At 40.2% G+C, this 107369-nt stretch overlaps 3 protein-coding genes across 6 annotated transcripts in view; 1 reads left to right on the top strand and 2 right to left on the bottom strand.

Moving 5' to 3' along the window:
- On the top strand, positions 10297-14339 carry LOC110392658 (trefoil factor 2-like). Its single transcript, XM_021384937.1, has 4 exons — positions 10297-10435; positions 11485-11631; positions 13335-13484; positions 14123-14339. Exons 1-4 carry the CDS (start codon positions 10357-10359, stop codon positions 14128-14130), a joined length of 384 nt encoding a protein of 127 aa, XP_021240612.1. The 5' UTR covers positions 10297-10356; the 3' UTR covers positions 14131-14339.
- ABCG1 (ATP binding cassette subfamily G member 1) lies at positions 24003-78120 on the bottom strand. Of its 4 annotated transcripts, none has more exons than XM_021406356.1 (15): positions 77937-78120; positions 74873-75116; positions 42548-42665; positions 41668-41800; positions 40204-40254; positions 36109-36254; positions 35289-35412; positions 34130-34244; positions 33263-33411; positions 32978-33079; positions 30157-30325; positions 29307-29407; positions 28692-28850; positions 27558-27676; positions 24003-25984 (listed from the first exon to the last, which is right to left on the bottom strand). In XM_021406356.1, the coding sequence occupies exons 1-15, from the start codon at positions 77976-77978 to the stop codon at positions 25756-25758; spliced, it is 2001 nt and encodes a 666-aa protein (XP_021262031.1). In that variant the 5' UTR covers positions 77979-78120; the 3' UTR covers positions 24003-25755. The 4 variants fall into 4 exon arrangements, with proteins under 4 accessions (XP_021262031.1, XP_021262044.1, XP_021262035.1 ...); XM_021406369.1 differs by lacking the exon at positions 77937-78120 and adding an exon at positions 77632-77656; XM_021406360.1 differs by lacking the exon at positions 77937-78120 and adding an exon at positions 77457-77624.
- LOC110403267 (mucin-19-like) overlaps positions 93643-107369 on the bottom strand; it is a 16456-nt gene continuing 2729 nt past the window's right edge. Inside the window, exons 3-13 of the mRNA XM_021406344.1 lie at positions 107159-107354; positions 106032-106286; positions 104987-105099; positions 104438-104657; positions 104115-104273; positions 103936-104034; positions 102411-102659; positions 99714-99797; positions 98981-99093; positions 96967-97165; positions 93643-95785 (exon numbers count right to left, since the gene is read on the bottom strand). Of these exons, the coding sequence (XP_021262019.1) occupies positions 95589-95785; positions 96967-97165; positions 98981-99093; positions 99714-99797; positions 102411-102659; positions 103936-104034; positions 104115-104273; positions 104438-104657; positions 104987-105099; positions 106032-106286; positions 107159-107354 (1884 nt within the window). The 3' untranslated portion in view covers positions 93643-95588. The remainder of the gene's footprint in view (positions 95786-96966; positions 97166-98980; positions 99094-99713; positions 99798-102410; positions 102660-103935; positions 104035-104114; positions 104274-104437; positions 104658-104986; positions 105100-106031; positions 106287-107158; positions 107355-107369) is intronic.

Here is a 107369-nt window from a genome sequence, read left to right as displayed (position 1 = left end):
TCTTGCAGGTGGCCTCCTTAATGCAAACAAATCTGTGTTACGTGAATGTGGCGAGTTTTGTTGCCTAATGAGTACCTTTGGCAGTGAGGTAAGGGCAGCTGGTTTGTTGTTCAGAAACTAGGCCCATTCATGCAGAGGCCTCAGGTTTCCCACATTTCAAAAGTTCTCTTTAGTTATTAAGGTGATGAATAAAGCAGTTATGAATCTCTCCAAACAAAATCCAGCCAGCCCAAGACTATGATCTAGGAACAGCATTTGTAGAATGAGGCAACGATGGGTTCCAGCAACACTAGTCATTTACACATAATTAAAACTTTCCATCCCTCCTGTCAGCAATGGGTGCTGTCATCGCAGTGCCCTTGGCTGTGAAGTGCTGGGGCTGTGGGGCTGGGAACACAGCCAGCTCAGGGTGCAACACAGCGGGGCTCTAGGGACATGCAAGATATCACATAGCAAAGATCCCAGAAAGCAACAGACCCTGATCTCCCCAAAAGCCTCGTAGGGTGCTGTAGCCAAGCTGGCTTGCTGTGTGCTGTATGGAAATGGCTATTGGGTTACTGCGGCAGTGTTCAAATATCACCAGAGGCAGCAGTGTCCAGGATGGTCTGGTACTATTTCCCTTCAACCTTCTGGAGGGATCCATGATGCATGGGGGCAGTGCTGCCTGGTGTGATGCTTTGGGTGTGGGTGTTGGAGGTTTGCAGAGGGGGTGGACAGCCCCTCTCTAGCACCAGGTGTACATGCACAAAATGTTTCTCACCTGGGTGAGAAACCTCTCTGACCTCTCAGCACTGGCTGACAATCCCAGAACACACATTGGTGTCTATTTTTGTCTGTTTTGCAGCCAGTATCCATGTAAAACTGCATGTAAGAGTCTATTTCACTAGCACAGATGCATCCCCTTCCTTGAGAAGGGGTAAAAGCCCTCAGGACATCTTTGATTCTCCCACTGAAGCTCATCCCAGAGCAGCATTCATTTGCAGTGACACCAGCCCTTTCCGTTCCTTGCCCTTCCCACACACCAGCGCCCAGCTGGCTGAAACTGAGCCCAGCGAACTGCGTGTTTCCTTTTTCTCTGTCTATTCTTAATTGTAGTCCCTTCATCATTAGTTCCCACAGGACCATCAATAGCATATTTGTCTGACACAGACAGCTTCACTGCTATAAATTCTCCACAGCCCATTGAATAGAGACTTTTTAATTAGGTTTTAGAAATTTTCCATTAGCAGAGAGACACTGAGAATTCAGGTCTTACTTCTGAAAAGCAAACTGCGATAGAGATGGCAGCGGCTTGATTTGCAGAAATATTAATATTTTCATCCCTGTATTTATGGGCATGAATTAAGAGATGTTCTGCTAGTGGACAGAAACATGTTTGTCAATTGTGCTACAAATGAGAGATCTAATCCAGTGTTCCAGCATGAGATCTCTTGTAGGGTACTCTCTTATCTGCATGTCGTGTACAGAAAATGTAACAATATATTTTATCATCCAGATTCGATTGTTTTTCTGATTGCCACAAAAGGGGCTGTATATTCTCACCATTAAAGTTATTTCTTCGTTGTTGGTGGTGTTTTTCTTTTTTCTTTTTCTGGATTTAGCTCTCATTTTGCCTTGCAGAACTGAGAGCACCTTATGAGAAAGGGGAAAAGATTGAGCTGGAGCCATCTCTTCAAGAACTGTGAGTGAGTGAAGCAGTGCTGCCTTCACTGAGGCTGAGCACTGCAGCTTCTGCACCTGAGGACATTTCAGGAACAATTTGTTCCTCTATATACTGACTCCCATGCTCTCCTTTTTCTCTTCCACAGTAAAACTGGCAGTACCAGGCCTGGATTGAAAGCCATCATGTGCGTTCGTTGATACATCCAGCTCAGCTTCTGAGGAAAATACAAAATCCGCATATTTTGTCCTGGCTGTGTTTCCCCAGAGTCCAGTAGACCACGCAACTCTTCTGAAGCACAGTAAGGGACACATCAGTTGGTGCTCTGACTTGCCATTTGATGGACCCTTCTTCTCCTTCTCCAAGAACATGATTGATTCTGGTCCTCTTACTGGGACACTGATGATTCCTCACTCCGTCTGTGGAGGATTACAACCAACATACTTTAAAAATGCTACACTGACTGCAGTGATAGTAGCCATCATTTCTTTCAGGTAGGACATGACTGGATGAGAGAGGAAACTCTGGGAGTATTTCAACCAAGAAAAAATGTACAAGTGTAGAGAAAAATGAGATGGCTCTGATTGTAAAGCAGAAACTTCGTAGACTAATGGATATGGTATCTCACTCAATTGAAAAAAACATCTTTCCAGCTTTATAATGCATAGTCAAGTCTCTAAACAGATTTCTTTAATGATCTGACTTGCTCATTTTCAAACGACTTTGGGAGCTGCACTCCTGAGCATGGAAATCAACACAAGTCTTGTTATTGCATCCACCAGCAGAAGGACCAAGCTACCATTGGGCAGTTTGAAATTACATATAAGTATACTCTCTCTCAGGAATTCACTGCCTTCCAGTAGGATGTTGAAGCCCAGTTCTAGGGAAATTACCAATAACCAAAGACCCTTCCTCTCCATCACTTTCTGTCATCTTCAGCCTTACACATACACAGTGAAAACTGTTTGCAGCATAATGCTCGTGTCAGAGCCTCATTCGCAGGGCTCCCAGTGCACTTCAAGGGCTCAGCAACCCCACACGCTGATTGTACTGGCCCAACACCAGACACGCTTTCTGATTTCCCAACTCAGCTTTACTCCAAACTTTTGGCTTAGTCCTCAAAGAGAATTTTGTGTGAGATGATGGAGAGCCACAGGCTGGCCTCTCCCTACAAAGGAGTTTCCTTGAATCCCAGCAAGACCAAGACACTGGTTTACAATGCTCTGGATCAATTCATAGAATTTTTTTTGCCACTAACTCAATTAATACTGATCACATTTGTAAACAGAGCCTGGAACCTAAATATCTCCCAAACTTTGATTTTTGCCATGATGCCTTTTGGCTGCCCCTCTGTATAGAAAGATACCCATTCTTGAGCCAGTTTATGCTACAAACATGTATTGAAATGGGTAAATTCCATTACAGTATGTTTCTGATTTTGCCTGTGTGGGAAGAACAAAAACATATTGGAAAGGGAACAAGAAATGAAAGGGAAATGCTTTACCTCTCCTGCTAAAATGTTAGGAGAATTTGGCTTTGAGGGGAGGAAAATATTTTTTTCCCTTTCTATCTCTCTCCAAATCTTTACAGTTCACTTCGTATGCTCATTCACTTTAAAATCCTTAGAAGGAAAATTTCAAAGGAATTTTATAGCTAGCCTTCTTCTTTCTTTTGAAATTAAAACAAAAAAACCTACTTATTTCCTTCATTATTTTGCTAGTCCTTTTGAAGAATTTTACTACACAGAGTTTTTCCCTGAAGTAATTCTCCCATCTATTTTTGTATTCTCTTGCTAGCATTAGAGTTTAATATTTCTCCTTCTATTCTTATCTACATTTAATTGGTATGGAACAAACACTGTCTCCATTCACTTCTACCAAATAGTTAATGGATATTCATAACAGCAATATTTTCACAAATATAAAAAGAGAAATAATTGAAAATTGCTAAAAGCACCAACATTTTTGGATCCACTTTGCCACCACAGTAGGTATTCTTGCTCACAGCTTAGTTGTGGTTCCAGGTGGCCCAGGTTGTTTCCTGCTGCTCCAAACAGTTGACCTCAGCACATCAGTATATGGAGCTGGTGACCAGCCTCGGTGCCTCGCTTGGTGCCCTGGTGAGAGGTGCTGGACGGATCTTGCCCCTGGTAACTGCACCAGCCAGCTTCCCTTCTTCCCTCCTCACTGAGGGAGGAAACCGACACAGGAGAACCATGCCCTCCTTCATCAGTGGTGCTAGGCTTGGGTCTTTCTTCCAGTGATCACAACTGATATGCAGGACTGGGTTTGCTTTGGATTCAGGTGACTTTCAGAAGCATCTCCACCCATTATGGCATTTTCCATTCTGCAAAGTGGGATGTTTTTAACAGATTTAGAATTTAAAGCAAGCTATATTATCTTGATTTTGATTCTTACGCTTTCAGCATATGATTAAACTCCAAAATTTAGGAGAGTTTGAAAAGATTTTCCCAAAAATATAACAAAAAGCAAAAGAAGTAATGATAAAATCATAGGATTGGCCAGACTAAGCCAGGCTAGATCCATCTTTATCCCTGATTTGATGCCAGGCATGGGCAATCACAGGTGCTTAAGAAAGAGTACAGACCAGTCCTTCTAGTAGGTCGTCCCAGACAAACAAGCATTAATTTAGAGCCTTCTGAATACAGAATTTATACCTTGAAGATCATAAATAATACTGCAAATGGCCCTCTGCTCTGGGTAGAGCCATCTGTCTTACAGTCCTCGCATGTCGTTTGCCTTCTGCTTCTGAAGAAATGAATTCCAGCTCAGTCACACATTGTATTCTTCTCATGTACAGCTGCTGCCTCACCGTTTCACTGACTGACTTTCTGGTTTTTGTATTCTGAGTGGTGAGCAACATGAGCTGAAGGCCAGACAGCATCCGGTCCTAAATAGCAGAGAGAATTGATGCCAAGGAAAGAGTTAAAGAGCAAGTCAAATGGGCAGTAACACTTCCCAGATTACTCTTCCAACAGCCAATGATTTTCAGCTTAGACATTTCTTGAGATAGACTTATAGCCCAAAGCAAATTTTCTTCTACAAATTTTGATCACTCCCCAGATCCATGTGAAGTTTTATCAAATGCATGATCCTGCAGGAGGGAACTCCGCAGCCAATCTATATCATGCCCTCATGTCCATCTTCCTTTCTCCACTTTGAATGTGCTGCTCAGATAGTCAGACTTTCCTTGCAGCCTGGGAAGACTCAATCTACATGGTCAGTCCCGGTACGAGTGCTGTCCCACCCTACCAGCTTTCCTTCATCCCCATGACTGGACCTTTTAGAGGCTGGAGACTGAGAAAAGGGCATGAGGAAAGCAGATGTACTGTGGGTTTATAAGATGGCACAGCAATGTTCTCCATTCCATGTGCAATCTCTTCCCTAACCTCTGCTAACTGCCATTTCCTTTCCTCACAGTTGCTAAGCACTGAGCTGCTGTTTTCACAAAGCTGCCTCTCCTACTCCATATGCCAACATCACACACTGCATTCACTCACAACCAGGTGAAAAGAACCAGCTCAGGGCCATCATTTTGTCTGAAGAGTTAGGGTCGCTCCTTTCCCAGATGTGCAGTGTTTCATGCTTATGGGCATTATCAACTGCAATCTTGCCCTGCAGTCATTCAGTTCTGCAAAACCTATCTGAGCAGCTGCCTCATATCTTCACCACCACAGTGTTGCCAACAAATTTTACCCTCTCCCACCCAGTTTACTAGTTTGTTACGCTGCAAAGGTCCCAGCATGGCTCCTTCTGGCCTCTCCCTTCAGTGAAAACCATCCACTTACTCCCACATTTTTACCTTTTTATCCATGCAAACATTTCTCCTTCTGGCCTGTGACAACTTAATTTCTAAGTTTCTACACTCTTCTAAATCCATGTCCATAGCCGTTTGCTCCAAAGCCTGGGGCTTTTCTCAGCATCTCTTCAAATGGCACTTTCTCCCTTTAACCTGGGGCAACCAGAACCTCACAAAGGGATGCAGGCATGGGCTCAGCTGGGAACTGCAGTAGTATCAGAATTACTTTTGCCACTTTGCACTCAGTGCCTTTATAATAACAACTAAAAGTCAGTTTGCCTTCTTGACACTTTGAATATTCAGTTGGTGTAACCAAAGTGATACAGAGCTCTGTCTGAGTGACAAGAGCTAATTTACAGCCCATCTTTGTGTTTACATATAATTAAGTTATTTTTCCTCCATGCACTTCATTTTGCACTTACTTACTCAGCCTTTCATTTGACATTTGTCACTCTTGTAAGATATTTCTACAACTCCTCAGTTACCTGCTCTTTCAGAAAAATATGACAAATAATTCTGAATCATCTGCATATTCATCACTTCATTTTTCACCAGCATTTTCTTATCATTTCTGAGTCTGTTGAACAACAAAAATCCTCTTCTCCTCTTTGTGATAACTAACCTTTGTCTCCTATCTCAGAAGAAGTTATTTGTTTATCTTTCTGATTTTACCTCCCTGAAGTCATTCCTTTTTTTCTGTTCTCTTTATTTGGCTTTGAAAAAAAAGGCCTTTTTTCTTACAGCAGCTCCCTTTCCCATTTAACTCTTCTGGGTCTATGTGTGTGCATGAGAACATGTCTTTTTTTTTTTTTTTTTTGGTGGTAAATATTTACTCTCAGTCCCTCATACTGTGCCTGTAAATACCACCGTGCCGTTTGCAAGCATTTCACCGATTTTACTCACCCTTTAAGTTCTATTTAATCATAGAATCATAAAATATCCTGAGTTGGAAGGGATCCACAAAAATCATCGAGTCCAACTTCGGACTACACACAGGACCATCCAAAATTCAAACCCTATGCCTGAGAGCTTTGCATGTTGAAGTTCAGGCTTTTCGAACTGATTGAGCTGTGAGTTACATATCTGATTAACTTCATGTAATTACTTTTTTCATTTTACCTTGGGCATGGGTGCTGACCACAAAAATGTGATGAAAGCCCTTGTCCAGCACTGCCTCTGGTTTGTAGAAGGATCATAATCTTTTTAAAAAGTCCTCTGAAAGAGTTTGCGCGCACCAAGTTAAAGCTGGTTTGGACACCCACGCTAATATATCTGGTGTAGGTATATTTATCTATGAGATAGGGCTGAATGGCTCTCAGTGCTTACTTTGAACCACTGGTTCCCAGAGTTAAGATGTAAGGTTTTCTCTGTTTATTTTTTGAACCCACAGTGTTATTCAGTAGATTGGCAAATAACAACCCGAACTGAGAGCTTTTGTGTGCTAATTCAGCTTGTTAAAGTACATGGGAGGCTGATGGCCCCTTTGGCACCAGATGTGCAAGAATTTTCTCACCCTTCCCAGTGAATGCCTCAAAACAACTTAGAGAAATGTCAGAGACCCTACTGTATCTCTTATCCTTACTGCTTGCTTTTTTGTGTTTGCTTTTCTACAAGGGAAGGCTTCTACCTCTTTCTATAGTTCTTCCTGCAGATCTGTGCAGCTCTGGCTTTTGTCCTGTGAGGATGATCTTGGCAATGTGGGGAAATGTGAGGTGTGGTGGGACTCAGCCTTCAGAAGGAACATTCATCCGGACTGAGGTGAACACAAGGGTCACAGAGTTCCTCTGTTTCCAATTGCTCCTGGCTCAGTGTCTGGCTGTGCTTTTCTTAGTGCAAGCATCTACCCAGGCAACAGAGGCAGATTTCTCTGTGGTGTGTCTTGCAAAGTAAGCTGGCCAGCAGCCGTGCAAATGGAGAGCTGCAAAGCTTTTAGATGTACTCCAGGAGCCTACATTTATAAATACATGTTTAAATTTTTCCAAGTCTCACCTGTTCTGTTTTTCAGTCTGTATTTAATGGCATGCACACTTTCAAGCTTTGTGGTCTCACATGTTATCATACTCCACAGTTTGGTTTAGCTGGGTTTTTTTTCCAGAAGTTGTATTTCTTTGCTTCCCTGTGGGGCCTAGCTTTGCTGTTTGGTTTCAAAAACAGGGCCCTCCATAAAAGGGAAAGGGAAAACCCAGCTCCATCCCGTGCCCAGCAAGGCTGACCCAGGCATCTCTGATCTGCAGCACCCTTGCAGAGCAAGGCAAACAGCAAGCCTGACAATGAAGGAGGAAAGTATTGCTCATTCCTACAGTTCTCATAAACACTCATAAAATCCAGAACTGCAGTGAATGGCATGAGATGAGCTTTGCCCAGATGGTGTCGACAGACTGTCCCCACTCACGGATCCTCCCCTCCACTGGGCACCCCTTGCAGAGCTTGAAGGAGCAGAACTGATGAAGACTCTGATAAAATCGAGAAGCCCAAACTGGAGAGGTTCATTGTTTCTCTGCGCCTGAGCCCTTAGCTCCATTATAATCCCCAGGATGCCAGAGAATGGTGGCGAGAGAGGCCAGGATGCTGGAAGGAGGCGAAGAGCCCTTCCAGCCCTTTTGGTTCTCAACGCAGAGTGACCCAATGGTCTGGGTGGATACTGGCCTCAGGGAAGGAAACACATTTGTGGAGAAACCCCTGATAGTGTCCAAGGCTTTGCTGTATAAACATATCAAAGATCTTAAAGTAATCCGCTGGCAGAAAGTGAGGGGCTTATTTCTTTCTGAGTGTTTGCTTTAAGATGACAATCATGTGCTCTTTCCGTAGCGAGAACTCAGTGGTAGATTTGCCATTGTGCATGCAGTAGGATTGGGCCCAGGAGCTGACAGCCAGCAGATAAGGGCTTAACTAATGTTCTGTAAGAGGCAGGAGGGACAGATGTTATCATGGTGGCCTGACTCATGCCCAGGGCCAATAATCAGCTGCGAGCTACTGCTGTGGCATGAAGGCTGCACAGCTCCCGTGAGAGGCACAACATTTCAGCCAGGCCCAGTGCCCTCTGAAGGAAGCTGGTGGAAAATTGGTCTGGGCTTCACCAGGACAAGCATCACCTCTAGCCTTTGGGAGTACTGTCAGCATTTCATGTAAGAAGAAAAATAGATTTTTTAATTTCAGCTCTGGTGTTTTCCCCAACAGATGGAAGTAAAGGACAAGGGCTGGCACACAGTCCTCCTCCACCTTCAGCTTGGTATCTTGTGCAGTCAAGGATGCACACAGTGTCTGATTTCTGAATCATGGCTTTCAATGAGAAGTGGACATAAATAAAGCCTTTAGGAAGTTCTACAGCAGGATTTGAGCCCCTCACTATAAGAAAGAAGTTGAGGCCCTGGAGTGTGTCCAGAAAAGGGCAAAGAAGCTGTGAAGGATTGGGTCTTACGGGGAATGGCTGAGGGAGCTGGGATTGTTCAGTCTGGAGAAGAGGAGGCTCAGGGGAGACCTTATCGCTCTCTACAACCACCTGAAAGGAGGTTGTGGTGAGTTGGGGTAGACCTCTTCTCCCAGGTAACAGTGATTGGATGAGAGGGAATGGCCTCAAGTTATGCCGGGGAGGCTTAGGTTGGATATTAGGGAACATTTCTTCTCACAAAGAGCAGTGAGGCAATGGCACAGAATGCCCAGGGAGGTGGTGGAGTCACTGTCCCTGGAGATGTTCAAGAGACCTATGGACGTGGCACCAAGTGACATCGTTTAGAGTGGTCACAGGCATGGGTTGATGATTGGACTGTATGATGTAGGTGGTCTTTCCAACGTTAATGATTCTATAATTCTATGAAAATTAACTCTGTTGTGTTTTGGTTTTTTTAGTTTGTAGACCAAAATCCTTCCTATAGGGTTCAAAATACTTCTAAACAAATAAAAACCTTCAAAATACTGTCTTAGAAGCTCATCTTAGAAGCTCAAAGTTCTTGCTTTGAACTTTGTCAAGGAAAGAGGAAGAAAATAAACTAACTCATCTATAATAAAGGCATAAAGACAAAATTTTGTCAAGGAAAAAAAAGCAACTTCAAATTTCACTTCTGAAGATGAGTTGATCCCTAGTGGCTGGAAAGTCATAAGCCCTTGAAATTGATAGTATAACTATATTCTATCTAGCTGGGACTAGGAAAGAAAAATACAATTAAAATATTCCAACTATTAATTCAGTTATTTAAAGAACCAAGATTTCCGTGGGACAGACACTCTTGCATAGGATGCCTACTCCACAATATTGGCTGGGAGGTAGGGAACCAGCCCCTGGACAAGAACCATTCCCAATAGGTCAGGCTGAGATCACACAAAAACTCTCCTTTTCTCTCCTAAATGTCCCAGAGCTTGAAGGTGTCACAGCTCCAGCTGTCCTGCCACACCAGCTGAAGAGTAAATGTAAATCAGACTGAACTTAAGGACAAGGAATATTTGTGGCAGAAAGGATGCACTTGGAAAGGAAATATATGTACTTGTTTTTCAGTAGTAGCAACCATTTGAAGCTGCTTAGTGATCTGAAGTACTCAAATGGCTATGATGTCAGCTAGGAATGCCAGAGGCATGCAGTAATGTCCAACTAATAGATTATGGGATCACGTAATAGATATGTGATCCAGGGGTACGTAATAAATATGCAATGAAAAGATCATGCGAGCCTAGGAATTTATCTCAGGGATATCAAACTATACACGGTAACATTTCCTAATTAAACGACAACAGAAAAAAACAGGCTCTGGGTAAAGCTTTGCAGGGAACAATGTTATCAGATCTCTCCAGGTAAACATAAGGACCATATAAAACAGGCTGCTTGTGGCAAAGCAGCACCTCTCCTCCACCTCCCTTCCCAGCTAGAGGCCTGAGGGCTCCTAGCAATGGATCTGAAAGGGATCTGCTTGCTCTTTGTCATCCTCGCTGTAGCCCTCATCTCCTCAACAGAAGGAAAACCACCATGTAAGTACATCTACTTCCTGTTGCTTTTGCAGGTATGTACATCAGCCTGGTCCTACTGATTGTAAAGGCAGCAAGAACATGCCTCCAGATCGTGTACCTGACAGGACAGCGACTGTATTGCTCTGGCACTATTCCCAATCTAGGGTCTACTTTTTTTTTTTTTTCCAGAGAAAGCTACAGCAAAATGACAACAAAAACTGAGGGTGAACTCATGCTGGTGGACTAACCAGAAATCTGCCCCAAAGATAGAAGAACAAAATGCCCAGGAGCTCACTAGAACAGGACTGGGACTGGAGCAGTAGTTAGCTCTGTATAAAGAGCCTCCTGACATCCATTTCATGTTACTTTTCTGCAGAAATGCAGTTTCAGATAACTCTATCTGCCTCATCAATAGAAGACAAGTCATATAGATAACTCAGGAAGTGGAAAGCAAGTAGCTCAATGGCACACGCACGGAGAATTTCTCCAGAATTTCTTGGTTGTAGCTGACTATGTAGTAGGTATAAGTAGCAAAATATTAAAAGTGAAGCTGCAACTATTTGTATGTAACCGTGTTCTTACAGCGACCTGAAGATAATGCTAAGGTTTTGCATCTTTACACTTATATCCACAGGACCCTTATCTCATTTTTTCTTCAAATGAGATGAGCAAATCAACAAATATTTACTAGCTCAGCACCTGAAGTTATGATTTTTGGCATTTGATGTGATCTGTTTGAATTTCTCTGTCCCACTGTGCTGGGCTGGGTTGGCTGCATGTGGGACCATGCAATACTGGGGGAAGTACAGATCTGACTGAAGTTGATAAGGGAGTTTCACCTCAACTATTAGGGAAGGGCCCAGCATTTCACCTGCTGCCTATTTGCCATAAACAGATCTTAAAACAAACATATTAAGTTCTGATCTTAACAAGCAAAAGAAAACGTATGCTTAGGAGATGGACAGGGTCCAGGGAAAGTTCACGGTTTCAAGAGAGCACTTGATAAATGCACCTCCGCTAACAAGTATGCAAACTAACACCCAGTAACTTAGGATTTCTGTCCTCAACAGCAAGATGCCAGTGCAAAATAGCTGCCAGGGAGCGGAGGAACTGCGGCCCCCCAGGAATTTCAGCAGCAGACTGCAGGAAGGCTGGATGCTGCTTCAACGCTTCAGTCCCTGGCGTCCCCTGGTGCTTCACTCCTAAACCAAAGAAAGGTAATACCTCCACCAGAAACACTAACTTACCTAGTGTTTGCTTATACATAAACACGTACAATCAGGGAGCAGCTCTGCGCTTACTCTCTTTGGCCAAAGAAGTGGGTGCAAACCTCTCTCAGAAGACCTCTGGTAGGAAAGTGCAAAGTCAAATATTGGCTGCCTGTCAGGCTTGTAACTCATCCTCTCTGCACAAGATATTTCTTTTTCCTTCAGGCTCCTAGTTATCAAATAGCCCAAGCTGATTGTTTAAAAACATTTCACTGCCAGCTGTGGTCTTGTCTGTCAGGGGAACATGGGATTCTCTGCACTTACCTAAATGGACTTTCTATGTGGCTAAAAAGGACTTCAGCTCTGCTTTAGAGCCGTGTGTTGAATAGATCAGAAAGTCCTCAGCAGATAAATCCATCTGCAGTCATTTAAAAACATAGACATCCTGTAACTTATACATTTTTCTTCTTTTTTTTTTTAATATTATTTTCATGCTTGCCACTTTCTTCCTTTTCTGCATGGTTCCCCGTATAATTCCAGTGGGTAATTCTTTTTTTCTCTTTTTTTTTCTTCCAGTGTACATTTAATGAAATCTCCAAATTATGTCAGCGTAGATCTTTTTCTTCAGTAGACTTTTCCTTCTGAAGACCCACTGGAAAATCTGAACTCCTTCAGTGTTTTACCCTTATGTTCCCATGGAGGGTCAGAAATACTCACCCAAACCCTTCAATAGCTGAGTGCATTTCATGTGACTGTTGAACATGCAGTACCAGCTGCATGACTACTTCTTAGGAGAACTTCAGTGCAATTTCAGCCATTGCACTGTCAGCCTTGGGCACATGAAATAAGAGGAAGCGAGGGTACAAAGGCAATGTTAACAAATTAAATAACTTGATATGAATCAAGATTGTTCAACAGGGCTTAGAACTGCTGGAATTTTATTTTGACTTTTAACACTGCTTTCTTTTCTTTAAAATCTTGAAAAAAATGGCTGTATCTCAGCTGGGTTGAATTCCCATAAAAGTTCCTTCCTTACCTGTAATTTTACCTTTGATTTGCTGGATGAGCTGTGATTTCTCCTAAGTGACTTAGCTTCCCTCCACAACTGAAGCTGGCACAGAGGTGAATGGATCTTCCTCTCCCCACGTCAGCAGGGCTGCTATGTGTTGGGCTTTTGCACTGAGCCAGACGCAAGGCTGCTGTCCATGGTACCACCATGGAAGACAAAAGCATCATTGAATATTCTCTGTTGAAGGGAAACCACAAAGATCACTGAGTCCAACTCCTGACTCCACACAGGACACAGGACCACTCAAATTCGAATCCTATGTCTAAGAGTGTTGTCCAAACACTCTTTGAAATCTGGTAGCTTGGGGCTGTGACCATTCTGCAATTGGCCCTTTGCTCCACTGCTGGATCTGCGAAAGGCAAAGCTGGATTGCTGCCTGCCAGGCACTTCCAGGGTTGAACTTTGGCTCCTCTAGCCTCTAGGGTGCAGCAGCAGTTCCTCACCTTTTGGTGTATAGCTTTGGATACTAGGCATAGTAAGGGTTTGAGTGATCTTGCTGCCTGAAATCAGTGGGGAAAAGGTCACCACAGCTGCTGTGCTTGCTCATGGACCCCATCTGCCTTTTACTTGTGAATTTTGCCACCAGGTACACAGAACATAAGGTAACGCAGCCTCCATCCTTCCTTCCTTTTTCTTTACGCAGTTAAGAAAGTCTGCCCTGCTGACTCTCGTATCCGAGTGAACTGTGGCTACCCCGGCATCACAGCTAAGGAGTGCTTAAGCAGGAAATGCTGCTTCCGGGCACATCCTGCTGGTGTCCCCTGGTGCTTCTACCACCGCACGGTCGAAGAAGGTAACATTTACATGAGACATGGCCCCTGTGTCCCCACGGGCACCCCACAGCTTCAGAACAGAACAGGGTCTCCTCTGCTTCTCAATGTGTGTTCAGAGCCTCCTCAACCAAAGGCATGAGTGGGTGCTAAACCCCAAAAGACCAGCTTCTTGCATGGGCGGGTGGTGCTGATGTGTCCCAGGGCCAGAGACCTGAGGGCAATGGAGCTCAAGTGTGAGTGCAGCCTCTTGGCTAGCATGATGGTAGAGGTGTGGCTGCCAAATCCACATCTGCTTTATCACAGGAGGTAAAGGCTTCTCTTTAGAAACATGGAATAAACCTGATGGCAATTTCTGATTCCCTCCTTCAATTTCTTTAAATGACCTTACAGCATAACTAGTATCGGTAACAAACAGCCCTGGCTCTTTCCAAGCCACCCCACAGTCTATTTTGCCCCTGGAACTATCATTTGGTTTTAATGATCTGAATCACAGCCAGGAAACACATGTAAAGATGGGTGGGACACTACTTGCTAAAGTCTACCTGTTGGATGCACACACTCCTTTTAATGTACTGCATCTAGGCAAATACTTCCTTGCGTCTCATCAAATTTGAGGGAAAAACATCCCTTAACCTGCTTCTCCTCTTTTCCTGCCCAGGTTGTTAAAGTAGAAACTTCCTGAAGAACCTGTTCAACTGGGAAAGAAGAGTCAGACGTCCTAGCTCAAACTTCCTGTTTGTAACGGCAATGATTTCTAGGTGATTTTTTCTTCTTTCTGAAGAAAATATAACCACAACTTTTATTATCTCAGTAGGGTAGTACACACAGTTTTTCAACGTAATAAAAGAACCAAGATACAATCCATGAGTTCTCTGCTCTCTTTCTTTTAAAGCTGCATATTTCTGTTTCCCAGGAAGTCAGAGATCTCAGCAATGTCCACTGCTTACATTTCACACCTGTGAGCAGCTGTGTGTATGTGCTACCTGATAGGTGGCTGCACATGGACCCCTCTCCTTTCAGCACTGAAAATACTCAGTGCTTCGCTTTACGCAGCTACAACAGTAGGGCTAGTTTGCTTTTTCCCCTCAGGACATAATTAAGGTTCCATTTGCTTGTGTGCTTCACAGAAAAGTGTAGTTGTCACAGAATCGTAGAATCATAGAATCACTAACGTTGGAAAAGACCACTAAGGTGATCTAGTCCAATCACCAACCCATCCTCAAGATGCCCACTAAACATGTCCCTTTGTGCTGCAAGGAGAGAAAACGATGAAGACACCTCCTTGGAGATTGATGAAGTTATCCAAGTGTGTAAAAATTAGTCATTCATAAAACTCCGTTATCTCACACTTAAAGTGGGCTTAATAATGGGATTTGAATATGGTTGCAATATGAGCAAATAAACTGAGCAGTCTGCTGAAGGTCTTTGAAGCTCTTTGCTAAGGAAGATTTTGTGTTGTAGCCCAGTTGAATTTGGAAGGCCTAAGTACAGTGTTTTATGTACTGTCACAATACAGATCCTGCTGGCCTCCCCCATTACAACTTCCAGGAGCTGTGTTTGGTAGAGTTACGAGGTAGGGATGGGATGTGGTCAGTAAGTCCTAAGGGACAACACCTCTATGGGGAGTTTACAATCTGAGGTTTGCAGATTGTTTTCAACATCACCCAAACATAGTTGGAAAAAAAGTGCAAAGAATACCTAAACTGATACGAAAAAAAGCTGAACAAGGGAGCAAAGTTCTGAATATTTTTTGAGGGAAACAAAAGTAGGTCAGCTACACAACTGTCATCAGCAGAGGTGCTACCATAATAGGAATCAATTCTGTGACACAAAGCCTTTGTGCTGATGAGACTGTTCCACAGACAGTGAATGATACTGAAAGTCACCAGTGCCTGGTGGTCCTCAATGGGCTGTAATCAGGACGGGAGATTGCAACCAATGCTTCTGCTTCTCAAAGACTGAAAGGAAAATGTTTGGCACTGTATATGGATTCCCTGCGTGGCTCTTCAGTGAGGAGCAATCTGGCAAAAAGATGTGACTGAAAACACCTCTGCAGATACACATTTCAACATGCCTGCTTACTGCTGATCCCATTCCCAAATGTCTCTAGAAAGACCATGCTTCCTGTTCAAGCTCTAGCAAAGCTCCCATTCAGAGGGAAGATTTCGGGCAAGGTGCTGAACCAAACTGAAAAAGAGCACAGAAGCCAAAATGTTCCTGTTGAAAGCAGCTAAATCACAGACTTCTGACACCAATGTCTATGAGCTACTGTCCTGAAGTTTCAGCTCTGGGGTTCAGTAATAGGAGACACTTGTCCCATACGTACATTTCAAGGCTCTTGGTCACAAAGAAGAACCTGGAAGCTTGAAATGATGCTCTCAAACAGCAGGAGGAGGTGGCAGGAGGAGACAGACAACATGCGCTCAGTGGTAGAAGATGATTTGGAAAATAGATAGACTTTGCTGTAAAATACTTCTGTTGCAATGCATGATGTTTGGTTTAACTTACACACTCACAGAGGCTGCGGAAGAGGAAATAGTGTTTTGTTGCACTCATTTGGTGCTAATCCTCCTGCTAGAGAATGGTACAATTTCTGAGTGCATATCAGAGGTGAGCGGGGTAAGGGAAGGTACTTCTCTGCTGGAGACTCGTGTATTTATTCTTCCAGCCAAAACACCTTGTGCTTCCTGAGCAGCCTTCCATATACCCACTGGGGCTCCCAGAAATTCCCCTCCTAGAAGATCCTAAAGACAGGCTCTTCTGGAGTCTTGCCCCATCTGTCTCTGAGCTTTCTTTAACATGTACATCTATACTGGAGCATGACAAAAGATTGTTTTGGAAAACAATCACTGCAGCTGAGCCAAACATCTCACTGATAAACTTTCTTGTTGCAGAAACTCTGGAAATTTCCCAGTATTCAAAGCCTGCCTAGGTTATGTGGGTCTGACTACAAAAAGCACAGGTAATACTTGTGGCAAAGCTACAAAATGTACTTAACATCCGACTGTAAGGATGCGCGGGAGTGCGCGAGGAGGGCCCGGGAACAGGGATCACAATTTGATGTTTCATCTTCATGTTTTGTTAATATTTTCCATCTGTAGAAGAGATCAAGGACAAGAACAAAACTGCAATGCCAAGCATCTAGCAATGCAGTTGCACGAAATTGCATAAAAATTTCTCAGATCATCTTGAAAAAATCTGCAAGGCGCCAAAAAAGGGAGAGGAGGGAGGAAAAAAATGAGGCTATGAAATAAAAAAGAAAGATGCAATTAGTATAAATGTGACTAACACTGCCCTTGATGGCATTTTCTGCCACACATGGAGCTTGCAATATACATTTCCCAACCAAGACCTTTATTATGGTTCTCCACAGATCAGATCTCAGTGCTGAGAACTGACAGCATCATAACTGCTCACTGTCAACCTGGGCACTTGCATCCTTCCATGCTAAAAGAAAGAGTCATTCTTACTGTAGCAGCTTCCTGCCTTCCACTGTTTCTCAATCTGCACTGTGAAGCCGATTTTAAATTGATAGCTACAAGAAAAAACAGCATAAACTGCTGTTTTCAAACGCTCTTTGTTTTATAAATCCATTTGGAGCATAGAGTGGAATGTAATTGTGTGTGAGGTACATTAATTTTTGCACAATTGCTAATGAGAAGCTTATGGTTGGCTTATTTCATAGCATTAATTGTAACGTAAGACACTAAAAGTAATTTAAGTTGCCTAAGTTGCCCCTCAGGCTACAAAGGAGTCCTGTTCTTTTCTGGTCTGTGGAGATTTGGCATGGGGAGGCATTTAATTTTGGGGGCTGTAAATCCTTCAGTCCAACATTTTTTGCCTAACATAAAATATGACCTCTATTATCATTAGAAAACTGCCTTGCCTTTAGTATGAAAAATGCAATCCTATTGCATCCCATGGACAATTTATTCTTTAAGCATCACGGCTCATGATGTCTAGGACTGGACACTTGACCAGCTTGTGAAGGCTATGGCTGCTGTCCTTGAACTGTGGTGACAAATAAGCTAATCCTGTGGCTGTGGCAGGCAGGATGGGTGGCACAAGGACAACTTAGCATGAAAAGCCACCCTGCCATACAAAGTGTATGGCAAAGTAAGACACACCTACACCACAACTTTTCTTCTGACACCGCTGTTCTTGGGGCTTGAAACAGGTCTTGTTTCCTGCCCAAGAGTTTCTTTCTCAGTACAACAGGAAGCAGCACTCCCAGTGCCTCATGGTCTGTACACTGGGACACTGTTTAGAATGGTAGAGATGGTAAGCATGTCATTTCTTGGACAATGTAGACCTTCAGAAGAAACTTGAGCAGAAAAATAGTGGCTTTCTAAATGAGCTGAAGAGAACTTTCATGATGTACAACATGCCAGAAATGCACAGGAGGCCACAGAAGAACTGTGCTTTGTAAAATGAGTAGATAGGTGTGACTGGCAGAATAAAACACAGTTTCCCTTCTCTGGGAACAAGGGAGGAGGAAATCTATACATTCCAGAGTACTGAGCAAAAGGCAGAGAGGGAACCACAGAATCATTAAGGTTGGAAAAAACCTCTGAGACCATCTTGTCCAACCATGAGCCCATCCCTCTATGTCCACTAACCATGTCACTCAGTGCCACATCTACGCATGATTACTCACTGCACTCATTGCCTCCTGTAATGCAAGAGCAAGGGGAACCTGTGCTGAAACGTGCAGGTAGCGTGGTGAATATGAACAGGTGGTTCAAACAGGAATTAGGCAAGTCCATGGAAGTAAAATCCATCAAAGGCAAGAAAATACAGAGAAACTCCCAGAGATTTAGGCAGTCCTTGATCTGTCAGGCAAGCACATCTTGATGCTCTGCCCTGTTCTTACAGTCTTCCCCATGCAGTGCTGTTGCCACTGTCAGACCCCTGGCAACACAGATCTTTGCCCTGAGCCAACATGACTGCATTTCTGTTTTGAAGAATTTTTACTGCTTGCATCCATAACCCAACTGGGAGTTACGTGAAGCTACCACGGTGTACATCCAAAGCAGGCAGTTCGCCGTCCTTACTGGCTGCCAGAACCTAGGGCAGTCAGTGAGAATGTATCTCTACCAGCGCAGCTGCCATGTATGTCCCTTTGAGAAAGAATGGGGACAAAGGCATCTGTCTGAAAATAATAACACTTTATTTGATTTTTTTTGTTGTTACATTATCATAAATGTTCTCTATTCTCAGAAAACAAAGCCCTAGTTTGGAAAATAATGCACATACAAATCTCTTACGGGTATTAAGTATACAGAAATATACAAAGATTTCTCTATTGTTGTCATATATCATCAGGATGTCCCACGTCCCACATTTTTACTCAGGTTCACCGTACCGGTAAGCATAAACTACAAAGGTAACAAGCAACCTGAAAAAGACATGGTTGATATAATTACATATATGTATATATATATATCTACAACAGTGCAAATATATCACAGCGTGCAGGCAGCAATAGTCTCTAGAGAAGCATAATAAAACTGATTCATAGTAATGCAAATGCATTACAGAAACAAGAGACAACAATGACATTCGATATACAGAATATGCACACTTTAGCACGCTGATTTAAAACGATGCTTGCATTGACTCTTGCTTTAAAAACAAAAGAACAAATGTTAAATAATTCAATTACATATTCAAGGGCAGTATCTCACAATAAGGTCAGCTGACTCAGATAAAGTATTTAGCAAATCTGTACTGATACAGGTAAGGGTTTGGCTACACTGCAGGACTTGTTTTCTTGTTAGATATATCATGTGACTTTTTTCCTTAAATTTCATTTACTTTTAACATAACCAAGGAGCATTTGTTCCATATTCTTTTTCAGAATTGCTCAACAACTTTGAGAAGCAGGAAATCTGTGAAAGAAAGGAGTCTGTATAACGATAACACTAAATGGGTTACTAACATAATTTAAGCGAGGGTCCAAAAAAAGACATCACAGATGTCAGTGTGAACCTTAAAGATTCCCATGTCACCTTATAATCTGCTTAAAAAGACCTATTATAGATTTTTCTTTTCTTCTTGAAAGAGACGCATACCCTTAGATCCAGACTGTTTGGTATTCTGTAACTTAAAGAAGTCTAAAATGTCAGTGCTCCATCTCAAACTACCTTGTGCTATTCCCAAGAAGCTCATTCTAGCCACCCATGTGGGCAACAACTATTATCTAGCAAGGAGGACACAAGCAATTGGTTCATGTGGCCCGAGCTGAACAGAAGCCTCCAGAAGGAAAATGGATCAACAAAATCTTAATGAACGTTGAAGGCATAAACAGTGTCCAGAATGCAGGCTGGTAGGCTGAGTTATGGGAATTCGTTTTGCAAAAGGATCCGTACGTCTGGTCATCCTTTGTTTTACATTTCTTGTAATGAGTCTCAATAGAAATCTAAATCTCTTTAAGGAAGCTTCTACAACTCACGAATATATAAAGTTATGGTTTATTGTAAGATTTCAAAAGAATAAAAACTTAAAGGAAGCTTATAAACAGGAGAGGAAAACTTTTTTACATGAGTAGTAGGACAACGGGGAATGGATTTAAACTTAAAGAGGGGAGATTCAGATTAGATGTCAGGTAAATTTTTCACTGAGAGGGCAGTGAGGTGCTGGCACAGGCTGCCCACAGAAGCTGTGGTGCCCCATGCCTGGAGGCGCTCAAGGCCAGGTTGGATGGGGCCCTGGGCAGCCTGAGCTGGTGGGGGGCAGCCCTGCCCATGGCAGGGGTTGGGGCTGGGTGGGCTTTGAGCTCCCTTCCAACCCAAACCATTCTGCCATTCTAAGAACAGGACAGTAGGAACTGAGCCCTGAAATGCTACTGCATTATTATTAATGCTACTGTCCAACAGCAAAGCCCATGATTAATGTCAGTGACACCCAGCACTTATGCACTCACTAGTGCTGCACGGCAGAATCAACAGGACTTGTGTCACGAGCTCGGCAATGATCAGCCTGTCACAGACTGTTACAGAGGACATGACACAGTGTCATTTTCTGCCTACTCCTTGTTCCCAAAGGCTTTTCAAAATGCCTTTGTGATTATTATATCTTATGAATGGATTTCCATACAGAATTAAAGGAAAGTAATTCCTGAGCAATCGCACCCTTTCGGGGTGTTCTGGTAGGAACACAGATACACACAAGAAGATCATTCAGTCTCAAAGGAAAAAGAACAATCTTTGGGACAGTATCTCTGCATCTACCACTGAGGTGTCCTCTGCAGAAATCCAGATCAATTACCTGACAAGTCACCCTGCTCTGGGGGAGTCTGAAGTCAGCTCGTACCAAAACCAGCCCAGCAGTCTTTTAATATTCTTGCTTTTGGCAGGGATTTTGCTGTCCCTGCGTAAATATTAAAGGTAAGAACAATTCAAACAGAGCTTAGAGTGAAATCCACTGTAGCTCCTAATACATCCTGCAGTGCTGGGAGCTCTCTTGCCATTAGGCAGGACAAACACAAATAGCCCTCTTCTCCACTGAGCCACCAGGTGTGATGGACCTACAGCTCAGTGAGTAAAGGCAGTGTGGAAGAAGGGGCAGAGGCTGCAGAAAGCAGTACCATGGTCATTTGCACCCTTCTCACATGCATTTTCTGAGTATCTCTGGAAACATCATTGCTGCACTTTAGGTCCCCCCTCTCCCCCTTTTTTTTAATCATTCCTGAATATAATCATCACTGGGCAGGAGACAAAAGAATAAAACTGTATTTCAACAAAAGCTAATGCTGAAAAAAAAATAAGAACCCTTCCTTCTTAATTTGGAAACAACAAATAAACATTGGTATTTTTAGTATGCAGAGCAGTCCTAGATTGGCATTTCTAGTGCAGAAAGAATAGAAACATCGTTTTTCTTTATCAAAATTATGCAGATAATAAAAGCTATTACGCAAAGCCAACCAACAGTAAATATACAGGAAAACATACATTCCTCTCTATGCTCTATTTTCATTCTCCTCTGCCCCTCAAAATGAGTATTTTCTGGTTCAAAAAGATTAATTCAAGATCACTGTAAAGCCATAATCACCCAGCAACTAACCTAAATCAAATAGACTTCTTGCTATAGTCTTTCAGTCTGTTCACACAGCCAACATCTCAGTTTTCCTGTGCAATACAGCCCTCAACCAGCAAAGCACTTAAGCCTGGACTTTATTTTAAAGACATCAGTTGTTCCTTTGATTCATGAAACAATACAGCTGTGAGGAGTTCTTAACATATGTAAGCACTTTGCTGGAAAAAGCTTTGGACTATCCCATTAGAGTAGAATGCATCCACCTAACGCTGAGCACACTGCACAGATAGGATGTCCTTCTGTGAGCATCACTGTAGTGGTGGTACAGGTCAGGGTGCATTATCACACTCTGTTTTAAAAACAAATGCTTAATATAACATTAATTTATTTTGTTCGATACAGACATTGGCATAAACGAGTTGACTGAAATGGCCGTCATCTGATACATCCAGTGTTCAGACTCAAGTGCTCATTATCTCACACTTACATAATAATCTCTCTCTTTAATGTGCATCTATACTCCTCTACTTCAATGAGTAAAGAGATACTTAGGGTTCCAAAGGTTAAGAATTGGACAGGAATTCAGCACCAGATATTTTTTCTATTATTCCCTTTGATCCATAAAGATGAAATTTTCTCAATTTCTTATGTGAGTAGAAACTGTTTTCCAAATCTTTTATTCGATCATAAATAAGAGAAAAAATTATGATTCCTAGAAACTTTCAGATTCTATGCACGTTTCAGCCAAAAAAAAAAATACAACAAAGAAATCTGAAGCATAAAGTCTTAACTGATGCATATAATAACCAAAATAACATTAAAATAAATAAATAAAAATGAAACAAGGAAGCCAATAGAATGCTAAAGACTTCTAGTAATCACAACAGAAATCATAGATTTAGTCTACAAGAGGCCTTTTAAAAACCTTGATGCCTCGTGCAATTTTTAAATAGACTGCAGCAGGTCTGAATGGTACTAATAGTATTGATTTCAACAAGTTTATGGCTATTTGTACATGGTTACAAAAATAGACTTTCTGAAGTGGTTAGATTCTTGCTGGCCTCATCTTTTTTCAGCATGAAGCCTCCAGAGGTTGGCAAAGTGCTTGCTCAGTTCACTAACACAGGAATGCATTTTATACTAGCCTGTTAGAGCTTATTTCTGCAAAACAGGAGAAAGGCCAAATAGAATCTGTGTTGAAAGACTCCGCAGCATAAGAAAATACAATTGGGATGGACTTCAAATACTTCTGTCCCACAGTAACATCAAGGGATATGATTAGTTAATTTTAGCACCAAGGCAGGAAAGAATGATTATCTCATCTGTGGGTAGCACTGGCTTCAAGAGAATTCATTTATTTCTTTATTGGGATACTACAGCCTGAAAGTGTTCCTCAGAATAGTAACTTTCAGCTAAATTCTGCCAGCAGATGGCTGGGAAAAAGCACATCTAATAAAAGGAGTGACAAAAATATTCTGGAGCGTGTATTTTCTTAGGAACAGCCACAGAGGACCAGATTTTTGGCTACCATAATACAATATGTTGTTCCAGTACAGGAGGATATATTGCAGACTAAAGAGATAAAACAAGAAAGTCTACAAATAGGGGAACAAGCACACATGAACAAGACAGTGTCCAAGGCGCTCATGCCACTAAATTAGGTTAGACAGGAGAAGACAGCGCTGCCCTCATCTAAGTGTTGAAATGTCAGTTTTATCAGCAAGGTTATTTCATTTGGTAAACTGCAGGTGATCTTCAGCATGCTGTTTGGTAAATGGTGTTGCTAAGCACAAAATGTAAACCCCGAACCGATTTAATGATGTGGATGTCATTCAATAGTGATCAGCTAGCCCACAGCTGGACCAGCCGTGTGCAACAAGACACTGATCTGGCAAACCTTGTTTTTTATCTGTCTGCAAACAGTAACTGCCTGAAATATTTACAAATATTCTGAGAGTCTTAACATAATCCATTCAGGCTGTACGAAGGAACTTCAGCTTGTGACTTGTTTAAAAACTGTTCATAGTTCTGAATACTATTTAGAACAGCCAAAGTTCTTAATTTCTCATAGCTAACAGCCAGGTAGACACATGCCTTCTTGTTAATATGCCTTGAAAAGCTGTGGAGCTGTATAAAAGCTCTACTGGCTTCAGGGATATTTTGTGGAAAAAAAACAAAGAACAACAAAGCCATACAGAGAGATTGTATGAGGATTTTTCTTCCTTCAATAGTAAAGATTAACCTTGCTTTCACAGGCTAACCTTATTTCCAGGGAAAGTTCAGCTACCGTTCCTAAACTGTGTGAAATAACTTTAGTCTTCTGGAACACTGGATTAATTCAAGTATGCTAATTTTAATAGCTACACACAGTCTGTGTCTGTGCCAGTAAATTAAAGAGAATCTGGGCATGGGTAAGGAAAACTAGAAAACAGCTGTTTTCACTGAAGAATGTCAGAGTTGTAGCCCAGCACAACCCAAGCTTTTTCGGAGAGCATTTGAAGTTAGGACAGGGCAGAGATTGTTCCTAGCAGTCCCAGTTGTTTGAGGATTAATAAAATAACAGATTGTGCAAACTGGCCTAAAGGCTAGAGATCAGGTCTTGGCATTATTTAGTTAACTAGTAAAGATGTGACTGTGGAGTCCTCCAAAATAGTCTGTGAACTGTAAATGATGATGAGCAGATGCACAAGGTGACTCTTCAGCTGCTCTGCCATTATGAATTGCTGAGCTCCTGAGTGGTTTGCTGTCACTGAGCTGCTTCCAGTCTACAAGACTTCAGCATCCTGTTAGGAATAATGCATTTACAGAATGTGTAGGTCTGGCTTGGATATTTATGACACTTAGGTAAACGTACAATAACTGCAGAAGGTACTGGAATTCACAAAGAATTTCATCAGGGTGTCCAACATGGCCATGGGTCCCACGCTATCATTTTGGGTTGCCAATACATACCCATGAAGATCAGTAACAAAATTCATAACTTAAGAGCCAGAATTCCCTGACAAGTTTACAAAGGTGAGATATACAAAACAAATGTATGCCTCTTGCAATAGTATCATTGGTGTTTAGGTCAATTTCCTGTTAACTTTCATTTCACTTATGTAGACTTCTGGATGAGAACAAAACTGCTTGGCCTGCAGTGTTACAAGGCCCTTTGCATAATCTGAGGAGACTCCAAGTCATTTTTTAACAGGTATTTCAAACACTGACATACAAGGCAGTCACAAGTGGTTTAACACAATACTCCAAGCTCTGAACTATAGATAGATCTTGGACTCCATCAATTTCTTAGACTTTAGTGATAGATACTGATATTATAATTTAAGAAAAAATGAGCCTTGGAGTGCTTTGATCTTTTCATTCACAGGAGGTAGGTCAAACAGCTAATGAGCAGAATCAGTATTTTCACAATAACAAATCTTCAGGATTTAAAACACTGCAAAAGGACACATTTTCAATCACTCAGCAGTAGCATGAACATGTCTGTGCTATCTATTGTTGCTTCCAAATATGGATCACAGATTTAGCGCAGACTCAGAAGCTGCCTTTTCCTCCTATCATGACAATTTTCAGATATGAGACCAGCTCGACAAGTAAAGCACCAGAATTCTAAATTTAAACAGAAACAAAAATAATGACTTGAATCATTTTAGACTGGATATTGTTTTTAAAAAGTACCCATATTAAAAAGATGTCTTTTCCTTATTAATAGTTACAGACTTTTGGCCAGTAGGGGTAATGCTGTGGAAAATAACTGCAAAATAATACGTAGAAAACTACAAAGATGAAACTCTTGAATTTAAAAAGATGAGATAATCCTATTTTCTTTGCATTTCTCATTTTGCATCTCATTTTCTTGTCACCTATAGATGACATTATACGATTCTGGCTGCCAGGACTTGAGTTACCTTATCACATAATTGGTTTTCATAAGGACATTTCCCACAACCAGTTTTTTTTATTATTATTATTACAGTTACACTGTCTCAGTATTGATATTCTGTGTTGTAAAATTCCCTTCTATTTCTTCTTCCTAGTTAAAGCTAGAAAGCGTAATGAAAACATGACCCAACCCAACTGGACTGGTTGACTTAACACTATATATCCTCTAACCCAGTGTGGTTCTCTATGGGCTAGGTCATAACAGCATCTAGCTGGGCACTGGAGACGGGCCTGCCACAGTGAGACAATGTCAACTGCCCTCTACTGTATGTCTAAAGATCTTCCTACTGCGTCATTTTGGTTGTTTTTCCTCTACCTCTCTGCTCGGATTTTGTATCTGAGAACAAAATAGGCAATTAGACGCAGAGAGAAGAAGAAAATTCCAAGAACAATGAAGTCCAGGTAAAGTTTGGCATTTTCTACATCCAGTTCTCTCAGAATGGCCTCTGATTTTTGAAAATGGCAAGTATCATCTTTGTCACAATGCAGATCTTCTCGATCCAGTCCATAGATGGAGAGAATAACTCCTTCGAACCCGTATCTGGAAAGAAGAAGAGTGGATCGTAATGTAAAACGTTGATGATCTGTTTAGAAGTACTCCCACTGAAATATACTCTCTGTAAGAGCTTGGATGGAAACACTGAGAAGTTCATTACCATTCCGATGTATGTCTGAAGGTAAATTCTATCCCTATTACAATCAAGCAAAAGACATGCCACTGGTATTTTACATGAGATTAAACAAGGATGGAAGTTTTGCCTTTAACAGCTTCCAGTTAGTTACAGTGCAATTTCTCAAAAGGAAAATGTTAAAATAAAAGCAGGTAAACTTCAGCTCATATACAGATTCCCCTTTTAAAAGTGATATAATCAATTTAATTTTTAAAATGGAGCAATGGGGATACAACTATGATTTGAAGTCAGAAATATATTAAAACTATTATCAATCTAGAATGTCTCTTCTCTTTCCTTCTGCGTGCTGTAGTTTTGCTAATTAATACTGAACAGTTCCCATGTCTTTCCTGAAACTGGGTGCACTTAAGATTTTACTCTACGAGCAGATACGTTATCATGGCTCCCACACATACGATAGCTCCCTTCAGCTCCAGGAGACCCTATGCAGGCTGGACAATGGCTTAAGGCCTCATCTTGAATTCTAGCTCAGTATTTCAGGGAGTGCAGTCTCTTTATCACTGATGGGTCTTTGTGTAAAACCTCATTAGACAAATGAAAGGATATTCAGTCTGAGTTTTCTTAGTGCAGTTTGGTCAGGGTGGGGAGAAGGGAGTGAGCAAAGCAGGTACCACCTAGAAACCTATTTCCTCATACTAAAGGGACCCTACAAGTACACAAGCCACATACAAAATGATAGTCAAATGACTTTTTATTAAGATGCACTTTAGCTGCTTCTGCAACATCCACTTCCTAATCATTTCATTTGATTTCAAAGAAAACCTTTTCATTATCATCACAGGAATTCACCATTTAATTTCAACCATAAATATTTAGGTGTCTAGTCCAAACTAGCCTGCTGTGCCAGCCTCCAGAGGTTTCCTGATGGCAATCATTACATCATAAGATAACTGTCTCAAACAGAGCGTGACTGACATAAATAGGATGCAACATGCCTATGCCTATCAAATCTTAAGCCAAGAGTTCAGATTAGTGATGACTAAAATCCTATGCCTCTTTGCTACTGCAAAATTTAAAGAAAACAATTCTTTGTCCAACAAGGCTACCTAGGATACAGCAGTGATTTATACATCATTTTCTTCTGAAATGTGGAGTTGACATAAATTTCTCATTTGGGTATACCGCCTCTATTATTTAACAAAATCCAAGGAGATTTGGATGCTGGGCAATCCAGAGTACTTTCACAAGTACTTACACAGACTTGTGGCCAACAATCCATAACAAATATTCCTGTGTATTTCACAGTGTACACAAAATAAAATGTAGTGAGGTAATGTGGCATTCATTTACATTATATGTATATTTATACTTCAAAAGAATGACCTTTGAACATAGACTCCTTGGTGTCCAAAATAACCAATCACACAAAGGCAAACAAACAGATTTTCTAAAATGGGAGGTTAACGGACTCCCTAGTGGTACCTGACATAGGAAATGTAGGACATCCACTGGAGGTATGTTGGGATAGTATCAAAGCTGACAAAAAACCCAGAGAACAGAAGCACTGGAATGGCAGTAACTGGACCCACGAAAGTGGCCACCTGGGAAGAGAAGGAATAGGCAGACTCTTGTCAGACAGAGAAGAAACTAAAAATTGACTTGCTCTTTTGTCTGATGTCCAGACTTCAAGTTAGTAAACCAGATTGTAAAATAGCACTTTTCTTACGAAAATCCTCTGTTTTTTTGTGCCAAACTCAAACAGGCAGTGAAAAATCTACTTTCTTAGGCAGCAGAGAGTTCTGCCATTCAAGTCATGCTACTTCATTGAATAATTAGTTTCAAATGCCAATTACTGAATTTTTTGGACAAAGTTCCTTAGGGGGCAAGTTAGACACTTAGTAGAGAAAAATGGGTCTTCTCATCTTCCTAAAACTTATTCCTACTTGAGTATATTGCTGTTTCGGGATCCATCCTTTGAAGGACTTGAACCCACCAAGAAATTTACAGAGCAAGATGGACACTAGGATTCCTTTGCTACTCAGTGTAAGTGACACCTTTTCCACACTGTTGGTTTGACAGACCAGCAGGCACACAGCCCTCACTCCTCATTAATCCCACATGCACAGTAGTTTCAACTGATTCTAAAATTTTTGATGAAGGTGATAAGAATAATCTCTAATTGAATGGCTTTGGTGGGGAAGACAGATATTGGCCCACTTCCAGCCTCCAGGATTTTCATGTCCAGCTTCCAGCCTGGCAGTCACACCAACAGCTACTTTCTGCCTTTCTTCTGCAGAGGTTTAATGTCTGGTCAATCTTTTTTCTACCTTTCCTCCAGCATGGAAGAACTCCACTCCGCATATGCATACAAATGCATCAGTCCTGCACTTTCTAGGACCTGCTCAGCCAGGGATAAATACCAAAAGGTAACAGACTCAAGCAGGCACAGCCCCATTCAAATCTGGTAGCAAGAAGCATCAAGTAGCTATATCAGGCAAAGAGAACTTTCTTGCCTGCCATCTCTTAACAAATGTCTTGGGGACACAACAATCACAGTAAGCAGTCAGTGCTAGGAGATAGAAGGATTCCTGTGAGATCACCAAATGCCATCAATACCTGGAGAGATGTAGAGGCTGCACCTATGAGAAGACCCAGTGACTGTGCCACTAGGGATGTCATGGTTCCCAAGGCTGCAAAGAGGACAAATCGGAGTGCATCAGATGGCTGTGAAGTCATCCAGTACACGATGCTGCAATAAGCTACAGGAAACATGATCTGCAAGGAGATACACTTGTAGTTAGTCTGTTAAGTCTAACATTCACTTTTACTCTGAATAAGATAAAAACACAGGGAGACCTAGTTAATCCATAGCTCTCAGTCTTTGCTTGTTACATGACAGGCATCACTAAGAAGAATGAATGCATCTGCCACAAACCAATATCTATCGTACTAGTTGTGTGTTAGATAACAAATCCTACTCACTTACATCCCTGTTCAATTTCTCTTTGCAAAAAAACAAAAAATGGCAATTTTTTAATTAAAACAATATCAGGTCAGGTGTGGGCATACTATTCTCAGAGTGCTTTTTATGTGAACCTGAGGCTAAGGCAGACACATATGAAAAGTTTCTCCATCACTCAAACAGATAAAATACTGTTACTGATCTTCTCAGCAAGTGGACTTGCCATGAACTTAAATGGTTCTTGTTTTATTGAAGAATGGCACATATACCTGAAAAGGAACATCAGCCATTGTTTTGGCAAGATAGTAGGCTTTCAGGCTGTACCAGTAGTTCAGATGCTCTCTAAGAAACACTCCCATCTCAAGAGGAACTACAGAAAATACAAATAAAGTTAGCTAGATTGTCAGAGTGTAATATTCTTCCACAAAATAACAAATCTAACAATATAACATAATAACAACACAATCCCTAACTGCTGTAGTCTGACAGTGGGACTGGAACTAGAACACCTTTGACAGACCAGCAATAGTTTTAATAATTTATAATTAAATGTGAGAAGTCAGCCCTGAGAATTGCTAACTGTTTAGAATGTGCACTGAGTTACTCAGATATCTGAACTTTTCTCTAAGAGGCTTTTCAAAATAAAAAAGAGTTTCAAAGCCTAAAAGACTTGATTATTCCTTTGGTGCAAAGAATATCCAAAAAAACAGTGCTCCCAGAAGAAGTATGGAACAGTTTTGTTTCTGATACCACATGATTATAATGAGTTCATGCAGCAGTCATGACTTGGAAGTTCTAGTGAAATTAGCATAGTTTCTCTAGGACTAACCAAAAAATCTTGACAAAGCAGATATACACTGGCACGTTAGGAAAAGGAGTAATTCCAGTCCAGAATTGTAACAGTAGACTGTGAGGGTTGAGAAATACTTGCAGAACTATGTAGAGAAGTCTGTCCCTGTTTGTTACTACACAGCAGTTAGTGAGTACAAGATTTACCCCCAAGCCTGTCTTAGAAGTGGAAGCACAATCAAATGTTATGGTACATGAAATAGATACAATGCCCTTCCAACCTCTTGCAATCTCTTTGTTCTTTAATTTAAGAGTATGACTAGTACTCACATGTAAGGACAGTTGGCATGAGTGCAGCAAACATAAGAAACAACATCGAAAAAAAGAGGAAGCCAGAATTGCTGAGAACCTTCTTAGCTTCATTGCCAATGCCTAAGTAGAGCAAGCCAATAAGCAGACCAATTCCAATGTGTGAAGTGATACGCAAATGTGTTAGGACCTATAAGCAAGGAAACAGAAGTATTTCTGATCAGAAAGTCTGAGTTCAAAAACAATGGAAATATGACTGAAATCAGATATACAGCACGCAGAAAAATAATAATTATATCCAGAAGAACAAATATAGAAATGTTCACTTTCTACTAGGAAACTAGGTCTCAGCTAAGGAAAACTTGTATTAATGAACTTTCCAGTGTGAATCAGACCCAGGGCTATTAGTCCAGAAAATTTCTTCCAATAAGCAAAAGCACAAATTGCAAATGTTGCAGCCTGAAATCCTGCTGTCAGACAACATCATGGAGCAATTGTCCCTCATGCATCTGGAGACTTTCTCTCTAACTATAAGGTACACGTCCCTGAGCAGATAAGAGTTGTAAGATAAGGGAGGAAGAAAAGAGGGTTTTTTTGATTTGTATAGACCAAACCAACTTAATCAGGCATACATAAGCCTAAGAGTGCTTTCTCTTCAAGATAGCATTCCTACAAGAGATACAGATGAATAAAGGAAATAATAAAGAGTGGAAAAACTGCAATAATTCTTAAAAACAACACTTTTCCTCTATCTAAGTATCCTAAAATAAACCATAGTTTCCCCTGGGTGGAGATGAGGAGAGGTTTGTATGATCAGTGGTTAGGGTTTGTACACCTTGGAGATATGCCCTCCACAGAGGCATTCTGTTGACTAGTTGAGCAACACATGAAGTTGCATGCACGCTTTGGTTTTTAACAGATCTCCCACATGAACATGTCAATGTATTTTGGACTGAGTATTACAGATTACATGAAGACAAAATTCAACAACTTCATTGACCTTTTAATGATAAATGCACTATAATGTAAAACAGCAGCAAGGGAAAAGAACGAGTTATGACAAATGAATGTGCTGGCAAAGCAACCAAAGGGCAGAAAATCACAGAATCATAGAATGAGTTGGGTTGGAAGGGACCCCAGCTATTATCGAGTTCCAACCCCCCTGCCACAGGCAGGGTCACCAACCCCCAGATTTGGTAGTAGACCAGGTTTCCCACGGCCCCATCATAGAATCATAGAATTAGCAAGGTTGGAAAAGGCCTACAAGATCATCCAGTCCAACCTGGTCTGGAACACCTTCAGGGACAGAGCATCCACAACTTCTCTGGGCAGCCTGTTCCAGCACCTCACCACTCTCAACCTAACATATATGGTCTGGGCATAACATATACAGTTTGGAAATAAGATGCCTCCAAACCACTGGAACAGCGTGGTTCTGCCATATCTTCCCAACTTCCGCACTAGGGAAAACAGCTGCTTGCTTTTACTGTAACACTCAATAGTGTTTCTCTTTCTAAAAAATAAGTAACACTTGTTATCTGACAGTGGAGGCCTGGACACAGTATCCCAGTAGATTTCTTCCAAGTCTGTAGTTCTATGTGAACATGTCTATACTGTAAACTATAGTGTCCTAAACAGCTACTTCCCTAGGTGCAGGGCAAGAGCAGCATAGCTGCAGCATCTGGAGCTCAGTGAAACTCAGCTTACTCCATTGCAAGGGTAATTCACTCATGCTGAGCTCTATCTGGTTCAAGTACTTCTGGGTTCCTAATCACCTCATAGATACATTTTCTGGCTTTTCCCTTTCTCAAAGATAGATATGTCTAGTTAATGTGTATGTTAGCGTCTATGCTGCCTTTTCTCCTCTCTCATGTAAAGCACTGAAAACCTCCCAAAACACAGAAAAAGCAGCAAACTCTCCTCAGATTTATCAAAATGCAAATTTGTCACTGAGAAAACCATTTGGCCAAGGACACTGAACACTGGTGAGTCCCTTGGACAAGTTTTCATATCAGGTCTATTTCTGAGGAAGCTTATCTCCTTAACTTGTGCCTGTTAGTAGATGGACATACATATCTAGAGGACCTTTCAAAGCAGGAGCATCGATCACACAGTGTAAATACTCCCACCTCTTAAATTCACAAACAACTCATCTACTTAGAGAAAAGAAAGACGTTCCTGAGTTAAAAAAAAATGTCCCTTTGTATTTTGCTAATGCAAACTATCCACACAAAACATTTAATAAACTTACATGAAAATGGCAGGCTTGGGAACTTTGAAGGAGTTTATTTATTTTTAGAAAAAGGTGAATAATAGGTTTTTTTTTTCCCGTGAATGAAGAGTTTCATTATTATACTTACTTCATTGTAAGTGTATGGAAACAGAAATATTTCCTTTTCAGAGAAGCAAATTTTAATTTATTGATTTTATGTTTCAGGAGGAAAAAGAAAGATTTTAAGCATTAACTTTACATTACACGGAAATTGTATCTCTGCCACCTTGAATACTCTGAAGAGACAATAATTTTGTGGCATACCAGTACAACACCACTATCACTCGTTCCTAGGATAAATATTTGTATAAGTAACATGCCAGCATAGAGAAGATTTAAGCTTTAGGTTTGTAGCCTGAATGTATTTGAATTCTACTGAAGAAAACTGCTGTTCACAATTAAGGTGGTACAATTAATAGCAAGATTGAAAGATAAGTCTCTTTACTTTAAAGTCTCTTTGTCAATCTTCTTGCATGGGCTGAGGACAAGACCTTTAAAGCATAGTCACAGTGCCTCATAACTAACTGAATAAACCTTTAGGCTCCAAAGGTACTATCAAAGCACACTTACTGAATCCCTCATGATGGTGAGAAAAGTTCTTTTGAAGAGGATACAGAATTGGGTTAGGCAGCTGGCGGAGAAGCTGTGGCAGCCTTCTGTGGAGGAGGAATCCTGCGGAAACACAAGAAAGAATAAACTCCTTTCTTTGCAGTGTCTTGCTTAGTTTTCTTTCACAAAACCCCATTCTCATCGTCTGAATGTGCCCAGAAACCTCCTCCATTGACTGAGGATTTAAATTCTCTTCCTCCCTCTCCAACCTCAAACCATACCCATTACTTGTGATATACAAAATACCTCTTCAGAGGGCCGGTGCCAGAGAAAGGGATTCAACTCATTCTCACCACCAACATCTCTCTTGTAGTCTGTGTCACATATCCTCTCCCGTACTGCCCTTACCAGTCGGCTGTTCTGGTCTCCATATTCACCAGATGCTACTTCCATAACTACACAAATGAGAAGATGAGTTACTGATTTATACTTCTGCTTAGTTACAGGCCTTATTATTAGGTTCCCTGGATTCTGCAGCATTAAAAGTAGTAGGAGTTTGTTTTTAAAAGGGCTCTAATCTAAATTCATATGTATATATATATAATTTAAATGTATTTTTCCATAAATCTTCAGAAAATTCTCTTCATAGTTAAATGAACCATTTTAGATGAAAAGTGGTAAATATGAAATAGTCTTGGTAATCAAAAGTGACAAAGGTCTATTTCGTGGTCCTTACTGGATCTTTGGAATTAAGAAAGAACAAAAAAAATCTCAATTCTATCAGCTGCATGAAACCATGGTATTGTTCATGAAAAAAAAAAAAAAACAACCAAAAAACAGGAAAACAAAGAAACCCAAAACACTAGAATACTGTAGTAACTTTGAAAATCATTAGGATTAAATTACTATGAAATACAAAATGTTATGTTTTATCTTTTATTTCATGAACCTGGACTTCTATCAGAGAGAAACAGTCACTAAATTCAACCACCAGATGGCATTCAAATTGCTTAGAAATAATCCAATTGATTCAAATTTCAATTTTGGTACATATATTACACAGGCACATAATGTAGGTACGTATGTATGTACAAAAGCGTAAACCACACCATGGTTCTCACTATCCTGAAGGTGCCAGCCAAATACAAAACAAATTATTCAAACTTTTCTTACCAAAATCTGCTGGATTGTGATAGGTTGGACAATTCAAACCCAAATCTCTCAAGTAAGGGACAAGGTTTAATACTTTTCCCCGGTAAATACATTGACCTTGACTTAAAACATACAGCTGAAACACAAGGCAAAGAAAAGAGAATAAAAACATGAAATCATATAATAATTTGTGAACATCCTAATTGTATGACAGCAATCTATAATGTACTCTTGCTGGCCCAGTGAGAGAAACATCTTGGGAAGATTTGTCACCACTTTGTATGGAATAACAATTAATGGAAGATGAAATGCTTGAGATGTGAATTCTGCAAACATTCCCTCCAGGACTTAAAGCACATTAACTCAGAAGCAGACTAATTCAAGCCTTAGACACATGTTGAAATTAGGCAAGAAACTGCATAACCAAGCCATCTAATTTCCATATATTATGGATATTTTTTGCTGGGAGATGAGGCTGGTGAATGTAGGAATGGAAGAAGCAAAAAAGCACAGCAATAGGAAACAGCTTGATTATCCTCATTTTTTGCTGCACTGTTGGCATTAAATAACCTCCACCTTGCCAGAATGGTAATTTTTTGCAAGAGTGTGATCACTTATGTGATAGTAAGTTTTCTCTTTGCTCTAATTTAGATATCCTAAAAAGATTAAGGTAAATTTAAATCTAAAATCTAATCTAAAAGCACATGGTTCACATCTTGATGTTAGGTTGAAGAAAAGATCCCCAGCTGACTTCATTTCAATTATTATTATGAATAAACACTTCTGAATTTACACTTGTGTAACTAGGATAAGAATGTGTACTAGTAATATTGCCGACATTTGCAATAAATCTCTCCTGCTGTTAAATTACCTCTCATTTACTTTACTGATAGCACCATGCCCATGCCCAGGAACAGTAGTAGGTGAAGACACAAAATTCCTAAGTGTGATAATCATGATTTTACAAACATACCAACCAGATTCTTTAAAAATACTGCACTTAAATAATGGAAACAGGCAGAGGAAAAAAAGAAGAAAACATAATAAAAAGTATTTTTTGCTCCAACTTATTTATGTGTTTGATCTGGAACCACAGAGTTTGTGTTTTTACTTAGAGAGTGTAGCTTTGAAAGTATAACCTTCCTAAACCATGCAAAAAGAGAAAGAGTGAGAACTGTACCTGATCAAACAATTCAAAGAGTTTAGCACTGGGCTGGTGAATTGTGCAGATGATGGACCGGCCACCCTGGGCTAAAGCCTTCATCAGAGAGACAACTTGAAAACATGATGCACTATCCAAGCCACTGAATGAGAGGAAAGAAGTTTGTTATCCATAGATCCATAAGCATCACTCAGAACTAGCACATGTATTTGATACTTTGGTCTCTCACTATTATCTTTCTATAAATTCTCTCTGTAACAGTTTAATTTTATCATATGCCAACCTTATGCTTGTATTTCTCCATCAGTCTTTTAATTAAGTTGGAAGCATGCCCGAGAATGAAAAATAGGAGTATTCTCAAAACTGCCTTAAGGGACTTCTGCATTTTAGAACTACTGATTTAAATGAGCCTAACTTTAATGAATAGATACATATTCATAGCCCTCCCAGCCTCCTCCTAAATTGATCACAGAATTTGATCCTAAATATGCTACATTCGTTATAAAAAGTTAATCTTCAAAATGCTTATATTCAAGCTGTTTTTGCTCGAAGAAGAAAGCTCACATGATACAATCTGAATACAATATCCTCTCTTTCTCTTCCTGTTTTAGTTTAAGTCTTCTTTAAATATTATTTATAGACTCATGTTCTCATGTTTACAGAAGTGAGCCAAAGCACTAAGTACTCAAATGAAAGTATTTCTTGAGGTACTATTCACTACTTGCAAGCAATACAAAATGAGCCTCTTCCAATGACTTAGAGCTGAACAACCTTTCTGCAGCACTACCCTATCATGTGGGCAATATCAGTCTGTCCTTAATTTTTGGCCTTGAAGTACCTGGTTGGTTCATCAAAAAACATAACAGGAGGATTGTTCACCAGCTCCAAAGCAATGGCAAGACGCTTTCTCTGGCCTCCAGAAAGACTCCCAGTTCTTGTATTGGCACAGGTTAGCAAACCCAGGGCCGTCAGTATTTCCTTTACCTAGAGGAAACACAACAATGTAAGTCATTTAAATCTGTTAGCAGAAAAGAAGAGCATCTTTACTATACCACCAATTTTCATGGAGAATGTAAGCTAGTGTATGACTTTGTTTCACCACCTTTACACCAAAGCCTATTTCCTTATAATGTAGGAAAAGCTAAACATTTATTAGATTTAGTGGGGCTTAACCTAGCACTAAAAATTCTGATCAAAATTCTACTTGTCTGTACTACATTACTTGTCCCAGTAGAAAGCCTTTCTTGCAAAAATCAGTTCTTCCATAGTGCTCCTTGGATATGGCGCAGATATCAAAATATCGTTGCAGTATGTGGAGACTAACTATACAGCAAAACTAACAAGCTTCTTTCACTGGAACTTCTAGGCTGTATTTACAAGGGAAAGGAGAACCGTATAACACAAATCAGTAGTTTCTGTAGGGGCATGAGCTGTTCTCATATCTGTTCTTCCAAGTCCACTCTTTAAAGTGTGGCCATTGATTTTAAGTGTTTTCATTCTCTCATAGCCAACTGAGCTGTCATGTGTATTCTCAGATGTTTGGAATTTCCTCAAGGCACTGCCTCAGGAAGAGCAGTTTGTCCCAGGGTCTTTAGAGCAAAGGAGAACAATCCCAGCTGCTGTGAATTTTTCTGTTTCAGTGATTGCAGATCTGGTCTTGTAGGCCTATATAAGGAAAGCAGCTTTTTGGCATCCGTAAAAACACAGACATAAAAATGTCTCTATCCAAGCTATACTGCTGTAATAAACCAACTATCCACCAACTCTCATTCTCAGAGAGAAGAGCCCAGCTACCTCTTTCCTTAATTCTAGGGAAAGTACTACGGAACACAGGCAAAACATGCTAAACCAACCAGAAACTTCACTGGAGATTTTTCACTTGTCCCTGGCTGTTTTAAACAAGCATCTGTAATCTTGTTAACACAAGTGCATAAATTCATGCAATTTATCTGTGATCAACATTTACCAATTTATAATAATAAAATGAATGATTTATTCCAGCACAGGCTAGTAATACTGAGTGCCCTTTTAACAAGAGTTGTGCAAATGCATACAACACAGTCTTCTCCTCAAAGAGCTGTTCGTAAGTACAGTGATAGCATGAAGAACTTGCTTGACCTAACTTAGTAAAGTGCAAACAAATTAAGACTTCCAAAGTACAAGTGAAAGTAACAGTTGTTTCTAAACATATACATTTTCCAATAGAAAATGTGCATTTATCATATTAAGAAAAATATATTTCAGCCAACCAAAGCAATTCTAACCAATGAAACATGTGTTGACTCATGTACCTCCCTATAGAGTTCTTTCTGAATTTCACAGATTCTCTGAGACTGAAGAACTTTAGAATGTTCCAATTACGAAATAAATACGGACAGCAAGCAGCAATGGAAATGGCTGCTATACCTCTGAAAATGCCATTTTCATATTGAAGGCAAAGGATATACTTTTCACCAGATTGATCAGAAGTAGTTTCCCCTTCTCCTTCTGCTTAGGATCCACATGCCAGCTATGGCCAGAGGCACCTTTTACTAGAAAAAGATACTCCTCTGGAGTGGTTACGTCCAACAAGTCAAATTTGGGCCTCAATCATATGTGCACAAATAAAACAAACTGGAATGTGGGGAAGAGCAGGAAGGATCTCGTGATCCTGAAACATCACACCTTTCCTATCTCCATGCCCACTACCCTCTTCTTCCTGCAGACTTTTGTTTCAGTTTAGTTCTGTTATATGGCTTTTTCCAGCTGCCTGCAACACTCCTTAATTTGCCTGTGAAGTGTATGGTTTTGGGAGCACAAAATGCACTAAAACAAAAATCTGACCCTTTCTATTTATGGAAAAAAAAACCTCTGAAAAAGCCATAGAAAGATTAAAACCTGAATTTTACAGGAAATACTAATCCAGAGTAACATACGCAGGTAGAAGGAGCTGCCAGTTTTCTTGGAAGGTAGATTTTTAACTTCAGCAGTGGGATCATGTTATCACATAATCCCCATTAGCACTCATGTCAACTCCCAAATAGCAGAGATTTTCACCTTGAGAAGGCAGTATGAGAGAGAGAATAAATACACAACATCTCCTTGTTTGGTGTTGCTTTACACTGGACTGAAACATAGCTTGAGTCCAGTAAAAACACTTCCAAACACTCTCTGAGCTACAGTTTCACTTTTAATGAATCTCTCAGCAACGCAAACCACCTCTATTTTCAACACTGCCATTATTTTTTCTTTTATTTTTAGCTGCAGGCATAATCCTCCTCAGGTATGTACTGTTTTGAAACACACTGTGCAGCACAGAACTGTTCCTCCCATACCCTTCAGCATGCGCTGGTAACTCCACCCAAGCAGAGAGAGAGATGTGAGCTCTGAGAATTCTTGGATATGCAGAGGCCCAGATTTTTTAAGTGCAGAAAAATGGGGAAATAGGGTACATTTCCAGCTCCTTTAAGTATAACTGAGGTAACCAAAAGTCAGGTGAGAACACTGTCTCAAAAGCTAACATGTCAGCAGCCTTTTTGACTAGTCGAACACCTCCAAGATATTTTCTTTAAAAACACAGTGCTGTGTAAGATCAAATAATCAGGAGGAATTGTGGTAGTCAGATAAGCGAGAGGGCACGCAGTGCAGGTTCAGGTAGGTTATAGGTCTCCATAGGCAAAAATACACCATGGCTTTTCTCTCGCTCAGACAAGCCGTATGACAGCTACAGCAAGAAGCAAGACAACACACCAAACGTGCAAGAGTAAGCCGTGCAACCAATTCCTGGTGTATTCAAAAAGATACATGCATGACATAGCCTGGCTTCCTACTTATCCAAACCCAGGACACTTAAAATAGCTTCAAATACATCAGCTTCTATCTTAACTGCAACAGCAGTAACTTGCCCAGCTGAACAACGTTATCTCAAAGCACATCCTTTCTGCTCACCAGCACAGCTATAATGATCAAAGCTTTCAAACATGGGCACAGAAATTTCTGCAGCAATTGTAAGAACTACTGAATTTTTCATTAATCCTTGGAAAAACAAACACTTCAACTCCTTGTTGAACAAGTGAGTGAAGGCCTTCACTCACTGTTGCCAGACATGACTGACTTATGTCACCACACATAGAATCACAGAGAATCATAGAATCACAAAGGTGATTCCCCCAGTGCAACTTGAGGCCATTCCCTCTAGTTCTGTTGCTAGTTACATGGGAGAAGAGGCTGACTCCCACCTCACCACAGTCTCCCTTCAGGTAGTTGCAGAGAGCAATAAGGTCTCCCCTGAGCCTCCTCTTCTGCAGACTGAACAATACCAGTTCCCTCAGCTGTTCCCCATAAGATTTCTGCTACAGACCCTTCACAGTTTTGTTGCCCTTCTCTGGACATGCTCCAGGGCCTCAATGCCTTTCTTGTAGTGAGGGGCACAAAACTGAACACAGCACTCAAGGTGCAGCCTCACCAGGGCTGAGTAGATCATCCAGAAGGATGGTCACTTCCCTGCTCCTGCTGACAACACTATTTCTGATACAAGCTAGGATGCCATTGGCCTTCTTGGCCACCTGGGCACACTGCTGGCTCATGTTCAGCCGAGCATTGACCAATTGCCCCGGGTCATGAGGATGCCTGAGCCATCAGAGATGCATGTAAAAGAATCTAAGCATTAAGGGACATTAAAAGGAATCCTACAAAACCTGTGAATTCATTTTGATAGATTTTTTTGCAATTATCTACTCAGTATCAGCTTCAGGCATACTGAAAGCAGCTTTTATGCAATGTGTAGTATGTCTTCACTCATAATGATACCTGTCAACTTTGAGGTTGTGATTTATTCCATTATTTAAAGTTCAGTGCAATTCAGTTTTAGATGAAAAATATTAGTTTTAAAGTGCTCACTTCACAGACCACTTTGGTCACCAAAAACTCTCAGTTTGATGGAGAGTACACATACCATTTCTCTTCTGCCTTCATCTTTTTCTTGAAGTTTCAGATGAGCAGATACCTGGAGTGCAATATAATGGAATTTGGTTATTAATTGGCTTGATGCACGATCACCAATTACAGTGTATGTCTCAGGCAAAACATCCCTACGTACCATTTAAGTGACCTCTTCCAATTCAGAAGGGCAAGTTTAAGCTGAACTACAATGTTCAAATCACAAGTATCACATATGACTGTGCACTGAGAGTAATCTGACTCAAAAAAACACTAAAGCATCCAACAAAAATCACATTAGAAAGTCCATTTTGCATGTTAAAGGAAGGTTAGAGGAAGATGGAAGAATCATGTTTTTGCATAGCCACTAACTCCACAGGCAATGCTCAAAGCACAGATTATCTGTGTTTCATCTATACCATGAGGATAACCAAAAAACTGCAGTTCTCCAGGAGGTAAACAAATGAGTACAGAAATAAATAATCTTGTGAAAGATGTCATAGCTGTCCTAAGAGGTAGCTGCACAAAACTTTCTGATTAACCGTTATAAGAAGCAATCAAATTGCTAAGTAATTATTTTTGTCAGAGTCTTGATTAATTTAGACAGAAAGTATCATCTGGGCCCATTTCTACAAAAGTGATCCTATGGCATTCTAACTACAACATTCAAATAAACAAAAGAGGAAAAATTCCTCACAGGGGAGTGTCTATGCAGGAAATCAGCTACATAAAGCATAGCCAAGACTGCAGTGTCTCCGACCTTGACATTTGTGAACTAATGCTGATATACAGTATGAGCAACCTTAGACATATTTTGATAACAATCTCTGAGAAAAATGGCCCTTGCTCCTCAAGCTGAACAACAGGCCTCTCTAGAATGATTAGTCTACGTAGCAATTAGTAAAAGTCTTGAAGCTATAATAAGCAGCATGAAGATTTATGTTGCCTGTAATTGCAGGATTATTCTATTCCTGCTGTTTTCCTTTGAAGAACTCAGATGTTATACAATGCTTTTATTAAAGTCAAGTAAGAGTTAACTAGCAGAGAGACCACGTTTAAAGTCAAAATAGAAACTTTACAGTCAGAGCATGGAAGATGGAGAGAAAATGAAAGTGAATACTCAGCCACCACCCAAGAAATATAATGCTTCCTATAAAGACTCATTCTGTATGGAATTACAGGCTTCATTCTTTGGGAATTCTATTTAGTGCAGCCTTAGATTTTATTCTAAATCATAATGCTCATCACAAAATAAAAGCAATAAAGCAGAAGAAGCTCAGAAAAACAACAGAAGAATGAGCCTGGAATGGAATTCAAGTCATTATGAAAGTCCAAACACTCTTACTGAGCAGGATCAAATAGAGTTAACAGTTAATGGCATTGCTAGAAGTAAGAACATGTGCAACACACAAATATAGATTTTCCACTTTCTTCCACTTTCTTTCCACTCAGATAAATTATAGCTAGAAACAAAGTTCACCATCATAGCTTCTTGGACAGTCAGATGAGGAAGGAGCATATCATCTTGCATGATGTAGCAGGAGACTTTGCGAAAAGAGCGTAGGTCACGAGGCTGCCCATTGATGAGAATTTCTCCTTTCATTCCTGTCTCTCTGTAATGAATAAATAAAATAAGCAGGGGTGAATCTTGCTTTCCCCTGTTATATCACAGTCCTCATTATGTGGCAGTCCTAGGTAATTATTTCCAGGATGGAATAAAACTGATACAATGGATAGAAATGAAATATTTTGTAAGTATGATCTCTTTCATAAGAGGCTTCATGCAATTTTGCTGACCATTTTAATCCAATACAAAATGCATACTGTCTTACATGAATGTCTGAAAAAATATGCAGCCACTGGTTAGGTTTCTCTATCTTGTTCCTTACGCACTATTGACAACAACATAGAGAAAAGCTGTACTTAGCCATACAGTAGGAGATTCAGTCATTTCCACAGTCATTTCACACACTGCATTTTGGTCTAGGAGACATCAACATTATAAAAGTATTGATTAAAAAGGGTCTTCTTTTTTTTCAGGTGTTTATAATATTTGAATTTAAAACATGACAACCACAAGGCACTGAGTCAGATTCATTACACAACCAGGAAGGAGAATTTTTTTGGTGTTCTAGACTTCAAATTGCTTCCGATTTCTGGATCCAACTTATTAACAGATAAATCATGTGTGACCACAACAGGAAAAATAGAAAAAAAAATATAAGCAGTAAGAATCTAATAGAAAACCTGTGAAATACTTATTTTCTACAAACATTGGGTAAGATTTCTTCAGCTCTTTTCTCTAAGGGGCCAACAGGCTAGGTGATTCTTACTTTACTTGGGACTTTCACATTACTGACCTGTATCCTGCCAGAATGTTCATGAGCGTTGACTTCCCAGCTCCTGAAGGACCCATAATTGCAACAAGTTCTCCACTGCTGAACTTTCCTGAAATTCCTTTTAAAAGGGTCTTATAACCTGAAAAAAAAAGAAAAGTTCACTGAACCCTTCATAATCATGTCTAGTGGGCAGTATAAATTTATTTCCACTAAACAACAATGACAATTAGGCATTAGCGGGTACTTACTGAGAGGATGATGTTAAGATAAGTACTTTGCAATAACTACTGAAAGCCAAATTCAGAGTGGCAGACTCCTCATACTACACAAATATAGTGATGGTCTTATGGAAATCCATTTATAAGCACACACACTCGATTCACTGTATGAAAATTTTCAGAAATTTTTGAAGTTTTAAGCCTCGCTGCCTTTTACTAAGTGCCTTTTCAGAGTACTTTATAAGGATTGTGGTGTCTCAGTTATCAGATATAATACTCCTCAGTTAATGTAACTCCACAGGCTTGGAGTAGATTGTTGTCCTCCAATCACTACAACCATTACATCAAAAGCAAAGCCCCGTTATTTTGTTCCTTCCCCACTAAAAGAAGTATGACATGACACAAAGCATACACAAACATACAGGAAAAGACAATCCTTTAATTCCAGATTCAGACTTAGTTACATCCATTTTGACTTGCATGATGTACATTTTAATGCATACTACAGTCTAACATGTCAGCACTCCGGTGTGAAAAGTCAAGATTTCTAGTACACTATTTCTCAGTGCCGTGGAGAGGCATTTTACTGAAAGAGGGAATCTGTATGAATAAAGCTTACTATATTTACTGGCAAGCAAAACAAGCAAGAACTTGACATTTAGCTAGCTGACATCTAAAAAACTGTGCAGTAATAATGAGATTGTTGCTTGCAAAACATCACTGGTTAATTGGATTTTCATTATGATTTGTAATAATGACTCACAAATTCACCTTTTCCGCTTATGATTTAGAGAAGGTCTTTTTCCTTTAGTGATCTCCAGAAGAGGAATGGGATAATGACTGGGTGAGGAGGGTGGAGAGAGCCCTGATCAGCATTTAAACTTTTCAGAATCATTTTCCCTTTTATTTATTTGCTTGCTTGCTTTACTTAAATGACTAGTGCCTTTCATTAAAATTCTAACTATAAAAAATGTTGAGTAAGGTGTCAAAAAACAATCCCGCTCTATGTTGAAAATGTTTTTATAATTAAATAAAGACAAAAATGGAGGGGTGGAAGATCCTTTTACATGCAATGTTGGGATTCTGCAATCCATTTTGCCACATTAGTGCATATCCAGGCTGCATTTGCATTCAACAGGTAATCAGCCCCAGTGCTGTGATCATCATTAGCCTAAGTTGTAGCTGGAACATTGAAATGATGTAAAGAATCATCCTGTACAATGAATGGTTGATTGCTGCCTTCTGATTTCTCTTTCTCCCTAACTCCACCATTTCTTGTTTTCCTCCTATCCCCAATCAGCATTCTTTTTCAATTTTCTTTTCTCTAGTCTCAGATCACACACTTTCAATGCCAATAAGCAAACATGAATGCCATGAGAGGACATGAATGTTACGTTGCCAGAAGACCCCCAAGTACACAGCCAATACTTTCAGCATTCCCCACTGTAAGAGGAAAGCAGTGGCCACAGAAAATCTCTCCAGCTATAATTGAGTCTACTTTTTTTCATGGCAGATATTCTAGAAAATGTAATTGACCAAATGTATTGAAACAATGGTTTTCTTTCAATCAGGCCAGTATTTTTTTGGTCTAAAATCTTGTTCTGGACTTCAGTGAAAAAACTTTCTGGGAAGATACCAAGATAACACAGGTATGAAAAGAACAGTATGAACAGGTATGAAACAGGTATGAAAACACAGGTATGAAAACAGCAATGTATTCACACTACCTCTTTCTGGGGCAAGTCCTAAGAACAAAAACAAACAGAATCTATGAAAAGGAACAACTGTTTAGAAGAAAGAAATCCATGGTACCCCAACAAGGTCTAAAAACCTCGTTCTTCATGCCAATGTCACCATCTTTTGGAAATCAGAATTTAAAAGAAAAGAATAAGGTAGAGATCAGATCTTTCAAACGTGACAGTATTTACTAATTGGGATCTAGATATACAGAATTTTTCACAACATTTGTTAAGCCCAATGAGAATCATCTACCTCCCAAGCCTACTTAATTTATAAGGGATTCAAGCATTTGACATTAACCACACTTATTTGTATCATGCACAAACCCACCACACACACAAATTATATACAGCTGGGAAACTCTCACACTGGTCAAAAGCTTGCCAAGTTGGTCTGTCATTAACTTTCACTGGGATAGGATTTATTTCACTGGATCCCACATGTAGTGTACAGGGTAAAGTACACATTGCTGTCTTTCTCTATACTCTGTCCTCCCCACAAAGCAGTTCAAAATGATGAATCATCACATGCTAACTCTATTACAAAAAATTCTATTGTGTGGCTTTATTCTGACCAAGATTTTCAGTGTAAAGCATTCTTGTAAGAGGTCTGTAACAGTCAGCTAATCATGCGTGCCAAGATCGAGACAGTAAATATTTCACAAACATAAAGAAAAGCAGAAAGAATGTGTAGTAATGAATACTAAGAGAGGTACTATCCAATACACACATTCATCATCTGAAAATATCTATTAACATACGCACCATTACCTAAAATTGAAGTCTTTCTGTGAAAACATATGACTTTGAGTTTTAAAATTACATCTATTAAACTCGCTTTTCCAAACATCATTTCACAAATGATAATCAGTTTACCTGTAATTATATTACCTTTCCCCCCTCAACACTTGCATTTGTTTCTACCCCTCCATTGGAGATTTCCATTTTAAGTGCCTTGCACACAATGTTTAAATCACAGTGGGACACATCTCTACAACTCATTTGCAAAACCGTACAGGAACATAATCCAGGAAGAGAAAGAAAAATGTATTAATTTTCGATGGAGATCCCAATCACTGGCAATCTAAGTTGCTAAAAACTCAAGGCCATCTCTTCTTTTGACTAGAAGCACATAAGAAGCCTTTCTGTGACAAAGGTTAATTTAGCAAACCCACAAAAACATTTTACATTGAAGGAATAGTGTATTGACCAGTATAATCCTTTAGCAGGAATTAAAGACCATAAGTAACTATAGTCTTCTCTTTCAGAACATTGAGGCTAATCTGTAACCGAATCAGCTGACCTAAAACTTCTATACTGGGCCACATGTCTTGCACGAGAAACAGATTATGCATTTGGAGGAGATTGTGTTCTTAAAGTACAGGGACTGCTTTATATCCCTCTGCTGTACACTAGGAAGTTCTGACCACCCTCAGTCCCTGTTTACCTGGTCCAGCTCCATTTCCTTAGGTCACCAGATCATGATGAGTGCAACAACAAGTTTCAGTACCAGAGGGCAGTGTCTAATGAAAAGCCATACCTCAAAGAAAACTCACTCTACAATTAATGCACATTATCAGCCATTCTGCTCTAGTACCACAGTGGCTGTCCCCTCTTGGCCTGACTTACATCAAGACAGAGTTTAGCATCATGACCTTCAGATATTTCTTTTGAAATTATTTGGATTGTGAATGGAAAATAGTTTGGATCTTTTCAGTTTTCCATTGTTCCCTCCCAGTGCTACTGTGACCATACCCTTAAAAATATGTTTAGGGTCTTAAGTCCATGAAAATCTAAATACCAGTTTTCAAGAACTCCTTAAAATGCTAATTCCTCAACAGTAAATTAATAAACCCTCACCAACTAAAACAACCACTTAGCAACTTTCTCAGTCCAACCCACGAAAAAAAGGACATGAAAAGTAAGAAATCAAAACTGAAAGAGAAAATGCAGGTAATGCAAAATGTTTTGGTCTTAATTTCACCTCACATTAATTCCCGAGTTGAACCGGTTCTCCTGAAATATGAAATTCATTTATGCCCGTGTAAGGATTTCCCACATAAGGCAAACTCTAAGCTCCATGATTTTAGATCTCACTCATAGTCAGAACCACATGACTGGCTGTAACAGACCCCTATTCAGGATGTTTCCTATTCCTAATCTTTATTCAGGATTTCCCTCACTGTATGTATGTGTGCAGCACAAAGCCCACAGCAGCCCCTTTTTTAATTAACTGCTCTAGCACGGCCTTTTTATTCAATAAAGCTAACAGCAGAGCTCTTGTTGCTTAACCCACCTAAATGTTGCTAATTCAGCCAACAGAGAAGACATATGGGGATGGTTTTGTCTGCTTCCTTGTGGATTCTACAAGGGTTTCTGGGTAGATTTAGTTTTATCATTTTCCAAAAATTATGATTAATCTTGAAAAGAGGACAGCCACCTCCTCCCCGTATTTTGGATGGGAGCACATGCTTAAGAATGTGTGTGAATCAGCACCAAAAAGTTCTAACTAGAACTCCTACCCTTACAGTGAATTTCCTCAGGTAAGTACTGCCTCTAGGTTTTTGATTAAAACGTTTCATTCATCTGTATTTCATTGCCAGCAATAAACTTACGTGGTATTTGCAGAAATGTCACACATTCCTAGAAGTTTCTAGGCGCTTTGGCCTAATTTTGCATCCATCAACAGGCACACAGAGCTTGCCCCAGATCCCACATGGGCCCATCAGGCTTTCCCTGCTTGCTACAATTAGAGCTGGATTTGCCCTTCCAAATGCATCTGAACTGGTTCTCTTTCATCACAAGCTCTTCTGAAGGTAGGAAATAGCTGTTGATGCCCTAGCACCTACCATTGGCCTGAAATTGCTCAAAGGTTTCACAGAAAATTAACTGTAGCAAATAAGAAACATTGGAAATTACAACTCCAACAGCTCAAATGTTGCAAAACGAGAAACTAATGAAAACAAAGCTACAAAATAAGAAGAATTGGGCACTTAAATGTCAAAGCCAGAGTCGTCATAGCCTGCTCAGTCCACACAGTGGAAATAAGCTTGTTTTGTCAGAATATTTTATACAAGGACTACATTTCAATGTCTTGTTTTTTCAGATAAGATGTGATTTTCTACTGCTCTGAAACATCCAGCTGGAAATACAGAAGACACTTCTGACAAGTACCATATTACTACCCAGTGATGAGTGGTGTCGCCCAGTGGTCTGTACCGGGACCAGTGCTCTTTAACATCTTCATCAATGACATCAACAGTGGGATTGAGTGCACTCTCAGCAGGTTTGTGGATGACAACAAGCCTTGGGGTGAAGTCAACATGTCTGAGGGATTGGATGCCATTCAGAGAGACCTAGACAGGCCTGAGCAGCAGGCCCAAGAGAAACTCATGAGGTTCAACAAATCCAAGTACAAGTTCTTGCACCTGGGTCATGGCAACCCCCATTATTAATACAAGCTAGGGGATGAAATAATAGAGCACAGCCCTGCTGAAAAGGACTTGGGAATACTGGTGGATGGCAAGCTGGACATGAACCAGCAATGTGCCCTTGCAGCGCAGAAAGCCAACCATATCCTGGGCTGCATCCAAAGAAGCATGGCCAGCAGGGCGAGGGAGGTGATCCTACTCCTCTGCTCTGCACTGGTGAGACCTCACCTGGAGTACTGTGACTAGATGGGGAGTCCTCAGTACAGGAGAGACATGGATCTCTTGGAGCACGTCCAGAGGAGGGTCACAAAAATGATCCAAGGGATGAAACATCTCCCCTACAAGGACAGGCTGGGGCTGTCCTGCCTGGAGAGCAGGCTCCATGGAGACCTCAGAGAAGCCTTTCAGTATCTAAAGTGGGGCTACAAGAAGGAAGGGGACATACTCCTTAGCACGGTCTATTGTGATAGAATAAGGATAAATGGTTTCAAATTAAAAGAAGGGAGATTTAGACTGGACAGAAGGAAGACATTTTTTACAATCAGGGTGGTGAGGCACTGGAACAGGTTGCCCAGAGTTGTGGTGGATGCCCCATCCCTGGAGACATTCAAGGTCAGGCTGGACAGGGCTCTGAGCAACCTGATCAAGCTGCAGGTGTCCCTGCTCCTTGCAGGAGAGCTGAACTAGATGACTTTTAAGGTACCCTTCCAACTCAAACAATTCTATGATTCAAGAAAGTCCATTGCATTTTCTTATTCTACAATTCATAGGTTTAAGTGTCATCTTGTTGCCTCTATTTAAATAATAATAAATAAATTAAAAAAAAAAAATTATGCTGAAGCCCAGAGGATTCTCCAACACAGAAACTGAATAAGAGAAAGCTGAACCAAGACTCCACACCAACATCTTTCCCTTTGACACAGCAGTAGGTAATACTCCTATTAGGAAAAATGCTCCTAGCAAAACTATGACTTTGCTGCTGTCTCTGAGACCCATTATATCCACACATTGACAGCTAAAGACCACTCACTCCCTCGATTACCTATCGTAGAACAACACAAGCAAAAGGCAAAATAGGTCACATATCATATTAAAGGGCAAGTCAGTGACATGCATGGAAGAAGGAGCTCAGAGAAGTCCATTTGGAAGATGTGGAAAACATCCTCATGATTCCTTGCAAACATTTCATTTCCAGACTCTTTAGATTCATAGCAAAAAAACTGAACATCTTTGCAATGCTAGCATAAACTCAACAGTGAAGCACAAGTTGAGACATGCACACACACATATACACACAAACAGCCTTATGTCAAATTTATATTAGATACCTTTGTAGATATAGTGCAGCATCAGCAACAGGACATAATGCTTTATAATTTTTACACTACCAAAAAAATCTCTTCCATACACCTAGATGTAAATATACCAACAAAAACTCCTCTTGTCCAATTCTTCACGAACTATTATTCAAGTTCTTTACCTCAGCCCTTGTTCTCATACCAGAACCAGGTTCTGGTTGTGGGCTAATTGGGCATACAGATTCAGAAGCAGCATACAGCAACAGGAGATGATGCTGTAATAGAAGGGGGGTGTTGTCTTTCTGCCCATTCCACAGGACACTTCACTATCTTTCCCTCGTCTGGCTTTCAAGTGCGACTACACAATCAGTGAGAACAGCAAGCCTGTCCACCTCAAAACGTGGAAATCAAAATCAAGGAGGGCGTGTTTTCAGCTACACAGGGTGCAGGAATGTCACTATCAGTATAAGAAGGCACAGTTTGCAAGCCGGGCAGAGGTGAGACAGTCCTTGCAGCAGCTTGGTACGCTGCAGGCAGTTTGCGCCACCATCCATCTATATCTTGAGACTTCATTTTGCAACAAAAATTGAACTTACAGTCAAATGAAACTAATCCCCATGCGCAATCCATGCTACACCATTCAAATTATTTCATTCCAAATTGGGCTGTTTGCTTTGTTGAAATAAAGAACAATTAGATCATCTCAGTGATAAGATTAAGATACATGGGGCTTTTCACACAAATCAAAATCAGCTGAAAGCCAAGGTGTTTTCATGAACTGACATACTCTCAAAGAGATGTGTTCTGTATATTGCTAATTCCATTTCTAATTTCTAACCAGCCAGGGCACCACGTCCCTTGCTCACAATACAAATGAAGAATGCTTTCTTCTCGGTGGTAAGGAAAGGGTTTGTTAATGTTTATGTTCTCAGATGAGAACTACTATCTGTGTCAATTGATATTACTTTAATAGTTTGAACTTGAAAAACCTTTCAGTGGGGATAATTTTAATAGGTATTTCTTTCCCAAGCTCCCCACTGAGCTCAAATGGGCTTAAGTCACAGTCAATTACAGGCACCAACACATGGAAAGAAAACCACGTATCTTTTAACTTCCAGAAAACACAAGGGACAGAAAGAGCTTTGCTGAGAAACAGAGCAAAAAATATAGTGCTGCAATTTGAACTTTCCTGAATAAATGCTGGTCCAAATTGTGCCTCTATAAAACCTAAGGGGAAAAGTCACACTACACATAATAAATATGTTTATTTTATTTTATACGTCTATTCAATGAAACTTAGCTATACATTCACAGGTCAGTGGTTCGTGACCTTAAGCATCATTTGTGGATTAAAAGTGAATAAACCTTTTTATGAATCATTTTTGTACTTTGGCTTTTGAATCTATACATCCATATATTTACATTCCATTCACACACCTCTCAGGGACATAGAACAATAGGATTTGCCATTGTCTAAGCTCTGAGACCTGCTTTATGACAATTAGTGAAATTTACAATTGTAATGCATCCTTGTATCCCCCCTCAGAGAAATGACCTTCATTATGTAAATATCTGTAAAACAGCATGCCAAGCACCAAAATATCAGGACAGAGAGGGCAGAGAAGTTAAGCAAGTGCTTGAAGCAATCAGATCAAATGCTTTTGTCTCAAAGTCCTTTCTGACTCAAAAAATGAGGAATATGTTCCATTCTGCATAAAAATATTATGTCCTTCATACTTTACCAAAAAAGAAAGACGAAAACCCACTGGGTAGTAAATCTTTTTGCAGTGGACTAAATTGCATTTCTTAATGTAGCTGACAACCAGGCTTTCTTGAACATATTACTCTTGATTCACAGCCGATTTCCCACTTAGTGATCACATGACTGATTATTCATAACTCAAATAGAGAGCTTAGCCTATGCTTATCATAGAACCGTAGAATATCCAGAATTGGAAGGGACACGTACAGTTCCTTCTACCTTATGTTGTATATCTAAAAATTTGACATGTAAACTAAATTAATTGTCTAGAATCCATTTATTACCGATGAAGAGAGACAGGCACCCTTAGCAGGTAATTCTACTTATTTTATATTCCCGTACTGGGAAGTGATTGTAAGAGAGCATCTTTCACATAACTCCAGTGAGAGCTCTTACACTGGACACCTCATCTCTAGATGCTGTGACAAATCTCATACTTCATCAACAAAATAATGCTGATTTCAGTATCAGTCACAAACAGAATGGTTATCAAGACTTTTTCCATACTTCTTAAGCGTCATTTTGATCATGATCCCACATACACTTGCCTTACTGCAGTAATTAAGCACACAAACCAAATATACAAAATCTTTTAGTTGGAGTGGCACTCCACATGTTCGAGATGCTTCTCACAAACATCAAGGACAGCATTCTGCCCATCTTCAGGATATACAAATGTAATAGGTATGGTGTTTTCACTTTGTCATTAGTATTTAGCACTTATTTCTCACTTTCATAACTGTGCACAGTTCATATCTCCATGAATTTTTGCTTCAAGCTATGTAGTACCTCAAGAACACACCACCGTATTGGTAGCACTTGGTTCTTCACCCTTAACTAGAACATCTCAAAGCCCAAAAAATGCATTTAAGCTTTGGAAGGTCAAATCTTATGCAAAAGCTACAAGTTTGAGAACAAAGTTTTAAAGCCGATTTCAATTCTGTTTGAGTGGGCGCCTGTGTTTTGACTTCTGTCAGCACACTTCCCTTGCACTAAACGTATCTGCTAACTTCCTTCTGTGGAAAGTCAGTAAAGAATACAGTACACTGGAGCCTCTGAGATAATGAGTCCCAAAACTAAGATTTATAACATGAAATTCCTAGCTACCCTAGCCAACACCATATAATGAAAGAGAATATGTTGACAAGAAGATGGGAATCTAGATAGGAAACTGAGTTCTAGTGGAAGGAGAATCTTAAACTGTACACTACAAAGAATCTGAAAAGACTCTTTATTTTCACTGTTCTTTCAGATCCCAGGACTAGATAATGAGCTTATGCAAGACACTGGATCTGACAGTCCATATCATGCAGTCAAATAAAAAAAAAAAAGCCCTGACTAAATAAAGATTTCTCCTTTTTGAAAATTAAGAATAATGGTTGCGTGCAACACACTCTTTATCTACTATGCAGCCTGCTCATTGCATTGTTTTAGTATCTGAAAATTGTTTTTCTTCAGAGTAACTGATTAGATATGACATACTGTTAGACTGCAAGCTCTGCAACCCCATAATTTTGAGTTTGAAGGTTTAATAGACTATACAACCTCACTCACCTTGTCTGGCTGTATCACACTTTCTGTCCAGCCGATGTTCCTCTAGGAACACAAGGAGTTTTCTGCACATGGAACCCATACCACCAATTAACATGAGACTAAAGCACTTGCAGGTGAACGCAGAATTTACAGACTTCCTTGAAACATCACGCTCTCCCCGTAGTGCAGAGAAACAGAATGGGATGCCATAGCATCACGGGAACACTTCTCTGCCCCTGCAACTATCAATTACTTCTCCCCATCATGCTGAAATATTTTTGTGCTAGCTCTCATTAAGTCTACACTCTCTACAGCTATGACCAGAAAGAGCTGAAGTATCTAAGCATCTTATCAGTGCAGCCTGAGGTGGTAACAGGCCAAGGTAACTGTTTGACATCTTAGCTGTTAAAGAAATACTTCACATGCAGTGACATTAATCCCCCTGGAACAGTTGCTGTGAGCTATTCATTGTACTCACCAAGCATCAATTCTACTAAGAATTCTACTAGCACTTCTACTAAGAGCAGAATAAGACAAACAAGATCTTCCTTATTTCTCTTCCAACACAGTAATTCCAAAGGTGTAATAACACTGTTTTGGTCCACTCACAAAAAAGACCAAGAAAGGCCTGAAAGAGCAGGGGTTTAGTGAGGAATACAGTGGACGGTCAGTCACCACAGATACCCAGAGCACTCAGAGAAGCTCTCTTTATCCTGCTCTGTACGAAGATTAGTTACAGCGTTCAACTGAAGATGATTTTGATGATGTACTGGTATTCATTTTATTCAGATACATCTACAGCAAGACTTGGGTCTTGTCTGTTTCTCTGGTGAATGTTTGTGCTTGAGAGACTTAAAACCGCTTGTCTTTCATATGCGTGCACATGAAACCATATGACTGCAACTGAGGATAGGGAACGACAATTAAATGGGTCAATGAACGAAAGTAACCTTCAACCACGAATGCAAATGAATCTGTACTTGCAATGAGACCTGATGGCTTCAGAAACGGTATTTACATGTTGAAGCATTTGGAGATCTAGGACATAGCCTGCGCTTTGTCTGTACAGAAAATTGCTACCCTAATTTATCTTCAACTCTTAGGAAACATGAAAGAGGAAAAAAAAACATGTATGAATGACGCACAGCTTTGTCCTTCTTCTGCAACTATTGGAAATGTATTTTCAAAGCAATATCCATAGCCCAATCCTTGTTTGATAATTGCTTTTTGCTGCCTTTTTTTATTAATTGCCTTTGTTTCTGTTACTTAAATGCGCAAGAAAGGTCTTCCCTGACAAAAGAAGAGCCAACATAATTTGAAATGAAAGGCTGACACATTCTCTCAAATGACAAACTGAAGTCACGAGCCTGATGCATACATTTACAGATGAAAGCTGTTTACGTATGCCAGTCAGGCAAAAAGCAATTTCCTCATAATTGCAGTACCTTTATACCTCAAGTACAAATAGTATTATTCATAGTCTTACAAACAGATAAAACTAAAACTCTCTCCAACATCTCTTCCCTTAAAAAAAAATCTTCAAGCGGGAGACATTCTAAAATAGTCCAGCAGCTGTTAAGAACTGCCCCATCTGCCTTCATTTTAAAGTGCAGATGTAGCTGGATCATTTTGTAAGGGCAGACAGAAACCCTTCCTCCCTCAGAGAAGACTACTTTGAGGCTTCTAATGTTTATGTTCAGAGTAGAAACATTCTTTGTTTCTGCTCTCTCCCTTTTTCCCAACCTCTCCCCACTCGGATCTGCAAAAAAGCAAAAAGGGAAAAAAGGGAAAAGTAGAACTTTGGGTCTTTCCTCCTACGTATCTTTGCACCTATCTGCATAAGGGCTAAAGAGCAAACCCCTTGAGCTTCTTAGAGCTACAACAGAAAGAGTAGAAGTTACATAGCACTCTTTCCTTCACGCTAAGCCTGACAGTAATATCTAGTCTGAAGAGCTTTGATGTGTAAGGAAAAGCCTTCCCTAATTCTTCATCACAAACACCTTTACCAGAAATTCTAGATTAAGTTTGTATGTGATGAAATATCTGCTACAAACTGCATGGGGAAAAAGCAGAACTTTTCCCTAGATTGTTAGAAGCAAGTGTAGTTTTTAAAAACATAGAGTTCTGAGATGACTTATGCTCACATGGTAACATTTGGTCTGTAGCACTTACAGCCACTGGGAGACACATTTCCTGGATTTTGAAAAACGTTTTCAGCTCTGGTTACTGCAATTTAAAAGATGTCACAGTGTTTGACCTTTTAAAAGAAATTGTAGTTCACAAGTCAGCTTCAATAATTCAAAATGTTACATTTAACTTCAGATAAAAAACAGTGTTTCACAGCAGTCTTATCTAACTACAGCGGTCATGACAGCTTATTTCAGGAGCTTCATCCAAAGAACAGGCAACCACCAAGCACCCTGATCATCCAAACTTCTGAACAACTCCTGACATTTTTCTCCTGACTATTCCCCCCTCTCTCAACCATGTAAAAATGTTCTGTACTGCAAACTGCAAGAATTCCACCTCTTCACATTTCCACTGCTTCCACTCCCATTCTCTATTCCATAGGGAGACTGAAGAATGTTTGGAGCCAAAAGCACCCTTTGAAACACACTTAAGGGTAAATATAAGAGGTGTTTAAAAAGAAAACTTTAAACTCAGCTGTTAAGATTTTCATTATAACACATACATACACTCAGGAGCAGAGACACAGATAGTAACATCAAGAGTTGGCCTCTAACTGGAGAAGCTCAGCGAACAAGAACAGAAGTCACATTGAGAAGAATCGCTGAGGCTGAAGAAGCTGCGGTGGCAGTGGGATATCCTTATGGCCAGCCATATGGCAGGCTGGAGCAATTATTTTGGGAGATCCTGATTTTTAGAAACAGCCATGCTGATTCTGCCCATTTCTCATCGGCATTTCCACGAAACAGAAACACGGGATAATATATTTATTTCATTCTAGCACTAATCTAATGACAGATAGAAACTATGATCCTGAATGCTGAAATAAAGGGAAACCTGAGGTGTGTGCCGTAGTAAACACTGGATTAGCTCCAATTCTTGCATTTTACTTAGAAGAATTGTGTTTTTCTCTCTCGTCTAGAATATTTACCCTAATGAGGTTGCCCAAATTAAAATACTTTTCGTTGTCAGCAAACTAAATATAAAATCCTCTAAACACCACTGAACTAATTATCATCTTCTGTAGCATATCAGAGCTGAATGTGTTACAAAGAGAATCCAGTTGCACATGGCATCATTGCTTCTGGAATGAAAATGAGTTAGAATAAGCGGCTTTTAGGAGGCTGATTTCTGCTTTTTCTGCAATTTGGAACTGGAGAAGTTGGCAGCCTTGTGGGGACAGGCATCCATTGAGCTACCATAAACTCCTAAATTTCCATCTGTTTTAAAAAGCTCCAGTTGACCTACATTTTATGTTATGGATTAGCTGAAGCTGATAGAGTAACACAAACAAAGCTTGACTCTTGCTGCTAACCATGTATCCTTAGCAATTAAATATTTTATCAGTCATATGTTCCATGTAAAGATGAGAGTTTGAAAGAGGAAAACTTCTAGTGTACACAAAGCTATTTATTAAATAGTTATTAAAAAACTATTTATTAAAAAACTATCTATTTTTTAGATACACAAAACAGAAATAATCACTTGACAGATGCACTCAGACTGCAATATAAATATCAAATTGATTAACTTTTCCCTTGTCTACTAAGACCTAGTTTAAACATACCCACTAAAACTACTTGAAGTTTAAAAAAAAAAAGGCTAATTAATTCGCAATTTCAGGATATGCTAAAATGAGGCACCATGACCATTTGGCATTTTGGAAACTGTGTTTTTCTAAATTATCTACAAAATGATTGGTAAAGTAAGCCAGAAAGAAAAAAATTGTTTCAAAAAAGCATGATTTCTGCCTCAAGTTTCCATGTTGTTCTTATTCTGAGGTAGAAAGAAAACTCAACCTCGAGCTGGTTGTTTTTGTTTTTACCAACCACTAACATGTCATTCTACAGGCCAGCAGGTCACGTTGAGATGAGGTCAATCAAGTCCAAGCCCTGTGTCAGATCAAGAACTCCAATTTGAATCTCTTCCATTTTTAAGTGCTCTGATCATCAGATAGATTTGATTTTCTCTCTTCCTCTTTTTAACCAGAAAATCAGAAAAATATAATGAATATAATGAAGAAACAACATATTTCAACTCCAATGCACTACTGTTTGCAAAAAAAAGAGGGTACTGAAAATTTCCTGATGGATTATCATTATAGGCTCACCAGGAGACCCTCAGTGTTAATAGTTGTTTTATTTATATTTATGCCCACATTGGCTCACTTCCCAGTAACACCAGTAACTAATTTTCATGCATTTTGTCCTTCTCTACAATGAAGTTATTCTACTGTTTAATCAAAAGTTAAGAGGTAAGCTATAAGACACACAGAGGCTGGGTGCTGGATCATCCAACTGGTCTATTAAAACAGGGAAAATTTCATAGTAAAAGCAGTTGTTTCATCCACAGATTCAAAAGAAATCAGCTATGTTAATGGCCTGAAGACTTACATGCATCACTAGTTAGAAAGGCTCCCATAAACTGAGTTTTCACATCCTTCTAGTTAGAAGTTCATGCAAACCATATTCCAAAACATACCTGTTTTTCCAAAGTCAAGACATGCTTCCATTTTTTCTGCCCACCAACTAAACTGACAGTAACATTTCAGGAAAATGCCAGTTAGATACATTATCAGAAAATGAAAATTGACTTGCTTCTTCAGCTTTCTTCATTCTCTTACTGTATGATTTTACATGACTATCTATCTATGCTTAATATGCTTGTCAGTCATTTATCCACACTATTAAAATCTGCACGCTGACTAGAAGTAGTGAATAACTCCTTATTTTGTTTTGTTTGCATATGCAGCTTTGCTTCACTTTTTTAACTGTCCTTATTTCGATCCACAAGCTTTCAGTTTTTCCTTTTCTGTTCTCTGCAAAGGGCTGAACTGCTGAATGGGGTCAACCCACCACAGCTGTTCTTCCTAGCAAATGTGGAGAAAGAGTAGCTTTTAGATTCATTTAGGATGAAATGAACAGCAACCTACGCTCCACTGACTGACAGTGACATCCCTCTGGTCTATGCACAGCCAAGGTTGATATCTAACTTGGACACAGACTTGTATATAGTAGGAACCTACACTTACTCAGATGAACCTGACTGTTGTACGTCTGCCATTGCTGTGATGTCCCTAAGGTAAAATGTAATCCAATGTCTCTTAAGTATAACTGTAATTTCTGTTTTTAAAAATACTGATGTACCTGAGTATAATTCAAAATCTCACTGCGAGATGAGCAGCTTCATTAAACACAGTGACAGAGCAAGCTGGAGTTTGTCTGGCTACAGACATTTCCTATTACAGGTAATACACTCAGAGCCAAAATGGAGATGCACAATTTCAAATTCTTCTGGGTAATATTTTCCAGATACATATGAAAGAACAAGAGAAAGCAATGACAGTTGTAACCTATGTGCCAATGGAAAACTAAGTACATTTCTAATATTGTTGGTCTTCATTTTAGTGCTGGATAAATGCTTCTAATCGCTATGTGCAACTGGTGAATGCACTATCTGTGTTTTCTTTGTCTTTCTGACCACAGGTGAGATTCCATGACACTGACAAGTGTTGTAACAATCTGGGTAATGGCACAAGAGCAGTATATTGCTCTGCCATCAGATCACAACATTTTGAAAATGTTACTACTTTCTTAAATTTTTTATATATGTGTTAAAACTGAGTCACCACTCTACCTCCAGCAAAGACCTGAGTAAAACAAAGCAATGTGCTTTTAAGCTCTGCTACCCGCCCCTAACAGATGAGTTTTCACTCATACATTTGTAACAATTTCAAGAGTTCTTCTGTATTTCACAGTTGTTGCAGTTATTATAGTAGCCCCTACACGCCCCATATTCTTTGTGAACTGACATCAAATATTAAGATCCTGTAGGAGGGACAGGGCATGTTTTACTCCATTCTTCTCTTCACATTCTCTATTTTTTTGCTGATGATAAATTGTCCCAATACAATGAAAAGGTTCACTGCAGTATGTTTTCTTGTAGGGATTGAAAGCACTGCCTCAAGACCCTTACTGGTCAAGAAAGTGAAGCTCACACTAGGGTTAATTTCCCATATGAAAGTGAAATTTAATCAGAAAGTTTGGCACTGCCCACAAAAATCCCACCATCTGTTATATTCGAAGAATCCTTGGGGAAACTGCACAAGACATGCTCTTCTAGAAGGATGTTTACTGATCCATGAAATCAGAGTCATTTCAGAAGTGAACCAAAACCAAAATCACAGGCGTGAGTTCCAACACATATAAACTCCAAGAATGCGACCCATAAATCATGTAGCAAGAGCCTCAGCTGGAGTTTCTCTCTACATGGAACTATCTGGCACTTGGCCATTTTCTGCAGTAAGGTACGACACCTATTGGATGCTAGAGTCCTTGTTCAGGTACAGGACCTTTTCTGGGAACAGGGAAGAATTCTCTGCTCCCTTCCATTCCGTCTCCATACAGCTTATCTATATGATAGCTCCAGATCCCTGCTAAAGGCTATCTGTGCCTGTAATAAAGCAGCACGTATTATTCAAAATCAGCTGACTATATTGTCATGGTCTCATCCACTGAATGGAGTTGTTCTGTCTCTGGACCAGCAACTCATGAACAGCAAAGACAAGGGTCCCCTGCAGGGATTGTTCAAGAGTCAGCGGTTCAGGGAGGAAGAAGTCTCTTTAAAGGCAGTGCATAAGGAGAAGAAGCAATTGCCTTTGGGGAGGTTTACATCTGTCACTTTTTCCATCTTGCAAATCCGCAGTGAAAATGGTGTAGGTGGACGGCTGAAGATTGTTCTTCTCGAAGGCTTCCTCCTGAAATGGGTGCCTACGCTCTAATACTGACTAAGCCACAGGGCTTTGCTTCTGATCTAATTAGATAATGATACTGCGATACAAAAGGAGAAGTTAATCTTGACTCCATCTTCAATCCTCTTTCCTTGTATACAATTGTAAACACCCTGGAAGCGTTTGGAATCACCTCTCCCTGTGTGTTTTAGTATCAGCACATGCACAGAACAGCTACAAATATGCATTATTAGGGGACCTGGAAAAGAGGAGAAAGGAAAGACAATCTTAAAATACATTGAGCAATTCACACAAATCCATAGGAATATTAGTGCCAGTGTGGCTAGCAAAAAGGACAATAATAGCAACAGAATCTGACCACAACCAGACAATATTCTCATTAGCCCTTTCCCCTCCCTACATCAAAGAAGGCCAACATAGCCACATGGGGACACAGACACCCATCACGTGCATAGAGCTGTTCCTGGAAAGTGACCTCCACTTTCAGATCTCATGTGCTCACTCTGGCACTATCAACTCTAAATTTTGCCTTAGGGCAGTCAAGGGACATTTCTGGTCCACAAGAAAATCCGCCACTGGAACATCCCTACTAGGTTCCTGTTCTCTGCACCATTCTATCTGTGCCTTTTGCAAACTAAATAGTCACATTTCCACTAGTTTGCACAAAGCCCTACACCTTTCTTCCGTACTTCAAACCATAGTCTCCTTCCCATTTTCTGTCGCCAGCAAATCACTATCCAAACAAACAAAAGTACATATTTATCTAACACATAAGCATAGTCTCCTTTACGTCTAGGAGGAAAGTGAGTTGAACTAATGCTCAGTTTAAGAAAAACGGAAATTCAGATAAAGAAATTGGCAGCTGTAAAAAGACAGGAAAAATTGTCCAAACATGTATGAATTGAACCACCACTGATACACATGAGGACTCCAAACCATTCTTCCTTATAACTTCTAAAGAAAACAAGAAGAAAAAAAGTAAAAGCAATCTGATTACAACAGAAATTACTCAGAACAGAAAATTACTCAACTTATGTAATGTAATAAGCTCCTATTGAAAAGCATCAGCAAAATGCTGTCTTTTCTTTATACCATTCTTCACACTAGTGGCATTCAGCCACCATTTTATAGTCATTTTTTCCTGCTATTTTACCTTATTATGCAGTTAATCCAGTAGCAGCAGACTTGTATCTTTATTAAGCAACTGAAATTATTTTGGTTTTCATCAAAAAAATCAGGTTGTTACTGCATTTCCATAATTATATCACCTTGTCACTACAAAGGAGGAGGAATACACACCTCAATGAAAAATGTTACCTTCAAAATATCTGCTATAGTGACATACTCCCAGATCTTGTACATAAATATTTTCACCTGAGTGAATAGGCTTATGTGCATACATATATATATATATATAAACAGAGGCAATATGTACGTATACATACGCATGCATTTACATTTACACATATCAATATAAATATATTAGATCTATCAATACATCTATATTATCTTGAACATGTTAATAGATAATACATAGAAATTAAGAGAGGACACATACCATATGCTCATAGATTGCTACAATTAAAATTTAGAAATCTGGGGAAAGAAGCAGTACATGACTCTGCCCTCTGAAAGAGGGGGGCATTCTGATGTTCTGAGACAGGCCTGTATTGGATGATGTTGTCTGCTGGCACATTTCCACCATTATACAAACATGCCTCGCTATGCCTCATTTGTAATGCTGGTTATCTGGACAGGAGTTGGACAATAAGACAGGACAAGTTTTCTCAGGTTAAAACTGTGGATAATGGGAGTAAGCAGAAAAGAGATAGGCTTTGCCCTGTTATGCTGGTACTCCAAAGTCCAGCTTACTTGACATTCATCACTGGCACTTAATATGAACTGAATTAGCTTCTGCCTTTTTTAGAGTGCAATTTTAGCATTGAACCATATTAATAAGTGAAAGAGTCTCTTTTAAGTAGTAGGTCATACACTTCCTTCAGCAAGCTTTATTAATTTCAGTTAATTTATATCAGGGATGAATTTGGTCCAAGAAGTTTTACTGTAAGACAACAGTCCTGGCACACTATCCAGAACTATTCTTTCAGTAAGCTCTATCCAGTATACTATTGCTGTGATTTCAAGATTCATTTGGCCATATACTTTTCAAGTTGTACTTTGAGAGTGCCTAAGCCAAAGCATAGGTTTGCTTCAAAATTAGGTTTATTTATTGCAGGATGTATGCGACTTTTTGTCCCTCACTTGGCTTGAAGAGGTTTATTTTCCCTGTTTAACTCCTGTCAATGAGAATCAAACACTGTTAAAACACCACAGTTATGCCTTATATGGGGAAGCTTACTTTATTTTTATTTGTTTTTACACTTTGAATACAGGGTATTGAGAGTATGTGGGGTTCAGGAGGCTGAGATAATCAAGAGCAAACTTGATAAGTGGTATTATGTTTGTTACAGAGTTTCAACTTACTGGTAGTGTCCCCAGTTATCTTACTGTTATTGGAGAAGACACAATCATTGTCAATGAACACCCAGTCTTATCATAATCCCAGGGTCTACGTATTTGTGACTATTTCAGGCACTTTATTTTTCCTTGAGGTTTACGTTATCATTTTCCAGACAAGAAATCAAATAATCAACCTTCTTCATGAATGTCTGTCAAGGTCCTCTGACTATTTTTAGTAAAGCAACTTGCACACATAGCCATAACTCAGCCTTAAAGACAGCAGAACCTTATTTATTATAACACAAATGGCAGCACCTCTATTCCCTGTCTGCAGTTATTCACAATTTTCCTAATACTTTCACATGTGAGGGTAAAAATGTGCAGGTGTGAGTTACAATTCAATGATGATTTAAATCACAACAAAATTTTCCATGGACTTAAAACAAGCTACAGGCCAAGCACAATATGTCATTTATTTCTAAATAAAAGGCTTAGCAATGTCAAATCAGCCAAGCAGATCTAAAAATTGTTACACTGAACACAAAATCCAAGGCTCAGAGGACCAAGAGATGCACCAACCATATCAACAGCCCCCTGGATCAACAACTTTTAATACTCTTGAAGGAAAAGGACTGGAGCACTGGCCTGCCATGATGCACCAATGGAGAGACTCTCCCTGGAGGGGAATAGGACTTACCCTGACATGCAGAGGGAAGAGAAATGTGGAACAGTACAAAACCATCGATGGGGTGGTTTTGGGAAAATTACAAAGGAGAGTAAGCAAAAATTATCACAGGATATTTGAGGGAATCAATCACCAAAGGCAGAGAAAAGAAGGGATCAAGGACAGAGATGGTATAAGACCAAGAAAATGGTTGGAAAAAAGGATTCATGAGGCCAGGTCCATGTGAAAATGCAGCTGGTCAGCATATTTGTCTGACTGAGCCCTGCACCTAACCACTGCAACCTAACCTGTACTGTTATTAAATCCTGTTCCCAATTATCCCCTGTGTGGATGCACTCTCCATTGTGAGACTGCCGAAAACCAAGAAGGATTCATTGGTGAGTAGAAGAGGTTTTTATGTCAGCCACTGGAACAAGAGGCTGCAAACTTGAGGGCCTGCAGGTCCAGGTAATAACAACTAGAGGTGTACAAGTCAGCAGTTGGACTGACAGTGCCTAAAACCAGGGGGAAGATCTGCTTTGTGCATGTGCAGCCCACAAGCAGACTTCAATCCTCATCAGCTAGCAGGGATGAAATGCAGCAAGCCATCTATTTTTTTTTGTATGTTTGCACGTGCCATCTGCATCTATGTGGGTAGAGCAGAGGCACTTTTGTGTTTGTGCAGGTCCATATGACTGGCTATGTGCAATGCATACATGGACATGTTTGTGTGCCTAATGGAATACACGTCCTGCTTTGTTACTAAATGGATCTGCAAATAGAGGACCAAGACTGCCATGAAGCCATTGGGCTGGGGCAGAAGAATAAATCCCCTTGGTTCCCAAAGCCCCACCAGATTTGACCATGGCTAACAGTCTTGTTTTGCAGTCATCAAAATGAGAAATTCTGGCAAATTTCTTGCAAATAACTTACATTTCTCTTTGAAAAAATCAATCCGACCCAACTGGTTTTCAGTAAATTCATAGAATCATAGAATGGATTAGGTTGGAGGGTGCTTTAAAGATCATCTAGTTCCAACCCCCCTGCCATGGGCAGGGTTGCCAACTACTATATCAAGCTACCCAGGGCCACATCCAACCTGGTCTTGAATGCTTCCAGAGATGGGGCATCCACAACCTCTCTGTGCAACTTGTTCCAGTGCTTCACCATCCTCTGAGTAAAAAAATTCTTCCTCTTTTAGTTTAAAGCCATTTCCCCTTCTCCTATTTCTATCAGAGCAGGTGAAAAGTCAGGCCCTCTCCTGCTTGCAAGCTACCATCAAGTACTTGAAGGCCACAACAAGGTCTCCCTGGAGTCTTCTCTTCTACAAGATGAACAAGCCCAACTCCCTGAACTTTTCGTCGTAGGAGAGATGCTCCAGCCCTCTGTCCATCTCTGCGGTTTGCCTCTGGACCCACTCCAGCAGTTCCACACCCTTCTTGTACTGAGGACCCCAGGCTTGGACACAGTACTCCAGGTGGGGCCTTACATGGGCAGAGTAGAAGGGGACAATCACCTCCCTCTCCCTGCTGTCCACTCCTCTTTCGATGTAGCGCAGGATACTGTCGGCCTACCAGGATGCAAGAGCACACTGCTGGCTCAAGTCTAGTTTTTCATCCATCAGGATCCCCACGCCCTTCTCTGCAGAGCAGCTCTCAATGAGCTCTTCTCCCAGTTTCTGATCCAGCATCTGTACGCTTAGCATTTACTTACTGTTGACTTCCTCCTTTGGGGCAAATTCTCCTTCAAGTAATTCTGCAAGATTCAGGGTCAAAACCAAATCCCAATGAGTAACTTTTTTTGTGGAGACCTGAACAAAGATGTGTCCCTCTGCATTTTTCCTTATTTTCCAGCTCTCAGATTTCTCTTCTGGTGGTATACGACATTCACTTCTCCGAATGAAGAAGGAAACAGAGCTCACACAGATGGACGCCCACAGGTTTTGATTTTATGGGCCTCAAACAGTATTTTAGATAGTCGAGCCTTGACAGTCATATTCACTACGTTGGCTGAAGTTACTGGCATTCTGACCCAGGGAAAATAACTGCTCTTCCTCTAAAAGCAAAGTATTTAACTTCAGTACCCATTCTTCTAAGTGCGCTCATTTACCAATTCTAGCCCTGTTACACTTGTGCTATTAGAGCGTTTAATTTCCAAAGCATTCAAGGTAATGACTGGATCATGATTAAAAAAATTATATGAGCTACGCTCTATTGGTGTAGCCTCAACCACTTGAGCACTTCCACAAGCACAAAAAAGATACAAAAGGGCAGAATTTAACTCTCTTGCTTAATGAGTATTAAAATCTTCAAGTTTCTTTCTTTTTTTTTTTTTTGTATTAACTACCTGCATCGCTTCCTTTCTTTTCCTGCCCAGCGTGAAAGCCCGCTCTCTGAAGATCAACATGAGACAGAGAATAGGTCTCATCTACCTTAGAACCTAACCATGGCATGTTCCATCTTCTCACTGCTGTAGCAGATGTACTGCAATTGTAAACAACATTTGTTATTATTTTAAACATGCAAAGCAGGAAGAAATATGATTCTTACACAGAAGATGTAGGTTGTAGATGCTAGATGAGAGGCAGATGGTAAATGATTCGTAAAGCCAAGGTCCCTGTCATTTATTTTTCTTTGGATCAGGTACATAATGAATGATGAACAAAGAAGTGGTTAACTCTGACCATTACGTAATTCCACGTACTTCTTTCTGTTAACAATTTGGATTACTTCATCCCTATACTCTCCAAAGAGAATTAAGTCTTCAAATTACATCTGTTTCTCTCATCAAAATCAACATCTTAAATGAACCGTGGATGAGAATACAAGCCTAGCAGTGACAAGAAAGCCCAATCAGGAAATGCAGCTAAAAAGGTTTCCACAGCATGACTGAAGTCATAATGCAGTATAAGTCTATAGACATACGACTTCCTAGAAGGAATTATTTTGTCCTTGTTCTACAGATACTAGCACAGCACAAGTCTCTCTCTTACACTTTTTATCAAATATTCATTCTAAAATATTATTTTCTAGAGAGAGGAAGTAACCAAAGGCCAAATAACCTCAGATGTCTGCACTGAAGCATATAATTCATAAGGGAGTAATTGTCAATTTATTTGTACTTTTTTATCACCACTGCTAAGATATTTCAACGGGCCTTTAAATAATGAAGTTAAGGAACAAATGAAATATACACAAATACTTGCTTGTAGGAAGCTACTGAGATTCAAACAGTTACTGAGAACAACTGAAATTTCTTGCCCTTCTATCTAAGTTCCATGACCCATCTCCATCAGATTTAAAATACTGTTTTGGAGATGAACAAGAAGAACTGGTTGAAAAAGAGCACTAATTCTTGAACACATATTTTATTAAACTTTAACTTCTTTTCATGTCTTTGAAAGTTGGTGAAAAAGTGACTACATTTGGAGGAATTTGAAGACCCTAATTTTTCTGCTTCCTAGTGAATGCACTTTGATTAAAGAAGATGACAATGTTACTAAGAGAACTAAATTTTCCACATGGTACAATCTAAGCGAGAGCTGGTAGTTTTGCTGTGCTCTATACTGTTAAACAGAAACTGATAGCTTCTAGGTTCAAAGCCTAGCTGGCACAGTAGGCAGACAATCTGAACCACTAACATCTCAGCTTGTTACTGCCCCAGTGCTTCTGACAGACAAAAAGACAGAACTCGTGCAGAAGTCTCTGATACAAGATTTGGTTATATAAATTGCATGATTGCATGTGATGTCTTTTGGAAGTAATACCTCAAAAAAAAGGCCATTTTGTCTTATTATATGGATATCATAGGAAAGTTTCAACAAGGTTTTTTATTAAAGTTCTTAAATAATGAACGTGACAAAAAGGTAGATGGATGGTTCTCAAATAAATGAGAAAGCAGATAAAGCAATAGGAAACAAAAGGAGTCAGTAGTCAATCAATAAAGTCTACCCCTGAGTTTCAGGGCATCTGTATTGAGATAAGGGCTGTTCACCTCACTCCTAAATGATTTGAAAAAGGAGCCAAGCAGCTCAGTGACAGCATGAACACCGGAAGTCTGCTTAGGTTCTGAGAGCGCGTGAATAAAAGAAAAACCCACACAAAGCTAGTAAATAGAGATACTACACTCAGTTCTGGAAATCTCATAGCTGTCAGCTGCAAAAACCCAGGGAATATTCCAAGTCTGCCTGTTCTCACACTCTTCCCAAAATATTTACATTTGCCTGCTGTCAGAGAATGGACACTGAATCAATCGGACCTTCTCTGACTTTGTACAAGAACAAGCTGACTTAAATTCCCAAGCTATTTGTTTGCCAAAATGTTAGACTTATATCCTTACATACAGTGAGAGTGTGCAAGCTACACAGGTTTTGAGGCATAAGACCATCCAGGCTAATATATTTAAGTTCTTCCTGAAGGACATTTATTTGAGACTGAAGATCCACTCCTGTTTGCAATGCTTTCATTTTAAATCCAAATCCATCAATTCCTGTGTGCTCATGCATCATGTAAATTTTGTTGGGATTCTCCTTACTTTTTTTTTTTTTTTTTTTTTTTTTAGTATGTCTTAAGATGTTAATGTTCATACTAAGACAAAATATTTTTTTCTCATAGAGGACAAAAGCAGCCATCAGTTTTATGGGTACAGTTGAAAGTCAAAGTTCAGTGACATATTCCCACTCAGGGTCTGCCACATTTTGAGTAGTATCATGTTTCCTGAACTCTTTCTTCCCAAAGACAGTCAGTTTATGTAGAAGAATGCCACTGGGAAGTGTGATGGAATTAATTTATTAGAGAATACAGAGCTGAACTCTGAGATCTTAAATCCTCTGAGAATAAAAGATCCTTCTTAGTACGAATGTAAGTTTAGACACTGTGGGCTTACAGAAGCGCACTTTTCAAAACAACATGTGAACACACAAGTAAAAATAGACTCTAAAAACATTTTTACTCTTGCACTAGCTTCTGTCCTTGGTTGGTTTGGTGGTTTGTTGTTTTTTTTTTAATCTTCCCTTTTACTGAGGCTATGGAGAACCCTGATCAGCCATCTAGTGACTGAAGCCTTCAACTGCAAACTGACCCTTACCTAATCTTTGTTCAGACACATCTTCAGACTATGACCAAAATCTACTTCGAAGTATCACCACGCAAAAAAATTATATCCATATACCAGTCTGTGGTTTCCTATGCCATTATCAACACGGCACAGCTACACACCATCTCTTAAGATGGTGCATGCAATCTCTTCCTCCTCAACACCTTGAGCAAGAGATCAGAACGTGGGCAGAGGACAGCAAAGCACTTCACCAGACCCTACTCAGTATAAAGAAGGTTGCAGTGGAGAACTGACAGGGTGAGTTACAGCCAGCCCCCAACGCATGCTCCCTGTGAGATGTAAACAGTGGAGACTGCAGCTAAAACTCCTAGCAGCCCATCACCACTGCCATCACCACCTTCCTTGCATATAACTCTGAAATGTTTTAACTGGTCTCTCTCTAAAACTTCCTTTCTTGGCCACAAGTTTTCAAAACAGTAATAAATAAAATGTATCATAGTATAACATTAGGTAGTATGAAAAACAGCAAGGTCACAGTAATGTTCAGTTTTAATAAACAACATGTTAAAGTGAAAGAAGAAAAACGTGTTTTACTCACACAATAACTCAGTGACCAAGACTCACTGAGTCAAGCTTAGACATGTTTAAAAGGAAATCCTACAGCAATGACCATGGGCTTCGTATGACGGAAAATAAGTAATCCTACTACTTCAGTGGAACTACTGCTAAAGGAATGTCATTCTTGGCTGGGAAGCAGTAGAACAATCAAAGAGGCTGACCAAGATTTGTCCCTACTAACCCCTACTTCATATAACGTGCAAGATGATGCTAGGAATTATTATAAACCTATTAATAAAATGCAGTGAATTATTCCAGTAACAATGACTTCTCAATGTATTTTTAACATATTGAGACAGCTTAAGTGATAAAAGAGAAATTGCATGGATTTTATCAAGGCTGAAACATGAATTCAGAAATCCTCTGTTAGAAGTCATGTTTTGTTTTCATTAATTTCACTAATATTGTAAGTAGTTGAAAAAGAATCCACAAAACATTTTGTTGAAGAGCTTTTACTAGCATCACAGCTCATTTCAACCAGTTTAACTTGTTTATTTGTTCTAACATATGGCTCCTAATTTGCACACATTCTGCTCTCTGAGATGAAACCACGCTCTCAGACAAAACAGGCAAAACCAGAGAAAACAATGCAACCCATCTGTTGGAGAAAGGCGAGAAACAAAAAATCCCCCTCTTGCAAACCTTTTTTTTTTTTTTGCTCTTTACCGCTCATCTCTTCCTCTCCTCTTAGCAACAGCGCGTGGAGCAGCCAACCAGGACCCGCTCCCGGCGCTGGAGCATCACAGCCGGGGTTACTATCGTGCACTGACCGCCAGTAACCGCAAGCCTGGCAGCCCAGGCATGCGGCACCTCTACTGCAGTGCACCTGCTGGGGATGAGGACAGGCTTTTTTCCGACTCCTCTGGCAAGGATTAGCAAATAATTTAGGGCAAATCCCACCCCCTTCCCCCCCCCCTTCCCTTTATCTTTCGGGTCCTTGGATATCCCCGGCGGGTGGGGGGAGGTCTTTTAAATGAAGCCGCTGCAAAGATGCAGCAAAAAGAAAACCCTAGCTTAATAAAAAGAAACAGGTCAGCCCAAGCGCACATGAGCATGCATACCAGAACAAATTCATAGCAGAGCATCAGAGCAAATCAGTACAAGCGAGCCTGTGCTGAGGATTTGACAGCAGGTCATGTTTCCATCTTACTGAGATCAATATTAACATAATACACAGACCTCTCAGCTAAAACATCAGTATCAGCTGTTCTCTTGACACCGCCTCAGACCATGATGGACATGTTCAGTGCCTTTTATGAATGCCAAGCAACCTGCCAAACATTCCATATTTCCCCACTGGACACTGTGGAGACATTCAGAATAAACACAGTCCTTCACCTCCCTCCTTTCACAGGCAAACCTCCTCTGCATGTTTCATGCGCTCCATCTCAAAGTTATGAAGCTGTAATCTTGTAAGAAAATATAGGACCTGTCAAGCTACATGTTTTTCCAGGGTCTGAGCCATTGCAACAACCCCAAAACAGCGGAACGATGGCTTTTTCTGCTGAGCATGAATTTCTGTTGCTGCTAATCCACTCGGTAAGTAGACCAGATTGCAGCCTGACTGGCTGGAACCCCTTCCCTGAGAGGTTACTAGAGATCAAACCCTACCAGCACCTCCATGCCGAGGCAGCACAAATGAGTCACTACAGTTCTCAAAATAACAATGGAGAAATTTCCAACTACAGTGTTACCTAATTAACTGTGAATTCTGACAAGTACTAGAAAAAATGAATTCCCAAGTTCCTGTGGAGTTCTAAAAACCAATTTATTACTATTTTCTTCCCAGACGCACTCAAATTATGTAGAAACGATAGTTTCCTACGTTATGGCAAAAACACCCAGAAACAAAAGGGTAAATGTCTTTTTGCGTGTGCATACAGAATCGAACTGACATCTAAAGAGTTATGGCAAGACAGAAGACTCCAAGCTACTTACTGGGCCTTCCTCATATTTGGGACTATCCAAAATTTTACACCGAAATCACTCATTCTATTCAGGATACTTTATGGCGCTCACAATAAAAACAGCAGAAAGCTAAGGCACTGACTTTTCTATAAAATCCTCTTGCAAACAGTTTTGAGGCAGTCCTATGTTTAAAACCTACATCTCAATACATGTTTCTGTAGTTTGTATTTTAAGCTGCATTTTCAATCTGAAATACGGTTTAAGCAGATAGTTCAGAAGCCAAGATAAGAGGCACTGCCAGAGCTCTTTTTCAACCTGATAAGACAGTGAAATTTTGAGCATGGTTTGCTCTAAAGCTCTGTGACGTTGCATTTCCTCATTTAAGAAGCCCACATGTGATCTCATAGAGGGCTCTCCTCTTCCCCTCTGAATCAGCAGGCTCCCTCATCCTAAAAGAGAAAGCACTCTTGGACTAAGCAGTTCTATTATATCTTTCAGTGCTGAATTTTCCTTTTTCTTGCTTTGCCAGTTCATCTTAAACTTACATCACAAAGTATCTACTCCAGCAGTCCCGGAGGTATCTTAAGGAAATCTTGAATCTTGCTGACCTGCAGGAGACTTTTGGCACATGCTTGAACAAAGATTGGAATCAAAGAGTGAGACATTTTTGGTTCTGGAAGAGAGTGTTTAGACTACGATCCTTAACCTCAAAAGATCTGGATGAAGTCATTTATCAGTCTCTTTCATTCAAAACTTCAGAACAAGTTCATTTTACCAGTTGAGTAATTCCCTAAGTTACGTGAGACCTTCTGAAAATTTTATCTTTGTAGCATTTTCCAAATTCCCATACTGATAAGAAGTCTGACTAAACTGAATGGGGAAAATACAGCTGCTTTGATCGAGCACTCACTTGCCAGATTCATTCCCGTTAACACCACTGATTTCAAGTAGAATTAAACCATGAATCAATCAGGCTTAGAGTCATCCAAATCTTTACTATGAATCTGATGAAAATTTATTAAAACAAGTGGAACAGGCTTTTTTGTAGCAAGGTGCATTTATCAGATAATTCTGAGAATGAAAATGCACTTCCTTGTTTTTAAAGAGAAAACGTTATTTAATAGATAAATTAGGCACGTTAAGGCTGAGACACAAATCAATGAAGATTCTAATTTGAAGACTAATATGTCATATTTAGTTGTTTGGTTTTTTTTTACTGTTGACAAGAAACTCAAATTCACCTTCTTTGTGCTTTTAATAAAAAGTAAATGATATTACAAATCATTAGTTTCACTGTCTGAGCGATACAGCAAAGTACAGAACACAATCACAGAATTACTCACGATTCCTCCTTTTGTTAATTTATAGTCTAACCTTAATATTGCTTCACAATACCATTGTCGCTGAAGGGAGTACATTTTTCTGTTGTTGCTTTTTAGTTAAATTCCTGTCCAACACATTAACGCAAATTGTCTTTGGGAGCAAAATATACTTTTCCCTTTGTGATCCAGCACTCACTGAAAGGTTTTCACTAATTCATCACAGTTTTGGAGAAAAATGTAGAAATAGCAGATTTTTTGTCAAGCTTGATTTCAGAATAGAAACACCATTAGTTTAAAAGGCCATTTTTAGAATGGCATCCCTTGTCCCTTACTGCCATGAACAGCACCAAAGAACAGTACGAACTGAGAGACATCTTCCATTTTCTTTCTTTTTTTTTTTTTTTTTAAGCTTGTACGTACAAGGTTACTGTTCACTTCATGGCAGTGAGAAATCCTTTTAGTGCAGGGAATCCCAGTTGAGTACAGAGCTAAAACAGTCACCAGTGTTTGAGGGTAAAACATTACCCATTTCCTGAACCTAATATGTTGATGCCTACCTTCATTTGAGATTATTTAGGCAATTCCATTTTCAGTCTTCTATTTCTCTACTGGAAAACCCTCTCTACTAAAATCAATATATTGGGTCAATTCCTGGAGTAGGAACATAGCTGGAAGGAAAGTTTCTTTCTAGATTTCCGTAGTCTGGTTAGTAATGCAGTGAATCACAGAAGTGCTGCTTGGAAGGGACCTCTGGAGATCACCTAAACTAAGCTTCTACTCAAAGCATGACACTCACCAACACCAGATCATGCCAGCTGCGGCTCTGCCCAGCCCAATCTTCTAAGCCCCCCAGCATGGAGAAACTACACCATCTGAGTGGATTGTCCCGGCGCTGCATTCCTCTGCGGGTAAAAAGATATTCCCTAACCTCCACTGTAAGCCACCCAAAACGCAGTATGTGGCCAGTGGCCACATATATCAGCTGGCAATACCTACAGGAATTTGGCTCTAGTGTATTTAGAGCTGCTCTTTGAGTAGTTGTTAACCACAACAAGATGATCCCCCAGCCTTCCCTTCACTCGACCAAACAAGTCCAGCTTCCTCAGTCTCTCTTTATAGGTCCCCAGCCAATTTTTCCACTTCTCTGCTAGACCCTTTCCAACCTCCCAATACCTCTGTTGAACTGGAGGGTGCAAACCAGTGTTCCTGTTGTGCTCTCACCAATGTTAACTAGAGAAGGATAACTTCACCTCCTGGCCACATCCTCCAAAGGTAGCTCATTATGTCATTTGCTTTACTTGCAGTGGAAACACACTTTGGATCATATTCAGCTTGGCTGAATAAATTCCCCCCAGATCTTTTAGATCCCTGGTCAGCAGAAGAGTGTCAAGACCTGCTGACAGACAGCATTCCTCACAACCACTCAGCAGCTGACCTTAGTGGAAAGACATACAGTGCAAGGCGAAGTGAGGAGTGAAGAAACCTTGCTCACAGATACCCAGAAGTTTGAGAATCCAAGTCTAACAGTCACTGAGGCCCTACAGCCAAACGCCACAACTGGTTCTTTTTAGCAGCAGGACATTTCGTTGGGAATGTGCCATTTGGTTCAAGCCAAGTCACCCTCAGGCATGTTAACAAATGTGGACAGTGGTCTTTAGTTTGGAACTCCTTGACCATTTTTGGCCAGTGAGAAAGAGGTCGAGTTAAAATCCTCAAGTTTTTAAATTCTATACAATACAGTTGAGCGTAGTTTCATTTCTTGGGGGAGAAAGGACTTCAAAATTTGAATTTATTCTAATAAGATGAAAAATAGTTTTGAATGAACCAAAGTTGTTGCCAAACTAAGTTCCACATGCAACCTTATTAAATAATTAAAAGAAGGCATGTGTGCAAACATACAGTTTTGATGTTGAAAAAAAAAAAAAAAGCCACAACTTTGCACCTCCTTCAACAAATGATTAACTGTATGCTTAGGCTATTCAGACACAGAACCACTTCCGTGGCCACAGCACAGTGCTTTTCATATCACACATTTCTCAACAATTAAAGCCTTGGTGTTGTGATAATGTCAAAATTTCCAGTCAGCAGCAATGTACTTTGTGAAACAATTTCAAGTGGAACCTCCAAGCTAATGGACTTACAGAACTCAATGCAAGTGAAGGTACCTAGCACGGCTCAGTCGAGCACCACACTGGCAGGGTCTTATCGTTTAAAAATAACTAAAGCATACAACTGTACCAATTTACATTACTAAGAGAGAATTCCTTAAGAAGAGCAATTATGTCACTTAGCACACAGAAGTTTCCTTAAGATTTTACTATTTTCTTTTAGGCTTCGTTCTTTTCACTGGGAGGACAGAACTACTCACCTTTCAGAACTGGAATAGACCAAAAGTACACAAAGAACAGAGTTGAACATGCCCTCCCAACTCCCATCAGTAATTCAGCACTGGAAGCAATGTCTCAGAGCTATGTCCATATCATTTTGATGTGCCTTGTGTTGCAGGCTGAGAACTCTTTGCTGTGTATTGGCAAATTAACTAGAAAAATAGCATCCCAGTACTTGACTAAAGCTCAGGATTTAGTCCTAGCAATAGCCAGTAATTTCATCAGTTAAAAGACATGGTAAACTTAAGGACGCCTATCTGAGCAAAGCAAGAGTCTTGGAAGAGCTGACAATCCTATAGTCCATGGCACTGATTTCCAAGCACATTTTAAGAGAATAATCATCTTAGTTTCAAATGCCTTCTGAAATTCTGAGATGCTTGCTGTTCTGAAAGAGTACTTTAAAAAAAATAACTATTTGACAAAACCCTATTGTAAAAGTAAAAAAAAAAAAAAAAAAAAAAAAATCAGCCTTTTTAAATTTACCTGTCTTTAAGCTACTGCATGCTCTAATCACACCCAACAATAAATTGTAAACATGCAAAATCACAGGACAGATAACTGGCAGCACAGGAGTACAGTATGCACTTCAGGTACTTTAGAACTGGGAAGCAAACAGTTAAATGAACTGCTGCATTCCAGTTTCTCAGAGTGCAGGAAAGTTCCCTGTTGCCTCCAGGTTCCTCAAAACAAAGTGGTGTCTGCTTCCAGAGCTCAGATAAATACTGCACCTGGGCTTCCAATCAGCCCTGCAGCAGCTTCTTTATGCTCTCTTCAGCCATAACACATTTTCTAGTCTGTGTTCTTTATGGGTTTTTTTTATTTAGAGGGAACTATTTATTTCCATACTCTTAGGATTTTGATAAATATCAAGAACCCAAGTAAAAAGCTCTGTGAAAACATGCTTCCCTTACTTGCTTTGCTTCACTAACCCACAACAGACTCATTTCAGCTACCATGACTATCCACATAGGCAATAACATTTGTATATTAGCTAAAATATTACATTTTCCTCACCTTTCTTCCTCCACCATGGCCCTTCTTGGATAGAGTACGACAGTTCTTTAAACTCAATATTTACAGCTGGTCTGCGTGGTAGGTAGGAGAAACGGTGAGCTTCTGTCAGAGTATTGTCCACTTTTTTTAAGCGTCCATTCATCAGACGAATGTCTTGGTTATCTGTGCCATTTGAGACCACTTCATCCACTGAAACGCACACTGACTTTGGCTCGACCATAGTACAAGCAGAACTGCCGGCATTCTAGAGAGAAAGTTGAAGAAAGAGCAAAGTTCACAGACTTTTGTTTGGGAACACATTTCAAAATCTTCTGCATTGGAAGAATTATTATTTAAAAGTAAAATCCAAACACAGAATCCAGAAAAGTGACATGCTGAAAGGTGAAAAAAAAACAAAACCATTGTTTATTTATTCTGCCAGTGCCTTCATAGAAGTGGCATAAATAAGTTTGTGCGCATATGGCACACAAAGGGCAGTTCCATTAGCACTAGTTTCCTCTCAAAAGGTACAAATAGCACATCAGTATCTTCCGAAGTGAATAGCTCTTGCACCAGCATAATACAGCAGAAGAATGCAATTTCTGAGTACAGTCATATTGTATTCTTTCCAAGAATTGGGTTCTAGTTGCTCTAATCCCAGGGCTTGTACTGAGCTGAAGGATGAAGGAAGTTAGCTGAACAATTTTTTGTACAGACATGTCAAAAGATAGCCACTCAAAAAGTCCAAGAGCTCTTATCGCTTTAGATCAGAACATACATCTGTAAATGTGAAATTACACAAGTTACATTTCTGAGAACTTCAAAATGTGCTGTTTTCTGCCTTATCTGCTCATGTAGCGATAGTTCTGGAGCCTCTGCAACCTACAGCAGTACAAGAGGAAAGCAAAGATTTCCATCCAAAATCCTTCCTTACTTGTCAGCGGTCCCTAATGGAAATCTTATCAGCTACATAAACATACTAAACCCTGTTCCAGTACTAGCACTGCTGACACTGCAAGGTCAATGCTCTCAGCTCACAGCCTCTTGCCACGCTTTGCCCAGCAGAGCACTCAGTGCAATTCCACTTGGCATTCTTTGGACTGAGGCTCTTTCCTCTCCTGACCACTGAAGTAGTGTGCTGCCTGCCCTTCTCTTCTTTATAATCTACACACACAAAATCTGAACTTTTTCCATTCCTTTCACCCACATGGACACCTTGCATCAGTATCAACAGGGTGTGTCCAAAGCCTAAAGGAAAACAACCAGGAATCTTCTTCAGCTGAACAGAATTTTGAACAATTCAGAGGATGTCTTTTGTCATCTGTTTTGGAGTATGTCATAAGTGTGTAACATCTGTGCAGTTGTCTATTATAACACCTAATGTTTTTAATGCAGATCTGGATCAGAAAATAATTCTGCAGCTGGCTTATGGGCCAGGCTTTCCATCCTGTCACCACTATCCAACAACCTACATCTCTCCAAAGGTATCTGTTGAAAAGCAGATGTGCTGCACTTCTTTCCAAGGTGTCAGAGTTGAACACTCTCAACAGAGAGCTGTAGGTCATGCCACTGTCACCTCCTACTCGCTCTCCAAAGCAACTACGAAGTCACACTGCCACTGTGCCACTGTTTTCCTCTCTGTCATGGTGAGTGGTCTCCCCATTTATATGGTAAAAGTAGTGCTTTCAAGATCGGTCACTTATCACGAATGCTGATGAAAAACCCTATGCCAGAGTCCTACAAAACCAGTAGTTAATGGGCATCTTCCAGCCATTCTTGGCTCTGGATGTAAAAATCAACTCTACTGACCACACTTTCTCAAGTGAGCACCTTTAATTACCCTCTCAAGTTACTCGGAGGCCAGGTATCCAGTGACACTTACTCCTGATTTTAAAGAGTTGGCTGTAATGGCATGCAATTTGAACAAAACAAGCATAATGCGAAACACCTTAGACTTGAACAACTAAAGTAGGGGGACCTCCCTCTTCCTTAAAAAAATATGAGATGGTGTGTTAATAATATTCTTTCTTGAATGTTTTCAAGGCTTAACTTTGAAACTCTCTCACAGTTCGGTTCACAGAACCTACTGAGCACCTTCACAGGTCAGAGAGAATATCCAAAAACAAGCTCTCAATGAGCAGGTCACCTTGAGCACTCAGGGGACAGTGAGGGCTTCTCCAGCTTATTTCGATCCAAAAAGAAACACCCTTTGGACAAGCTCCTCGTCAGACAACTTCAACCTGCTGGGAGTACGAAGCCAGAGACTTGTGTTCCTGGGATACTGAGCAAAGCGTTCTGGTCTCTGAGTGGATTGAAGCGTCTACTCGCAGCAGACCGTGACACAGCCTGGCCAGCCCCTTGGTCACACGCCGGCCCCCGCGGGGGACACTGCCCCAGGGGACGGGGCCAGCGAATCCCGCTGGCTGCCAGGTGGGCACTGACAGTTCATGGAGCCGCAGCACTGCACAGTGATTCTTTAGCCACACTTTAACGCCCTCCCTGTATTTACAAACACAAAGAAGGTGCTCTCTGCTCCACTGACACAGCGATGTGCGCAGACATCAAACCGCTGTCCGTCTCAAACAGACAGAAACAGCGTACGTACTGAAAGACAGCGTTACATCGCAGCTGAGCTCACGCCGTTGTATTTCTCAGCTTCCCGCACAGCGCTCAACTGCTTTCTAGTGTTTACCAAGCACAGCAGCAGACACGGCAGTGAAACGGTCCCCCACGCTCTGCAAACAACTTCCCTCTCGCATCAAACCCAGGCCGTTACGCACCAAACCGATGCTATTACGCAAAGACCCGGAGAGGTTACGGTCCTCCCGCAAATCTGTTTTGAGAACCACCGGAGAACGCCCGCAGAAGCCCCTAATCCCCTTCAGCAGCTCAAGCCCAGAGGTAACTCCCGGTCAAACTCCGCCGTCCTCACAGCCGCAGCCGCCGCCGCCGCGGGCTGCCCCGCCAACCCCCAGCCCCCAGCCGCCCCTCGCCGACGGTCACTTCCCGCCCTCCGCCCGCTGCCCCTCACGCCCCCTCGTTCCCGCTGACCCGGGGGGAGGCACGCAGGCAGCGCGCCCCTTACCAGAGCGGTGCCCAGGGAGAAAGCCGCCATCAGGCATGCCATGTGCCCCGCTGCCCAGCCGCCTGCTGCTGCGCCTGCTGCTGCTGGCGGCGGCTCCCGCTCCGCCGGCACCGCGCGGAGCCCTCGAGTGTCGCCCGGCTTGGTGGCGGAGGGAGGGGAGGAGGAGGGAGCGGCCTCCCGCCGCGCTCAGGGCCGCCCCGCCGCGCCCAGCTGGCCCCGCCCGGCCCCGCCGCGAGGTGAGGAGAGCGTCCGCAGCGACCCAGACCGGTTCCTTGGGGTAGGGCGTTTGTTCCCGCTCTGGGCAAGGGGGGAGGACCTTGTGGATGGCAAGCTGGACGTGAACCAGCAATGTGCCCTTGCAGTGCAGAAAGCCAGCTGTGTCCTGGGCTGCATCCAAAGAAGCGTGACCAGCAGGGCGAGGGAGGTGATCCTGCCCCTCTGCTCTGCACTGGTGAGACCTCACCTGGAGTACTGTGACCAGATGAGGAGTCCTCAGTACGGGAGAGACGTGGACCTGTTGGAGCATGTCCAGAGGAGGTCCACAAAAATTATACGAGGGATGGAACCCCTCTCCTAGGAGGACAGGCTGAGAGAGATAGGGCTGTCAGCCTGGAAAAGAGAAAGCTCCTGGGCAGTCTTATAGCAGCTTTTCAGTATCTAAAGAGCAAATAGAAGAAAGAACAGGACAGGTTCTTTAGCAGGGTCTGTTCTGATAGAACAAGGGGAAATGGTTTCAAACTAAAAGAGGAGAGATTTAGATTGCGTATAAGGAAGACTTTTTTTACAATCAGGGTGGTGAGGCAATGGCACAGGTTGCCCAGCGAGGCGGTAGATGTCTCATCCTTGGAGACATTCAAGAGCAGGCTGGATGGAGCTCTGAGCAGCTCAATCTAGCTGTAGGTGTTTCTATTCATTGCAGGGGAGCTGGATGACCTTTAAGGGACCCTTCCAACACAAACAATTGTATGATTCTATTTAAGTAGCCCAAACCGTATCCTTTCCCATTAAGTGCAATGGATGGTGTTCGCATGCTGTTAGAGTTGTGCTGGCACTCCCAACACAAACACAGATCCATAACTAGATTTCAAGTCAGAGCAGTTAGCCTCCCTACCTAGTGGCAGAGAGCTCAGCCCAGCCACTTCACCAAGAAGCTAGATTCTGAAGTTCCCATGAGCCTTCCCTTGTGCCTCTGAACTTTTGTGCCCACTGGGCCCATTTTCCATATGCTCTGGTACTCCCTTTCTTCAGGTACCATCTGTAAGAGCATAAGGTAGATAAATCATTGTAGGTATCTGAGAACTGGATTCAAAATGTCTACAAAATGTTTTATACCTATCTCCCACAAGACCCGAAAAGGGCTGTAAAATATGGCTGCCTATGTTTAAGGCATCTGTGGGGTTAAACTGCTTAAAGATGTCACAGATTTTAACTGCTAGGTAGAAGGAGACTCAGAGAAAGTGCATGAGATATCCACATTTTAGTCCCCATGTGATACGGATCCAGCACAATGCTTAGTTCTCCTGCCTTTCAACTTCTTGAGAAGAAGTAAGATAAAAAAATACTGCTGTAGCACAACACAAATGTACAGTACCTAAATCTGCTGCACAAACAAAAGTTTTAGCTCAGGCTGTAAGCAGCTTTTGGCACTAAGGCTGAACATTGCCTTTCACAAAGCAGTCCTGCGGAGAAAGTTATGCATGGTTTGTCTGCTTTGGGAGTACCCGTGCTGCCCGCAAGGGTCAGCCCAGCATGGAGAGAGGACGTGTTATTTGGGATGAAGTGACATGGAGACACAAACCCTCCTCACGTGGGGCACAATATGAAGACAATGGAGGGCTCCATTGCTCACATTACTGTCCATGGGAATTCTACTTGAGCGTGAGTACATGATCACATCCCAGGGATTTATTTTTTCCACAGTGGCTGCAGTATCAGTACCTACCAGAGCTTCCTGTAAAACACTGAGACGTAGAAACAGGTTTCACAGAAACTGAATTCTATTTGGTATCTATTTTGATATCACGCAGGGAAAAAATGATTACATAAGAAGAAGCCTGCTAAAAATAGCAGTCTCCTGCATTCCTACATTCCCTCATTAACTCTTCCATTAGCTTTACGGGTGATCCCCTGGTCCCTGCAGACAAAAATATCAAGAACGCAACTCTGAGAAGAAAGAAAAGAGGAGAGAAAACCATGTTAAAAAAATCCAGGGCAAAAAAAAAAAAAAAAAAAAAAAAAAAAAAAAAAAAAAGGAAGCTACAAATGAAGGTGAGGACAAGCAGGCAGGAACAAAACTCTCACTCCTAAAATAGATGAGGAAACAGTAGTAGCTTCCAGGCTTTACAGCAGGGTAAGCATTGCAGGCAGTAGGTTGGTGCAGCCCACAGGAAAGGACAGCACAAGAAGAAATGAGCTGGGAAGGGCAGGGCAAAGTGGGAGCATGTCAGCAGTAGGAGGGGGCAGATTTACAGCACAGTCACAGGAGTAATTTTGGTGTCTTACTGATAGCTCTGGTGTCTCTGTACAAGAACTAGTTCACATAGAGAAGCAGTATAGCCTGGGGGAAAACAGCAGCCAGCATGGATGTAGCTGATAAGGTACAACATGTAGGAAAAGTTTAATTCAGAAGAGTGGAATAGGCAGATGTAGAAAAGAAAGTATAAAATACAAAATATTCTAGATGGAGTTTTCATTTAAAAAAAATACCTTGGCTGTAACTATTTGCAGCTTGTTGATTCTAAGTGGTTTAGGCAGAGTTCAAGGAATTTTGGAGAAAAGATTTAGGGAGTTTTCAAGAGATTTTTCAGTGTTTTTAATATTTACCAGAGAAAAACATTTGAGTTTTCTTGTCAGAACTCTTCCTATATCTACCTGAAAAGTCAAAGCAGAAAGAAACTTATCCCAGTGTAAAATGCTCACACGCTGTTATTGACCCAAATTAAAACCCAGTAACAACAGTTTATCCCAGACAGTGTGTCACTTTGCTGTTTCAAGATATCTGTTGCTTTGGATGGTTTCTGAATTATGTTTTTTCTCTTCCTGTCCTCTGCCCCAATTATCTTGTAGATCTCGTACAGCAAAGGTGAAAAGAATATCAGAAAGATGAGGTTGAGAAAAGAGTTATGGTCTGATCATGAGCAAGGCTGAGAGCCTTCATTGCTGGCAGCAAGGAGCTGGGAGTCTTCATGATGCCGTGAAGCTAGAAAGAAAATAATAATAATAATAATAATAATAAAGGAGTCTTACTAGAAGAAAGTTGTTTGAAATAAAGATATAATTTTCTATTTAAGTACCCATGTAATAGGACTTGGAAGACATCAACACATACATGACTTCCATATGATACGTCAGACAAAACACCAGTGACATTTCAGATTTTCCCGTGCTACTAAGAAATTCTTACAAGCTCTGTGCTCAGTATCCAACTAAAAGGTTCCAGCACTTTTTGGAAGTGGGCTGGAAATTTGAAGAAGGACCTTAGTAAAACACAGTAAACTCCCGAATTGGATCAGATTATTCTTTTCCCTTTCTGTTGTTTACCTACCCTGCTTTAGTGGAACAACATTATAAACCCTCTCATTTTTTTCTCATGTCTTTTTGTACGTGACATTAATACTTCCCTTTCTATACTGGAAATATTCACATAATGCTATTTGAGAAGAATGCAGTCAGTCGGTTTAAACAGATCTGCCTTCAGATCTATTTAATATTGAAGAACATAATCAGTCATTCCTTTCATGTTAGGTATACTCTGTATAATGGGTGGGATTCATCTCTAATTTTAGCTGCCTAGAAAATTGTTATCTAAGCTAGTCATGCGGAGTCTTTCAGTCAGCGGAGAGAAATGGGCCTCCCCAAAGGAAAATTCAGTCTTCTTAAATATTTACCTTGATTTAGGATGAATAGGCTTCTAGACCCATCTTGGCTTCCCAATCAGCTAGGAACTCCAGACACCTAGCTTGGATTAGCCATGGCCAATGCTATAGAGATAGATACCATCTAAGTCGTGTTATTAGTTCACTTTTGTCTTCAACTAATGTTTTCAGGAATAACACAAGAGGTGTCATGTTTATTTTATATGAGATTTTATGTCTATTTTTATAGCTGAGTACTCCAACATCCAGGGATTCAAGGGCAAGAACTAAATGCCAATTTATTTCTTACCAGTTTTAGTTGCAACTCATTTCTATGGCTACTGTCTATTATACTGACGGGAATTAGAAGGGCTTACAGCACTCACTTTGATACAAGCAGGTTATTTGAGCTTTGTAACTCAAGACACTAGCAGTAGGTGCAACGGATTAGCTCAATTCTGCAGAAGTTGTTTGTACATTACTTTGTATTTAAGTAACCCTCAGTTACCATAGCCAGCTGATCCCAAGACATGCTAGGAGAGAAAAAGAAAGCACATCATCCTTCTTCCTGCTCAGAGTTATTTTCTCAGAGATGGAGCATAATTTATATGAACTCACTGCTTTCAGTTGATACCAACATAGTCCACTCATAGCAGATTTACTTTCCTTTAGTTATTGTGAGACGAGAAGTAGTAAAATGTCTCCCTTACATCGTACTGGAAGCAGGTAAGGGCTGAGTATCTAGGGAAAAGGTCCCCAGTACGGTGGTTACTTCAGACGTATCTGCAGCCCTTTAGTGCTACCCCATGTGGCAAAAGGGAAATGGCATAAGACAGGGAATTGCCCAAGCAATCAGTGTGCTCTGGGAGAGGGCATAAACTACAAAACTAAACCAGACATGCAGGCACTATGGCTGGAATTCGCAGCTAAGAGCAGCTGGATTTGGGTTATCATGTCTCCCTAGACTGCACCTCTAACAGGCAGGCAGCGCAGAGTGTAGCCTCAGGGTCTGAGTGCTGGGGAGCAGGTGATAGCACTCACACAGTGATAGCCAATGGGAGGAACTTCAGCAACCCTGTTGTGGGCAGATCAGGTGAAGAACATATTCTTATGACCTGAAGAAAAGACTTCAGTCTCAGGGTAACTTGACAATTAGATGTGGCACCAGGCTTCTGAAACAATTTTCACCACCTTGAGCTCCCTGTGCAATGCCTCAAGAGAACATCAGGCACCTGGGAAAGGAACACAAAGAAGCCAGCAGGAAAAGTTAGGCCAAAGAAAATGCCAAGGAAAGACTCATGCCTGGAGGACTTGGACTCAGTCTTTGAAATCTGTTTCCAAAGGGAATTCTCCGCCATGACATTGCTTCATGTTTTGCTGACAGAAAGCTGCAAACAGCACCAATCCCACTACACCCAATTATCCTGCAACTGAGCGTTCATCCTGGTGCTGAAAAGCAAATTTCAAATTCTGACTCTGCTCAGTTTCAGGAAAAGTCATGGACAGGCATGTTGGGACAAGACAAGGTCCTTAATATAAGTCAGGGAAACTTAAAATAAGTGTTCTCCAGGGAAAGCATTTGGTGTCTCTCATATTACAGTTGTTCTTCGAAAATGTATCTGAACACTAACTGGGGAAGGGACCTGAATGCCATCCTCCCCTTTGCTTTTTGTGTGAAGCAAAACAACTTCGAGGAGTCAGGAGTTTCACCCCAGAGTATGAAGCTCCACTACAAAGGACATGAAGCTCAGGTTCAAGCCCCCGGCTCCATCTTAAGTGGAACAGTTATGGTGCTGGCTAGAAAAACAGTCTAGTCATCCATGTCCTAGGAAAAAACAGTCCTTTTGTCAATCCTGTCAGCCTTAGGTGGTTTGGAACATGCTTGGCAACAGAAGCACAGGACTTTAGAGATTGTAGATTCTTTCTGAGAGATGTGAGACTCAGCAGAGAAGTTTCAGTAATTCCACAAGGCCATGGAGTCTGGCACATTTCAATGCTCATTTCATAAGTGATATAATGCTCCCTGTCTTGTCAATGAAAATGTATATGTTTATTTCCTGCAGCACTGAAATCTTTGGAATATAATAAGCATGATTCCCAGGCAACAAAACCAGGTTGTTGGAGTCTCGGCCTCACAGAGAGGTTGTCTGTTCTTTAGGGGTTAAAAAGCTGCTAAAGCACTCCAAACCAATGATGTATTGGGAAAGTCATCCCACTCACTCCTAGTAGCCCACACAAGCCTGACAGGGGAACAGACATCCAGCACGCTTGTATCATCCATCTACCAAGATGATAGAAAAAAAAGAGCATAGCAGAGGCTGGGAAGCTTATTACAAGCTTTTTGTTTGTTACATGCACTTGGTAATGCTTTTGTCCAAGATAACGTTTCAGAACAAGAAATATGCATGATGCACGCTGCAGGGGATGCTTGATGTCTGGGAAGCCTCTGAGGGAAGCAGAGCTCCCATTACCTGTAAGGCAGCCAAACTGCACAGCCTGATATGTCATGGTTATCAGAGTGAGAATGTGCCACTTTGGAACCGTGAGCTCCTTGGAGTCCTTGACACAGCTAACCAAGACTTGAGGATGGTGAACTTGGAGACCCAAAAATAATTTGTCAGCATCACAAACCTCATGGCCACAACATTCAGTAGAGCTTATCTTCCTTAGTCAGCCCAGAAGCTTGGTGTGAAAGCCTTTCACAATGAGCCTTTCCCAATTAACTAGTAGACTAATACGTATCAAACTACGTGGCCACACCTGCTAGTCTGATCCTTTATATACAGCAGTCCTTCAGTCATGTGTGGTGACCCTGTATGGGAGACAGTAATGTTTAACTCTCTTCTGAACAGGTGTTCTGGTTTGATTTTAAGGTATGAAGTCAAAGAAGGGGAAGGTCCTCTTTTGCAGTTTATACCACTCTTTTGCCATTTGCTGTAAAACAATATGTGGATTATTTACATGTCTATCACAGCTCCTGACTGTTTATTTACATGTATAACTAACCAGGATAAAAAGCCCTTTACCGTTTGGTATTTTTCTCTCCCTTGGTCCCAAGAACATAGATACTTAGACATAACAAGCTGTATCCAATCTTCTATTTGATAAGCTAAACAAACTGAATTCTTTAGGGCTTTCTACAAGGCAATTTCACCAGTTATTTAATCATTTGTGGCACTTTTCCATGCCTTTTCAGCCTCACTTTGGAAACAGTTGATGTCAAAATGTGATGCAGCATTGCAGTGTCAATCCCACCAATGCTGTGTCCAGAGATAACATTACCTTACTTCTGCCCTGTTTATGCACTGTTAGTCCAAGATACCATTAACCTTTTTTGACAACAGCAGAACTGTGGGAGCTCATGCTGGTTTGCTTATCCTTTGATTGTCAAATCCTTTTCTGAGTTCATTCCTGCTGGGATGCAGTATCCTATTCTGTAGGCATGACCTTCTTTCCTTATTTCTAAAAGTGCGTCTGTGCAGTTAGCTACTTAAATACATTTCACTTAAATAGGTCAAGCTTATCAAGAAGTCAAGATTGTTGCATGCAACATTTCTGGTCTCTTTGTTTACTGTTCTGCATAAGTCACACACCTTAATCAACAGAGGAGATATATTTACTTCTGAATCACTGATGCAAATATTTAATCACTTCAGGCCTAACACTATCACCAGTGGAATCTTAATCAAAACATGCCCATTAGAAGTTTCTCCAATGATGATTGCCTTGAGATGTGTTAGTTTACCACTTTGCTAAACTACTTAGCTAATTTTATATTGCTGTATAGTATTGGACAGGTTCTCACAGGATACCAATTCAAACTTCACAAAAATGTAGCTACATCACATGTGAGTGTGCATGTATTTTCATAAATCAGGGCTGTACCTGCTCATGGAAAAGGGAGCCATGATCTGGCTGGGGCAGGCTCAGAAAAAGGTAGTCCTCTTGATGAATGGCATTAGGCATCAAGTTTGAAAGCACAGATCATTATTATTTTGTCTCAAGCTGGTGTCACGCTCCCAAACCCAATCCCAGCCCAGTCTTTTCTGAATTATGGTGCAACACTATGAAGGATAATGAAATTTTCCCAGGATTCCAAGTTTTATTCAACTTGATTAAGTTTCTCTGATATCTTTTATAGTCATGTAAAAGAACTGAAACTATCCAGGCCAGTGATTTAAAAGTTTGGCATCATTAAGTAGCATCCACCTCCACCCTAAGAACCTTCTTACTTTTAGTACTTTGTACTTCTCTGAATTCATCAACTTTCTCATGCCATGCAGCTCCTTTCTAAATACTAAACAGAAATATTAATTTAATTACTCTGCTCTTTTCTGCAGTTACCAGGCATGTCAGATAGCAGATCTGTCTCAGACTCTTCTTATGTTGTCTTGTTTGTATATAGACAGACTGGCATCAGCAGTCCCTCAGCAACTGGTGGTTTCCGGTCCAGTAGAGACAGTAAGCACTCAGCTACCTTCTGTCAGGTATGGTGTTTTAAAGTGTTACCAATCTGCTACTTTTTAAAACTCTGGCAGTGGCTCACTACTGGCACACCCATGTTAATGTCTGCTTTTATTTCCACCAAGGTGTGCTCTGACTAGTGCATGAACTAATGCTTGTATCCAGTAGTCCTTTATTTTCCTTCTCTTTCTATTTTAAGCCATTCAGATCTACTTTCTGTGTTATCTGTGCATGCTCTGTGGACTTTGGGAATTTCCAGTTGTAGAGTGCTCTTGGTGAGAAGTTCCTCACAACCATATGTACATATCACGCTGGTTAACCTATGCTCAGTGGCAGCAGGGTGTGTCATTAAGGGAAGACAGACCACTCACATGGACATCCCAAACCAATGCCAGTAATCCACTGAACTTAGCTCAGATAATTTTTCAGAGTAGAAGAGGATATGCAGGAGGGACATAACAACATAGCCCCACTCTGGATGGAAATGTCTCACTGTCATTTTATCAAGATGTCAACAGGTTTGTAGCAGCCTACCAGCTTTTGGTTGTGAAAGGAAGGTGAAGAGGAGAAGGAGCTCTCAGACAGGTCTTGGATAGAAGTATTAGCTTCCCAGGTCCTGTCCGCCTGGTTAGTGCAGTGGATTGAAAGCCATCACCAGCAGCCTCCCTGGCCAGAGTCTGAGCAGGCTGACAGGATAACAAGCAGGTTCCTGCAGAGCCATTTGACTCTGGCAGTTTTCCAGCATAAAGCTTTTGGTCTGAAAAAATGACAAGCAATTTTGTACGTTGAGTCTGTGTCAGAGGTAATTCCAAAATTGAATAGCCATTCTGTTCTCTTTTAAGCCCCTCAACTCCTCCAGCTCTTTTGTCAAGAAATCGAGTCAAATAAAAAAGAAATCACTAAATATTGTGCTTGTAACCTTAGTGAAAGAATGACTAATTAAAGTCATCATGAAATAATTACATACTGCACTGTACAAATGAAAAGGGAAACTGTTCCCAGCTACCCATGGAGACATCATTTAATAAAAGGGAATGAGACAATTGCAATACAAGCTGTAGGACAAAGCAAGAAACCCTGTTTCCTTATATTTAGGATACCCATCACTTCTGACACAGCACAAGTGAAATAAAACCAGATTACCCTTTACAATGACCCAAGGCTTCCTTTGCAGGATTTTTTTGGCAGTGACAAACTAGTCCATATTTTCCTACAAGTTAACTGTAAATAGGACTTACACACTTCTGCACCATCATGTTGCAAAAGGACAACACAGCAAATACCGAGTTATTATAGCAAAACAGGTAGTACTTATTAACATGAGATTGAACAACTCAAGGTGAATGGAGTATTCAAGTATGAAATAGACTGGAAATTCTCCCTCTGTTCTAAATAAGACTTTCAGCACTTTTTGCTAGAAGGAAATTGTTCACAGAGCAAGTATGACCCCACTCTTTATTAATATCAGGCCAACCTCAATGCTCCATGCACATAAAAAGTACAAAAGAAGGGGCAGAGGGGTTCATCCACTTCCCATTGTGCTATCAGATGAGACATCTGCCAGCTTGCTTGTCTGAAGCAGGCAGGTTGCTGACAGCGAGAATCATAGCAGGCGTCACCTGTCAGGCTTCCAGAGCATTAACACATCCCTGATTCTTCGCTGCTCTCAGAGCCCCATGCAGTAGGCACAACAAATTTGCAAGGATGGACAGTGATCTCTCATGAAGGAGTGAAGCAGTCATTGTTTTCCATAACAGTTTTCCTTAGGTCTAGTGGTACGCACTGACAAGTCCTGGATTTAGCACTAAAAGAGTTTTCAGCTTTTCCATGCTTTAATCCTTTTATTTCTTCCTGTCTTCCATGCTCATCTTGCATAAATCTGCATATGCACATACTTTCTTTAGCGCCTGGATTGCCCATTCTTTGATGATACACATGAGCTGGCTGCAGCTCTACATGCAAGCTGGATAGGCTGAGAGGCACAGGGATGGAGATGAGGGTGTGTGCAGTAATGCCATGGTGCCTCTGAGCATGCATTTTGGGGTCAGGATGTGTTCTCAGAAGCAAGGTGAGAGGAGTGTGCTGGTGGCATGTTGGACAAGTATGGCACCTTCTCCCAAGACATGAAAGCTGAGGAGGGGTTTTCTTCTAAGACCTGCACCTGCCTCATAATGTAGACATCCATGATATTGTGTTGCTCCAACTTCCCTTCAGAGTCATGCAATCACACAATCATTAAGGTTTGAAAAGACCACTAAGATCAAGTCCAACCATTAACCCATCTCCACCATGCCCACTAACCATGTCACTCAATGTCACGTCTTCACAGTTCTTGAACACCTCCAGGGATGGTGACTTCACCACCTCCCTGGGCAGCCTGTGACACTGCCTCACCACTCTTTCTGAGATGTTTTTCCTAATGTCGAACTTGAATCTCCCCTGGTGCAACTTGAGTCCATTCCCTTTTATCCTTTTGCTGTTACCAGCGAGAGGAGGCCAGCCCCCACCTCTCCACAACCTCCTTCAGCTGGTTGTAGAGAGCAATAATGTCTCCCCTGAGCCTCCTCTTCTCCAGACTGAACAATCCCAGTTCCTTCAGCTTAGACCCATCAGACTTGTGCTCCAGACCCTCCACAGCTTTGTTGTCCTTCTCTGGACACAGAGGGACTCGATGCCTTTCTTGTAGTGAGGGGCCCAACTCGAGGTGTGGCCTTACCAGTGCTGAGTAGAGGGGGACGATCACCTCCCTGCTCCTGCTAGCTACACTATTTCTGATACAAGCCAGGATGCTGTTGGCCTTACTGGCCAGCAGGACACACTGCTGGCTCATGTTCAGTGGAGCACTGACCAACACCCCTAAATCCTTTTCCTCTGTACAGCTTTCCAGCTACTCTGTCCCAAGCTTGTAGCATTGCATGGGGTTGTTGTGACCAAAGTGCAAGACCTTTGGCATTTGGACATGCTGAAGCTCATATCGTTGGCCCCAGCCTATTCAGATCCCTCTGCACAGCCTACCTACCTGCAGGCAGATCAACACTTCCTTCCAACAAATGGAAGTATTTCCTGGTGGCTTCACCTCATCTAAAATAGACATTTAAAACAAGGGCAGATGAATTCAATTTCACGGATGCTCATTTTTCTCTGCTAACCACCAATGCCCTCATACCTGTCACAGTATTGAGCAGCAAATACAGCTGCGTCTTCAGGAGTAGACAGAGCTGTGGTCCCACAGGGAGAACTCCCTCCTTGGGGACAGGCTTACCAGGTGGCAGGAGCTGTGCCCCACAGATTTAGGCACCATGCAGCAGAAGGGAATGAAAAGGATATTTTCCTTACTCACTAATTAGGATTTAAAAACCAAAGCAACAGGCTCCCCAGGGCAGTAGTCATGGCACTAAGCCTGTCAGTCTTAAATAAGCGTTCGAACAATGCTCTCAGATGTAACGTCTGATTTTTGAGTGGTCCTATGTGGAGCCAGGAGTTGGACTAGATGTCCTTATGGGTCCCTTCCAACTTGAGATATTCTATGATTCTATGATTCAGGTTCTTCTATGCAATGCTCAATGACAAGTGAATCCACTGACAGCTGACACTCTGCAGCCATCCATTTCCCCAGACAAGAGAAATGATTAGACAAGTGAAATGACCTTAGTAATAGTTAAGGAAAATGACACTTGGAATATCAGACTTTCTAATTAGCTGAGAGCTAAAATTTAATTACATTTTTGATTTATAGAGCGTTCTTTACACAGATAGTTTGGCCATGCTCATAAAATTATATCTTTTTAATAGTAATTTACTTTAGTTGCTGACTCAGTAAAAATCTCCATAAGAAGTATCAATAAAGATTAAGAATCCATACTGTTGAATGAGGCTTCTGGATGCAAGAACAGAAAACAGATTAACATCTTGAACATACTTGATGTACAATTAGCCTTTTAATCGGAAGAACAGGATGAGTAGTGGTGCAATGAGATAAAGTTTAGGAGCTGCTGTCAATAGCATACCACCGTGACAGCACCACAACAGCAGTGGCAAAGTCTAACAAACGCAGTCAGTCCCCTGACTCAGGCTGCCAGCAATTCCTTCATCTGCTGCCAGTGTGCCACTGAACCAATCCAGAGCATACCAAAGAGGTGTGAGTGGGGGAAACAAATCAAAACCTTTTTACGTAAATGTTTTCATGGGTTTCAGGGCCGTGCTTTATACTGGTATTTAGGCACTCAAAGAGACAGGCAGGATCACACTAAGATCCCCACAGATGTTTTCATCCCTTGCTTCTGTGACTGTAATCCTGCTATGAGTAACACGTGCTGGAAAAGAAAACGCTTGGATGGCTTTGAGACAGGACTCAAGTGCATTACAAAGGCAATTAAAAGGGGAGTCAGCTTCCAGGATGCCTTGTCACTGAGACTGAACCAATAATTCAGGAATTCTTGAAGATTTTAGTACAAATGGGTCTTGGAGCAGCTGGTATGGGTACAGGGAGCACCATCTGGTGGGTACTGCTGCACAGTGCAGCAGTTCCTTGATTTGTTATCTTCATGAATAGTTTTCTGTCCATGTCTAATCAATGTATTAATAAGATATTTAGAAGCTCAGAGACAGTGTTATGTTCATCCAGTCTCAATAAATAAATAAATAAATAAATAAATAAATAAATAAATAAATAAATAACCAACCAACCAAAAACCTTTTTTATGAAGCTAGAAGTATAAGAAAGGGAATAATGGCCACTAAAGTAGCTTTGAAGTTGGTTCCTCCACTCTTTTTTAAATTAACCCCAGAGATTTTTATTTTTTTTTTTCGCATTGTTTGCTTGACTGTGCACATCTGCCATGGGATCATATGCCTGCACTGGCTCACCAGAACAACTAGAACTGAGACAGAAAACTAGACCAGACTTGGCTTATGTGACCTCAGCTGATATCATGGAAGAATCAAGCCTTCCTAAAGGCATCCTGACTCTTCTAGAGTCCCATCTAACCTGTGCTCATGTTGACGCTAGCACAGAATCATGAGGAGCTTAGAAAAGGACATTTTCAAGCAAGTAGTGAAAGATTTCATTTCTCTGGGTTCAAGAATCTATTATTGCTATGTGTTCTAGCATAATTTCTCTTAGATCTGATCATGTGCAGTTCGTGTCTCCACAGCCAGCAAGAGAGACGAGAGAGAGTACAGAACAGCTTTAGCAGCTCAAGACAAACTTTTAGCTGGAGGCCTGAGACAGCTAACTAGATGTGACCTGGCCACATTCCAACCTCTCAGTGCAAGCTTTCTAACCACAAGCTGAGCAAAGCCTATTATTTCTTAAATGTTTGAAAGCTGAGTCCTTCAAGAACCAATTAACACTTGGAAATAATCAACAGACATGTTTAGATAGTAAAAATGTTTAAGCACAACTTCTGTTTAGCAGCGGCACTGTTTGTTTATGAAGTAGAAACCGTGTTTCCAGCAGGCACCAGCTTGATCCAGTCAATGGTAGCTGAACAGATACGTTATCAGTTTGGGTCCCCAGAATGTGATGATCTGGGATAACCCAATTCTCACAAAGAGTAAGAATCACAGAATGGTTTGGGTTGGAAGGGACCTCAGAGCCCACCCAGCCCCAACCCTTGCTGTGGGCAGGGCTGCCCCCCACCAGCTCAGGCTGCCCAGGGCCCCATCCAACCTGGCCTTGAGCGCCTCCAGGGATGGGGCACCACAGCTTCTCTGGGCAGCCTGTGCCAGCACCTCACTGCCCTCTGAGGAAAGAATTTCCCCCTGACATCTAACCTGATTTAGTTTAAAAGCCATTCCCCCTTGTCCTATCACTATCACACCCTCCTACTTATAAGCTCCCTTCAAGATCTGGAAGGCCTCTGTCAGATCTCCCTGGATCCTTCTCTTCTCCAAGCTAAACAAGCCCAGCTTCCTGAGCCTATTTTCATGGGTAAGTGCTCCAGCCCTGTGATCATTTTGATGGCCCTCCTCTGAACCTGCTCCAACAGCTTCGCATCCTTCTTGTGCTGAGGGCCCCAGGCCTGGACACAGACAATGGGAATCTGTTTGGATTATCAATAGAAATATTTCTGTTGCTAGATTATTTTCACATTTTTACATTTTAAAACAAATGTCAGCAAGTTCTGCATGTTCTTACTACAACATCAATCATAAGGATTAGACACAATCCTAAAGCCTTGGCTTTGATCACAACATACAAAATGGGAATGCCAGATTAAGTGACTAGAACTTAGAAGGTAGCTAAAATTTGAGCAGTGGAGACTAATACCACCCAACATAGAATGAGACTCACAAAATAGATAGTTTGTCTTTTATCTACTAGCTGTTGGAGTTGGAATGCTGGGTTACATGGGCCTTGTCTTCTAAGACAACACAGCAAATCTTAAACAGCAGGCTGAAATATTTCTCAATTCTTATTCTACTGGCACCCATGGGAATAATATCAAGTCATGAGCCTCTTTAGAGGCCAGATGGCAAATGCTGCCAGAAAAAGAAACATCCAGACCTTGTAATTGTTGGAAAATAGTATAGAATCTCAAAATTTGTGGTAAACCTTCTGTGATATTCTCATTTGAATACCTCTCCAAAGACTTCAGAGGACATATCTTGCAGAGGTTCACCAAGTAAAATATGCATTACCTATACCTCTTCTATTTCCACAAAATTTAAAAAAAGTGTGAAACATTAAGATATGGTTGGTGTGTGCTGGGTCAGTGTTCTACTTTCAGCCTAACACATGCTTCATGCTGTTCTACAACAGTCTCACTTAGTTTATTACCTTCCATATTTAGGAACTTCAGTATTTTACCGCTAATTTTTACTGAGAACATCTTTGGGTTGGAAATGCTGTTAGTACCACAGATGAGATGGCCCAGAGCCTTCTGCAGAATTTCTTTGTTTCAAAACATTTTTCTCTCCTCCTTTGTGGCAGACCTTACAACAGGTTAGACAAGAGTCTCACCCTGGAGATATCAACAGGAGCCAGCTGTCTAGGTAACTTTGAATGTCTTACCCTCAGCCATCTCTGTCCCACATTCTGGCCCCATATTTCAGAACAGAGAATGTACACAAGCCAGTTTGACTGCCACTTGAAAATGAGGAAGAAATCCCCTGGGGAAAGGGGCACTCTGGTCTTATTTTCAGAGAATTCTCAGTGTCTAGATGCCACAATATGGTAGTATAGGGTTTTTTTAGAATATGAAAAAAATGTTAGATCCAGTAGATCTAACTTCTCACATTTAATCTAGTTCAAACAAATTCTGCTGCTCTGAAATCATATACTGGACCCAGGTAGCTTTGTTGTTGATAGGGAGGTCCACCTTCCCCTCATGCAGCTAGAAGAGACTCCACACAGCAGAAACAACAGATGCCTTCAGAATACAAAATTGTAAAAACAGAAATTTTATTTGTAAAACTTTTGGGAAAAAAGTCATTTAAAATACCACATTTCTTTAGAGATAAAGGCATTTTACAGGAGCTATTCCCAGAATTCCATAGTACAACCCTGCTGTACATGGTCTTTAGTTCAACATTATTTGCGAGGACATTAGAAAGGTTTATTAACAATAAGAGATTGCTGTTCAAAGTAGACCCCTCACAAGGAATTAAAAAGTAGTAACATAAGCAAAAGAGCGCATTGGTATTTTCAACACAGCTCACCAGAGAACTTGTATTTACTGGCAGAATGCATTGTTAAATGTTATTTTCCCTGAGTGGGAAACAGCAAAATCAGCTGTATTTATAACCTACAAGAAAGAATTTTAATAAATATTAATCACACTGAAGTGCTCACGCAACCAGCATGGGCCATTGGCCTCACACCAACACTGCTGCTAAGCCAAGGGCAGAGATCATGGCTGGCTGTGATTTCCACTGGGGTGATTTGACAACCTGAACAGCCTACAGCCTACAGGTGGTGAGGCCAGCTCCACCTTTCTGCTTACCCTGTAGGAAAGGATATATAAAACCTGACTGCACACAGAGGCTCTTTGAGTGCTGATGTCCTATAACATGCTCCAGTTCTGGACACTTCCTTACTCTAACCCTTGCTAACTAACCATAATGTAATCAGCAAAGACAAAGGGCATGAACTGCTCAGAGAGCAGGATCCGGGGTCTCAGAACATCACAAGGTATTCAGTGCTTCAGTACTTCAATGCTGAGCATTGGTATACAGACAAAATACACAGACATAGGGAGAACTGCTTTGAGATTAAATAAATAACTCCTACTGAAAATATGTACAGAAATATACTGCCATTAATTATTTGTTCAGCGCTTTCCAAGGAGAAAAATACACTACAGGAGAAGCAGACAGTATCCTCACTGGGACTGCAGCTAAGGGTGGTGAAAACAAATAAAGACTGTTTCTTTCCATTTCCCTAGAACACAGGGTGTTGTGCAATGCCACAGGATCCACTGGGCTGCTTTCAGCAGACTCTGCTTTGGGATTATGAGGAGCAAGGCAAAACGGCATTATATGACACACTCTTGCCCAGCTTTCTTTGACAGGCATAAATTAAAATGACAAATTACTTCAGTCTAGATATTTTGTATCCCTTCTCCCATCTTCTAGTAACACGTCAAACTACACAATTACTGATTTCCTTTTAAATGACATTTGTGTCTAGCATGCTGTCCATTTGTCATGTGAGGGCATTTGTTTCTTCACAGCCCAAGAATTAAGGAATCAAATCTTGAATTCAGAAGCCTTCAGATAATTTTGCTGTTTCACCAGAGACATCTGTGGCAAGTCCATAATGCCCAGATCTATCTCACTTTCCTCCAGACTCTAAACCAAGCTGCATATGCTAAAACACGAACTGTTCTGGGCCCATTTTACAGTCACTGGAGAGAAAAAGGCATCTGCATATGGTGATAAAAATCTCTCGTTAGGTGAATCACCTTTAACATAAAGCTAAACTCTGGGATCAGATTTGTAATCAAGTGTCCTGCTATAGGTACGAAGATTAGTCAGTTTGCTGTGTCATTTAAACATAAGAGAGTATCGAGCAGTTCTAATTCTGTCTCTCTTTACAGTCAATGGCTAGGAGTCATTGCAGTGCCTACAGTGGGTAGTCTAAACAGGAGTTTCTCAGTGCCTCGGTCTTCCCTACCTACTATGAGGAAAATTCCCAATTCCACACCCAAGAGTAATGTCAAAAGGATAATTCATTAGAGGATAATTCATGAGCCCAGGAAAAGATTTTCGGAAGGAGAAGGTAGGGTTATCTTAGGTTAACATCAATGATTAACAAAGCCAAAGAATTTTGAGACAAATATATTAATTTTCCCCTGTACCCAAAATACGTAAGTCAAAACGATGGCTTACATTACAAGTGCTTGTAGACAAAATTTCCCAGGAGTCCTGTAGGTTCAACGAGGTATTTACCTGAACTTTTCTTCCTCCAAATATAAACCAATATTAGCAGAAAAATTAGCACTAATGCAACTCCAAGTAAAACTCCAAGGACAATCACTGCCACTTTCCAGGAAGAACTTTTTCCAGTTGATGACTGAGTAGACAGAGCTGGAAATTTTAAACACATATTAGATATATTAGTTAGAAATGATTTAAAAAGTAAAAGTAGGAAAGCTTGGAGCCCCAAGTGACAGTTGCATTTTATTTTTGGACAGCTTTGAAACATTTGAATAATATAAAAATATTTTTGTTTGAAGTAGAGCTTTGTTAACTGGGAAATTTTATGAACCCACCCCCCTCTGAAGCTTCTTGAGATTTGTTGGTGACACCTGTCATCAACAGATCTAAGGTTTTGTTTGGCTGAAAATGTTTGGAAGGCTCTGGGAGAAGAGAACACCAGTTTGCACCTCAGAAAAGGTTACTCCAAGGTGTGAAAAACTGGTGTAAAAAGTGAAGTATACATAATTTAACCCTCAATCTTTATACTTGCAACTTTGTAAAATTAATTGGGACCTAGACTGCTAGTCCATGGCTTGCTCCACTTGCAGGCCATGAGTGGGCTGTATCACATGTAAGCATATCTCATCTCCTTAGTAAAGATACACTTAGTAATGGTGAAAGGGCATACAGACTAAAGGATAGTACTAGCCAGCCTTTTATAAAAAACATATTAACTGGGTCTGGGAGAATGTCTATATTTCATGAAACCCCCTTAGCTCATAGTAGCTCAAGGCAAAAAGCGTTTTACCAATATCGTGAGCATGACAGCATGACTGTATTTTGGATGAATATCCTTCTGCACAATTTCTACTTCCCGATTCTGCCTCTCAGCAGCTCTGCAGTACTTTGTTTTGCTAAATTCACACTGCATCTAACCAGGAAAGCAAGTGCCAAATGTTTTTGAGAGTTATCCATTAGACAAGAAGAACCCTTCCAGCACATCTGTGCCAAGGGAAGAGTGTTACAGGTGCCACTACAGAAGAAGTATGGGTTCTCCTCATTCCTTTCTTCACAAAAAGCATGTCTTTAAATGATCTGTGTGGAGGATATAAAAATGGCTACACGCTACCTGGCCCTCCTTTTAGCTGAAAAGAATCCATTCTTATGGAAATGGCTAAGCAATTTAAAGTAGATCTGCAATCTACGTGATAGTTGGAGTATGCTTTCTGTTTAAATAGATATGCAAATCTCTTGAAAATAAGTTAGTTTATCTGCTTTTGTACATAGTAGAAGATCTGATCTCTTAATCCCCACATTATCACAGAAAATATGTTTTTAACATCACTTACATTGTACTTGTACTTCAGTTTGATCACCAAACTTGCTCTTTAATATTTGGCTTAGGTATTCCTGCACAACTTTCACATCAACAGGCTCTTGTTTTTGCAGTACAGAAATAAAATAAACAATCACACTCCCAGGTCTGAATCCAAGCACCATAATATCAAAATGATCATCTTTCAATTTGATGCGCATTTCTGTAACAATCTGTAAAAATAGAAATTTATGTTTGTTCCATTGTGTCAGTCAACTGAGATAGATCAGGAATTATTGCATACATACATCAAGATATTTACTTTCTGAATTTCTCCTTATTTCAGTGTTGTCTCTTTGGAATAACAAACAGAATAATGACAGTAATTTTTTTGTCAGGACCAGTGAAATACTTATGGAAGGAGAATTCTGGAACAGAATGCAGTCTGCGATTGAAAATATGAAATCAGACTTTGACTTTCAAAGCAGTAATCTGCTTAGTTAATGAGTATTTCACTGGAATTAGTTGTCCTCCATATGCTACAAACCCATACAAGATCCCAATTGAAAAAAAACAGTACTTACAAACTATGCATAAGGTTTCTAAAATTATTGTTAGTTGCCCTACTTGTATTTTTTTTTAAACAACTCAACCTTGAGCATGATGGTTATGCACACAGTACCAGGGCAGAACTTGACGTTAGAAATTTTGCCCTATTCTGAATTACTACTCAACTAGAGTAATCTACCTCTATCTTTCTCCTTGGAATAACCCCCCATCTCAGACTAGATATCCCCACAAACTACACTAAGATTTCTGGCCAGAGACACCAATCATGTTTGTCTTTTGCCTACTGTGAGGAGAGGTTTAGAAAGGAAACCTGGACAATGCAGGTGAAAGTGTTAAAAAAAAAACAGAACTATAATTGCAGTATGGTATCACTGTGGAATTTAAAAGAAATAGTTAAATACTTGAATTGTGTTAAAAAAATAAGCAACTTTGAAACTGGCAACGTGTTCACTCATGATAGTACAATTTCTTTGATTTTGTCAATTTCTAAAGAAAAATGTAGTAATAATAATCTTGGCATATTGTACACAGTCTAAGTGAAAGTTTACTAAAAGGCAATAAAGAGATTTTTCTTTCATTCAGTCAGGTTAGCAGAAGCCTGTTAAATTGACTGAAGTCAATTCTCTACCTGTGAATTGGAGATGCTAAAATTAATAAGACAATCACTTCTGAGTTGGTGTTGTGAGAAAAAAATAATTATTCCTTATGAAATCCACAGGGATTCTGTGGTAAAAAGTATGATAATCACACTAAAATATTTTTATCTGTTAGTTACACAAAAGCAGTCTATCTCAGTCTTAGAATAGTGGTACTTTTCCAGTGGATTCACATATATCAGGATTCCTAGGTGATGTGTAAATTGACTAGCCCTTTTCTTTAACATTATCTTAAAGATGGCTAAGAAGCGGTCTGCTGCTTCTGCAAGTCAGCTTTACTAGAATCATCATCATCACTAAACTTCCACTTTCTCTTTTCAGTTTCTCCTTGATATGGTCTCCTCATTTCCTTCTCCAGTCCACCAGCCGGTACTCTGAGGAAAATTCACAATGATCTGGGCTAACAGTACCCACTGGTAAACAAACAGTACCCACTGGTCCCGTATTTCCTAGTGTGTGTTGAACTACTTCTTTTCCCTTCTCCACAGGCATATGTTTAGTATAGTAGAAGACAATAAAGGAAATGCGAAGTTTCTTGTGCTTGTAAAAAAGAATTTTAAATCATCTTTCACTAAATATTTCACATTTGAAGACTAGCTAGGTAATGTACGCCTCTTCACCAGACGACATGATTTGTCTCCTTGGTTCAGTACAGGTCTTGCTGAGCAAGTGATTCATACGCTAGTTTATTGAGGAGGGATTATCTTTTTCTCCTATCACAAATCTTGATTTAACAATGAATATAAATAAGTCACCAGTATTGCTAATTCCAAAAATTTTCTTAGCTTACTTATGGTGACAAAGGAGATTACAGCAACTTACTTCTGTTTTGATACTTTCAGATATTGCTTTGTAGCCTCCACTATCAGTGTCATAAAGGGAATCGTTAAATATCTGTTTTTTTAACAAAGCTCTGCAGGCAAAGGATTGGTAATCTGAAAAAAAAAAAAGAAAAAAAAGAAAAAGAAAACAGTAGGTAAATCCTGGGACACCACTTTACAATTGCTTTATGGACTTTGTTTTCTCATGTTATCAGTTTATAGTATTAATTGATAGAAACAGGAACAAATCAAGTTGTAAGAAAGAAGTCTATCACACAAGTGTTTACTGGCTTATGAACCTTCAGAGTTGACTCCTCTTTCTCTTAAATTTTGTCTGCCATCACAATCCTCACAATTTGTTAGTCATTCTTGTATTATTCAGGGCATATCCCACTCCCTAATTCAACAGTCATTCTCCCATTGATCTCAGCAGAAGTAAGAAAAGTGTATTAGATTCTGCAAAACACTGAGTATGCTTCATCCTCATGAGTAGGTGGATAAGCCCTAAGCTAAAAGAAGTACACTTTACATAGAAAAGTCCAGTCTAAAAATAGAGATGGAGGCTGACACTGAATTTGATAAAGGCAGTTTCCTTACCAAAGAAATGTGAACTTCAGATGCTATGTGAATTAGCATAATAAAGCAGATGACAAGATAGTCATGAAAGATACTATATTGTGAAATGATACCCTATAGTCATAAACAAATAAACAATAAAATTGAGTAAAACTTACTTGAGCATATAATATATTTTAAGTCTGGACAACCACGATTCTGTGATAGGCAAAAATCAGTTCTGTTGAAACAGGAAACAGGATCTGCAAAATAAATAACAAAATCAAGAGAACTGCCTTTGTGCAAGGGTGATTTTTGCTGAGAATTTAGAACTGCAGATTATGAAAATGGATTATACCAAAGAAGAGGCAGGTGGTAGGTTTGTATGGGAAGTCCATGAAACAGAACTCCACATTTAACTACTAGAATAATAGTCCTAGAAGTGTTTTGAAAGTAGTCATACAATCCACTAGAGAACAGAAAAGAAAGTTGCAACAAAGAGACTTATATAGAAAGGGCAAGAAATGATGGAAGAAAGTAAGAGTTGCATAAATTCAAATTAGACATTTCAAAGGATATTAAAAGAAATAATGAGAATTTTCTCAGACACTGAGAAAATATGATAAAGTGCAATATAATTTTATCAAAAGTGAATTGTGCTAAAATAACCTAATCCTTTGACAACTTGATTAAGATCTCTTCCAATCTTTTCCAGTAGAGTGCCAAGTAATATTTTTTAGAGGAAAAAGATGTGTCTAAAGGAATAGGCTAATGGGAAGATGGAAACAAGTAGCTTTAAAAGATGAAACCCTGCACCGAAGGGGGTATAACTTGTGATGTTTCTTGAGAACCACTGCAAGCATAGAACTTGCTTGGCATTTCCATTATAAATCCTACTGGAAAATATAGGAGTATTCTCATAAAATTTTCTAACGTCATAAAGTTAACAAGTGTCATTAGCAGATGGGAATACTGAGGTACCGTACAGAAAGAATTGGATGAAGCTAAGTCTGAAGTAAGAGCAGTAGGATGGCATTTCCTGAAAGCTGGAAAACATTCCCTGAAAGTTGGGCATTTGGGGATTAATAACAGAAAAATCTTCTGTAACTTGGGATTACAGGCACTGAAGAGAAAAGGGGCTCATTGCCTAAACTGATCAAAGCTGTTATGCAGCTATGAAAAAGGCATGTGTATCTAATGCATCGCTCAATACATTTCCAGCAGAGATGACAATACTGACAATATTGTAAGCACAGTGGTACAACCTTGCCTGGATTATTGTGTACAATCCCAGTTGTCCACATTCAGGCTTCTATTTTGAAGAAATTAAGAGTGATGGAGCCTCACAAGGGAAAGAAGAGTTTGTCTTATGAAAGTAAAAAAGAATGGCTTGTTTAGTCTAGCAAACAAAGGCTGAGAGCACTTTCCATAGAAAAGTTTACAATTACATTAGGGAGTGGGAGCATAATATGGGGAAAGGAAGAGAGAAGAACTATTTAAGTCAGAGTGCAATGTTGGCACAAAAGTAAATGGCTATGGATTTGTCATGGAATTCTAGGCTGATAATTCAATAATATTTTTGGAACTTAAAAGAATTACAGCCCTGAAAATGCTTTCCAGTTGGAATAATTAAGGAAATACACCTAATGCCCTTCAAGGCCTTTTTTTCCAGGTAAACAGCAATAGGACAAGGCCTAACAGCCTCAAGTTGTGCCAAGGGAGGATCAGGTTGGATGTTAGGAAAAATATCTTCTCAGAAGGAGTGGTGAGGCATTGGAATAGGCTGCCCAGAGAGGTGGTGGAGTCACCATCCCTGGAGGTGTTCAAAAACTGAGTAGATATGGCAGTGAGGGACATGGTTAGTGGGCATGGTGGGGATGAGTTGGTAGTTGGACTAGATGGTCTTAGTGGTCTTTTCCTACTGTAATGGTTCTATGAGTCTAAGATAACTGATAAGTGAGTTGATGAGAACCCTATACAGTTTTTACCTATTACTAGGTAACTATACTTAACAGACGACTTGTAAACCTTGGTAAGAGGCAGCTATGGATTTCAGGCTCAACATTGCTCTAAGGGCACTAAAGAGCTTTTGTGTGGTCAAGGTAGGCAGAGAAGATTATTCAGTTAAAGCAAGTTCCTGTCTGCCTGTCTCCAACATTTTTTTTTAATTATTATATATTTTTTTAAACAGAGGTACACATGACATGATGACTATCAATGCGCAGACATCTCAGCTATGAATGTGCTTTCAAATGCCATGGAAGCTAAACTGCTGGATAGAGATTATACGTACACTCCCTAAATGTCTCATAAGGAAGACAGAATCATTTGGGAGTCCCTGTGCATAACGTAAAAAGTTCAGTGAAAAGCTGAGGGAAAGGATGTAAACACTCAGGAGTGTACACTTTCTAAACAATGTTTTCCAGGAGTACCTAAAATTGTGAGAAAAAAAAATATAGCATATGTTTTACTTTGTGATATAGTACAGTGATTCAACTAAACAGTTTGTCTTAACATCTGCAGCCTAGGATGAAACTGAAAAGATAACAATGATAATTAAGGACTGCTGGTATTCACAAAAGAATGTACAACCTAAACTTTGCATTATCAGAATATTTACTGATATAATTGCGTTTTAAATATCTTGACTTTTGTACAGAAATGTTTGGTTCATCAGAAGTTTTATAGAATAAGCACTTATTCTTGCAAACTCCTTTTTAATCCAAGCAGTCCCATCTAAGTAAGGAGATGAGTCAGATAAATAAAGACAACTTACAAGATTAGTAGTATATGAAATCAAATCCAAATCATTTTGCAAAAAGACATTCTGAGAGTATATCCATTAAAAATAAATGACAGTATGATCAAGGAAATACCTGTTCGGACCCTCACTGAACTCCTGCTATTCTCAGTACAAGATAATACTTCTACAGATATTGTGTATACGTGACCAGGAAGCAGATCTTTAAACGTAATTGTTGTCTCATTTGTAGTGGTTTTATTTATCTCTTGGATTCCATCCATGAGGAAGACGGTGTAGAGACTGCCTCTCTTGCCATCCTCTGAAGTCCAGCTGAGTCGTATTGCCTCCGCAGATACATTCTCAACTTTAATGAACACTGGCACTGCAAAGTGAAAATGATTCATGCAGTTCAGGGGGATTCTGTTCATTTATGCAATTCTAAACATTTAATATTTAACCAAATAGCGTGAATTAAACCAACATAGAGTTTTTTGAGTTTTCTGAGGGTTAATTTCAGCTTTTTATCCCATTCTCACGCAAGAGTGGAAAGAAACTAAAGTTGGTTCTAAAGAGGTAAAATATATGTAGGTCACTCCAAAAGTAATGCCTATTTATTTCTATGGAAACTGCAACACATACAAAGAGCACAATAACATTATTTGATTGAGCAAATTCTCAGCTACAGAATACTATTTTGCAACATAGTCACCACCATTAGCTGTGCATTTTTGCCAGCAACAAACAAGAACCTGCATGCCATGCTTCTAAACATCTGTACCAGAGGAGGTGACCCATTGTTGCTGTCACCACTGATGAAATGCAGCACTCATCGCTTCACTGTGCTCACATCCACTGTTTGGTCTCCAGAAGTGCTCAGCAAGCATCATTTTTTCTGCATAGAGGAATTCAGTGCCACACCTTTGTTTCATACGCACTTCTGCGGCAGACGCCATTTTGTCAGACTGCCCTCTGCTGCCCTCTGTCACACAGCAAATGTGGGACAGAAGTGGAACAGAATGTTGGAGGGAAGGTTCAACCTCTACTGCCATACCACCAACATCCGCCTCTGATTTTGTGGGCCAACACAGTAAAATAGGAGGTGTTACTTTTGGAGCAGTCCTCATAAAACAAATGTACATTATTAACTTTAACATATTAAACATAAATGGGTGTAATTCCATTTGCTTCTAGTCTCTCTCATCACAGGCAAGGCAGCTGCTCTGACTGATAAGTGTGCTGAGTTGGGCTGCTATCTGACTCATATTGATATTTGATATCATCAGGAGGATGGGTTACTAAAAATTTGCCAGGAGACCCTAAGTTCAGAGCAGTAAGCAGGCATTTAATAACTGTGATTCATAATAACATTACAAAAATGGTCTATCACAGTGGTTTATCCATGGAGGTTGGCATTTTTTTTCCATGAGGAACCCCATGGGGTCCAGGACGGCTTTACCAAGATGTAGAAACTTCTTTGACTGATATTTCTATAATTACATGCTTTCAATGGTTCTCTCAGGCTATTCCTTAAGAAGCTGTGTCTTAAAATTTTACTTCATAGCCAATATGACTGATGAAAAAAACTATTATATCTGATTTTAATAACTAATCTCAGAAAAAAAAATTACTGTAATATTCAATATTAAATATTTACTCACTGCAAGCTCCTGATGTAAATGTGGTAGCAAAAGGAGAACTAGTTGTGGTTCCTGTAGATCTACCCATAGCACTTTCTGGAGGGACTGTAGTTATCTGTTCTGTAAAATAGAAATGGAGGCTGTATGCAGATTTTTAAAGCTGACATATATAAAACAATTAAAAAACATAAAACAGTTACGTGAAGGTGGATTCTGCTTTAGTTGGCAAACTCTCCCTGGAACTCGGGGACTGTTATCTGTGAATCTTTCGTTGCATTGACAGGAATAAGTTGCTCCTTCAGCACTGCAGGTAGCATTTTGTGAGCAGTCATTTAATCCCGGCTGACAACTATTCCTTGCTGCAGCATGGTTAAACAAAATGGAAAAGGAAGAATATTTTAAATCAGCACTGAAAAAAGAAACAGAATACTATTTGCAATTGCTTTGTTCCACTTAAATCCCATTTCACTGGATTTTACCATCAGTGAAAGGTACACTACTACATTGATGCATGAATTCATACCTTCTATAATAGTCTTTTTAAGGTCAGCTTTCAATACTGTACTCATGTTAAGGGCCTCCGTAAAAGCATCTGAAATCTCTGTCTTTGTTACATTTTCTCCTCCATCCAACACAATGCTGAAGGATGCAATCACACTGCCATTCGTGAGGCTATTAATTACAATACGCATTTTCCCTTCCTCTATTAATTTCAGGATCACTGCTGGCAGATGTTTTTTTATCTGCAAAGTAAAAAGTTTCAGTTATTATCTTTTTTCTCCTTTAACCTCAAGAACTGCTATAGCAATAAGCTGCTCTAATTCATTTTGAAACATCTCTTATACAAGGGGAACACATGTAACAGCCAGGTAGAAATACTTTAAATTATAGCTTCAGAGGACGACAACATAAATGAGAAGTAAGGTCTCAGTAAGTGCTGCTTTGTTTATAACCATCATATTTTTTTCATACCTACACTTAAGATTATTCATACCTGTATCCTCATACTTAACGACATTAAAAAGAGCTCAAGAGAAAATAAATTTGGGGTTAGAATTCCTAAACAAAATACCTCCTCAATGAACTTGGCTTCAAATTTCTTAAATTCTGTACTTGATTTGTTCAGATATTCAGGTATGAAGTCTTTATTGGTAATCCTAGTTGTTCCATTGAAGACTTTAGCAACTGTGGAGATATAAAAGACAAAATAACCAGCAAAAGCAAAGTTACTGTTTAAAAATGGTTCCTCAGCTAAACTTCTCTAAGGGCAAGAGTAAACCAGAGCTGAACTTAGACAGGTTAACTCCCTGCACCCCAGTTGGCCAAAGCATAATGCATAAATCCTTGGTGCCACTCACTGACCCCTGTTTCCCTCACCTTTTATTTGATGTGTCTGTGAGAGAAGAGGACAAGGTGTTACATGAGAAAGAAAGGATATCATTGGGCTATATGCCTCACATCAAGGCAACCTGAGCATCATGAGGAGGCCTGTCCTTGACCTGCACTGCACTGACTGCTCCTTCCAACATATTGCTCCATGTACCAGACACAGTTACTCCTAAAATCACAGATCATGCTATCCAGTGGGAAGACAAAGGAAGACTCCAGATTTTTCAATAGTTCAGATAACTACACTGGTAGATTTTACTGCCATCATTTGTAAGCACAGGACAGCTGCTTGCTGAAGAAGAAGCCAGGATTTGCAAAGGGAGACGTAGGAAATGCAGGACTCCAGGAATTCCTTAGTGTAGCCTGCATGGTTACAGGAAGACTATAGGTTTAAAGCTGCTGTCTGCCATGTAACTGGGAACTCGAATGAGGGCACAAGTTGCATGTGAAGAGCAGGGCAGGCTTGGGAAGTGAAGAGTGTGGAGCTGCAAGAGATTGGTTCTAGTTCAGCAAAATCTTGAATTTGGCAGAATGATAAGGGGAGGCTTTGGACCTTAGTTCCATAAAAAATGTGAAGGTTAGCTTTTAGTGTCTGGAGTTTTGGCCTTAGTTTTCCTGTACATTTACAGTTGATTCATGTCCAGGACAGTGCCTGATGAAAGGGCCTTCACTATCAGGCCATGTGTATGTCTGCTAATACAAAAATGGAAAGATTTCACAGAAAATACCTGTCCGAACGGTCATCGATGTACTGACATTCTTAGAGCAAGTTAAAACATCCACAGATACTTGGTATTCATGATCAGAGAGCAGACTTCCAAAAGCAGTACTAGTTTCATTTAAGCTTCTATTCTCCATTTCTCTAGGTCCCTCCCAGAGACGCACATGGTAAGGACTGTCTCTTGTGCCACCTTGAGGTTTCCAGCTGAATTGTATGGTTTTACTGGTCACATTCTCCAGCTGTATGGAGAGAGTAACAGGAGCTAAAAAAGAAAAAAAAATCCCTATAAGATAAGTTGTTGCTATAGGTGTTTCGATAAGAAAAGAATCCTAACGCAAAACTCCTTGCCAAAGGAAAAAAAATCTCTGCAATGTTTTTGTAAAAGTGTAAAATTCCAAGTTCTACCCTACCATGTACAAATCTATCTCCTATAGAATCCCATGACAGCAATACAACAATAAATCCGGGTAACGTTAAAACCTTTGTTTTAAAACAGGAAGGTTATTATTCCCTCAAAAGATGAAAATCATAAAAAAAGTGTAATTTATTCTAAATTTGTGAAGGAAAAAAGGACAGTATTATTCTCTTTATTTCTTTACTTTTACATGAAAAGATAAGAAACACATTAAAGTATATTATATAAATTACAGAGAAAAAATTGGCAAACACTAAAAATAAAAAGAAAAGAGAAAAAAAATAGAAGCAAATATAAAAAACGAAAGCATGTAGATATTTCTGTAGAATTATCCGAATGAGAAAATTCAAACAAAACCACAAACTTAATAAAAAAAAAAAAAACAGAAATACAAACCAACAACAATATCAGATCCAGATAAAAAGAAATCAGAGAGGGAAAATAAGAAAGAAATATAAAAGGTATGATGGAAACGAGTGAAAAAAAAACATAGGAAAAGAAAAAAAAGGATATGAGAGATATGAGAGATTAAGACGTAAAAAAAATAAGTATAAATAGTGATTGAAACATCTGCATTAAAACAAAAATAAAAAATACTCCCACAGAATATAAAAAAAACAAAAAACCATCATAAAAACAAAAAAAAAGTTCAAATTCTTAAATAAAACCAAGAAATATAAAAATATTTAAATAAAAAAAAAAAGAAAAAAAACACTCACAGCACAATGCAGGTGAAGGTGGAATGTACGAGCTGGATGGATTAAAATTTGACAGAGATACAGGTCCCAAAGATGTGGTAAAGAAAGATGACAACAAGCTAGGCACTGGAGAAACAGAGCCCGCACTGCCACTCGCCGTGGCCACTGCTGTGGAACTGGTGTCAGGCCTCACTGTTGCGGCAGCGACGCTGGTGGCCTGGCTACTGCCAGA

This window comes from Numida meleagris, chromosome 1 (assembly GCF_002078875.1).
Source record: "Numida meleagris isolate 19003 breed g44 Domestic line chromosome 1, NumMel1.0, whole genome shotgun sequence".
Lineage (NCBI taxonomy): Eukaryota > Metazoa > Chordata > Aves > Galliformes > Numididae > Numida > Numida meleagris.
Note: the sequence above shows the minus strand (reverse complement) of the source record. Positions and strands in the feature narration are given on the sequence as shown.

Coding starts and splice junctions, on each gene's coding strand:
- LOC110392658 (XM_021384937.1), top strand. CDS start 10,357: ATGGATCTGAAAGGGATCTGCTTGCTCTTTGTCATCCTCGCTGTAGCC. Junction 10,436..11,484: donor AACAGAAGGAAAACCACCAT/GTAAGTACATCT, acceptor TGTCCTCAACAG/CAAGATGCCAGTGCAAAATA. Junction 11,632..13,334: donor CACTCCTAAACCAAAGAAAG/GTAATACCTCCA, acceptor TTCTTTACGCAG/TTAAGAAAGTCTGCCCTGCT.
- ABCG1 (XM_021406356.1), bottom strand. CDS start 77,978: ATGGCATGCCTGATGGCGGCTTTCTCCCTGGGCACCGCTCTG. Junction 36,255..40,203: donor ATGAAGGCAGAAGAGAAATG/GTATGTGTACTC, acceptor TGTTTCCTCTAG/GTAAAGGAAATACTGACGGC. Junction 29,408..30,156: donor CATGCCAACTGTCCTTACAT/GTGAGTACTAGT, acceptor TATTTTCTGTAG/TTCCTCTTGAGATGGGAGTG.